We start from the raw sequence: 114226 nt of genomic DNA, 5'->3' as shown, positions 1-114226 counted from the left end.
TCCAGCTTGCATGCTATTAGAATATGATTTCTTCCATACTGTAAGGCAGAATATTTACTCCACATCCTTGTATGCAAATACAACGCAATACCATTGGGAGAATGTTGATAGTTAGCATTCTAAGTTTTGTAAAGAAGGCAGACTGCTGGCAAACAGATAACCTACATGCATCAGCACTTTGAATTCAAGTGTAGTTATCTCCTTTCAATAAACTTTGATCATTTTGCCCTGATAGGGGAAAAAATGCATTCCCCAGTGGTTTAATTTGTGTAATCACCACATAAGCAGGGTATATCTTCTTGTCCTATATTCAAAGTAAGCAACCAATGATTTTAACCCTTTTAACAACTTTAAATTATATTCTGAGGAATATGAAGTTTAACCATTTCAGTGTGAAACAGCTAAGTAATTGCAAGACGAAGGGTCTCAGCCTGAAACGTCGACTGCACCTCTTCCTACAGATGCTGCTTGGCCTGCTGCGTTCACCAGCAACTTTGATGTATGTTGCTTGAATTTCCAGCATCTGCAGAATTCCTGTTGTTTTTGTTTAAGTAATTGCATTTAGCTTTCCAGTCACTGGAAATGTTTCACATTATCAAGTGAGCACAAGATTGAGCAATGATACATCAAATTTCATAAGTAGTGAATTAATATGTCCTAACACTTGAGGAATAACAACTTGGATGTAATATTCCAATAAGACTCTGTGTCTTTGAGGGAAGAATTGTAGTTTGCTGCTTTCTGCCAGAAGTCATGCTGGAAATTTAAAAGCACAATATCATAAATAAACTTCAATTCTTTAATTTTACTGTAGATTGAAACCCTTCACTGAACATTTCATAATTCCACAGATTTCTGACTTATGTACTTTTCTTACCCTCAGGAAGTGATAAACGCTGTAATGACTGAGATTAAATGAAAGTTTACAAGCTGATTTATCCGCATGTAACATACCACTGAACAGAAACCAGTTATCAACAAAGTTTAATCTTATCATTAGTGACTTTAAATATACTTGAAGCTAATTTGCTTGAAGACAAATTTAACTTTTGTAAGTCATACTCCTCTTGAATTAAGAGAGCATTATCACTGCACTTACAATATTTCCTGATCAAATTCCCCTCAGGTTCTGCTTGTTTCAATTCTGAAAATAAAGGCAAAGACATTACTCAAACAAATGACTTCTGCTACTTTTTCATTGAAGTAAACTACGCTAAACTGAGTCAAACCTCATCTTTTCCAAGAATCTCATATGTTAATGTGCTCTATGATTGTGCGGTTGGGTATACAGCTATACTAAATCACGAAATGAAACCACTCCATGGAAATCCCTGAAGGAATTAATTACCTGAAACTGAAAATAGCATGCAAGAAACACGATTCTCTGAAAAAAGTGACAAAATGGACCTATTTCTCACCTGTGCTGGCTCCAGAGGTTTGCTATATTGACACAGGTAGTTTTTTTTTCTGCTGCAGGCCAAGGCTTACGGGTCTATTTAAGGGTCCCTTCCAGAAATTCACCTGGACAGAATTGATCAACTTCAGCACTCTAAAAGGAGCAACTAAAAGAAGACACCAAAAATAAAAAAAATAATTTTACAAACAAACTTGCTTTCCTTGTAGGTTAGAAGAAATACAGTAAAATGCCATGACATCACTCACCTGCAATAGCTCCCTTCTCATTTTTTTCCCTCTCTCTCTCTCCCTTCCAAAGCTAATCAAGATTATCTGCTTTATTTCAGTCTGTTGTCAGGGACAAGAGGGTGTGACTATGAGTGAGGCAGGTAGGGAGATCTAAGAGGTAGTGCTGGAGGAACCACAGCCCTTGAGCTTGTCTGACAGGTCTGAGATTCTTGCTTCCTATGCAAATGCGAGTGGGGCTGTAAGGACAATGAGCAAACTAACCATGCATGGTTGTTCGGGGAGCCATTCAGGAAAGGGGAGAGAAGAGTAATGTAGTTGTAATTGGGGATAGTATAGTCAATGGAATAGACGCAATTCTCTGTTGCAAGAATTGAGAGTCCCAAAGGCTGTGAAACATGCCTGGTGCCCATGTTTAGACTCAACTGCAGGAAAATTTGGAGTGGAAGGGGGAAGATCCAGTTGTCATGGTCCATGTGGATACAGGTGACGTAGCTAGAAGAAGGAAGGAAATTCTGCTGAAGGAGTATGTAAGAAAGGCATGGTCATGGTCATGGGAGATATCTGCTATGTAGGTAGAATGAGGAAATCAGCCTGGCACTGAATCACAAGAGAAGGAATCTGTGGAATGCCTATGACGTACCTTTGTAGAGCAACAAAGCCCATGAGAGAAAAATCCCATGAGAGAAAAATCATGAGAGAAAAATCAGTTGTGGATTTGGTGTTGTGCAATGAACCAGATTTGATTAGCGAGCTTAGGGCAAAGTAACCCTTAGTAGGCAGTGAACATAATATGATAGAATTCACACTGCAGTTTGAGAGGGAGAAGCTAAAATCTAAAGCCTGTGTTACCTGGAGGGATTGGGTAACTGTGTTTATTTTCCCTGGAGGTTGAGAGGTTACGTTGCAGTGGCTTATAGAATTATGAGCGGTATGGATAAATTGGATGATAAGAGTTTGTTTCTCATGATAGGGGTGTCCAAAACTAGAGAGCACAAGTTGAAAAGGAAGAGATTTAAAGGTGTTCTGAGAGATAGATTTTTCACGCGGGAAGGAGATTGTATCTGGAATGAGCTGTCAGTGGAAGCTGAAGTGCATTTAAAATTTCAATAATATTTGAGTAGTATTATAAATATATTGTCTGATTAAGTATTCTTTGTTTCTTTACATAATTTATTATGGGTTATATGTAAGGAGTACATAAATAGCATATGTTATTACGCCACCATGTCAAATGTGAGCATCTCACTAAAGAAAAACTAAGTAAAAACTAAGTAGACAAAATATCCCCAGCTCCTGTGTTTTTCTTTCGATTAGTTTCTGGCATTACAAAGCATAACAGTGGTGACAAGGAAGTTTTAAAATGAACTCGAGATGACTATCTACTTGTTGAGGTGCAGCAGATTTTTCTTCAGGAGGAGACAGACATTTGTGTTTAAAAAAAGTGTAGCGCATGTTTCTTTGGCGGGGGGAGAGGCAGCTGAGTTTAAAAAAAGGCAGAAAACAGATAAGATTCACAGGCTCAAAAATGTCAAAACTGGGTGATAATAATAACTAAATAGCAGAAATGGCTGGTTACATTGGAAAGTCAGATACGTGTGATTGCACAACAGATAACTAGATGATGTATACTGAATGAATTGAGTAATATTCTGAAGCAAATTAAATAGTCAAAGAAAAGTGAGTGCAATAGGTGGAACAGATTACAGTTTGCTTAGAGGTTTAACTTCTCCAACCAAACCAGCCAAAATAAACTTTGTTGATATTGTGAACGTAATGTAGGAACATTCAGAACCAAAACCATTGTTGATTGCAGAGCACTTTAGGTTTCATAAGTTGAATCAAAAGGAAGGAGAGTCCGTTTCATCTAATGTGGCTGAATTGAAGAAATTGTCTGAGCATTGTCAGTTCGGTGATGTGCTTGATGCACTGAGAAATCATTTAGTTTGTGGAATATTTCAAGAAAGCATTGAAATACAGTTCCTAATTTTAGTTCCTAATTTACAGTTACTAATTTCATTACTTAGCCTAATAGGTTAGATTTACCACAGTACATAATTATCTATTTAAATGCTTATTTTGCTTTTATATCATCTCAATGTGTACTTAAGAATGTATAAATAATTGTAGTTTTATACATATAAAAAATGGAAAAGGTTATATGTGTGAAAAAAGTACATGATAATTGTGAACTCCTTATCCAAATAAAAATACAATTTAAAAAAAAGAAATACAGTTCCTAACTGAAGCACAACTCACATTTAAAAGAACAGTTGAAATTGCTGTATCAATGGAAACCACCACCAGTGAAACAATTAAGTTGCAGTTGAGAATGAAAGTAATCATGAACAAAATTACAATGTCTACACAGAAACTGGTCAAGCCAAACAAATTGTGTTACTGTTGTGGCAGTGGCTCACATACACCAGACCAATGCAGGTTTGAAGGCAAAACTTGCAGAAAACGCAACAAAGTAGGACATATTCAAAGAACACTCATCTGCATGCTGTTGATGAAAAATCTGATGATGATGAGAGTGACGCAAGACTAGGTAGCCTCGAGATATACCATGTGAAAACTAACAAAAGACAAGCAACATACATCAAAGTTGCTGGTGAACGCAGCAGGCCAAGCAGCATCTATAGGAAGAGGCGCAGACGCAGAAAAGACAAGCAATATGGCTTACACCAGAAGTGAATGCAAATTAATTAAAATAGAATTGGACACTGGCTTGGGTGTTTCAGTTATTCCACAAAAAGAGTTTAAATGGCATTCCAAAGATGGCATTTCAAACTGAAGCTGGCAGATATCCAACTAAGAACTTATACTAGAGAAAAGATAATTCCTATGGGAATGACATTTGTACAGTGAAATACAACAACCAACAAGCCACATTGGTCTTATATGTGGTAAAAACAGGAGGGTCAACATTGTGGGGACTCTGGCAGAAAAATATGGACCAGATGCTGCAAGGCTGCCAAGGCACTCAGTGTTGTGTGGATTGTTACCGGTGAGGATGACAAAGAACATCTCTAAAATCTCAAGAGAGTTTTAAAAAGATTAGAAGATTATGGGCTTAGAGCATGACACAACAAGTGTAAATTCTTTAATCCAAGGATCACCATTGACACACAATAATAGATCAAGATGATTGAATGGTGGAGCAGACTTCATGGGCCAAATAGCCTAATTCTATAAACATATAGTGAAATGTGCTGTTTGCTTCAACGAACAATGCAGTCCTAGGATTTGCTAGGAGCAATCCATAAATGTCGGCATACTTCTGGCACCAACATAGCATGCACACAACTTATTAATCCTAACCTGTACATCTTTAGAATGTGGGAGGAAACTGGAGCACCTGGAGGAAAACTACACGATCACGGGGAGAACATATAAACTTCTCACAGACTGTGGCGGGAATTGAATGCACTCAGTGATCGCTGAGGTTGTAAAGTGTTGCACTAACTGTTACACCCAATATCTAAGGAAGGATGTGATGGCACTTTTAAAATTTTAGTAAGTTTATTAAAATGAAACCCCGCAGTTTCTGGTATTTGCCCAGTGGCACAGTTAGTGGTTCTTCTGACTCACAGCTCCTGTGTGTCAAGTTTGACTTTCACTTCCAGTAATGTATGGCATTCTAACTTTTTCTCTATGACAGTGTGGGTTTCCCACAGGATATGTCAGTTCCCCCCAATGTCCCAAATATGTGCTGATACACCTGTTAGGTGGGTGGCTGGAGAATCAGAGAATCAAGATGTGCAAGTGTGAGATAATAGGTTACAACAACATAAATGGAGAAATGGTATTGATCTGTGGGCTGGCATATGCCTCCTTCTATAAGAAATATGTGAAATACTGCTCTTTCCAAAAAATGCCAAGACAAAATGGCACCCATTTTTTGCTATTAGCTTCCAACTAGAAACTCCATCATTTGCCTAACCTGATATAAAGGTACATCACAGGTAAAGCCCTTCCCACCATTGAGCACATCTATATGGAGTGCTGGTGTAGGAAAGCAACATCCATCATCAGGGACCCCCCACGTCCCAGGTCATGCTCTCTTCTCACTGCTGCCATCAGGAAGGAGATACAGGCGCCTCAGGACTCACATCACCAGGTTCAGTTAATTATTACTTCTTAATAATAAGGCTCTTAAACCAGAGGGAATAACTTCAATCAACTTCACTTGCCCATAATTGAACTGTTCCCACAACCTATAGACTCACTTTCAAGGACTCTTCGTCTCATGTTCTCGATGTTTATAGCTTATTTATTAATATTATTTCCTCTTTTTATTTTGTATTTGCACAATTTGTTGTCTTTTGCACACTGGTCATCTGTCCTGTTAGCTGTGGTCTTTCAGTCATTATGGTTATTGGTTTTACTAAGTATTCCCACAAAAAAACAAATTTCAGGATCCAATATGTACTTTGATAATAAATTTACTTTAAACTTTGAAAACAAGGGCACACATTTAAAATTGAGTATTGTGGCATAAGCACTTTACCCATCTAAAGGAATTTTACCCGTGTTAAGTAACTAATAAACATACTCAAACCCAAAACCAATTGTTTTACTTTACAGAATAATGTAATTAATAACATGATATATTCTCAGTATTTCAGCAATACATTGAGGTTACAAACTGAAAGCACCTTTTCTGGTGATTTAATATACGAGTATCATTTACTGGCATTTATATTTTGCTTACCGCTTTTTGAATACAATTAGTCGCGATAATTAAAAGCACATTTGTATACCTAAAACTTGAGTTTTGGTGGTTTTTTTTCTCCTTGGCTATCTTCTTCCGCTCTATACTCACAAAAATATTGAGAATCTTATGCACTAACTGATATCACATTCAAACCCAATCTTGATCAGTGTATCTACCTACAGGCACGCCCACTTTCAACTATTTTGCTAGAATGGATTGAGGCTAGCACGAAAGCTATATTTTCTCCAATTCGTTTAACCTCATGAATAGAGGCCAACTGAAGCATTTTTACTGTTGTTCTGGCATGATACAGATAACTCAGCACAGACGGAATCAAATCTAGATCTTTCCTGCTTATGGGTCATAAATTAATAGATAAACATGCAGAGCTACCGTGGAAGTGCTAGGTGAACAATATCTTTGTTATGTCTTGTTTTGAAACATTGTGAACATGCAAATTGTTAAAAACTGAATAGCAAACAAAAGATAAAGACAGAATGGATGTAGATTAAAATATGTGTAATTTTCATCTTGTTAAATAGTAGTCCTAACTTTGAGTTGTATGGTTGAAGTTCTAGTCCAGAGAATTGAACAGAAAATCTTATGTTCACTCTTCAGTACAGAAAATAGGGGGTTCAATATTGTTGGAAATACTGACTTTTAAACAGAACTTTAAAGAAAGCCTTATCTACTCTTTTAGTTGGAAGTAAGTGATTTAAAACCAGTTAAATTGTTGTCTCTTGCATCCTTGCTAATATCTATCTGTTACTAAACGTCACTAAAAAAACTGGTCTTTATTACAAAGCTATTTGTTGGTGTTTGCTTTGAACAACCTGATGGTTCACTTCACATATTTAGATCATTTTTTGCCTTGGCCATCAATGCTGAGGGTTGCTCTGGTGGCACGATCCCATCTCTCTGATATATTTTAAAATTCACCATTCTGGTTGCCAAGCCCAGAAAAATAATAAAGACAGAGGACGAAGTGACTGCAGAGGTGGTGTAAGGGGTAAAGAGTTGTGTGTGGAGATTTCCATGTGCCACTCTCCCCTGCCAAACATACGTTGCTTTCTGCAGTCTGTGTTTCATGGAGACATGACTCTCTCTGGACAAGCTGGATACATCGGTAAGACTTGAAGACTTTATGATCCACTGTATGGACTGGACTGCTGATTCATAGAGGACAAAAGGTGGGAGGTCTGTGTTTCATAAACTCTTCATGGTGCTTGGATGTAGTGGTCTTGTTGCACTTTTGTTCCCCCAACTTGGAACATCTGATGATTAAGTGCTGATCATTCTACTTACCAAGAGAGTTCTCCTTCATGACCACAGTTTACATATCGCCAAAAGCCAATGTTAAGCAGGCATTCGAGGAATGAGTACAGTCATCAGCGATCAAGAAGCAGCCTACCCAACATTGTTGGAGACTTCAATAAGGCTTGTTTTGAAAAAAAAATCTCTACCCAGCTATTATCAACGTATCACCTGCAGCACTAGGGGTCCCAACACACTCAACCACTGCTATACTAAAATTGGAATGCCTACCTAGTCCGTATTTTGAAATCTGATAATTTGGCTGTCCTCCTACCTTCATACAAGCAGAGGCCAAGGAGCAAGGCTCCAGAAGTCAGGACACCAAAGAGGTGGTTGTGGGAGGCAGAGAAGGAGCTATGCGATTGCTTCGAGTCAGTGGGCTGGGCCCTGTCCAAGGGTTCATCAGGGAATCTGAACGAATACACCATCATTGTAACAGACTTTATAAAAAGAGATGAGTGAGCCCCCACAAAATCATTCAGAATTTTCCCCAACCAGAAGTCCTGGATGAACCATGAGATTGGCAGCCTACTGAGGGCCAGATCAATGGCATTCAAGTCTGGCAACCAAGTAAAATACAAGATGTCCAGGAACAGTCTCTGGAAAACCATCTCATATGTGAAGTGGCAATTCTGAACCAAACTCAGATCACTGATGAATGTTTGACAGCTGTGGCATGTCTTGAATGCTATCACCTCCTACAAAGTGAAATCAAGCGACAACAAGGTTTCGCTCCCTGATAAGCTCAGTGTCTTTTATGCTCGCTTTGACCATCAAAACATGGAGGCACGGTCATGAACTCCCACAATCCCCGATGACCCTGTGATTTCAATCTCTGAGGCTGACATGAGAGCATCCTTCAGGAGGGTGAAACCATGGAAATCAGCTGGTTGAGTATTTAAACCTATGCTGATCAACTGGCTGGAGTGTTCACTGATATTTTTAACCTCTTTCTTTAGCAGTCTGAGGTATCCACCTTCTTCAACAGGCTTAAATTATACCGGTGCCTAAGAAGAACTTTATAAACTGCCTCAATAGCTGTCATTCAGTAGTACTTACATCCACCGTGATGAAATGCTTTGAGAGGTTGGTGATGAAACATACCAACATCTGGACAGTGAAGATGCAGGATGCTCTTCATTGACAACAACTCAGCATTCAATACTATCATTCTTTCAAAACTAGCCAAAAGTCTTCAAGATCTAGGTCTCAATACCTCCTAGTTTAACTGAATCCTCAATTTCCTCATTTCCAGACCCTAGTCAGCTTGGATTGGCAACAACATCTCCTCCACAATCACCGTCAGCACGGGTACACCACAGAGCTATGTGCTCAGCCTCCTGTTCTGTTAGCTTTGTACTTCTGTGAGGCTAAGCACAGCTCCAGTGCCATATACAAGTTTGCTGATGACACCACTGATGTTGGTTGAATCAAATGTGGTGAAGAATCAGTATATAGGAGGGAGAGATTGAAAATCTGGCACAACAACCACCTCTTATTCAATGTCAGCAAGACCAAGAAGCTGATTATTGACTGAAAGAGGAGGACAGCAGAGTCCATGAGCCAGTTCTCCTCGGGGCAATCAGAAGTGGAGAGAGTCAGCAACTTTGAATTCCTCATTTCAGAGGATCTGTCCTGGGCCCAGCATCTAAGTGCAATTACAAAGAAACCATGGAGGTGCCTCTACTTTCTTAGTTGGCAATTGATTAGTAACCTGCACCATGATTATTAGCACATAGAACAATGTTTATGTGAAAGTGTCATAAGGGGGCGATGGAAGCGGACCCAAATGCAAGACACGGACACTGAAGTACTAGGAACTGGACTATGTTTATTAAGAATGCTAGGAAAGCCAAGGAGCGAGGACAAAGTGATAACATGAAGGTAGATGTAAAGTGACAAACTGGAAAACCTGGACTTGGACTTGGGACTTGAACTTGACAGGGAACGCAGGTCACGACTCAGAACTTGGGTCTTGGCAGGGACTTGGCACCTGGGTCTAGACTTGGCTCTTGGCTTGGACTAGATGTGAACCTGGCTTGGACTTGACTCAGACTTGGCTTGGATTTGACTCGAACCTGGCTTGGACTTGGAACTTGACTCTCGACTTGGACTTGGAACTTGACTCTTGACTTGGACAAGGCTCAGACTTGACTTAGACACAGGACACAGAACACTGAGCCGGGTCTCCTCCTTGAACACAGGACAAAGAGCCGGGGCTCTTCCTTGGACGCAGGACATAGAGCCGGGCCTCTTCTTAGACACAGGGCACAAAACACTGAGACCGTTCCCCACTCAGGGTAACAACAAACAGCCGGACCTACCCAGCGGAGGAGAGAACACAGAGAGACAAAACCACACAATGATAGACTGTTCTTTATCTTGACACGAAATGGCAAGCCCACGACGTGGCAGGTTAACTTGATGGGGATTCTGAGAAGGTTACTGACGAGGACAGTCCAGCAAGGAATCACTGGACCCCAGAGCTATTTATGTTGCCAGCCCAAAACGAGAATCAGGTGCCTCAATTAAGGTGCCCAATGGAACAAGGGGAAAAAAAGGAATAGCCGGAATACAGAATCCACGGACCAAATCGTGACAGAAGGGCACTTGTGCAGTTCAAATTGCTTCACCAAACACACCATAGTGCCTATCAATTTCTGCAAATTACTGCTATTAATAAAATGTCAATGTACAAATTTGTCTGTCTTGCCTGTAATATTTTCAAGTTCATTCTGCAATTAGGTAAAGCCATATCTACATTAAACCTCCAAGGGGACCACAATTTTGTGGTAGAGTTTGGAAACTTGTGTCCCAATGACCCAGAGGGCTATGTTGGCTGGAACCAGGGCTTTATGCTTTGGCTTTTGGTTGGGTCACTGATGCCAAACAGGTGAAAGGGTAGAGGCCAAACTATTAGTGGTCCACCGGTTCTCCAGATTTGGGGGTTCAGCTCAGGGCTAACAACCCTGACTGGTAAAACCAAATTGTTTTGGAAACAGCAGTGAAGAGATCTTCTACATCTGAGTGTGATGGTATTCCCCAGTCTTCACCTGGTACTTGCATGATTGACAGTAGTGAAATCCAAGAGGAAGCTACTGATATGATGAAGGAAGCTCTGAACACCACCAGAGATGGAGGACCTTCACTGCTGCCCTAAATGGCAGCGGCATAATGGGCAGTTAAGTACTTCACATCTACACTAAAAGAACATTGAAGTTACCTCATTGTTTTTAAACCTCATAAGGATATCCTGAAGCAGAAATGAAAGGCATTAAAAGGTATTATTTTTAGGTCGGTTCATTATCAATTTATATGCACAATGCCCAAAGGACCATAATATTTTCATTTTCATTTCTCCTTTGTTGATGAATAGAGTCTTGCAGCATAAGGGTTTATCAAAATCACATACCGTATAAAATCACCCAAAAATACACAAGTAAAGATAGAATGTTACATTTTATTTAATTCTTAAGTAGAGCTTTAAATATGACAGTACATTTAAATTTATATGTTTGGTTTCAGTTCATTACTGTTCATTCACCTGTTGTCAAAGGTTAAGATTCATCTTTCTCTCTGCCACCAACACTTTATTTTACAAGGATAATTAAGTGGGAGAAAGATTTAACAGCCATTAAAATAGACATAATAAAAAACTCTACTGTTTACACTTTCTCATTCTCAAAGCTAAAATAGAATAATGCAAGTAAGATAAATGTCAGTTCCCATCAAAGTTCTGAAGTCCATATATATGATGGATTTCTATGTAATGTATGCAATAGAATGTAATAGAAATGACAATTTCTGTGTAAATTGTCAAGGTATAACTACATCTTATATCATAAGCACCACCTTCTAAAACTTGAAACAGTGTCAACTGTTTTGAAGCAGGGATCGAAATCCTTCAGGGTATATCAGAAATTATGACTTGTCTCAATAACAAAACAAAAAAAAAAATTCTAGTTCATCCAACAATACTTAATTCTCTACATGTTTTACTGCTGATTGTTCAATGACTTGAATACAGTAAAGGGTTTCTTTAAAAAAAGTGTAGATTCCTTAAGGCCACAGGGCGGAGTGGGGTGGGGAAGATAAGCTCCCGCTACCTATTACAGTAAATGCTCCAAATGGCATGCATCTCAAATAGTGTCTGACAACCACGTGCAGCTCTTGGCCTTCACATATGGCTTACGAAGCCTGCAGAACATAGAACATAGAATAGTACAGCACAGTACAGGCCCTTCGGCCCAATGTTGTGCCAACCCTCAAACCCTGCCTCCCATATAAGCCCCCACCTTAAATCCCTCCATATACTTCTCTAGTAGTCTTTTAAACTTCACTAGTGTATCTGCCTCCACCACTGACTCAGGCAGTGCATTCCACACACCAACCACTCTCTGAGTAAAAAACCTTCCTCTAATCTCCCCCTTGAACTTCCCACCCCTTACCTTAAAGCCATGTCCTCTTGTATTGAGCAGCGGTGCCCTGGGGAAGAGGCGCTGGCTATCCACTCTATCTATTCCTCTTATTATCTTGTACACATCTATCATGTCTCCTCTCATCCTCTTTCTCTCCAAAGAGTAAAGCCCTAGCTCCCTTAATCTTTGATCATAACGCATACTCTCTAAACCAGGCAGCGTCCTGGTAAATCTCCTCTGTACCCTTTCCAATGCTTCCACATCCTTCCTATAGTGAGGCGACCAGAACTGGACACAGTACTCCAAGTGTGGCCTAACCAGAGTTTTATAGAGCTGCATCATTACATCGATGCTCTTAAACTCTATCCCACAACTTATGAAAGCTAACACCCCATAAGTTTTCTTAACTACCCTATCCACCTGTGAGGCAACTTTCAGGGATCTGTGGACATGTACCCCCAGATCCCTCTGCTCCTCCACACTACCAAGTATCCTGCCATTTACTTTGTACTCTACTTTGGAGTTTGTCCTTCCAAAGTGTACCACCTCACACTTCTCCGGGTTGAACTCCATCTGCCACTTCTCAGCCCACTTCTGCATCCTATCAATGTCTCTCTGCAATCTTTGACAATCCTCTACACTACCTACAACACTACCAACCTTTGTGTTGTCTGCAAACTTGCCAACCCACCCTTCTACCCCCACATCCAGGTCGTTAATAAAAATCACGAAAAGTAGAGGTCCCAGAACAGATCCTTGTGGGACAGCACTAGTCACAATCCTCCAATCTGAATGTACTCCCTCCACCATGACCCTCTGCCTTCTGTAGGCAAGCCAATTCTGAATCCACCTGGCCAAACTTCCCTGGATCCCATGCCTTCTGACTTTCTGAATAAGCCTACCGTGTGGAACCTTGTCAAATGCCTTACTAAAATCCATATAGATCACATCCACTGCACTACCCTCATCTATATGCCTGGTCACCTCCTCAAAGAACTCTGTCAGGCCTGTTAGACACAATCTGCCCTTCACAAAGCCATGCTGACTGTCCCTGATCAGACCATGATTCTCTAAATGCCCAGAGATCCTATCTCTAAGAATCTTTTCCAACAGCTTTCCCACCACAGACGTAAGGCTCACTGGTCTATAATTACCCGGACTATCCCTACTACCTTTTTTGAACAAGGGGACAACATTCGCCTCCCTCCAATCCTCCGGTACCACTCCTGTGGACAACGAGGACATACAGATCCTAGCCAGAGGCTCAGCAATCTCTTCCCTTGCCCCGTGGAGCAGCCTGGGAAATATTCCGTCAGACCCCGGGGACTTATCAGTCCTAATGTATTTTAACAACTCCAACACCTCCTCTCCCTTAATATCAACATGCTCCAGAACATCAACCTCACTCATATTGTCCTCACCATCATCAAGTTCCCTCTCATTGATGAATACCAAACAGAAGTATTCATTGAGGACCTCGCTCACTTCCACAGCCTCCAGGCACATCTTCCCGCCTTTATCTCTAATCCGTCCTACCTTCACTCCTGTCATCCTTTTTTTCTTCACATAATTGAAGAATGCCTTGGGGTTTTCCTTTACCCTACTCGCCAAGGCCTTCTCTTGCCTCCTTCTTGCTCTTCTCAGCCTTCTTAAGCTCCTTCTTTGCTTCCCTATATTCCTCAATAGACCCATCTGATCCCTGCTTCCTAAACCTCATATATGCTGCCTTCTTCCACCTGACTAGATTTTCCACATCACTTGTCACCCATGGTTCCTTCACCCTATCATTCTTTATCTTCCTCACTGGAACAAATTTATCCCGAACATCCTACAAGAGATCTCGAAACATCGACCACATGTCCATAGTACATTTCCCTGCAAAAACATCATCCCAATTCACATCTGCAAGTTCTAGCCTGATAGCCTCATAATTTGCCCTTCCCCAATTAAAAATTTTCCTGTCCTCTCTGACTCTATCCTTTTCCATGATAATGCTAAAGGCCAGGGAGCGGTGGTCACTGTCCCCCAGATGCTCACCCACTGAGAGAACCATTTCTACCGACAGGAAAGGAGCAAAGGCAGGTTACTGGCACCTTAAAACCAGTCGCTTCAGGCAGATGGGGCTCAACAGTCGTAGTTGGCAGCTCATCTCAGAGAAGAAAAGCTCTGTTCTCAAACCTCTATTGCCTTGTGGCTATACCCACTCAAGGGGAAGATTTCAGCTGTAATCCCCAAGGAAAATTCCGGAGCTGGAGTCCCTAAGGCAGTCCTACGTTGAGTTCAATGCTGACTGGCAACTGCTGCTGTTCCTTTGGATTTGTCAGCTGCGTGGAGAGGGGGAGCCTGCTACATGGGCAACAGTCTGCTCTCCGTATCTTACTGCCCTGGCATGCGTATCACGTAAACAGCTAGGACACACATCCAAGGTTAACTCCAACCAATGGAAGCCTCAAAGGCAGATTTTAAGCAACATACATCAAAGTTGCTGGTGAACGCAGCAGGCCAAGCAGCATCTGTAGGAAGAGGTGCAGTCGACGTTTCAGGCCGAGACCCTTCGTCAGGACTAACTGAAGGAAGAGTGAGTAAGGGATTTGAAAGTTGGAGGGGGAGGGGGAGATCCAAAATGATAGGAGAAGACAGGAGGGGGAGGGATAGAGCCGAGAGCTGGACAGGTGATAGGCAAAAGGGGATACGAGAGGATCATGGGACAGGAGGTCTGGGAAGAAAGACAAGGGGGGGGGTAACCCAGAGAATGGGCAAGAGGTATATTCAGAGGGACAGAGGGAGAAAAAGGAGAGTGAGAGAAAGAATGTGTGCATAAAAATGAGTAACAGATGGGGTACGAGGGGGAGGTGGGGCCTTAGCGGAAGTTAGAGAAGTCGATGTTCATGCCATCAGGTTGGAGGCTACCCAGACGGAATATAAGGTGTTGTTCCTCCAACCTGAGTGTGGCTTTATCTTTACAGTAGAGGAGGCAGATTTTAAATTCAGTTTATATTTGTTTTATTTATTTTAACATTAGATTGTCAAGTGATCTTTTACTTTGAGAGTTAGGAACTGTTTCTTCTGCATGGGGAAATTACAGAACAAGGGATTTAATCTGTTAAAAAAAAAGAGCACACTCTTCACTAGAGTAAGTTTGGAGCTTTTTTCTGTTAATCTCTCCCAGATTTAAATTTGACAAAGGAAATTACAGATAGTTTTGATGGATGCGAGTTCCTTTGGATTCATCAGCTATGTGGAAGGTGGAGCCTTGCGCTCCAGATCGTACTGCCCTGGCTTGTCTATCATGTGGACAGCTGGGATGCAACATCTACTGTTGACCCTGACCAACAGAGAGGCTCAGCCACAATGGTAACGCAGGCTAAAATGGCTGATAAATTGCACATCTTAATATTCCACAAGCAAAGGAACAAATTACATCAACTGTTTGGTGGCGTTGTTTGAAGGTCGAATGTTTGAATTCAATTGTACCATAGACTCTTACATCCATCTGATTACACAGATGTTCTGTGGGCATCTCATTTGAAAGATGACATCACTGGACATTATGACAGTCCCTCACCATTGCACTTAAGTACAACCCTAAATTGTGATCAAATCTCTTGGACTGGATTGTTGATCACACAAACTTTAGAAGTGGGAGGAACAGTACTGGAAACATTATAAGTAAGAAATGTGCTAATATCTTGCCTATTTCCTTCACTTTATAATTATTGATGTGGCAACTAGTAAACCCTGTTATGCAGCTAATATCCAATTTGATTTTAAGAATGCCAGCAAGAAAATCATCAATGTCCTCCCAACCCTTGTTTCAATATCTTACCACGACCATCAGGTAGGACAACAAGATCCTCAGGTCCCGCACCACCAAACTCAGAAACAGTTATTACCTTACAACCATCAGGTTCCTGAACCACTGTGGATAACTGCATTCACCTTGCACCGAACTAACTTGACCACTTTCAAAAACTCTATAACTCATGTTCTCAGTATTATTTATTTATGGTATGGAGTTTTTACAGAAAAGGATTGTAAGAGCTGCAGGGAATTGTGGACTCAGCCAACTCCACCATCCTCCCTGCCATTGAGGGAATTTTCAAGAGGTGATGCCTCAAAAAAGTGAGATCTTTCTTTAAAGACCCTCATCATTTGCCTTATCAGGGGCCTGAAGATCTTGGTCACTACTTCAGTATAGAAAATCTTTGACGCTTTGCACTACAATGGGCTTTTTTTTTGTTCTAATTGTGTTCTTTCTTCCATAATTCGGAAAATTTGTTTTTCTTTCGTTCGTATACACACACACCCCTATAATCTTGACATTGACATGAGACAGCGCACCCACTGTCAAACCTGCTGGTTCAGCAACTTTATCCCCCTGGTGTATCCGTCCATCTTCGCCAACAGAGTATAGCCTCGCCAATCAGGGAGAGACGCTCATCAGCCAATCAAGCGGCGAAGAAGAAATAAAATGAAACCGATCAAAAGCTCTCCCAGTGGTACTTCGCAAATTCTCGTTTCGCAGCAGCCAGTTTATAAAAAGTCGTTTTAAGAGCTCGACGTCACACGTTTAGCTCAGTAGTCGAATGTCCAAGCCTCAAAGTGATTGAACGCTCGGTGTTTCCGATTCCCCGGTCCGCCGTGCCCACCTTCTCCGATCCCTGGTTTTTCGTTCCTACCCTGATCACCGCCATGCGGGTGAAGGTGAAGCGGTGGAACGCCATCGCCACTTGGTTTTGGGTGGCAAACGATGAGAATTGTGGCATTTGCCGGACGGCGTTTAATGGCTGCTGTCCAGACTGTGAGTATTTCTTTAAATGTTATTTGCTTGAAGTGGGCCTCCTCTGTAGAGTTTTCTTTCATCGCCCATCCCTCATCGCTTTTGATCTGTCGCCTTGACCCTTCTGAGTTTTTTTGATTGGGAGATTCAGCACCCTCCGATAACCAACAATAATGTTGTCATTTGGATTCCCTTGGTCTGCATCCTAACTCAGACACTCTCTTCCCCTAATCTGGCGTCAAATTAAAACACAGTCTTGTTTTATTTTCCTGTTCTGTTTATCGGCCTGAATCGTCGTCTCTCTTTCTCGCAGCACAAACGTTGCTCGGATTGTTAAAGACCACTAGCATGTTCTGCTTTTATTCAGGATTTTCAATATTTATCAGTTTTTTGGAGACACAAAAGTTGCTTGGATCTGGAGGAACTCTGAGAGTCGAGCAGCGTCTGTGGTGGGGGGAGAAGGAACCAGATGCGGGTTTCGACGTGAAACGCTGACAATCCCTTGATCAGCAAAGATGCTTGACCCTCTGATTTCTTCCAGCAGACAGTTTGGATTTTCAGCTTTGTGTTTGGAGTAAAGGCGTAGTCGGAGCAATCTCTCTCAAATGACAAATCTGCTACCCAAGGAATCAATGTGATGATTTTTTTTTAGCAGTACTCGCTTAATTACTGGTTTATCCTTCTTTGGGTAGGGAGAACAAGTCTATGCATAATATCCCAGATGCCTAACCCACTAAGATGGTATATAATTGAACTAAAATTTCTGCACACCTTTATTCAAATATTGTAATAAAGAAAGACATACAATTTGCATTCCTGATTATTTGCCAAATCTGCATATTAATTATTGATTCATACACAAGAACAGCCAGGCCCTTCCAAATAGTAACACTTTTTAATATTTCACCAATGTGAAGTCATTTGCCTTAGTGGAAAAAAGGCTGAAGTATACTGTCATTCAACCTTTTTCTTCCAAGGCAAATGACTTCACATTGTTCTGCATTTTATATAAACATTCAATTCTTAAAACACTGGACAGATTTGCCACAGTGTGTGGATATTGTATAGAAAAAGAACATGAGACTTGTTGCAGATCTAAGGGTCTGACCTTTTAAATGTGAGAGTAATGACTAAATAAAGTACTGCTGAAATGAATACTACATTATTCCTAAAATGTGCAGGATTGGATAACTGAATGCAAATATGCAAAATCACTAAGATAATGAAATATTCATAATAATGACATATTGATAATAATGAAAAAAGCACAGAAGATTGTTTGTTGAATCCCACCACCCTCTTTTCTGCCTGTAGCCTTTGAGATTATAGCATTTATCCATATTTTGTTTATCTCACATCCTTTTTGTGTTCAACATTGGTTTTATTCTCCTCTTTGTGAATCTCATTGAAATCATTAAGAAACTTGGCCATGCCTTCGTACTGCTGCTGCAAAACAATACTTTTCACATTTTGTAAATTTAATTCTGATTTTGTCTTCACACCTTTTTTGGTGTCTGATATGCCCTGCCTTTTCTTTGGTTATCTTCTTGCTCCTTATAAAAGAAAGTTGTATTTACCTTGATTGCACTTGCCCATCATTCTTATGCCCTCTCTTTGCTAATTTCCCTTTTAATTTCACCTTCTATTATCTTCTTTGCTTTTGGTGGTATTTTATTGATGTCTTTCAAAAACTTCCTTTTTGCCCAATGAAGCAGGCTCTAGATTTGGTAGATCCATCCATTTGCTGAAATGAAAATAAAGTATTGAAAACACTCAGCAGGCCTGGCAACAGACTGAAGCAAAATCAATTTTTTTAGGTCATTGACCTATGAGAACTAGAATCAGAATCCGGTTTAATATCACTGGCATGTGTCTAAAATTTGTTAACTTTACAGCAGCAGTACAATGAAATACATGATAAGTAAATATAGAGAAAAAAAACTGAGTTATACTAATTGTATATATGTCTATTAAATAGGTTAAAATTTTAAATTTAAATTTTAAGTTTTTTAAAAAAAAGTAGTGAGGTAGTGTTCATGGGTTCAATGTCCATTTAGAAATCAGGTGACAGAGCAGAAGAAGCTGTTCCTGAATCTCTGAGTGTGTGCCTTCAGGTTTCTGTACGTCCTTCCTAACAGTAATAGTGTGAGGAGGTCGTGTCCTGGTGGTGGGGATCTTTAATGATGGACGCTTTCTCCTAAGGCACTGCTCCTTGAAGATGTTCTGGATACTACCGAGGCTGGTACCAATGATAGAGCTGACCTATTTTACGATTTTCTGCAACTTAATTCAATCTTGTGCTGAAGCCTCCCCTCCCCAATACTAGACAGTGATGCATTTGTAGATGTTTTTGAGTGTTTTAGTTGACAGATCAAGTCTCCCCAAATCCTATACTTTATTGCTGCATCAGTATGTTGCATCCAGGTTAGGTTCTGAGAGATATTGACACCCAGGAATTGCTCACTATCTCCACTTCTGATCCCTCTGAGGATTGGTTTGTGTTCCCTCACCTTACCCTTCCTGAAGTCCACAATCGGTCCTCTGGTCTTACTGACATTGAGTGCCGGGATGCTGCTGCGACACCGCTTAACTAACTGGTATATCTCACTTTTGTCACCATCTGAAATTCTGCCAACAATGGTTGTATCATCAGCAAATTTACAGATGGCCTTTGAGGTATGCCTAGCCACACAGTCATGGGTGTAGAGAGAATAGATCAGTGCGCTAAGCACATCCCTGTGGAGCGCCAGTGTTAATTGTCAGTGAGGTGAAGGTGTTATTTACAATCTGCACAGATTGTGGTCTTCCGGTTTGGAAGTCGAGGATCCAGTTGCAGAGGCCTAGGTACTGTGGCTTTTCAGAATCATAATCGGGTTTATTATCTCTGGCATGTGTCATGAAATTTGTTAACATCAGCAGCAGTTTAATGCAATACATAATATAGAAGAGAAAAATATAATAAAAATAAATAAGTAAATCAATTACAGTATATGTATATTGAATATATTAAAAATTGTGCAAAAACAGAAATAATGTATATTAAAGAAGCGAGGTAGTGCTCATGGGTTCAATGTCCATTAGTAATCAGATTATAGAGCAGAAGCAGCTGTTCCTGAGTCACTGAGTGTGTGCCTTCAGGCTTCTGTACCTCCTACTTGATGGTAACAGTGAGTGCTGGGGATCCTTAATAATGAACGCTGCCTTTCTGAGACACCGCTCCTTGAAGATATCCTGGGTACTTTGTAGGCTAGTACCCAAGATGGAGCCGACTAAATTTACAACCATCTGCAGTTCCTTTCAGTCCTGTGCAGTAGTAGCCCCCCCCCACCCCCACAGACATCTTCAGAAGTTTTTGAGTGTTTTTGTTGACATACCAAATCTCTTCAAACTCCTAATAAAGTATAGCTGCTATCTTGCCTTCTTTATAGCTGCGTTGATATGTTGGGACCAGATTAGGTCCTCAGAGATCTTGACACCAGGAACTTGAAACTGCTCACTCTCTCCTCTTCTGATCCCTCTGAGGATTGGTATGCGTTCCTTCGTCTTACCGTTCCTGAAGTCCACAATCAGCTCCTTTGTCTTACTGACATTGAGTGCAGCGGTACCATTCCACTAGTTGGTATATCTCGCTCCTATGCCCTCTCATTTTCATCCGAGATTCTACCAACAATGGTTGTATCATCCGTAAATTTATAGATGGTATTTGAGCTATGCCTAGCTGAATTGTCATGGGTATAGAGAGAGTAGAGCAATGGGCTAAGCAATCAGGGCTGCAGGAATGATGGTGTTAAATGTTGAGCTACAATCAATAAACAGCATCCTGTCATGGGTATCTGCATCATTCAGGTGATCCAGGGCTGTGTGGAGAGCCATTGAGATTGCGTCTTCAGTAGACCTGTTGTGGGGATAGGCAAACTGCCGTGGATCCAGGTCCCTCCTGAGACAGGTGTTGATTCTGAACCTCTCAAAGCATTTCATCACCCCAGATATCAACGCTACTGGATGATAATCGTTGAGGCAGCTCACACTGCTCTTCTTCGGCACTGGTATAATTGTTGGCCTTTTGACTTCTGACTGTAGTAGCGAGAAATTGATAATGTCTTTGAATACTCCTGCCAGTTGGTTGGCACAGGTTTTCAGAGCCTTACCAGGTACTCCATTGGGCCCCGCTGCCTTGCGAGGGTTCACCTTCTCAAAAGATAGCCTGACTTCTGCCTCCAAGACAGAGATCAGAGGGTCATCGAATGCTGCCTTTCTCCCTTTCTCCCATCGAATTCTCCCTTTCAAAGCAAGCATAAAGGGCATTGAGCTCGTCTGGTAGTGAAGCATTGCTGCCATTCATGATGTTAGAAATTAGAAAACGTAAATTTTAATTTCGGATAGAGGAAAGGATGGATATAATGAGGAAAATGTGTATAGAGATCATGGCTGTTCAAGTGACACATTGTGTAAAGGCCTGTCTAATTAATATGTGCATTTATAGAGAGGAAGAAGGGGGAAAACAATAGGAATAGTCTGGTACAGCCTAGCCACAGCAGTTGCTAGAAATCTGAAACACAGGAATGCTGCAAGTACCTGGCAGACAAAACTGCATTTGGGAGAGAAAATCGGAGTTTCATTGGATGATTTAGCATTGGACTTAGTCATTCTGGAACTTGGAAGGTTACCTGAAATTTTTGAATTCCATAGTGTCTTGAGGGTTGCAACATTCCTCGATGGACGATGACATGCTGTCCCTCAGGCTTCACTGAACCAATGTATGAGGTAAAATATGGGTTGGAGGAGAGGGATAAAGTGACTGGCAATTGAAATCTTTAAGGTCTTTTTGCAAAATGAATAAAGATGAATCTGCAAAGCTATCATCCACTATTCAGTTTCCTCCTTCCATGCAGTGGGGACCATATTATAAACCCAAAATGCAATACAAACGCAAGAAAATCTGCAGATGCTGGGAAACCAAAATGCTGGAGGAACTCAGCAGGCCAGGCAGCATCTATAGAAAAGAGTATAGTCAACATTCTGGGCTGAAACCCTTCTGCAGGACTGGAGAAAAATGCTGAGGAGTAGATTTAAAAGGTGGCGGGGAGGGGAGAGAGAAACATAAGGTGATAGGTGAAACATGGATGGGAAGGATAAAGTAAACAGCTGGGAAGTTGATTGGTGAAAGAGACAGAAGGCCATGGAAGAAAGAAAAAGAGGGAGGAACACCTGAGGTAGGCGATGGGTGGGCAAGGAGATACGGTGAGAGAAGGAAAAGGGGATGGGAAATGGTGAAGGAGGGGGGTGGGGGGCATTACTGGAAGTTTGACAAATGGATGTTCATGCCATCAGGTTGGAGGCTACCCAAATGGAGTGTGAGGTGTTGTTCCACCTACCTAAATGTGGCCTCATCACGACAGTGGAGAAGGCCATGGGTGAACATATCTGAATAGGAAGTGGAATTAAAATGGGTGGCCACTGGGGAGCCTGCTTTTTCTGGCGGATGGAACGTAGGGTCTCACCGATATACAGGAGGCTGCACCAAACACAGTACATGACCCCAACAGATTCACAGTTGAAGTGTTGCCTCACCTGGAAGGACTGCTTACGGCCCTGAATGGTAGGGAGGAGGTGTAGCACTTGTTTTGCATGCAAGGATAAGTGGTAGGAGGGAGATCAGTGGGGAGGGATGAATAGACAAGGGAGTTGTGTAGGGAGCGATCCCTGCGGAAAGCAGAAATTTGGGGTGGGGGAGGGAAAATGTGCTTGGTGGTGGGATCCCAATGGAGGTGGCGGAAGTTTCAGAGAATATGTGCTGGACGCGGATGCTGGTGGGGTGGTAGGTGAGGACTAGAGGGACCCTATTCCTGGTAGGGTGGCGGGAGGATGGGGTAAGAGCAGATGTATGTGAAATGGAAGCGATGCCGTTGAAGGCAGCGTTGATGGTGGAGGAAGGGAAGCCTCTGTCTTTGAAAAAGGAGGACATCTCCTTCATTGTAGAATGCAAAGCCTCATCCTGAGAGCAGATGCGACGGAGAAAGAGGAACTGAGAGAAGGGGGTGGCATTTTTACAAGTAACAGGGTGGGACAAGGTATAGTCCAGGCAGCTGTGAGAGTCTGTGGGTTTACAATAGACATCGGTGGATAAGTTGTCTCTAGAGATGGAGACAGTGAGATCGAGAAAGGGGAGGGAGATGTTGGAAATGGACCAGGTAAATTTGAGGGCAGGGTGGAAGTTGGAGGCAAATTGGATGAAGTTGACGAGTTCAGCATGGGTGCAGGAAGCAGCACCAAATGCAGTCATCGATGTAGCTTAGGAAATGTGCGGGATAATCACCAGTGTAAGCTTAGAACATGAACTGTTCCACGTAGCCAAGAAACAGGCAGGCATAGCTAGGACCCATGTGAATGCCCATGGCTACTCCTTTTGTTTGAAGGAAGTGGGAGGAGCCAAAGGAGAAATTATTAAGAGTGGGGACAAGTTCTGCTAGATGGAGGAGAGTGGTGGTGGAGAGGAACTGGTTGGGTCTGGTATCCACAAAAAAAAACCCAGAGCTTTGAGGCCTTCCTGGTGGGGAATGGAGGTGTATAGGGACTGGACCTCCGTAGTAAAAATAAGATGTTGGGGGCCAGGGAACCTGAAATCATTGAAAAGATCCAGAGCGTGTGAAGTGTCACAGATGTAGGTAGGAAGGGACTGAACTAGGGGATGTTTCAGGCTGAGTTCCTGGCCTGGCAGCATTTTGTGAGTGTTACTCCAAATGCAATACACTAAACTGGAAGAAATGCAGTTAAAATTCAGCTTTCCCTGGAAGGACAGATGGGGACTTTGGATGGTGAGGAGCGATAAAGTAATAGGGAGAGAGTTGGATCTCCTGCAGTTGCATAGAGATTTGTCAAGAAAGGAGAAATGATTTGTGCAGGTAGAAGAGCAAACCAGAGCCCAGTAGCATACTCCTCCTATTTCTTGTATCAAGGCAAGATATAACAGTCAGGACTTGATATGAATTTGACAATTTCAGATAACCAGCCTCTCCTGATTGTGTTGGAACTGACCATTTCTCATGTAAGATCATCCACTTTAACCAAATGTTTCTCTCCACAGATGCTGTCTCAGCTGCTAGGTATTTCCATTGTTCTTTTGTTTCAGGTTTTCAGCTACTGCTGTGTTTGGTCTCATAGTTGTAGTATTTTTTGTTTTATATACTAATTATTTTTATTCATCTACTAACCACTCATTTCCTTTGAACTTAACCTCCTCACTTCAATTGCGCTCTCTCAAGTATTAGACATTTCGACCCCAAAAAAAGATGCTAGCTGTCTACTCCATCTGTACTTCTCAAATCTTATGGATTTCTTATAAATCTCTCCCCTTAGCATCTGCCACTCCAGAAAAAACAACCTAAATTTGTCCAACATGCTATCATAGCACCTGTCCTGTAATCCAGCATCCTAACAAGCTGCTTCCCAACCCTTTCAAAACTTCCACATCCTTCCTATTGTGGGAAGAATGGAATGCAATACTCCAGAGCAGTCTAACTAGAATTTTGTAGAGCTGCAACATAATCCCTGACTCTTTAACTCAGGGCCTTAACTCATAAAGGCAGGCATGCTGTATGCCTTTGTTACTATTCTCTCAATCTGTATATCAACACTGTTAACAGTGTACTGTCCCTTCTCATTAGATCTACAAAAATGCAACACCTCATACTTGGTTGAATTAAACTGTATCTGCCATTTCTCTGTCCATGCTGCCCCTCGCAAGGTTGGTTTAAATCTTCCCCATATTTCCTCTCATGGTACGAAGTTAGTTTAAATTCTTGCCAAGAGTAATAGCAAACTGGCTTATGAGGATATAGGTCTCAATTCATTTCAGGTGCCACCTCTATGGCCTGCACAGGTAACCCCCTCTGAGGACCTTTCCAAATATACCAGAACCTAAAGCCTCTCTTTCTGCACCATCTCTCCAGCTATGCATCCACTTGTAGTAACTTCTTTTTAACTTGCTCATTGAGTGTGATAGCGAGAGTATCATAAAATATTACCGTCATCAAAGTATAAAGTAGCGTAGTTTTATTCCTACATCATTTAAGTAACTTTTTGATGGTCATAGTAGAATCACCTCTTAGTGATATGAAAGGAGATTTCAGTCTGTTTGAAAAGCTTGGAATTAGTTGGGGCTAGGACTTGAAACTACACCTTGCATGGTATCAGCTACAGCAGTTGAATATATATTTTGGATTTTGTATTATTTTGATAAGAAGCTGAAAACCTTCAGATCTAAATATTACTCTTTAAAAGTGTATGAATGACTTTTACGTTTTGCCATCTGTTGCTGGGAATGTTCACACAATCTCTCACAGATGTATCTGATTTTCAGGTAAAGTTCCTGGAGATGACTGTCCATTGGTTTGGGGCCAGTGCTCTCACTGTTTCCACATGCATTGTATCCTGAAATGGCTGAATTCTCAGCAAGTACAGCAGCATTGTCCGATGTGTCGACAGGAGTGGAAGTTCAAGGAATGACAAGATGCTGAAGAAATTGAGAGAGGAATCTTGCAAGCTCATTCAAACCTTGGTTCTCAGAAAAAGAGAAAAGCAATCATGAACTTCAGCATGTTACCAGAAGATTAAGGCATACTTAATATGTAACATAATGTAAATATTAGTAAGTTGGAAGAACTAATCTACATTATAGTTGGAAAGACAGATGAGCAGCTGGATGCCTGTTTTACATGAGAAACCAATGTGATGTGTTGATTACCAACTATAACAATTTATGGGCAATTGATAAAGTATTTTGTTTTATATATGTTATTGTTCTGTGCTTCTTACTTCTCAAAGTTATGGCTGTAATTTTAAAAATATCAATTCCTATATAAGAAAGCAGGGAAACTGTCAGCTGCACCTTTGCCAAAATAATATGCTGAGGGAGCAATGTTTAAAAATATACATTCCACAGTTAGCCAATCTGATTCTGGTTACAAGGAATAGAAACATTGAAATATAGAAAACCTACAGCACAATACAGGCTCTTCGGCCCACAATGCTGGGTCAAACATGTACTTAAATACAATACACTGCTTTTAGAGTTGTCATTCAGACCATCATCCCTAACTGCTGCATTCTGAAACCCAGTCATTTCAAAATTTTCTTCCCTTTTCAAAAATGGATAAGGCTTCTTTCTGTGACAGTGCCTTTTGTGGCTTAACAATTTCCTCTATAAATAACAGCTTAAATGTAGCTCTGAATCTGGAACCCCCTGCTAAAGTTAACGGCCAGTGACTTCCTCTTCCTGATGCATAGTTCTACCCTCCTGAACTATTCATTCAGTTGCCACATGGAGCTTGTATTCTGTTTGCAAAAAAAAAAGCTTCTGTGAAGTCCGCAAGTTCTTGAATACATATACTTGCCCATATAGAGAGTTGCAAGGGGAATCTTGAGTTGATCATCACCACTGTTCCCATGCATGGAAGTCAATCATTTAGCTTTCAATTATTGTGAAATAAAGCAAAAGTTTTTGCTACCTTATGAGTCACATTAATATGATATATTTGAATCAAATCAGATAATGTATCAAAGGCACAAGATTATTTGGCACAGTGTTAGGTGTGCAGTATTTAATTTATATAAGTGAAACATTTACAATACATTTCTGGCAGTAACTAGACAATGGCTAGCAATTGTTGCTCAATGAACATTTCATGAGTGTTAGAATTGCTTTCACAAAGTTCTAGAAGTTCATGCAAAGCTGTCAAGTTAAAACATCACATATTTACAACCTTTACTTGTAGTTTCATACAAAAAGGAAACGGTTTTGTATAGTAATTTAATTTGCGCAGTCATGCAACAGTTCCAAAAATAGCTAATATTTTCAAATAGATTGCATGAGGAGGACAATATGTAATAATTACACAAAGTATTATGGGTGCTGGCCAATAAGTTATGAAGACATAATAAAAATCAAGTCACATTTTGCTATCAAACAAAACCAGATACATGAGTTCGATGGTGTTCCATTGCATTGAAAGGAGCCAACTTATGTTTTATAAGTGTGGCATTTTAAACGACATACTTAGATATCTCTCTTCCAGAGGTATCATAAGGTGCTTTACTAAATAGAGAAGAAAGGAAAGGAACCCAAGCAGCAGGCTTGCAATAATATCAGGTAATAACTTTAATCATGGGCATGTGGCAATATTGGAACTATCCATTCCATTATGATCTGCCTTATTTGTATAAAGAATAAATTATTTTAAGATTTATAGTCAAAAGCCTCAAGGAAATTAAGACTGAATGGAAAACAGTTTATATCACTATAGAAATAGAAGATTGCACTTTTGTTTTCAACCCAATGAGAGTTAACGTGTAACACACATAAAAGTTGCTGGTGAACGCAGCAGGCCAGGCAGCATCTCTAGGAAGAGGTGCAGTCGACATTTCAGGCCGAGACCCTTCGTCAGGACTAACTGAAGGAAGCGTGAGTAAGGGATTTGAAAGTTGGAGGGGGAGGGGGAGATCCAAAATGATAGGAGAAGACAGGAGGGGGAGGGATGGAGCCAAGAGCTAGACAGGTGATAGGCAAAAGGGATACGAGAGGATCATGGGACAGGAGGTCCGGGAAGAAAGACAAGGGGGGGACCCAGAGGATGGGCAAGGGGTATATTTAGAGGGAGAAAAAGGAGAGTGAGAGAAAGAATGTGTGTATAAAAATAAGTAACAGATCGGGTACGAGGGGGAGGTGGGGCATTAGCAGAAGTTAGAGAAGTCGATGTTCATGCCATCAGGTTGGAGGCTACCCATACGGAATATAAGCTGTTGTTCCTCCAACCTGAGTGTGGCTTCATCTTTACAGTAGAGGAGGCCGTGGATAGACATGTCAGAATGGGAATGGGATGTGGAATTAAAATGTGTGGCCACTGGGAGATCCTGCTTTCTCTGGCGGACAGAGCGTATATGTTCAGCAAAGCGGTCTCCCAGTCTGCGTCGGGTCTCGCCAATATATAAAAGGCCACATCGGGAGCACCGGACGCAGTATATCACCCCAGCCAACTCACAGGTGAAGTGTTGCCTCACCTGGAAGGAGTGTTTATATTCCGTCCACACTCAGGTTGGAGGAACAACACCTTATATTCCGTCTGGGTAGCCTCCAACCTGATGGCATGAACATCGACTTCTCTAACTTCTGCTAATGCCCCACCTCCCCCTCGTACCCCATCTGTTACTTATTTTTATACACACATTCTTTCTCTCACTCTCCTTTTTCTCCCTCTGTCCCTCTGAATATACCCCTTGCCCATCCTCTGGGTCCCCCCTCCCCTGTCTTTCTTCCCAGACCTCCTGTCCCATGATCCTCTCGTATCCCTTTTGCCAATCACCTGTCCAGCTCTTGGCTCTATCCCTCCCCCTCCTGTTTTCTCCTATCATTTTCCATCTCCTCCTCCCCCTCCAACTTTCAAATCCCCTACTCACTCTTCCTTCAGTTAGTCCTGACGAAGGGTCTCGGCCTGAAACGTCGACTGCACCTCTTCCTAGAGATGCTGCCTGGCCTGCTGCGTTCACCAGCAACTTGTATGTGTGTTGCTTGAATTTCCAGCACCTGCAGAATTCCTGTTGTAAGAGTTAACGTGTATCTTTTTTCCCCTCAAATTATGATGATGAAAACTAGCCAGGAATGAATTAAAGGGAAGGTGGGAGCAGGGAGGGAGGTTGAGTGCCTTTGAACCTATACAATAGACATTTATCAATGTATCATAAAGACTAGAACAATTGTGAACATTTAAAAAGTGTGCTTTTTCTGAGCACGAGTTGGAATTTCCTTTATGATCCATCTTGCATATATAGAATTGAGAACAAGGGAAAAAATTAGCCACAGATTCACTCAGTAAAAGTCCTTAGAAAAGTATGTATATTAGAGTGGTGCTTGTTCAATCCAGACAATTTTCTTTTGCTCATCCTTTATTGCTGCTTTTACCGTAGTTACAAGTGAATCAAGATCGCTCCAGCTATCAGGAATACATTTATATAGGCATGGAAGTGTGTCCAGTAAAATCTCCTCCCTTCGAGAGCACTCCACCAGCAAATCCTCTGTAACTCCATATTTCTGCAAGATTTTTCTAAAAACAAAATTAGATTAATTAGGGAAAAAAAACACAGAATTTGCTGCTACAAATATCTAAAAAACCAAACAAAATGTGAAAAAACTAACAACTTGAAGTGAGGCAGGTTGATCCCTCTCCAGACCTATAAATCTGTAGCTAGGTCTTTAAACCAAGTAGCGAAGGAAGAAGTTCAGGTGAAGGAAGGTTAATAAAAGAGAATGGGCAAGGTGGTAATGTAAGATAGTAATAGGTGTAATAACAAGTGTGTGACAGGACTGTATATGGCCAGAATTGGGAAAACAGTAAAATAATTGTAAACTCCAAATCTGATGCACATAATATTTGCTGCAAGATAGATGGCTGATAAAATTAAATTGGTATGATCTGAAACCAATGACCGAGACATAGTTGCAAGATCATCAAGGCTGGGAACTAAATATGCCAGGGTACCTGACATTTTGGACAGATCAACAGAAAGGAAATGATGATTGCATAGCTCTGTTAATAAAGGATGAGCTCAGGAAAGGAGTGATATATGATCTTGGGCCAAAAGACCAAATAGTTGAATGAACACAGGTGAAGATAAGAAATAATTGCCTGAATTACTAAATAGATTCAAGGTCAAGTTGATTTTTTGGAGGACAGGGAGTTGGGGATTAAAAGGAACAGACAGAAAAACGGGGATGAGGCTGAGATCTGGTCAACCAAGAACCTTTTAGTCTGGATGGTGAAGAAAGAAGTAGTGCCAATCAAGGTTAGAAAAGGCAAGTGAGAATGATTTAATTTATGAAATTGGTGTGACATAAGGTACAGGAGGCTAGTAGGCCAATCAGTCTCTTGAGCCTGCTCTGCCTCTCAGTGAGACCATTCCTGACCTTAGCATTACTTTCCCATTCCCTCCTCATATTCTTCAACTTCTGCATATGTCTGACAAGATCTATCTTGCATATCAACTTCACATTCATAGCTCTCTGGCATAGAGAACTTAAAAAATTAATGAAACTCAGGAAAGAAACACCTCCTCCTAGCATAACTGGTTGACCTAAACATATACTCTCTTCTTCTAGACACCCAGCTAGGGGAAATATGTTCCTAACATCAACCATGTTGATCCCCTTCACATCTTATATTTTGATAAAATCTCTCACACTGAGTACAGGCTCAACATGCTGAGATTGATTAGTCTATCCCTTTCAGAGTCAGAATCAGGTTTATTATCACTAATATATGTTGTGAAATTTGTTTTGAGTACAGTAAAATATACTATAAAGCACTATAAGATAAAAATATAAATAGGGAAAAAAGGCAAAAACAGTGTGGTAGTGTTCAGGGATTCATGGACAATTCAGAAATCTGAAGGCAGAGGGAAGAAGCTGTACTAAAACATCGAGTGTGTGTCTTCAGGCTCCTGTACCTGCCTGATGACAGTAATGAAAGGAAAGCATAACCTGGATGGTGGGGGTTGTTAGTGATGGATGCCACCTTTTTGAGACATTGCCTGTTGAAGATGTCCTCAATACAGGGGAGGATAGTGCCCATGATGTGGCTGGCCAATCTTCTGCAGCTTTTCCTGATCCTATGCATTGGCATTTCAATAGCAGTTAGAATGCTCTCCATTGTGCATCTGTAGAGATTTGCTTGAGTTTTTGCTGACATGCCAAATCTTCTCAAACTCCAAATGAAATACAGCCGTTTGGTGTGCCTTCTTTGTAATTGCATCAATAGGTTGGGCACAGCATAGATCTTCAGAGAAGTTGACACCCAGGAACTTGAAAGTGTTTCTCCTTTCCACTGCTGACTCTTCAATAAGGTCTGATATGTGTTCCCCCTCCTGAAGTCCACAATCAATTCTTTGGTCTTACTTTCAGTGAAAGGTTGTTCCTGCAACTCCACTCAATCAATCGATTGATCATCTTCTTGCACGAATCTTTATCCTTGTGAACCTTCTTTGCACCATTTCTAATGTTAGCACATAATGTTAAGTATGGAGACTGAAACAAATACATACCAAAAAATGTATGTAGATATTCCAATGCAGTCACACTGGTATCCTGCATACTTGCATTAAAAAAGCTCCCTACTTTTCCCGAACACTTGTAATAAAGGTGAACATTTCATTAGCCTTGCTGTACCTGCATTCCAACTTTTTGTGCCATAATGAAGACCTTCAGATCACTACGAACTGAAAAAGTAAACAACCAGATCTAAGCCATGACCTCAACAGACATCTCAGCTCAGTGTCATTGTGACTGGAAGTCTTATAGTGGGTTAGAAATTAAATACAATGATAATCTTTGCAGCCATACAAGAATCAGTCAGATGAAATTACCTGCAGGTCAACTTGAAGAAATTGTCTGAGCTCAGTTACAAGCTGATATAATTATGACAGGGGCTGCTACCTAAACTGGAGGCCACTCTGAGCTGCAAAATGCTGCAGAAGCAGTTTTTTAAATGCGATGCCAAATTGCCAAAAATAAAAGACTTGCAAACAAATTGCACACATGCAAATTGGCTTGCAGAAAATGTAGCACCATGGTCCTGAAAAACGTTGTCTCGTTTTTATTGTGTACTGTACCAGCAGTTATGGTTGAAATGACAATAAAAAGTGACTTGACTTGACTTGACTTGAAATCTTGATCTTCTGGTTTGAAGAATCCCTGCTATGTTTTTTAAGTCAATGATGAATATAAATCTTTAGGAATTTAGCAAGAGGCATGAAGGAGAAGACATTGAAAGTGAATTGCATCCACTCATCTGCTGTTAATGCCACTTCAAACAGATTTAAACCCAGGAGACGCAAGAGATTTAAAACCTGCTCATACTGGGTTGCTGTATCTATTGTGCAGAACATGCAATAAAATGTCTCATACATACACAAGAGTACTTTTGTGTTTTCTAAAATTGTAAAGTAGCAGAAGTCCTGCATATAAGCAAAATCTGAATCTCCTATCAACTACTAAAGAGAAGCAGTTCATAAAAATTATCTGATGAAAATTACGTAAGGCAGCTTTCTCTTTTAATATTTCATTTGTTTTTACAATCTAAGCACTAATATGAAAATTCTTAGTATTTAAAGTAATTGAGACTATAATTAGACCAGTCAGCCCATCAAGTTTGCTCCACCATGTCTGATTTATTATCCCTCTGAACTCCATTCTCCTGCCTGTAACTTTTGACACCCTGACGCACCAACTTATCAACCTCCTCTTTAAATATACCCAACAACTTGGCCTCCACAGCCATCTCTGGCAATCAATCCTCATCTTCCGACTGAAGAAATTCCTCCCCATCTCTTTCTAAAAGGATATCCCTCCATTCTGAGGATGTGCCCTACGGTGCTAGACTTCCCCATTTTTGGAAACATCCCCTCCACATTGACTCTATGTTCATCAGGTTGCAATGAGATTCCAGACATCCCATCTGTCCCAGAAGTTCCGGGAGTCTCCCGCAAATTGATGATGCTACCTCCCTGAAATGAGTTTTTGCATGGTGGGATGTCTGAGATTCCCTCCCATGCTTCTGAACTCCAGCAAGTACAGGCCCAGGGCCATCAAACATTCTAAATTAGAAGCCAAGGCTTCCTTCTGATGATATACAGTATACAAATTACTAGTATCTTGAAAAATGATAACAGATAAACCACATAATGATATGCTAGAAAAGATTTAATAATAGCTGAAAATATGTGAATATTGTACCTTACACAGATTTCACCCAGTTCAAATTGCAGAGACGCAATTTACATTTCTAAAGTTGATTTCCAAAACCAGCAGATCAATCACTCTAATAGATTTAATGGTAAAAAACAGGTCACAGAAGATGCTGCTTTACAATTTGAACTGAACAAAAGCTTATTTCAACTTCCGTTTTTTTCAAATGTCACAGACAAAAGTCTTACTTTGCATAAGTGAATAGGATACAGTGAAAATTTTCCAACAACATAAATTTGCATACATCGAAACCGTATAAGGTTTGCTTGATCATATAAAAAAAATCTTATGCGGAAGTTTATGGTGGGGCAGTTCCTGAGTCTGTGTGATCAAACATGCGTGTAAGTCTTTTGTTGCTGCAAAACCAGATACTCTGATTACAGGAGCTGTTACTTTTTCCAGGACTGCTGGAACTCAGCAAGTCACACAGCATCTGTGGAGGCAAATGGACGGGCAACATTTCCGGTCCAAACCGGACGAGACCTCCTGACCTTCAGTGTGCAGGGACCCAATTCAAAATGTTAGCCATCCCTTTGCCTCCACAATGGGGTTTCACCCACTGAGTTCTTCCAATAGCTTACTTATTCCTCCGGATTCCGGTATTTGCTATCTCTGTCTCTCCATTTTTTTGTTAATGAACCCAACAACTTCTACCTGTAAGGCTGAAGCAGGATGTGTTTGTAAGTCTGAGTTGCAGTCATCTATCACACGCCTTGTTTGTTAGCAGCTCTTAAGAAATCATTAAAAGAAAAATTCCTATAAATGAACAACTGATGATGCAACTCCTTCTCTAACAACAATACAAATCTCGTAATGAATGAGATAATATTTAAAAGACAAATACATTTTCAAATTGTAATCAATGCAAGAGAGTAAATAACATTGATACATAATTCAACAATAATCTTAGCTTTTGGGGGTCAAGTAATACTCACTTAATTTTCTTAATGTTCTTTTCGCAGAGGTGAATGACAATGATAATGGGATAGATCTCAACATTATGTAACTGTTTCACACAGTCCAGACCGAGTTCCAACAGGCAGTGGACATTCTGCATTTAAATACCATAGAATTTAGTTTTTCATTCTGTTAGCTCATCAGTAATATGAAGTGATATGTAGAAAATGCTTAATCCAAATTGATATTGATGTGGCTGCTTTTGAATGAAAACAAATTAATTCAAGTCACAGTTGGTCCAATTGCAAATACAATACGGTGGATTCCAGTGCAGTAGGACACATTGCGATCAGTACATTCTCATCCAATTAGCTGAAGATTCGTGGAAATAGTTAAAAAGGTGTAAAAGAAGACAAACTACTGTTTAACTGAGTAACAAATTATGTACTTAAATGAAAAAAACAGAACAAATTAGAACACCATTAATAGTATTACCCTGCTATAACACGATGTATTAGTTCCCAATGGTTATCGACAGAGAAATTCATCCAGTGTACACTGCCATGTTCTTTTGCTTGATTTGGTAAATGAACAAAATCTTACTTCAGTGGTGGGCAAGTTGTCAGAGAAGATCTTGAGAGGCAGGATTTATGAGCATTTGGAGAGATATAATCTGATTAAGGATAGTCAGCGTGACTTTGTCAAGGGCAGGTTGTGCTTTATGAGCCTAATTGGATTTTTTGAGGAGGTAACAAAACACATTGATGAAGGTAGAGCAGTGGATGTAGTGTTAACAGATTTCAGTGAGGCATTTGATAAGGTTTCCCATACAAGGCTCATTTAGAAAGTAAGGAGGCATGGAATCCAAGAAGACCTTGCTTTGAGGATGCAGAATTGGCTTGTCCACAGAAGGCAAAAGGTGGTTGTAGATGGTTTGTATTCTGCACGGAGTTCGGTGGCCAGTGGTGTTCCGCAGGGATCTGCTTTGGGACCCCTCCTCTTGGTGATTTTTATAAATAACGTGGATGAGGAAGTAGAAGGGTGGGTACTAGTAAGTTTGCTGATGACACGAAAATTGGGGGTGTTGTGGATAGTCTGGATGGTTGTCAGAGGATACAGTGAATACAGAACTGGGCTGAGAAGTGGCAGATGGAGTTCAACCCAGATAGGTGTGAAGTGGTTTATTTCGGTAGGTCAAATTTGAAGGCAGAATATAATAATAATGGTAAAACTCTTGCCAGTGTGGAGGATCAGTGAGATCTTGGGGTCTGTGTCCATAGGACACTCAAAGCTGCTGTGCAGGTTGACAGCGTGGTTAAGAAAGTACGTGGTGTGATGGCCTCATTAATCGTGGATTGAGTTCAAGAGCCGTGAGGTAATGTTAAAGCTATATAAGACCTTAGTTAGACCCCACTTGGAGTACTGTGTTCAGTTCTGGTCATCTCACTACAGGAAGGATGCCGATACTATAGAGAGGGTGCAGAGGAGATTTGCAAGGATGTTGCCTAGATTGGAGAGCGTGCCCTATGAGAATAGGTTGAGTGAACATGACCTTTTCTCCTTGGAGCGACGGAGGATGAGAGGCGACCTGATAGAGGTGTATCAGATGATGAGAGGCATTGAGCATGTGGATAGCTAGAGGCTTTTTCCCAGGGCTGAAATGGCTAAAACGAGGGGGCATAGTTTTAAGGTGCTTGGAAGTTGATACAAGGGGGATGTCAGAAATAAGTTTTTCACACAGAGAGCGGTGGGTGCGTGGAATGCACTGCCAGTGAAGGTGGTGGAGGCAGATACAACAGAATCTTTTAAAAGACTCTTAGATAAGTACGTGGAGCTTAGGAAAATGAAGGACTATACAGTAGGATAATTCTAGGCAGTTTCCGGAGTAGTTTACATGGTTGGCACCATATTGTGGCCCGAAGGGCCTGTAATATGCTGTAGGTTTGTATGATTCTATGAAAATCAGCGCAGACACCTAGAGCAGATAATGGGCTGTCTTCATTTATTCTTTCAATGACTGCACTCTCCAAATCTTCATTTTCACAGTGTCATTCAAGGAGATTGCCGATTCCTTCAAGTTCTTCATAATTCCCAACTTGTTGAAGTTGTGAAATTGTTTCATTTTTACTCCCAGCTGTTTCTGGTATCTCCAAACCCGAATGCTTAAAAATGTAGTGAGCAAAACAGTTCTGAATTACCCTTCTGCTTATTTCTCACCAACACTCAGTGACAAAAATCACTTTTTTTTGAACACAAAACACATGCAACTGACGGTATTTAAAACCTGTTCACTCTAATTACACTGGAGTGTCTAACAGCCACACAACTGCACGTGACTGACGCTGGTTAGAAACTGTTCGGCAACAGCCTCCTACCCAAATTAAGTGACATCTTATCCCAAATAAACAAAGGGAATCCTGGATAGTTTCAAGATTATTAATTGTGCTTTAAGAGTTGGCCCAAATAAGTGACTGTCTCAATTAACCAATGGTTCAATCAACTGAAATCCACTGTAATGATTAATAGGAGAAAACCAAATATTAAGCTGATTAAGAGTGAATGGCAGAGACATACAGCCTCATCTCAAAATTGAACATCAGACTTTTTGATGAGCTTTCAGACAGCACAAATGAAACTGCCTCAGAGGGAAAGAAATACAGCTTACATGAAAATAAGTTTGAAGAGAGAGAAAAAAATAAACAAATAACTTGAATGAGAATAAAATCAAACATGCAGCAATAATTTTCCCTGTTAATTTATTGGTTAAACATAACACTTTTTATTAATTTGAATCAGGAATGTCTCAGTTTTATCCCAAGTTATTCCAGAATCAATTAATCTCAATTGTGCTTCAGTTGCAATAAACGTCATTAAGTCTGGAAGGAGAATGTCAGATATGTTTTCTGTTACTATTAATTACTTGTAAAACTTGCTTTGTATTTTCCCATTCTGGGCACTGTATTTAAATGAAATGATATTATCCTGAGCTGTTTCTCTTCAGCAGAGTAAACGATTAAATGGAATTCTTGCAGCATCTCTAAGAAGAGAGAATTCCTGCAGCATCTCGGCCCGAAACGTCGACTGTACCTCTTCCTAGAGATGCTGCCTGGCCTGCTGCGTTCACCAGCAACTTTTATGTGTGTTGCTTGAAATTCCAGCATCTGCAGATTTCCTCACGTTTGCGTTTTTAAAATGGAATTCTTGTTGGCTTCCATTTATATTGGTTATGGAAGTGGGATGTTTAAAGAGATTAGCTTTATTTGTCACATGTACATTGAAATATACTGTGAAATTCATTGTTTTGTGTCAAATCAAATTAGCCAGACAGCCTGCAAATGTCACCACACTTCTGGTGCCAACATAGCATGCTCACTACTTATTAACCCTAACGGTACATCATTAGAATGTTGAACAAAACTGCAGCACCCAGAGGAAACCCATGTGGTCATCGGGAGAAAGTACAAACTCCTCACAGAGGCGGAAATCAGACCCCCATTTGGTGACTGCTGCTGTCGTAAAGGGATTGCACCAACTGCTACACTGCCATGCTGCCCATGTCGATGGGATAAATGGGCATTGTTTACCTTTCAGTTTCTTGTACCTAAAAAAGCATGCATTTATAAAGTGTATGTGCTAATGTAGAATGTATGCATTAAGTAAACCCAAGTGGATTCTACAAAAGAATAGACAAAAGCTCTCAGCTACTGAGTGGCACTGAAATTCACCTTCCATAACTTTTTAAGTTTTTTTGACTCCTTTATCAATACATTAGACCAGGGGTTCCCAAGCTAGGGTCCACAAACCCCTTGCTCAATGGTATTGGTAAATGGCATAAAAAAGGTTGGGAATCCCTGCATCAAGCAACGAAAAGTGGGAACAATGGGAAAAGTGAGAAAGAAACAGCGTTAACCTATTTTGTAGAAGTAATCTTCAATATTACTCAAGAAGTAGGAGAGTTAAACAAGAATTGTTAAGGGAAGAATAATAAAGCAAACCAAAGAACATTGAAAGAATGCTAAAATCCAAATTAGTCACAATAATTGGCATGAAATTTACAATATTACCTTGGCAACTACTGTCTCGACTCCCTTCCTTGTGTAACAGGATCGAAGGAAATTCTGTGCTTCTTGCACACCCAAAATTTCTCCTCTTTTGTTTTTCTCAGTATACTCAGTGTTGTTCAAGCACTCTAAAGAAATAAACAAAGATTTTTCTGAGCAAATAAATAAAACCTATAAATTACAATAATGCATATTTTATTTTGAAGCATTGGAACATTTTTTTGGGACTTGCGTGTGTGATATGCAATTTCTTTCAGGTTAAATACTCTAAGTATATACACTCCAGCTTTCTGTAAACTTAAGTTTAACAAGGTGTAGTCCCTCAGTGCAATGTTCTGCCTTGCCAGGCTGTTTTCAATTAATTATCACCCATGTCCTGAGCCAAAGTTCTTCCATTAATTTCCAGCATTGGTGCGAATTTAAACTAAGGCTGAACATATAAATATCTCTACCTCAAAAAAATTCTACATGAACATTTAAATAAGTTATTTTTTCCATTGCATATTTTCATCAAAATGGTATGTGCTACTTAAAAACACCTTACCAGATATACATTTTTCATATTCCGGTAGATCTTTCAGTTTCTCAAGCACAACTTTTCCAATTCGAGTGGGTGCTATAATCACTGGTCTTAGAGATGGTGGATGGCAAGGCCTGACCAGTGAATAAGGCATTAAAGTAAAGCAATTTCCAACAGGCTGGCTACCTAAAACAAAATAATGTAACAATATAAAATATGGAACACAATAGTTATGTGATCATTTTGCATGTAAATCCAAAATTTCAATAACAAATTATGACATTGGACAACAATTTTTTTCTTCTTCACAATTTCTGTTTTTTTGTTTATGATAGACCGCTTGAAACTGAACGCAAACATAATTTCAGACTACTTGTATAATGTAGGAATTTGGAGAAACAAGAAATTAACTTTTATTGGGTATGATAGGTTTAATTGCATAATGGTGCTGATGCTTTGCAAAAGTTCAACTACACTAAAAAAAAGTTTTGTTGATGATTTTCATTTGTACTCAGTGCCCAGACTTCTCACTTAAGTGTTCAACAATGATCAGCCAGCATTGATGGATTCAAGGTGTCCTGTACCATCTCTCCATAACTGGTGTTCTGGTGAAACCTCTCACCATGCTCATCACTGACAGCATCAAGATTTGCAAGGAAGAAGTCTACATGGGAATGCAGAAAATGGATCTTTAGTGACATGTTGCACTTCATGGCTTTGTATGCTTGAAGCATGTTGTCAACCAGTTGCACATAGTTCGGTGCTCTGTATTCAGGAAGCAAAACCTTTGTTGTTCAGTATGATATAAAATAGTACCTCTGACACCAAGCCAGTAAGGACAATATGAGCAACACATACAAAATGCTCAAGGAACTCAATAGGTCGTGCAGCATCTATGGAAGGAAATAAGCAGTTGACACTTCAGGCTGAGACCCTTCCTCAGGAATTTGTCTGTGTTGATAACAATATGAAATTGTGTCAGTTACGATATAGTTCCTCATCAAATGAATTACAAAGAAAAAAAATGCTCATATTTAACAGCACCTTTCTACAAAAGGATAGAGATTTAAATGGAAGTGAATTATTGGGCTTATATTTGACCTGAGCCTATCTTGCATTTGAAGATTTTTTTTTGCATTATTAACTTACCATTTGAATGACGACTAGCTAAAGGCATAATAAACAGTAACACCATTTGTCATAATAGATATAGTTTAGTATGCAACACCTGAATCTGACCTTGCTCTTTGTCAGGGTCGATGATGCCATAGTCAAATGATAACCACAGTGGATTTCTTTGACTTTTGTCTGTACTGACAATTCGCACAAGTTTATTTTGACTCGAGGAAGAACTTTTCTGCTTTTGCTGAAAAAACAAGCGCAGTACAGAAGATGAGGAAAAGCCAGGCACGAGTCTGGTTTGAAACAGTTTCAAACAATTAAATGGTTTTGTGACGAAGGGTCGGACAATGTGGGTGAAATTTATGTAAGTATTTAAATTCAGCTCTCTCCCTGATACAGTGTGTAGATGTTTGGACTCTCTCCCTCTCCCTGGTTCAGTGTGTGTGGATGGTCTCTGAGCTCTTTGTACTCTGGTTAGGCCACACTTGGAGTACTGTGTTCAGATCAGGTCGCGTCATTAGGAGAAGGATAAGAAAGTTGTAGAGAGAGTGCAGAGGATATTTATCTGAATACTGCCTGGATTAGAGATCATATCTTATGAAGGAAGGTTGAGCAAGCTGGAACTTTTCCCTTTGGAGCAAAGGGATGAGATGTGACTTGATTGAGGAATATATGATGATAAAAAGCATTGACAGAGTGGACAGCCAGTGCCTTTTCCCCAGGGTGTCAATGGCTAATACAAGAGGGCATAATTTTAAGGTGTTTGGAGGAAAGTTTTGGGGGGCATGTCAGAGGTAAGTTTTTTTATACAGAGTGGTAACTGGAGAGGACATGCTGCTGGGGGTGGTGATAGAGGCAGATACATTAGGGACATTTGAGAGACCCTTAGGTAGGTACATGAATGAAAGAAAAAATGGAGGGCCATGCGGGAGGAAGGGTTAGATTGTTCTTGAAGTAGTGAAAAGGTTAGCACAACATTGTGGGCCAAAAGGGCTTCTGTTTTGTACGATTTTATATTTTGTATTCTATAAGGTAGTTGCTGAGAGGGGTGCAGCTCACACAATATGATTTTATATATGAATGTCACGTACAGAGCATGTATGTACTTTGCAGTTAGGAGACATGCACGGCTTCTCAAGCATTACAACTCCGTTCAACAACTAGTCTGTTAGCTTCAGTGCTACATTTATGTTCGTTCTTTCCGAGGTTCATAAAGCAAACGCACATTATTCAATGTAATGCAGGCATATGGAAGTTGGATTAAATGTGATTACATGAGCATCGTAGGTACTCTTAAAGCCCCAACTCTGCAGTAAGTTGATTTAATCACAACCAGTCTATGCCACGTTTACTCCATATTTGTATCCATTGGTTTTACTTGCTATGTATGAAAACTTGATACAATAAATTATTCATTCTGTTAAGCAACACTGCTGAAATCCATCTCTCTAATTCAGATTGCCTTATTCATTTCATATCCTGGACGTTACTTATGGAGATGAATCTCAGTGTTAGTAATATTTATATGCAAATCAAAATACATCAGAACAATAGTTTTCAACTTTTTTGTTGCACAAGTTATTAATTGTTTTCCATTCCTCTTCACTTTGCTTAACTGATGAAATACTAACTCCCACTACTTATGAGAGGCTTTAAAAATATGTCTTAATAGTAAGTATTATTTCACCTTTTTAAGCAAAGGAATCTGTCGAGTCATATTCTGAATTGTTCCTATCAACAGCTGTTGAGCCCTAAACAGAAACAAGGCATGATCAATATTTTAAACTAAAAGAACATTGTTTCTTCACTTGCAGGAATCCTGATATCTCTCATGCATAGTCGAAGTCAATTGTAGAATTCCTGACCTATATACAGTAACTCAGCATAGACCAGGGAAAGAATTCTCATTGTGTTCCCAATGGCATTATGTTAACCAATACAATAAAGAGAGCATACATAGGTTGTTTTATAATTTCAAGCTTATGTAGTTCAATCACATCATATTGACTTCAGTATAAACTAAGAACAAAATTACAAAGAACTGTTCTAATACTATGAGTACCAGTAGAAGAAATGAGTTAACTCAGTACTGAGCAAACTTTCTAATATATATGGTTTGGTTACTTGCTGACTTGATTAGTTGAACTGTGTGACAGATCTTACTCAATGCATTTATAATTTTGGTTTTGCAACCTATGTTGTTGGATTCAAGAGAACAGAAATAGATTATGTGGCTTGTAGGTCAGGTCATGTTTAAGCTTTGATGCCTCCACGTTGTTAAATATATATCGACACTTAAGTAAGATGACCTTTAATAGATTGAAGCAAAGTTGCAGAAAAGGCTGACAGAATAGTGCAAAGAGCAATATTTTATTCATTGCTGCAATTTGCAAAAGTCATTGGTTTCTGGGATGAAAGCCAGTTTAAAATAGATTTGCATGTTATAGATTTTTGAAATGTTTAAATCATGTCATAAGAGTATACCTACAGAGCGAAATGGATCTTCTAGCCATTACAGTAAGAAATGCAATCATCTGGCGTGCTGAAGAGGTTAAATGATTTGAGTCTATCATTGGTAATCCAAAAATAGATTAACCTTCCGGCTGTATTTCACTGGTTTTCACAAACTATGTTGTGTTTGAATTTGGAAAAAATTAGAAGTGTGGTTTATGACCCTTCCATTAAATTTGAAAAAACTTGGAGGCCATTTATTCAGCATTTTCATATCATGTAATTTGACCATTTCCAGACTTATTTTACTTCTCTGTACTGTTGGTTGAGAGGAATGGAGTCATCGACACTAACGTTTTCTTCTCTTCCATTTTTACGTTGTTAGAATTGCCCAAGTCTTTTTAGTTTAGTTGACTAATTCTGTTTAGTTTAGTTTTTTTTGGGGGTGGGGTTTGTTCTTTTTTCTATTTTTTTTCTTTTTCATGATTTTCCTCCAGTTTTTTTTGTCCTGTATTATTCATTGTTACCCTACATGATTGGGAGTTTTGTCAACTTATACTATTTGGTTTTATAATTACTCATTTTAAGTATAACAATGTATTTCCAACAATTTTGTATTATTGCTATGTTACGTTTATATTTTATGAAACTAATAAAAAGATTGAAAAGAATATACCTACAGAGTAGTTTACTGTTATGTTTAAATTAATATCAGTCCTTAATTTTATTGTAGTTCAGTGCTCCAATCAAGGGACACGATTGGTTTGGTTACAAGACTCTGCTGCAGAAATAGGCATGATCCTGGGCTGAGTGGGAAGATGGTAAGCTCTGTGATTGGCCAGGGAATAAGTCAGAGATCAGAAATCTAGCCTTTTGAGAGAGAGGCCTGATGCCACAGAATCTGCAATTTCTGCAAAATTGCAATTTAGGTGGGGTCTTATAATTAAACTTAGGAACCACGGATCAAAGGAGACGGGAAAAATTGTATTTAAAATAATGATGCATGGCTTTGTAGCACCATTTCTCACAGATTTAGTTTTCAATTTTATTGAGAACTGAGTGAATTAATATCAATCAGTCTTAGTTATGCACTCTCCGGGCTGATTACAAAGTTAGCCAATCCATTCTCTCAACGCTAGGAAATATAAGGCAAAAGGAAAATAATTACCAAGAAAGGGATGGAACCAAGATTCAAGATTCAGGATGCAAGACTGTTTACTGTCTTTTCCTGTACGCAGGTGTAAAGGAAAACGAAATAATTGTCACTCCAGATCGAATGCAGAACAAAAAAAAACAATAAAATCACAATAAATATAAATATAGATTAAATACATAGATACCAGGCACAGGAGTGTCTGTGCATAAGGTGACTGACAGGAAATGATAAAGTAGTGTTGGTGAGAGGTGTGAAGTTTCTCTTTGGCCTTCTCTATACTGAAAGACTCACATATTCTGTTCACAGAGAACAAGTTCAAATATTTCTTGCAGCACCTAGGCAAATAATAGAGCAGCGTGTCAATGTTTAAAACAAATTTATTATCAAAGTGTGTGTAGGTCACCACATTCCACCTTGAGATTAATTTTCTTGTGGGCATTCACAGCAAATACAAAGAAACACTATAGAATCAACGAATAAAGCACATAAGACAAAGCACATAAGACAAGCTGTGTAATTACAAAAAAACAGATAATAATAACAATAAATAATTTTGACAGAATAGACAGTTTGGGGTTTTATTTTATTCCACAGCTGTGAGAACAGAGGTGGGGAAACAGTAAGAAACCATTCAATGTCGCTTCACCAATGAATGCAAAAGCCCAACATTTAACTCTTGTGCGCTATAGCTGTTCAACTCCCAGTGATCAATAAAAAAAAGGTATCAAAATGGACAAGCATTATATGATTAAAATATATTTTCATCATTTTTGCATGTTGCCGTAATTACTGCAAAGATCTAAGTAAATATGATTCACATTTACAGAAGGCATAGCTGATGTTACATTCTTACCTGTAGTAATTAGGAACAGAACCACCATCCATGTCAATCATTGTGTGGGGATGTACTCTGAATGTCTTCCACTCACTAGAGCCCCTGTACATAGTGTCAGTGACATGTAAGATATCATTGCATTGGACAAGAAATTCACCCAGGGCTCCACTGTTTTTATCAAGTGCCATGTTGACTCGGATGAAGAAGGAATCCCCTGAGGTAATGATCTTTTTTTCAATATTTGCCACCAGTGTTTGATAAGCTAATTAAACAAAGCATAACACAATATAAGTTCAGAGTTGTTAACTTCTGGATTCTTATATTTTATAAGATCATGAGGTTTAAAAAAGTAATTGCAAAGTTTTAAGCAACATTTTATTGCGTAAGGAAAACATTTCTTACCCATTAAAGAACACAAAACAACTTTTGAAAACTTAAAGTAATTACAACAAATAATCTAATGTAGTGCAAGGTCCACAAACATCAGTGTTTGCCTCATATTTGCTGCCCAAGTGCTGGAATTTACCTTATAAAAGATCATAACAGCCATGAAAATGTTGGTTGTATGTGGAAACAATTCTTTACCTTAACAAGTCTTTAGGAGCCATGAATCTATTTTTCGGTCTGTGTTGTATTTTGTGGCATGTTTATTACGGTAATCTGTCAGATGGGTTGGGGTGTGATAGAAACAAATGAGTATAGATCTGTATTCACTAGTGGTTAGTTATTGTTAGCCAGAGGGAGTGAGCCATGGGGAATGATATTTTTTCTGTTGGCCGCTTAAATATGCTAACTTTGCTAAATTTAGTTCGACCACTGATTACGCTTAGTATTGCTTAGTTATATCACTAATTAGAATGCTTAGTTATGCTGATTTGAGTGCTAAGATTGCTAGACTGCTAACTTAGTTGTGTTAGACTTTTATCGCTACAAGATCATTTGTCTTTGCTAGTTTTGTAATAAAGGATTGAATGTACCATTTTCGACTTGGAAATTCATTATTTGGAAGCGTGCCATACAGTGTCGAGTACCGTGGCCTAGTTTCTCAGTGGTTTTGGTTTGTTTTCAAGTAACCACTGCATCTTGTCAACAAAAAAATAATTATACCAAACAAACATCAGCCTACGGCAAAGATGGAGGATATGAAACAATAGTTGACCCAAACATGTTATATTGAAGGTCATGTTGCTGTAACAAGTGGATATGTGGCTCACCAAGGTACTGTATGTTCCTCTTGGAACAGCTATGGAAAAGGAAGGAACATTTTAAGTTGGAGGAAGAAATTGCTGTAGATTTGGCCAAAGTTAATGTGCTAAAGGCCTCAAATGTGGCAAGTGCTCAAAGTGATCCAGCGGGACAGTCCTATGTGAGTTCTTACACTGAAAAGGCACAAAGAAAAATAAGAGCACTCAATGTCAATGCTAATTTATTTCTTCCTCAAGTGCTTGTGAAACATGAATAAGATCTCCAAGAGGTAGTTCAGGGTGTTTACTCTCAGCCTGCACTAATGAGGCACTCTGAACCAATGTCATATCCAACAGCTCAAAGTGCTCATGGGGACATTAACTTACAGAATGGAAACACTCTTGCTTTCAATGACAGAGGTCAAAATAGTACAATCCATATTCTGAGGAAGCAAAATGAAATATCGACCTTATTTGTACAATAGAGACATGTTTCATCTTTGCCAAAAAGTGAGATTCAAATCTTCAATGGCAATCCATTGCAGTATCATGCATTCATGAGGGCTTTTGAAAATAGTTTTGAAGGCAAGACTGATGGTTATATAGGGACTGCTTCTCTTTCCTTGAATCATACACTAGAGGTCGCCCTGGATAACTTGTCCGACGTTGTCCAACATGTTGACCCTAGGGAAGGATATCTAAAAGCTAAGGCTTTACTGCAAGAAGACTTTGATGATGAACAGAAAATTGCTTCTGCCGACATGCAAAAGGCTCTTTCTTGGGTATCTGTTGGGTACCTATCAAATCTGAAGACATGAAAGCCCTTCAAGACTATAGTCCTTTTCTCAGAGCCTGTTGTGATGCCTTGGAAGAAGTGTGGTACATGTATGAACTGGATGTGCCTGCTTATATGTTAATTGTCGTAAGAAAATTGCCCAAAGTGGGGACTGGTGGTCTGTAAACTGTAAGAACGGCACAACCGTAATGCTACATTGTTTATTGTATTGAAAGGTAAGTAAATTTTGCTACACACCCAGTATTTGGAGAGATAAAGGACACTACATCACCTATAATAAGCAAAGGTGTGAACAAAACTAAGTCACCACTTTGTTCTAAGGCAGAAGGAAGCAGCTTTGCTGAGAGAAGTAAAGCTAAAACTGAACCTGGAGCTAATGGAAGGGAAATGGTCTCGTCAGTCAAAGGGGATTGTCTGTTCTGTGAGGGTAAGCATACGTACATTGGATTTGTGCCCTCTGCTGGAACAAAAAAGGGCTCATAGTGAGAAGATTACCTTCCTAAAAAAAATGGTGTCTGATTTGGCTGTTTGTGTACAGGCCACATCAACAAGGATTACAGGAAGTGTCTTTCATGCAAGGTATGCAGTGTCAAGCATCGCAGCAAACTTCATATTCCATCTAATGAAAATGGTGCAGTATCACAACATGTTGTGAAAATATCAGACACAGCAGTGAGTAGTGCCCTGGTTTTTAAAGGCCTTACATGGGTGGTGACCATGATTGTAAGCTTCCCATAGTTTCAGTACAAGTGAAGTCTAAGGAAGGTAACAAGACAGTGGTTACTTATGCTTTCCTAGGTCAAGGAATTACAGTAGTGTTCTGCACAGTGAGCCTCATGAACAAGCCCAACCTCACAGGAAAAAGAACATGCATTCTCTTACACACCATAGGTCAAGAGAAAGTCATGAGTAGCTACATTGTTTCAGGATTGGATGTGGCTGGCTTAGATGGGGTGAAAGTTAATGTGAACTACCTATCATTTATATATAGGAAAGTATCCCTGTCCACAAATGGAATATTCCACGGCACTACACAGCTTTCATGAAGGATGTCATCTCCAAGTGCTATGCCAAGAGAGTGCCAGCAGAGAATTTAGAACGCAGTGATGGGAAAGTCTGCTATATTCCACATCATGGTGTTTATCACCCCAGAGAAGGGAAACTTCATGCTGTGTTTGTCTGTGCAATGACTTCTCAGGGACTATCACTTAATGCTCAGCTTTTTCAGGGACCAGATCTTGCTAGCTGATTGATTGGAGTCAGAACTAGATTCAGAAAAGAACCAGTGGTGATCATGGCAGATTCTGAATCAATGTTTCTTCTGGTTAAAGTACCAGTGGAAGATGCAGATCTGCTGAGGTCTGTCCGGTGGCCTAATAGTGACAAGAGATGGTGGACTTTAGAAAGGTGGTTTATCTCTTTGGAGCAACTTCACCTTTAGGAAATGCACAGAAGACATGAAGAACAGTTCAGTTGCGAGATGGTGGATAAGGTTTTGCTTTGCCTTTATGTTGATGACTGCCTTGTGTCAGTGTCCTCAGTCGGCCCAGATCAGATTGCTTCACCTCTGATCTGGGCCGACATTTACGGGCCGGGCGGCACCTAATTAATTAGCTTGTTTATTTTGGCTTTTTTCTTAAAGATGTGCTGGGTGCGTGCTGGCTACCGCTGCACACGTGCATGCTTCGCGGCCCGGTATCGGTCCGCAGCCTGGAGGCTGGGGACCACTACTTTACAAGACACAGAGGTTTGAGGAGCTACAGCTCTGGAAGCTTCACTGACTTTGGTTGTTTAACTTCATAACTTTGACTTGACCTACTGACTGGACACAGAGTGGTGGTAAAGATCACTCTGTAGTGGGCTAAGAGCTGGTAACCTCTGGCCTAGATGACTGACTGGAAGAAAAAAAAGAAGCAAGAGGACATTTGTATAAATGTAATGATGTTTGTCCTTGAAAAATTTATGTCTACTATTTTAGTAGTAAGTACTTGTTACTACTATAGTGAAATAATTAGGTGCTGGGATACGGGAGCCACGTATCCATTTTTCGTTGTATAGGAGCTATGTGTCTATTTTCTGTCTGCATTGCATTTTGTGGCATGTTTATTATGATAATCTGTCATGTGGGTTGGGGCGTGGTAGAAGCAAATGAGTATAGTTACGTATTCACACTTGGGGTTAATTAGTGGTTAGCCAGAGGGTGTGAGACATGGGGAATGATTTTTTTTGTTGACTGCTTAAATACACTAACATTGCTTAATGGAACTCTAATTTAGTTCAACTGCTAATTAAGCTTAGTTTTGCTTGGGTATATCGCTAATTAGAGTGCTTATTTATGCTGATTTGAACGCTAAGATCGCTATATTGCTAATTTAGTTTGTTAGCTTTTTATTGATACAAGCTCATTCCTTTTTGCTGGTTTCATGATAAACTACTGAACGTACCTTTATCGATTTGGAAATTCATTATTTGGAAGCTCGTCATACAGTGTCGATAACCCTGGCTTAGTCTCGCATCAGTTTTGGTTTCTTTCCAGTAACCGCGACAAAGTCATTTAGTTTGCCTCTGTTGTACAGTTTCAATCTATGTAATTTTGCCAAGTTACTTCTATTTAAGAATAAGTAAACACAGGTTCTATTTTTCCTTCTCACTTTTTTTTCCCAAGTCACTCCCTTTTCCTTGATTACTTTTAATTGACAAACTACTCTCAGCTGTAAACTATCTCCAACAGTGGGAACAATAAGAGAAAATCTTGGGCTGAGTTATGCTGGCTATTGTCAGGGGTTTTGAAGGGAACCACTAGGCTTCAGCAACTCACAATAAATATGTCTCAGTCATATGTAACATCTTCACTCTGCCAAAGCTGTCATAGGATTGAAATCCCTAATTGTTTGGTTAAGGAAGAGTAATCAATTTAGTTAGTTACACATTATTTTAATGATTTTAAACTATTTTTAAAAAGATAATTTTGTAGTTTTGAATTTTAAATACTCTTCATAACCAAGTGTGAGGGTCTTGGTGGATATCAGGATATTCTAGCAGGAAGGCCTCATTCCTCCTCACCACCCAACTCTGAACGGTAGGCCAAGGTGGAAATGTGGGTAGTGGCTGAAGTTCTTAATTCCATTTCCCTAGCTAAATATCACATTTAACATTAGATTAATACAGCAAAATATTTTTGTTAAAATAGCTATTAAATTTCTGTGCAATTTTTAAAAGAATGTATTCACAGAAACGTGATGATCAACTGGAGACAGGTAAGTAAATGTTATTCATTTTTTAAGCATCTGAATATGTGGATTCCTGTACAAAGTTCGAAGTTCAAAGTTCAAAAAAAATTACTATCAAAGTACATATGTGTCAGCATTTACTACCCTGAGACTCATTTTCTAGCAGGCGTTCACAATAGAACAAAGAAATACAATAGAATCAGTGAAAAACTACACACAAAGACTGACAAGCAAGCAATGAGCAAAAGAGGACAAACTGCGCAAATACCAATAAATAAGTAATGCCGAGAACATCAATATAATGGAGAATTTTGGCAAATCATTAATTTAAAAAATTTATTGCAACATTACTCAAGCATGAGGAAATCTGCAGATGCTGGAATTTCAAGCAACACACTTAAAAGTTGCTGGTGAACGCAGCAGGCCAGGCAGCATCTCTAGGAAGAGGTACAGTCGACGTTTCGGGCCGAGACCCTTCGTCAGGACTAACTGAAAGAAGAGATAGTAAGAGATTTGAAAGTGGGAGGGGGAGGGGGAGATCCAAAATGATAGGAGAAGACAGGAGGGGGAGGGATGGAGCCAAGAGCTGGACAGGTGATTGGCAAAAGGGATATGAGAGGATCATGGGACAGGAGACCTAGGGAGAAAGAAAAGGGGGAGGGGGGAAAGCCCAGAGGATGGGCAAGTGGTATGGTGAGAGGGACAGAGGGAAAAAAAGGAGAGAGAGAAAAAGAATGTGTGTATATAAATAAATAACGGATGGGGTACGAGGGGGAGGTGGGCCTCCTCTACTGTAAAGATGAAGCCACACTCAAGTTGGAGGAACAACACCTTATATTCCATCTGGGTAGCCTCCAACCTGATGGCATGAACATTGACTTCTCTAAATTCCACTAATGCCCTACCTCCCCCTCGTACCCCATCCGTTATTTATTTATAAACACACATTCTTTTTCTCTCTCTCCTTTTTCTCCCTCTGTCCCTCTCACTATACCCCTTGCCCATCCTCTGGGCTTCCCCCCCTCCCCCTTTTCTTTCTCCCTATGCCTCCTGTCCCATGATCCTGTCATATCCCTTTTGCCAGTCAACTGTCCAGCTCTTGGCTCCATCCCTCCCCCTCCTGTCTTCTCCTATCATTTTGGATGTCCCCCTCCCACTTTCAAATCTCTTACTAGCTCTTCTTTCAGTTAGTCCTGACGAAGGGTCTCGGCCTGAAACATCGACTGCACCTCTTCCTAGAGATGCTGCCTGGCCTGCTGTGCTCACCAGCAACTTTTATGTGTATTACTCAAGCATGCTCATTTAATCTGTGAGTGTTGATAGCATTGAAAGGAAATTTCATTTGAAAACATTCTCAGACTCAGTAGATTAACTGAGAAAACTGTTGCTTTCTTACGCAGCTAGCCCAAATAACTCAATCAGCTTGAAACTCTGATAACTTATCACTATTTAAACAAAATCACAATGAGACACCAAATAAACATCTACAAGTAATCTGCATACTGTGATCCTCTCTTTTTGCTTTGATCTAAGTAATTTTAAATGATTATCAGTTTAATTTTTTTGGAAACCATTGACGAACTAAATGCAAATGTTTGCACATGCAGACATTTTGGATGAATGATTAAATACGTGTTTTGGTTGTTCCATAACGCACCCTGACTGTTGTGTCTTATGGCCATGCAGCATATTCCTTTAATCTGCTTCAAGCTCCAGACAGCCTCCTCTAAACTGGCATCCTCCAGTATGATCCTTGTTTGGTCTCTGCCACTGAATTCCACCTGCAGATTGAGATATAAAAAGATCAGCTTCATTTGTTGCAAGTACATTGAAACATACAGTGAAACGTCTCATTTGTGTCACCGAACAACGTAGTTCAAGGATGTGCTGGGGGGCAGCTCACAAATGTCTCAGTGCGCCTGGTGCCAACACAGCATACCCATAACTTACTAACCCTAACCTGTACATTGTTGGAATGTGGGAGGAAACCAGAGTGCCTGGAGGAAATCCATGTGATCACAGGGAGAACAGTTTTACAGTTAAGAATTGAGCCAAATATTTGGCTCTGTAAAATGTATGCCACCACTGTCCCACCAATAATGATATTATTAATGGAGTCGTAGAATCTATGCTTTTATTAATCTAGAAAATTTCAAGTCTTTCCAGCTTTTTAACATAATTTGTGCAATTGATCTTCTGTAAATTGAAAACAAAGACAGGATCTGTAAACAGTCGGCTGGTGGCGCAGTGAGTTTAGCACCGGGTTCGAGAACGGAGGTTCCCAAGTTCCATCCGTGCCGGGTTGATGTCGAGCTCGCAACTCGACCTCATAAAAGAAAAACACTGCCACCTCCAGTTTAAATCCCCATGCAGAATATTGTGGAGGATCAAATACCCAAACCGAAACTGTAGAAGAATAAACTACCTTTGCCAAGATGTCATATTAAAATAGTTGTGTTATAATTAAGTCTTTATGTTGAGTACCTAATATTTCAGTAATATATGGGTAATCTGATATATATATTGGCTGATTAAGCATTCTTGTTTGTTTAAATAATTCATTATGGATTATATGTAAAAATATATGAGATGTCTACGTCATGATGCCAACATGTGATATGTGCATGCCTCACTTAAAGAATAAACTTGAGACTCACCTCATCAGCTCTCTTGTTTTCCTTTGAGTTAGTTAAATGTTTAGAAGTTACAAAACTCAACACTTTGGAGCCTAGTTGAGCTATTAGCACCAAGGTTGCGGGTGTCAGAATTTGAGGGGTATGCTTCTAACAACATTGGGTGTTTACTGAATAAGCATTTTGTTAATAGTTTGATAAAGTGACACAATTACATAAGTGTGCACAGTATCTTACGGATTTCAGTTTGTTAACTTATGTTAAGATTTGGTTATTCCAGCATTTGAAGATAAAGTGCATGAGCATTGAGACATTAAAACAGGAGATAACTGCAGGGAATCAATTTCCACCTTTGTACCATGAGAAATGAAGCAGTAGTTGAATTTCTTTTTGTCCTCCTCCTCTCCAAGGAGGCTCCAAACTCCTAGGGCAATAGCTGAATTTTCTTACCTCACTCAGGTAATTATTTTTAATCACAGTTCAGAAGTCACCTTGAGTAATAACTTTTGACAGATCACTCGACTAGATAGTTGTAATTCAGGATCCTGCTAACATGCATTCTGTTACATTAGTATTTTATGTCACAGATTTGCTCCTGCAGCTGTAAACCACTGTGATTAAACTGATACCGCTGTACCATTGAGAGCATACTCACCAACTGCATCTCAGTGTGGTATGGCAATTGTCCCATATCGGACCACAAAGCACTCCAGCATGTGGTGAAAACTGCCCAGCGGATTATTGGCACCCAATTGCCCACCATTGAGAACATCTGCCATAAACGCTGCCTGGGTAGGGCGAAAAGCATTATCAGGAATGCATCTCACCCTAACCATGGACTTTTTACTCTCCTTCCGTCCGGTAGGAGCTACAGGAACCTCCGCTCCTGCACCAGCAGGCACAGGAAGAGCTTCTTCCCTGAGGCTGTGACACTGCTGAACCTCTCATCACAGCGCTAAGCGGTATTGCATCTGTATTGTACTGCCTCAGTACTTTTATAATTGTGTGCTATAGCACTTTTTTTATTCGCAGTATTTTGTAAATAACACTATTCTTTGCATTTCTGGTCCGATGCTAAATGCACTTCATTGGCTTTGTATCTGTACTCAGCACAATGACAATAAAGTTGAATCTAATCTAATATAAATCATAACCAATCCAGCTAATTCAATGCATTTTTATCTATGCGAGTCCAAGATGGAATAAGGAAACTCAATAATTATGTTGTCTGTTTTCTAACCATCTGTGCTGCATACCCTCAATGACATATGGAGAACTTGTATGGAGTTAAGATACAGATTACTATGACCACACTGAATGGCAACACAGGCTTGAGAGGCCATTTTCCTGTTCCAATGTTAGAGAATGCTGTTATACTACACAACTCTAAGCTATGGGGCAGAATTAGGTCATTTGGCCCATTAAGTTTGCTTTGCCAGTCCATCATGGATGTTTCATTGTTCCTCTCAACCTCATTCTGCCGCCTTTTCCCGTTAAACTTCTATACCTTTACTAATTAAAAAGCTATTAACCTCTGCTTTAAATATACCCAATGACTTGGCCTCTACAGCCATCCAGGGCAATGAATTCCACAGATTCACAACCCTCTGGCAAAAGAATTTCCTCGGCATTTCTGTACCAAAGGGACGTCCCTCTATTCTGAGATTCTGCCCTCCTCCACTATAAGAAACATCCTTTTCACATCCACTTTATCGAGGCTTTTCAATATTTGAGCGGTTTCAATGAGATTCCCTCAGTCTTCTCAACTCCAGCGAACACAGGCCCGGAGCCCTCTAACGCTGCCCGCATGTTAACCCTTTCATTCCCAAAATAATTCTTGTGAACCTCCTCCAGGCCCCCTCCAATGACAGCACATCCTTTCTTAGGTAATGCCTGTAGCACACCTAGTTTTGAATGATCTTAAAACAGCTGTCTAGAAGATGCAATGAATCATCCATGTAAGCTAATGATGAACCAAACACGCTTCTCACAATCTGCCCTCTAAATTTAAATTTTGCTTCAACAACAAGTTAGACAGGCCAAAAAAAGTTGCACCATGTCTGATACCTTACCATCATGATCTGAAATCCTGGTTCAAGACCACTGTTATGCACAGGAGATGCAGGTTTAATTTTGTGAATGAATATTCCTGTTGCATTCCCGCCAATTATTTCAATCTGATCCAGAATGCCATCTCCGTTGAATTCAAATAAAGAAGTCCCTCTCATTGATTTTGCTTGTGAAGGTCCGGGAAGAAAAAGCCTGCAGCATAAAATAAATCACAAAAAGCCCAAGGATTGAATTTGGTGCCCATGGAAAATTTCCATACCTGTTCCTTCAATTTCCACTTATTTTGCAGGAATAAATAAGACCTTAATATACATTGAACAGAGCTGTTGTCAGTTATTTTCAGTTTCTCACAGTGAGGGTAAAGCCTATTTTAAGAAACAAATACTAATTTCATGTGAAATGTGATACTACATAAACTTCAAGTTCAAGTTTACTGTCGTTCAACCATAGACATGCATACAGCAAAACAAAACAAGGTGCAAAATGCAGCACATATAGTTATGAATGAGTCCAATAGGGTATTGTGATCATTAAGAAAAATGTGTAAGACAAACATATGCATCATTTGTTGGACCCAGAGAGGCTGCTGAGACTATCTTACTCTATAACTTGGCAATAAAAGGGATTATTTTTGAAAACTGGATAATGCAAGGGACAGTAATGATTCTGGCTTCCCTTTTGATGGATGTACTTCAATTGATCTCCTTTGCTTTTGATGGGAAGGTGACTACAAGGTTAAATCTTTTGAGAGGCTGGAAACAATACATACTAAAGGTACGTTCAATAAATTTCCAAAGTCGAGTTATTCAAGAGAGCAAGTTTTTAAATAAATAGGAAATCAGAAAGTTCTGTTTTTCTTTATGTGTCTTGCTAGACAAGTATGGAGAATCTATTTAGCTAAAGATGACAATAGTGTTCATTTATCCAAGGTGACACCAGTAACAATGCTATTCCACAGTAAATCAGAACAATGTCAGTTATTGTAGATTTTACCACATTGTCCACTTACATGGCCAGACACAGAGAACAGTATCATTGCGATAGACATGGAATATATAAATTCAGATAGTCCCCAGAAATATCTATGCTACAAAACCTTTAGTGATACAACGATATTACCTTGGTTTTGTTGTAAGAATGAAGAATTGTTTCTCTGACAATGAATGCTAAAATATTCTATCCGAGTGCAGTATATGGGAATTAGGGAAGGAAAATGGAAGTGGGCAGAACAGGTGGGTGGGGAAGTTGGTATTATGAAATCTTTCCTTATTAAGTGCTGTTATTGTTCTGCATAAAATAAACATTTGTTTCCCTCAGTGATACACAAGAAGAAATTTGAAAAATACAAGAAGAAATATATTTAAATGAATGAAAATGAATTGTTACCGGTCTTGCCCAGATGATGGATTGGCTCCAGTTGGTAATCTTTGAGTGGATGATTCAGACAGTTTGTTTGGTACTGAAATGAATTTGACAGAATTTAGATATGATTTAGGTGAATGTTTAAATGTTACATTGTACTTACAGCTTCAGTCCAGTTTCTCTAACGTAAAAACAAATTGCAACCTTAATAAGTGTATTTATCCTCACAAACTTAACCATTCATAGTGTCCTTAGCTCTAGTAAGTTCTAACTAAATTCAGTGTGTACATTCAAACTGTGAACACGTTCTTTGTGGCTTTTGATAAGATGACCGAATTGCATCTAGGCTTAACTTTGAAGATGCATTCACCAGCTCTAAGTGATGCTATCACTATTTGGCTGTAAAGCAGAAAATATCACAAACTGCAGCTTAATGTCACACCCATGATTACACAAGTTATCTGGAACTGTGAAATATATATCAACACATGGGCACTGCAGAGATGCATTGTAACGCGAAAGGATGTGGCTTTGAGCTCAGGGTTCCTTAATCTTTTACTTGAAAAACTGCTAAACAAGCTGTATTCAGCAGGGTTGTATGGTAAAGCTGAATGTGGGTCAGCAGTTGGCTGGAAGAAAGGGGTTTGCCAGAATTAATTAGCGAGGTAGTGAGATGTACTGTGTGGAGCAGTTCATAGTCATGCTGCACCGAATAATGATCAGCAATGCAATTTGCTACAGATTACCAGTGACGCCAAGGATGTAATGTATGGATCGATTTATTTTAGAGCAATGACCTCACCCCCACTTTAGCACTACTTATTGTGCTGTTGTCTACACTTGCACATTGTTCTTTCTTTCGCTCGCTGCAATGTAAATACACCAGTTAAAGCCATATTCAATTGATATATAGTTATGCACAGTCACAACAAATTGGCTAGAAGTATGAACCTGAGTGTCACAAACTGCACCAACAACTACAGCATGATTACGGCATGAAACAGCAAGCATTAAACAGTACAGAGAAGGCCATCATGGGTGCCAACAAAGGCGTGAGTACAGTGCGTAGTAACAGTGAAAGATGCACTGAATTTAAAGTCAAAATTAACGCGGCGATGGTTTCATCTGGGAAAGTTGACGAAGTTGATAGTGCTATTCAAGGCTGGGAGGGTATATTGAGAGGGTGGAACTGTATTGTGATGCAAACAATGTGGAGGCACAAGAGAAAGCCCCCACGCTTCTTAGCTTAATGGGCTCAAGAAAGTATTGTTTCTTACACGACTTAGTAACCACTGAAAAGCCAGCAAGCACGATGTTTGATGAAATTGTTACAAATTACAGAATCACTTGACCCTTAAACTGCTGGTAATAGAAACATAGAAAATAGGTGCAGGAGTAGGCCATTCGGCCCTTCGAGCCTGCACCGCCACTTATTACGATCATGGCTGATCATCCAACTCAGAACCCTGCACCAGCCTTCCCTCCATACCCCCTGATCCCTGTATCCACAAGGGCCATATCTAACTCCCTCGTAAATATAGCCAATGAACTGGCCTCAACTGTTTCCTGTGGCAGAGAATTCCACAGATTCACCACTCTCTGTGTGAAGAAGTTTTTCCTAATCTCGGTCCTAAAAGGCTTCCCCTTTATCCTCAAACTGTGACCCCTCGTTCTGGACTTCCCCAACATCGGGAACAATCTTCCTGCATCTAGCCTGTCCAATCCCTTTAGGATTTTATACATTTCAATCAGATCCCCCCTCAATCTTCTAAATTCCAACGAGTACAAGCCCAGTTCATCCAGTCTTTCTTCATATGAAAGTCCTGCCATCCCAGGAATCAATCTGGTGAACCTTCTTTGTACTCCCTCTATGGCAAGGATGTCTTTCCTCAGATTAGGGGACCAAAACTGCACACAATACTCCAGGTGTGGTCTCACCAAGGCCTTGTACAACTGCAGTAGTACCTCCCTGCTCCTGTACTTGAATCCTCTCGCTATAAATGCCAGCATACCATTCGCCTTTTTCACCGCCTGCTGTACCTGCATGCCCACTTTCAATGACTGGTGTATAATGACACCCAGGTATCGTTGCACCTCCCCTTTTCCTAATCGGCCACCATTCAGATAATAATCTGTTTTCCTATTTTTGTCACCAAAGTGGATAACTTCCCATTTATCCACATTAAATTGCATCTGCCATGAATTTGCCCACTCACTCACCCAACCTATCCAAGTTACCCTGCATCCTCTTAGCATCCTCCTCACAGCTAACACTGCCACCCAGCTTCGTGTCATCCGCAAACTTGGAGATGCTGCATTTAATTCCCTCATCCAAGTCATTAATATGTATTGTAAACAACTGGGGTCCCAGCACTGAGCCTTGTGGTACCCCACTAGTCACTGCCTGCCATTCTGAAAAGGTCCCGTTTATTCCCACTCTTTGCTTCCTGTCTGCTAACCAATTCTCTATCCATATCAATACCTTACCCCCAATACCATGTGCTTTAAGTTTGCACACTAATCTCCTGTGTGGGACCTTGTCAAAAGCCTTTTGAAAATTCAAATATACCACATCCACTGGTTCTCCCCTATCCATAGCTGAGAGATTTAGACTTTACAAAAGAAACGTGTCAAAGGATGAAAGCATTTCTGAACACATTGCAAAACTCCGCAAACTTTTCCAGTATTGTGACTTTAGAGATAGACTTTCTGATGCATTAAGGGACATGCTTGTAAGTGGCATGCATAGTCGAAGCACTCAAAAGAGGCTATTGTCTAAAAGAGACCTATCCTTAGAACGGGCATTGACCATTGCAATATCGTTAGATACTGCAGCAAAGGACGCAGCAGAACCATAGTACGGGAGGTTAGAATGTGAAATGCACAAGATGTCCCTGAATGGTGCAAAAAGCCAAAAATGTTATCAATGTGGAAAATCCTCCTATGAAGCAAATGACTGTTGGTTCAAAGAAAAAAGACTACAGAAAGTGTCACATACTGTACAAGGTCACATAGAGAGCGTGTGCAAGGCAGACAAAAAGCACAACAGAATGAAAAGTCTCAAGCACAAAACTAAGCAAATGTATAAAGCTACCAAACGTAAAACAGAATCAGACATCAAAGAGTCTGACAAAGGTGCGCTGTCATGCCTCCTCTACTTTTTATCCACCAGCATCATTAATATAAACCACATTGTACTGTGTATTGGCAATCACACAAAATGCTGGGGGAGATCACAGGTAAGGCAGCATCTAAAGAGGAAAATGAACAGTCAATACTTCATGCCGAGACCCTTCAAATGGACTGATGACAATGATGAGGATCTCTTACAGCACTGTACTATGTCTATTTAAACTTTAAGGGCTCTTTCTCAAAACAACTCAGGAATACATTCTTCCTTCTTGGAAGAAGAGAACATGTGACAAAAGGAAATAGGAGGAAGCTGAGCACCTTTTCCATGTGGTGGGGGGGGGTGTGGGAGGAGATCTGGCCATTTTAGGAAGAAGGAGGTTGGAGATGGGGAGGAGAGACAAGGCTATGCAAGTGATCACACTGATAGAGGTGCACACTGGATTTAATGTGCCAGATTTTTTGATGAGTAATCCAGGTTTATCAGTTACCCTTTCATGCATCACATTGCTTCCAATGTGGTCCTGGGTGTAGGCATTTGGCAGGGTGCTGGCTCTTAACTGCTTGCTGTGTTCCTGTGCAGAGACTGATTGACTTAAGCACAACTAGCTGGCTATGACCCCGAATGCTTTGATAGTCACCACACTGATGCTCTGAAAGGAGTGTAAAACTGAGCAACAGTTAAGCTTATTTCCATAATTAGAAAAGAGACCAAGGACTGAATAAAAACATGAGAGATCTTCAGCATTCCTTTACGAACAACCTTAGAAAAATGCTACAAAATCAGAGTTAGCCAGGATCAAATTTCTGAATTGCAATCTGCTCAATCTTCTTCACTATTTCCTCCAAATATCCAGAGCCTCAGATTGTCCTGGATCCACAAGTGGAATAGTTGCTCAAATTACCTCAAAAATACACAGAGCATGCTCAAAATACCCTGCTAGTCAGGAAGTGGTGATGGAGAATTAACACTTCAGGTCGATGACCTGTCATTAGAGCTCCATTTACTTGGCATGTGCTCAGCCATAGCTTCCATGAACTGGTCTTGATAACAGAAATCTCAAAGACAGCAATAAACTCAATAAACTTAAGTACCTCAAATGATTAGATTAGATTCAACTTTATTGTCATTGTGCCAAGTACAGATACAAAGCCAATGAAATGCAATCAGCATCTGACCAGGAGTGCAAAAGAATAGTATTATTTATAAAATAACTGCGAATAAAAAGTAAGTGCTATAGCATACAGATATAAAAGTACTGAGACAGTCTAATATGGGTGCAGTACTGCTTAGCGCTAAATGAGAGGTTATGTACAATTGTCCCTTCACCAATAATAGTTGCTGCTAAGAAATTCCAACCACTAAAATTCTCTCATTCTTGGCTGATGATAATTTGAAACCATTATTATATATCATGCTTTCCTCTAAGTTATAATGAACTGAGTCGCAGTCGCACAAAACTGCTACTTTCACCCACTGATATCTCCTTCTTTATTTCACAACTGTGTTGGGGTGTGGCCAAGTGGTTAAGATGTCAGTCTAGTGATCTGAAGGTCGCTAGTTCGAGCCTCAGCTGAGGCAGCGTGTTGTGTCCTTGAGCACACATTGCTCTGCGACGACACTGGTGCCAAGCTGTATCGGCCCTAGTGCCCTTCCCTTCGGAACACCATCGCTGGCGTGGAGAGGGGAGACTTGCAGCATGGGCAACTGCCGGTCTTCCATATAACCTTGCGCAGGCCTGCGCCCTGGAAACCTTCCAAGGCGCAAATCCATGGTCTCATGAGACTAACGGATGCCTATTTCACAACTATATCTTCCATGAATCTTTAAAAGCCAAAAAGGCTCAAGTTATCTGATGAATTGTAGAAATTATGCCAGAGCCTTTCTGGAAATTAGCTCATTTTATGTTAGTGTAAATCGGGATTCGGGAGAATGGTGGCTAATTGACTTCAGCTGGAATAAACTATGCAATGCAGGCATCCAGGAAAGAAAAAAATAAGAAGAAATATTTTAAAAGTTATGTCCAATTCCCACAGGTATCGTGCCTACAATAAGCATGACAAGATGTTAAAAAATACTTAGCGAACTAATGAAATAAGAATATTGGAGAAGAACCGAACTGTGTCCACAAATGTTGTTGCTCTCATTTTCCAATCAACATTCTGCCGATATTGTAGAAAGATGTTCCGGTGTTTGGCAATGTAAGTCACTGAGCACAGGCACCTCTTGAAATTACACATTCAAGGCTGCTGTTTAGCCAGAAAGGTAATTGTCAAATTGTCAATGATCAAACCAGGCAATACAAAACCTTAAACTTTTCGATGATTTTAAGTTCCCTGGCCCCCACCGCTTTATTTTCACCATGGATGTCCAGTCCCTATATACTTCCATCCCCCATCAGGAAGGTCTCGAAGCTGTCCGCTTCTTTTTGGATTCCAGACCTAATCAGTTCCCCTCTACCACCACTCTGCTCCGTCTCGCGGAATTATTCCTTACTCTTAATAATTTCTCCTTTGGCTCCTCCCACTTCCTCCAAACTAAAGGTGCAGCTATGGGCACCCGTATGGGTCCTAGCTATGCCTGCCTTTTTGTTGGCTTTGTGGAACAATCTATGTTCCGTGCCTATTCTGGTATCCGTCCCCCACTTTTCCTTCGCTACATCGACGACTGCATTGGCGCTGCTTCCTGCATGCATGCTGAGCTCGTTGACTTTATTAACTTTGCCTCCAACTTTCACCCTGCCCTCAAGTTTACCTGGTCCATTTCCGACACCTCCCTCCCCTTTCTCGATCTTTCTGTCTCTATCTCTGGAGACAGCTTATCCACTGATGTCTATTATAAGCCTACTGACCCTCACAGCTATCTGGACTATTCCTCTTCTCACCCCGTCTCTTGCAAAAATGCCATCCCCTTCTCGCAATTCCTCCGTCTCCGCCGCATCTGCTCTCAGGATGAGGCTTTTCATTCTAGGACGAGGGAGATGTCCTCCTTTTTTAAAGAAAGGGGCTTCCCTTCCTCCACCATCAACTCTGCTCTCAAACGCATCTCCCCCATTTCATGCTCATCTGCTCTCACCCCATCCTCCCGCTACCCCACTAGGAATAAGGTTCCCCTGGTCCTCACCTACCACCCCACCAGCCTCTGGGTCCAACATATTATTCTCCGTAACTTCCGCCACCTCCAACGGGATCCCACCACTAAGCACATTTTTCCCTCCCCCCCCGCTTTCTACAGGGATCGTTCCCTATGCGACTCCCTTGTCTATTCGTCCCCCCCCATCCTTCCCCACTGATCTCCCTCCTGGCACTTATCCTTGTAAGTGGAACAAGTGCTACACATGCCCTTACACTTCCTCCCTTACCGCCATTCAGGGCCCAAGACAGTCCTTTCAGGTGAGGCGACACTTCACCTGTGAGTTGGCTGGGGTGATATACTGCGTCCAGTGCTCCCGATGTGGCCTTTTATATATTGGCGAGACCCGACGCAGACTGGGAGATCGTTTTGCTGAACACCTACGCTCTGTCTGCCAGAGAAAGCAGGATCTCCCAGTGGCCACACATTTTAATTCCACATCCCATTCCCATTCTGACATGTCTATCCACGGCCTCCTCTACTGTAAAGACGAAGCCACACTCAGGTTGGAGGAACAACACCTTATATTCCGTCTGGGTAGCCTCCAACCTGATGGCATGAACATCGACTTCTCCAAATTCCACTAAAGCCCCACCTCCCCCTCGTACCCCATCCGTTATTTATTTTTATACACACATTCTTTCTCTCACTCCCTTTTCTCTCCCTTTGACCCTCTGACTATACCCCCTGCCCATCCTCTGGGTCCCCCCCCCCATCTCTCTCCCTGGGCCTCCTGTCCCATGATCCTCTATATCCCCTTTGCCAATCACCTGTCCAGCTCTTGGCTCCATCCCTCCCCCTCCTGTCTTCTCCTATCATTTTGGATCTCCCCCTCCCCCTCCCGCTTTCAAATCTCTTACTAGCTCTTCCTTCAGTTAGTACTGACGAAGGGTCTTTGCCTGAAACGTCGACTGTACCTCTTCCTAGAGATGCTGCCTGGCCTGCTGTGTTCAGCAGCAACTTTGATGTGTGTTGCTTGAATTTCCAGCATCTGCAGAATTCCTGTTGTTTGTGAATACAAAACCTTCCAGATTACCGGAAGAAAGCAAGTCAGTTTGGTGACATCCTTTCCTTAAACTTGCTCTAAAGGACCTTAACAACTCTGTGATAAGGTGCTAATATTAGCACCTCGTCTGATTTTTAACAAAGGTGCTAAATTCTACCTTGTGGACATAATGAGTAATCCTGTATAGTGTGTTACCTGTTTTCTGTCTGTCTGTATTATATTTTGTGTTGCGCATTTTATTTTGGGTTACGGTAATTTGTCAACGTGGATTGGGGCGTGGTAGAATCAAATGAGTTTAAATATGTATTCACCCTTGGTGCTGTTAGTTTCGTTTAGCTTAGTTAGAGGTAGGCTGAGCAGTGTTTGAATATTTTTTTGTTGATCACTTATTTCGTTATTTCACTTGTTTTGCTAACTCCACTTATTTTGCTTATTATGCTAATTCTGACATTACTAATTTTGATCACTCATCGTTGCTGGTTTCACAATAAATGATCGAATGTACTTTTATCAACTTGGAACTCCGTTATTTGGAAGTGTGTCATACAATGTCGAGCCCCTCTCTCAGTCTCTCTGCAGCTTTTGTTTGCTTTCAGGTAACCTCTACAGTTTTGTCAACAAAGATAGTTATACCAAATGAACACCAGCAAAGGATTGCCTTGGTCCTGTTGCTGAAATTGGAATTGCAACTTGAGGTAGGATTATCTTCAACCTTTTGTTGATTCCTGGTGTGTATTTGTGGTTTGAACACAGTCTTGAGTGGTCAGCACTGTCTGTCCATTGGCGAATGTTGTTCAATCATGTCGTATTTGCCTGAAGGTTCGTCACTTTGTTTTGTTGAGGTACTGAAATGTTGTCCCAGTTGTCAACATTTGAACTGAATGCTGTTTATTTGGTTTGCTTTAAGCACCATGGATGCCAGACAGTTTGCTTGCCTACATTTGTTGAAAGGAATATCGCTGGTGCATTTTTGCCTATGTGCTACGGGCAAACAAAGAGTTCATTGCCAGTTGCACAATAAGGAGAAAGTAACATGAGTTAATCAAAGCATGGAATTGATGTCAGCAACCCGGAAGTCGGTGCTGGCAAAAGAGAAATTAAACTTACTGCCACAGCTTTGGTGAGTAAAATTGAAAGTCTTCAAAAGGAATATAAATCAAATGTGAACAAAATTAAAGGTTTAATACCATCAATTAAGGATATTCTGAAAAATAAGGAAAATGCCTTTCAAGTGCAATCTCACCTTGAGAGTTTGACTAATCTCTGTGAAGCTCTTGCTAAGCAATATAAATACTGATTTCTTTGCTTCCGAAGGATGAACAGAAAGATGTTTTTCAAGCCTTGATAGCTATGGTAATGCATTCAAAGAGGATGTGAAACAATGGTTGACCCAAATATGTTACAGTGAAGGTCATGTTGCTGTAATAGGTGAAAATGTGTCTCACCTCCCAATAGACGATGTTTCTCAAATTCCAAGACATGTTTTGACAATGCATATAGCAGATGACCCACAAGATGATGTGAAACCTTTCGAAGGTGTGTCAAATGTGAGTACTCGAAACTCTGCTGGAGGAAGAAAATCTTCTGTACCAACTACCTGCTCTGCACACATTGAAACAGAGGCTGATTTAGCTGCATTAATGGCACATCAACGATTATTGAAGGACAAACATGTGCTGGAAGAGCAAGAAGAATGATTAGCCATGGAGCTATGGAGATGGGAGGAGCAGTTATGGAAAAGGAAGGAGCAATTTAAGTTGGAGGAAGATATTGCCGCATATATATGGTCAAAGTTAATGAGCTTTAAGTGTGGTAAACGCTCAAAGTGATCCAGCGGCTCAGTCCAATGGCATGAATTCCTATATTGAAAAGGCACAAAGAAAACAAAAACACTTAATATCAATGTGGATTCATTTGTTCCTTGTGTCTGTGAAACATGAACAAGACCCTAAGAGGTAGTTCAGGGTATTTACTCTCAGCCTGCACTGATAGGGACTCTGAACCTATGTCATATGCAACAACTCAAAGGGCTCATGGGGATATTCACTTACAGCATGGAAATACTCTTGTTTCAGAGGATAGAGGTCAAAACAGTACTGTAGATATTTTTAGGAAACAAAATGAAATAACAACCTTGTTGGCACAACAAATACTCATTTCTTGTTTGCCTAAAAAGGTGATTCAGACCCTTGGTGGTGACCCATTGCAGTTTCATGCATTCATGAAGGCTTTTGAAAACAGTGTTGAAGGCAGGACTGACAGCCATAGTGATTACCTCCAGTTCCTTGAACAGTACACTAGGGGTCGCCCTAGTGAACTTGTCTGAAGTAGCCAGCATGTGGAATGTAAGAAAGGATATGTCAAGGCTAAGGCTTTGCCAAAGGAATATTTTGGTAATGAACAGAAAACTGCATTTGCATACATGCAAAAAGCTTGTTCTTGGCCACCTATCAAATCTAAAGATGTGACTCTTCGAGACTACAGTCTCTTTCTTAGAGGTTGTTGCAATGCCATGGAGGAAATGAGCCAGACATGCCTGCCAATATGTTGATTCTCATACAGAAATTGCCCTATATGCTTTGGGATAAATGGAGAATGGTGGTTTGTTAAGTGCAAGAAAGACACAACCCTTATACTACTTTCACCGGCACTGTTGATTTTATTGAAAGGCAGGTAGAGATTGCACACCTAGTGTTTGGGAACATACAGGATGCTACATCACTGGCAATAAGCAAAGGTGTGAACACAACTAAATCACAACTTCGTCCTGGAGCCAAAGGGAAGCAGCTTTGCTGTTACTGTGGCCACGGTGAGAAGTAAAGCTAAAACTGAACTGGGAATTAATGGCAGGAAATGGTCTCGTCTGTCCTCTGAGGGTGAACACTCAGCAGTTGAGAAGGGCTCATAGTGAGAAGATTGCCTTCCCAAAGGAAAATAGTGCCTGCTTTGGCGTTTTTGTAAACAGGACACCTCAGCAGGGAATGAAGGAAGCCTCTTCCAGGCAAGGTGTGCAGTTTTAAGCATCGCAGTATACTTCATATTCACTCTGATGAAAAGGGTGCAGAATCAAAATAAGCCAAGAAAGAATCAGACACAGCAGTGATTAGCGCCCTGCAACCAATGCCCTTACATAAACTTCCCATAATTCCAGTACAAGTGAAGTCTAAGAAAGGAAACTTGTGCTTTCCTAGATCAAGGGTGCACTGCAGTGTTCTGCACAGTGGACCTAATGAACAAGCTCCACCTCACAGGGAAGAGGACATGCATTTTCTTATGCACCATGGGCCAGGTGAAAGTCATGAGCAGCTATATTGTTTTAGGATTGGAAGAGGCTAGCTTAGATGGTGAACATTATTGTGAACTACACAGGAAAGTGTGCCCATCGATGGCGGGACCATTCCACGACAGAGGAATCTCCAGGGATGGTCTCATCTGAAATGTGTCCATTTGCCAGAGATTGATTCAGAAATTGAGCTGCTGATAGGGAAAAATGTCCCTAAAGCATTGAAGCCATTGCAAATGATTGGCAGTGTTAATATTGGACCTTATGCAATTAGAATAATGTTGGGTTGGACTATGAAAAGAGGCAATAGTGATGGGAGAGACTGTACACAGCCAGAGCTGACAGTTAAGAGGGTCTCAGTTTTGAACTCGGATGAACTTTGGCAGCACAAGTTGGAGGCAGACTTTCCCAAATGCAGTCAGGATGAACAACCTGGTTTGTCAAGAGAAGACCACAAGTTCATGGTACTGGTTACAAATTCTGCAAAGCTGGTCGATGGCCACTACCAGTTTAGTTTTCTTTTGAAATATGTTAACATGCCAAAAAAAAAAACCCAGGAAGACTGCAGAAAGGCATGCTCTAAATCTAAGGAGGAGGTTTTTAAGAAGGATTTGTCATTTCACACTGATTGCACAGCTTTCATGGAAGATGTCATCTCCAAAGCTTATGCTGGGAGAGTGTCAGTAGAGGATCTGGAACGCAGTGATGAGAAAGTCTGGTATTCCACATCCTGATGTTTACCACCCCAGAAAAGGGAAACGAAGGGTCTCGGCCTGAAACGTCGACTGTACCTCTTCCTAGAGATGCTGCCTGACCTGCTGAGCTCACCAGCAACTTTGATGTGTGTTGAAGGGAAACTTCATGTCCTGTTTGACTGTGGAGTCACTTTTCAGAGAACACCACTTGATGCTCAGCTCTTATAGCATTAGATCTTACTAGCTTACAGATTGGAGTCATAACCAGATTCAGAAAAGAACCAGTGATGATCATGCCAGATATTGAATCAATGTTTCATCAGCTTTTGACTCTGTACTGTATAGCCTACATTATAATAAGGGACTACTTTATGTTTTAGTAACACGTCGTTGAATGCACTATTAGGCGCGTATTGATCTGTACGTGTGTGTCGAGTTCGGATTATGCCAGTAAGGAACCATGAACCTTAGCTTCCGTCTCCAGCGTTTTTATTAATAGCATTGTTGTGTAACCAGGCCACATACACAACAAATTGGTGACGAGGTTAATGAACCTACATCTTATCGGAACGCCATGTTTTTATTGATAACGACGCTCGGAGGAAGAGTGCAAGGAACGAGCCAAGGAGCAGGAGAAGGAGGCAGAGCAAGGCCACGAGTCCGAAAGGAAGTGGGAGCACTGCTAGGGTCAGGAACGTCAGGAGACCAAGAGACACAGTCGGAACCGCAGTACGTCCAGCCGAGACCGCAGCTGGCGCGGAGCCCCAGGGGCTGAGGGTCTGCCTGCCCCAGAAGGGAGATGAAAAGGAGTGACACACACACACATCTAGACAGAGTGTGCTCATGGCGCTAGCAAAAAGGACGTGTGAGTTAAAAAGGAAAATAAGGGGAGAACGGGACTTAATTAACATAACAAAGATGGCGATGATTGGAACCATTACAACATTTGATAGTGGCATTGATGACTGGGCAACTTATATTGAACGAGTGGAGTTATATTGTGAGGCTAACCGTGTTAAGGATGTAAAGGAAGCCAGCGTCTTACTCAGTATTATGGGAGCAAAAACATACAGCCTGCTACGGGGCTTGTTAAACCCTGAAAAGCCAGCTGACAAAACATTCAAGCAAATAGTAGACACTCTCCAACAGCATTTAAACCCCAAACCACTGGCCATTGCTGAAAGATTTAAACTTCACAATCTGAATCAAAGCAAAAATGAAAGTATTTCTGATTATTGTGCTGAATTGCGCAAATTATCAAAACATTGTCAATTTGGAGCTGGTCTATTGGACGCATTGAGGGACGGGTTAGTGTGTGGCATGCACTGTGAAACCACACAGAAGAAGCTTCTGTGTGAAAGAGACCTTACATTTGAGAAAGCACTAAACATTGCAATATCAACGGAAACAACGGCATGGGGCGCTTCCGAGATACAACAAAAATCTCTAGAATATGCTACGGATAAAATGTCACTGAACAGAAATGAAGGAAAGAAATGTTACTGTTGTGGGAACAGGTCACATGACCCTGATGACTGTTGGTTTAAAGACAAAGAATGCAGAAACTGTGGCAAACAGGGCCACACTGGCAGAGTATGCAAAGCTAGTCAACAGCAGAAAAAGGGCAAAATACAGAGAAACAAGAAACCCCAGAAAGGAAAATACAACAATGTACACAAAATGAAAGAAGGCAGTTCTGATGAAAATGACTCAGACAAAAGTGAATTGGCTTGTCTGCAACTTCACAGCATGAAAGAGACAGATGATCAAAGAGTAACATGGATCACTCCACAAGTGGTGGGCGTGAGACTGAAAATAGAGTTGGACACAGGCTCAGCTTTAATAGTGATCTCTGTACATGACTACAAATGACTGTTTTCTCACATACCTCTTAAAAGAACTAAACTACTGCTAAAGACTTACACAGGACAGGAAGTGCATCCCAAAGGTAAAATTAAAGTGGCAGTGACCTACAGAGACAAAACACAGCAGCTGAACCTCTATGCACTGAAAAATGGAGGACCACTGTTGCTGGGACATGAATGGCTCAGGAAAATCCAGTTGGATTGGCACACCATCAAAGCACTAGATGTGTCAACAAAGAAGGGCAGCTTGACAGGGAAGATGTCCACAGCTCTTCTCTCACCCATTGTCGACTATTACAATGATGAGGAGGAGCTAGACAGCGTCGATGATGAGGACGAATGCAGTATCCGTGGCCGCGACTTGGATGAAGATACAGAGGATGCAAGGGAGACAGATATTGCCAATAAGCAGGATGATGAAGACTACCTGGAAGTAAAAGAGCAGATGTACCAGGAGAAATTGACATCTCTCAAAAGACAGCTACAGCAGTTACAGGAAGGCACTTTGCAGGAGTATCAGGAAAGGATGAAGAAACTAGATCAAAATACAAGGAAAGAATACAAAATGCAGAGCTTTCTCTGCAACTGGAAACAGAAAAAGTGGAAAGGAATTATATTAAAGAGAAGAAAGCAGCAGTGAAGGAATTTGAAGATAAAAAGATTTAGTTAGCAGAAAAGAAAAAGATGATTGGGAATGAGAGGCTAACACTGGAACTCACAGGAGATTCTATGGAGTTACAGCCAAAAATGACTAGGAAACTAAGGAGGAGACCTAATGACCCTGTTCCAATTACAGACAAAAGACGAGAACCTGCACCTGCGCAGTTAAATTACTTGTTAACAGATGAACAGATAATGGAAGATCTGCAAACTCTCAATAAGCTTAAATCTCCAAAAAGACCAGTATCTCCATCTTCTCCTGAGCATCTTCCCAGCACTCCTGCTGAATCACTAGCACAAAGATATGGAGCATGAACAGAAGATGAAAAGTTATATTACAATAAGAGGTGGTATCATAAAGGTCAGGCTATCTATTTGGAATCTAAGGAGAATACGAAGATTGGCTGTGTAATTAGCTCAGTTGGAACAAATGAAATATGAGTAGGGAAGACAAGTGATAGCACAAATTTGCGTATATATCTAGGACAACTGCACAGAGGAGTCTTCATTATATGGAGGCGATCTGCTGCCTAGAACTCTTAGCAAGTTGGAGGTGCACATCTTCTTAACTCCCTATGCTCAGAGGTAAACTTTTCATGACTTTTATATGGAAATCTTTATTAAAACAAACAAGTTTATTGACAGACGTTACCTGGGGAGGTAGAGAAGACCCCCGCCCCCCCCGAGACTTGAGTTATAAATGGGTCTTACACCAAAAGTAAAAAAAGAGGCTTGTTATAATTTGATATTGTTATGTTACTTTGTTATAATTTGATATTATTAAGTTACTAAGTGAACAAATGGTAGGCGGTTGTATGTTAAGGGTAAATATATTTGTTTAGCATAGTGCCCCAGTAGAAAAAACAGTTCATACACTATTAAAATAAAAGGGGAGGAGTGTTCTGTATAGCCTACGTTATAATAAGGGACTACTTTATGTTTTAGTAACACGTTGTTGAACGTGCTATTAGGCGCATATTGAGCATGCGCTATTAGGTGTGTATTGATCTGTATGTGTGTGTCGAGTTCGGTTTCTGCCAGTAAAGAACCATGAACCTTAGCTCCCGTCTCCAGCGTTTTTATTAATAGCATTGTTGTGTAACCAGGCTATATGCATAACAGACTCACAAAGTGGATAAGCAACCAAGTGTGGTAGCGGTGATGTCAGAGGAGCAAAGAGCGAAAGATCTGAAGAATTTGGATTTGGATCAAGATATACCTTCAGTGGAGAGAGTACTGCGTGTGCAATGGTGCATTCGATTTGAAACTTCCAAGTTTAAGGTTACAATTCAGGATAGACAACATACCAGAAGATGGATCCTCTCCACAGTTAGTTCCATCTACGATTGTTAGAAACCTTGAGTCTGATGGTGCTATCTGCCAAGACTATTCTACAAGATCTATGTAAGAAAGAGCTTGGCTAGGATCCCACTATATCTACATCAGTTACTCATGCGTGGACAAGCTAGCTGGAAGAACTCCGTCAGCTGGAAGACTTCAAGGTTGTTAGATGTTTGAAGCTCATTGATTTTGGAGAGGTTACTGCTGCACAGTCGCACCACTTTACAGATGAAAGCAAAGATTGCTGTGGAGCAGTGGCCTACCCATTGTTGCACAAGTGCTTTCAGGTGCACAGTGCTTTTATCATGGGAAAATCGAGGGTAGCTCCATTGTGGTCAGTTACCATCCCTCATATGGAGCTCACTGCTGCTATGATAGCGAGTGGTATGGACACACTGTGGAGGAAGGAGCTCCACTCGCAGCTTCATGACTCAGTTTTTTGGACCGATAGTACTTTGGTACTGAAGTATATCAAGAACAGAACTTCCAGGTTTCGAACCTTCTTTGCAAACTGAGTTTCAGAAATTCTTAAGGTCTCACAGGCATCTCAGTGGAGGCGTGTAAACACTTCAAGTAACCTGACAGATGTGCCCTTTCGAGGGTTGAAGGTGAAAGCATTCCTGAAGAATGAGATATTGGTGTCAGGGCCTCAGAATCTTCTTCAGCCTGAAGGGGAATGGGCCTGTGCATCTCAATTGTTCTGAAGAACTTCTGCTAGATGATCTGGAAGACTAGTGGAGCGTTACAATGAATGCAAAGCAGATTGAAGAGGAGGTGGATTCGATAACATATATAATCCATCACTTCTCGTCTTGGACCCATTTGTGCAAGACAGTAGCCTGAATTCTTAGATTTAAGAACCTGCTCTTTTTTCTTGAATGAAGAACAAGAAGAGGATTCTTTGGAGTGAAAGACTGAGAGGGTCAAAGGTCAGATTTGCCAAGGTTGTCTCTTAGGGGAGGAGCTCAGAAAGGCTGAAATGGAGATTATGGAGTTTTGCCATTGAAAGAGATTTCCAGATGAATTCTCAAGTCTGTAAAGGGGAAAAAGTGTGAAGAGGATGAGCCATATTTTCAAGATCAATCCAGTACCTGAAGATGGTGCCTTGTACATTGGTGGACAGCTTAGTAGGACATCCATGCCTGCAGAATCTAAACATTCTGTCATACTGGCAAAGGATCTCCATAGCTCAGACATCATTCTGAGGCAGGTCCACCAAGAGGTGGGACATGGTGGCCATAACCACATGTAGTCCAGGTTGTGCCAAAAATACTGGATTCCCAGTGCTAGTACAGCTATAAGAAGAATCATGTCTCAGTGTATTGCTTGTTAGTGGTTGCAGGCAGCTCCAGGATGCCAGCACGTGGCAGATCTACCTCTGGACAAAGCCTCTTCAGATGAACCTTTGTTTACATGTGTAGACGTGGACTACTTCGGACTTTCTGAGGCGAGGAGCAAGAGAAGTACAGTGAAGAGACATGGGGTCATATTTTCCTGTAAAGCTATTTGAGCTTTTATATCGAAGTGGCATCATCTTTGGACCACAGATTCCTTTGTTAATGCACTTTGACGCTTTATAGCAAGGCATGGACAGGTTTGTGAACTGAGCTCTGATAATCTGATGAACTTCGCTCGAGCTGAGCATGAGTTAGGAGAAGCCATTGAAAGGTGGAATCATTCACAGATCAGTGATGTCTTCCTTCAAAATAGAACGACGTGAATTTTTAACCCACCCCCCCATCTAGTTCACATCATGGAGGAACATGGGAGAGATTGATCAGGTCAGTGTGAAAGGTCCTCAGTTCTACCAGGAAGGTATAGAATCTTGACGAAGAGGGCTTCCACACAGTCCTTTGTGAAGTAAAGGCTACTATCAATGGTTGTCCAATTACTAAGGCATCCTCCAATGATTTGAAAGCTCTAACATACAACCGTCCGTTGCTTCTGAAAATCTCACCATCCTTACTATCAAGAGAATTCCAAAAGGAAGACATTTATGCTCATTGTAGGTGGAAGCAGGTCTAACACATGTCAAACTTGTTTTGGAAACAGTGGGCCGAGGAGTGCTTACCACACTTACAGGAACATCAGAAATGGTCGGGAATAAAGCACAACTTCCTCCCAGGAAACATTCTGCTCATAGTCGATGTCATGGCAACTCGCAACTCAAGGGTCATGGGAAGAGTTTTTCAGACAGAAGAAGATTTGTGCTGCAGATGCACATCAAGTCCAAGATCAGCTGTCTGGGCGGGCCTATAACCAGAATCTGTCTTCGACAGGAGGCAGAGGTTGGAGGAGCTACAGCTCTAGAAGTTTCATGACTTTGATTTGACTTACTAATTTGACAGAAGTTGATGGTAAAGATCACTCTGAACTGGGCTAAGTGCTGGTAACCTCTGACCTCGGTGACTGTTACACGACTTGATTTGAAGAAAAAGTAGAAAGAGGACATCTGTACAAATGTTAAGATGTTTATCCTTGAAGATTTCATGTCTCCTATTGTTGTAGTACTGTATGCAGTTGTAATTATTATAGGGGCTTGGATGTAGGAACCATGTATATCCATTTATATCTGTCTATCTGAATTGTATTTTGTGTTGTGCAGTTCATTTTGGGCTGGGGAGTGGTAGAAGCAAATTAGCTTCTACCTTTGTGCCATTAGTTTAGTTAGAGACACTATGAGCAGGGTTTGGATATATTTTGTTGACCGCTTTTTTCATTATTTTGCTTGTTTTGCTAACTTCGCGAATTTTGCTTATTACGCTAATTCTTATTATCACTAATTTTGCTTGCTCACCTTTGCTGGTTTCCTAATAAATGATCAAACGTACTTTCCTTGACTTGGAAATCAGACATTTGAAATAGCTTCATACAGTGTTGAGTCCCTCAGTAACTGCTACATTACCCTTGAAGTTGCCAGTCATTAATATGGTCGAGATTGGCTCATTAAATTATTTCTTATCAGGTTGCTGAGATTTCTGTCACACTTTGATGCTATACCCAGAACATAAATGAGAAATTGAAAACTCACTGACATCAGGAACATTTTCAGTGCAACTGTCTGTACCAGCACTATCATCCACTGATGTGAAAATTTCATCATCAGTAGAATTTCTGTTGCTGTAGAGAGAGAAATAAAACAGCAATGTTACCCAATTATAGAAGGATTCTTCCTCCAATTGTCTATTTTAAGTCTTCTTATTTGAACTTAGACTCTGTGTGCGTGTGCATCTTACCTAAATGATTTTTCCATGTCATCTTCACTTCGCCATCTGTAGATAGATTCCTTGTTTGGTGGCTCAATTTGAACTTAGACTCTGTGTGTGTGTGTGTGTGTGTGTGTGTGTGTGTGTGTGTGTGTGTGTGTGTGTGTGTCTGTGTGTGCGTGTGTGCATCTTACCTAAATGATCTTTCCATGTCATCTTCATTTTGCCGTCTATAGATAGATTCCTTGCTCGGTGGCTCAACGCAGTAAGAACTGACACTGCTCAGTGACTCACAGCTTTCAGTTTTCTTTAGGTTTGTGTAGAACTGTAAAATAATAAGATCTAATAAACTCTGCAGCTGTTGATTACATATAATAAAACTACCAGGAATATAAACTGAGGGAAAATACAATTAAAAATCAGCCACTTAGCAAGGAAATCAGGAAGTACTTTCTTCAGAAAGGTTAGTGGAAATGAGGAACATCTGGTTGAAAGAAAACTCCATGGATGCTGACTGAATAGAATTTTTGATAAAATCATATAGTAATTCAAAGGCCTGGTCTAACAATCCGAAAATTCAAATCTTATCAGGCAGGTGTGGAACTTAAATTCAGTTAATAATCTGAAATTATAAAAAGGAAAATAATGACAACCAGACTAACTGAAGGAAGAGTTAGTAAGAGATTGAAAGTGGGAGAGGGAGGGGGAGATCCAAAATGATAGGAGAAGACAGGAGGGGGAGGGATGGAGCCAAGAGCTGGACAGGTGATAGGCAACATGGATATGAGAGGATCATGGGACAGGAGGCCCAGGGAGAAGGAAAAGGGGGAGGGGGGGAAAACCAGAGGATGGGCAAGGGGTATAGTGAGAGGGACAGAGGGAGAAAAAGGAGAGAGAGAGAAAGAATGTGTGTATATAAATAAATAACGGATGGGGTACGAGGGGGAGGTGGGGCATTAGCAGAAGTTAGAGAAGTCAATGTTCATGCCATCAGGTTGGAGGCTATCCAGACGGAATATAAGGTGTTGTTCATCCAACCTGAGTGTGGCTTCAGCTTTACAGTAGAGGAGGCCGTGGATAGACATATCAGAATGGGAATGGGATGTGGAATTAAAATATGTGGCCACTGGGAGATCCTGCTTTCTCTGGTGGACAGAGTGTAGGTGTTCAGCAAAACAATCTCCCAGTCTGCGTCGGGTCTCGCCAATATATAGAAGGCCACATCGGGAGCACCGGACGCAGTATATCACCCCAGCCGACTCACAGGTGAAGTGTCGCCTCACCTGGAAGGACTGTCTGGGGCCCTGAATGGTGGTGAGGGAGGAAGTGTAAGGGCATGTGTAGCACTTGTTCCGCTTACAAGGATAAGTGCCAGGAGGGAGATCGGTGGGGAGGGATGGGGGGGACGAATGGACAAGGGAGTCACATAGGGAGCGATCCCTGCGGAAAGCAGAGGGGTCGGGGAGGGAAACATGTGCTTAGTGGTGGGAAGTTATGGAGAATAGTACATTGGACCCGGAGGCTGGTGGAGTGGTAGGTGAGGACCAGGGGAACCCTATTCCTAGTGGGGTGACGTGAGGATGGACAGTTTTACGACCCTAGACCGACCAATGTGGCTGACTCTGTGGAGTAGTCCAGTAGGCAATTCCAAAGGAAATTAAGAACAGCATAATAAGTCTTTACCCATCTTTCCCCTGACCACCCCCCCCCCACAAAAATGAATAAATAAAAATTAGGATATCACTGTTGGATTATTGGTGATGAGGTAGAGATCAGCCGCAAACTGAATTATTGATAAAACAAGTCTGCTTATATTCCTATTAACTATGGGAGATTTTGATTTTGTTCTCACAACTTACTTCACAGACTTTTATAAAGATATAAGCTTCAGTCAAACAAAATGTTTTCAACTATATAAGGAAGAAAGAAAAGGAATAAGATCCAAGTGTCAAATTTCATTCTGGCTCAACGTAAAATGATTACAAAGCAGGAAATAAGATATGTTTGCAGATACAAATAAGGCATGTGTAAAATACAGTAATTATAGGAATGACAAGCTGATTCATTATGCCTTTTCTTTATTGTTGTGATGAACTTTTTGCCAGAAACCCACACTGCTCAAACATATGGGTTTTCGAGCTGCAAGTCGCCTCACACTAAACACGAACTGAATCTTCAACTGACATTTCTCCAGCCCGATTCAACAATATTGTGGCCTGTTGTATTTTCAGGACCGGCTTCAATGAGAACAAGTGCAGAATCCTTCATCACCAGGACAATGCATCCAAAAAAAATCAGTAAAGTGTCTAAAAAAAATTAAATGGATACGGATGAAATTAAATGCGTTTTTAAATGGATATATTCATTGTCAGTTTGTAACAGATAACCAACCCCAAAAAATAGCTTTCTCAGAATTCCCATATGTCGTTAGAGAGGACCATTGATCAGTGGAAAACTGTGTGCATTAAATAAATATGTAAAGGAGAAACGAATAGAAGTATATACTGAAAGGATTAAATTACATTATATTTCTATAGCATTTTTTTGTACTAAGGTCTAGTTTTTATGGTCTGTTTTTTCTGTTCCTGTACCTTTTTGTCCCTGCCACTAGTAAAGCAAGTCTTTCTTTGTACTAACAACACACATCAAAGTTGCTGCCTGGCCTGCTGTGCTCACCAGCAACTTTGATGTGTGTTGCTTGAATTTCCAGCATCTGCAGAATTCCTGTTGTTTGCATCTTTCTTTGTACTTGTACCTCACTGTACCGAGAGTAGTAATAGTGCTATGACAAAAAATCCAACTTATATGGGAGTAGATTCATGTGATTTCTAAACGCTGTAGCGAGTGTTCAGCTGAATGGTCCATCTCATGTTCCTGATACAGAACATTATTGTTTCTCTCAGTGGGCAGATTTTCCTAGAGAACAATTTGTGGAAGCTTCACTGCCTTACATCATTCTGGCTGCTGTTGCTGGCATCACTCTCATAGCTGATGGTTCTGGGATTCACTGCTTGGAGACGCTTCAGTTTGGGTTTCTGACGCGGTGGGGTTTTATAACCCATGTTCATTTTCTGACAGGGAATAAAGAAAGGGAAATTGAAGCACGTTCAAACCAAAAGTTCTTTCTTTCTATAGCAACATCTTTCAATGCAAGCTTACAATAAAGGAGAAAATATACTTGATTGGAACCGTAAGCTTCATGATGGGTGTCTGTTATTTATAATGCAGTGGTATTTTGTAATTGGCTAGCACAGGCCTTCGTCAAACTAACTAATGCAAAATCCTTCATTATACACTACAATAGTAAATTAACATACTAATAATATAATGAAGAATGTTTCAGCTAATCTGGGAGCTGTCCATAATATTGTCTTGTTAGGACTTATTGATGATCTTTGATGTTTATCACAAACTGCATAGATTCTTTTGACAAAAAGGCCTCACTTTTTAAGGCCTTTGAAAAGTGAGGCCTGCACAGATAGGAAATGTCAAAGACATAATGTGAAGGGCAAGCATCCACCTGCAAGAAAGTGTTTTGCTCCTGTTTCACCTCTTGCTTTCACCCTTAACTTCAGTCAGAGAGTCATGAGCTCAAATTCCACCTCATGACCTTGGCACACTCAGCAATGGAGATGCTGATTTTGATGAGGTGTTGAATTGGCATCCTCATTGCACATTCAGGTGGAGGTAACCAATGCCATTGTACCATTCCTAAAAGAGCAAAGCTGTTTGCTCAGTTCGCTGTCTGTCATTTATCACTCAACCAACAATTAACAACGAATGATCAGGACATTCATTCTGTCGTTCTTCATTCGCTTCTGGCCAGCAATATCTATCTAATGTACTATTAGAAGTCAGAAGAAAGAAAAGGAAAGTGGACTTTTATGGCTGCTGATCAAGATACACTTTGAAAACCATAAGAAAGTCCTAGAATGAAGATGCTCCCTGCTCTAGGATCTCTGGAGTCCCTTGCTTTGGCAAGGGTTTGCAGTAGGCCACAGCGCTGTTTTAGACACCAGACTGAGTCCAGCTTACTTTAAAAATCAATGAAACACCAGCATATTGTTTCCGAACAGATAGAAAATTGTTATACCTCCTGCCTGTCTTTGCTTGTCTTTATCTGTAGAATTTCCTTATTCAGCTGACGACACGTGTCCTGAAGTTCAATTACTTCACGACGGCATAAATCCTTGTCTATGATCATTCTGCTGATATGCATTTGGGCTTCATCCCTCGCCGCATAAGCCTGTGGAAAATAAGAAAGCCAAGCAAAGATTGCATTGTTACATAATATTTTTATCAAGGTTGGATAACCTCTGCTGTGGAAATATTTGAAAAATAGTTTAAATATTCCAGGGAATGGAACAAAAAAAAACAAAAGCCTGCAGTCTTACTCCCAATAATTCTTGGTATACTGTATGTGCATGAGTGAAATCAGGATTATGTTTGGACATGATTGCCCGAAGACTGAATGTAGGAACATAACAACAGGGTTTTCTTATTTACTCCATCAAGATTGTTCCTTCATTCAGCGTTAATTTTGTCTACTCTGTGATCCACATTCCTGTTTTATTCATAACCTTGAATACATTTAATAGAAATCTGTCAACTGCAGCTTGAATAATTCTTAAATAACACCTGACTTTTGGCCAGGAGCTACTTGTTTCTATAATTAATGAAAATGCCATATTTATCTTTTCTTACCTCATCACGTTCCTTTTGTAGTTCTAAGACTTGTGACTGGAGTGAGCTGATTTTATCCTTGTACATATCACAGTCGATCTTCAAAGTGGCACATTCCATGAACATATTTTCTTTCTCATCTAAATACTGGTAAGTAGAAAGAAGTAAAACAGATTTTATATTTTTATACTGATTTATGTTTCAGATGGACAAAGGTTAAGCCTTGTGGCTTCAAGTTCACATAACATTTAGGAGTATGGGTTTGGTAAATCAAAGCTGGGTTCATTCTAAATGGTGGCAGTAGAAAATAGTCATGCAATTGGAAGTAATTAGACATGCAGAAACTTTGTTCATCTTTCCACTTCATATAAGTGGGAATATCTGTGGTAAATCTACTGTAGTAATCAGTTCCCTTTTGAATGAGTGATTTTTTTCCTTTTCCCAATTTCATGTTTAACTTCTTTCCAATCTGAAATGTAAAATTTGTTCATGTGATACTTCTAAGGGGATTAAGCTTTGAAGCTGTTTATTTCTCTATTGCTTTCTAGTTCTCTAATTACGTCTTCAAAGACCATTTACAAAGTCTGAACCAAACATATTTACCTCATTCCTTAGTTGCTCGGCCTGGTCCAGTTCCAAGCGCAGTGAACTCATTTCTTTCAGTAAATCCTGTCTATCTTCCTGAGCTTCTACACGATCCTGTTCCAAGATATCTATTGTCACCTAATTTTAAAAAAACGTATTTTTAGAAATTTATGAATAAATTGTTCATGTTCAGAAAGGCAAATAGGTCTCTGTAGTAATACAGAAGTAATGGTGAATATTACAACAATGACAACATTTCAAAGTCACAAACCGTATTAAGTATAAATTCTTTTTTCTTAAGCGTTTTCACATCCTCCATGGATCTAATCATTTACCAGAAAATCAAATATTTGTATTCTGGTTGTGACATGAACTTGAAAGAAAAGTTCAAATTATGAAATTATGATAAAGAATTTGAGTGAAACATATAGGAAGCCATCCTTAGCTGATTGTGCAAAATGTGTTATATGGTGTAAAGAAACTAAATACCATAAGGTATTGGGCTTTTGAAATAAAAATAGAAAATTTTGAAAATGCTCTGCAGGTCAGGCAGCATTTCAATGCTAACATATCAGGTTGAAAATCTTGATGAAGTAGGTATAGTATTGCCCTTGTAAAATATGGGTGTCATCTAATAACATCAGTACAAAATTCAAAATGGAAATACATTTCAAATGCAGAGTACAACGTGCCAATGTTACTAAGTAATTGGCTATTGAATGAATGAAGAAATTTGTATATAAATACACAAAAATAAACAAAATACAACATTCTTACTGGGTTCATTTGTAATTCCTGGATCCTGAATCTCAGTTTATCAATTTCTTCTTTTAAATGTATAAGTTCTTCTTGTTTGGGCTTGAATGCTTCACGTAGCTTTGATGACATTCTTCGTTCAACATCAAATTCCACTATTAGCTTCTTATTCTCCATTGTAAGATTGTCCACCTGTAAAGGAAGTCGAACAGGATTTGGGACTCAGCCAACATATAAAAAAGGGGATTTTCTTTTCTTAAAAGTACCTTGAAATCTAAAACGATCTATAAACAATCACCAGTCTAGCATTCTATATTCTTTGCTTCTAAGAATGGTTATTAACTGGAAGTGACCTTTATAATTGTATGCTAAAAATAACAATAAGGTGAAAGGGTTGGCTTAGAGATAGTTAGTTGATAAAAAACTATATAATGTAGGTTACTACTAAGAAGCCCCACTGGAATTAACTTATAATTAGTAATTTAGTAGAAACCCTTTTCAGGTTGCAATTAATTTGCTGGCCCACTCTTTATTTACTGTGATGGTATAACAGACTGGCTTTGAATGATGTATATTAGAATCATTTTCATTCCAAATTAGGCTCTACATTCTAATAAAACAGATTTGGAGTTGGAGATGTAATGAATGTGGCTGAAAACCTACATGTGTTGAAATCACTTTCATATGGGTTGCAGAAAAAGCTATCAAATGTAATTGTTAAAATTAAACCACAACCTTTCTCAATTAAATACTTGGAAAAAAAATTAATAAGAGCAGGTGCCAATGACAAAATTTTAACCAATGGACTCAAAAAGCTAGTTTGTAATTTTGAATACAACAAAACATAAATCGAATAAATGATCTTCTAGAAAGACTGTACAATTTTCAAGCCATAAATATCCGTTCTCATAAATCTTTTATCAAATATACAGGCATAAATGAAAGAATTTCTATTGCCTAATTATCCACAATTGTAATTTTTCACCCTTGTATTATCAATACAGTCAGTTGGTACCTGCAATGTGACGTTGAGGGATGAGGCTATTTCATGGGCTATGGCCTTTAGTAAAGTTTATTAAATCTAGGCAGAGGGAAGGGCAACATGAGAAGGAAAGAAATCTCATGCGCACGTCTCCTTGATTTATTAGTTTATTTTTTCAATGGCATAGTTAAATAAATTCATTCAGTGCTACAACACAAACAAAGCAGACAGCAGTTTAAAAGCAAACTTAATACAATTTCAAGAAATCAGAGAGAAAGATTGCTGTATTTAAGTGCATCTGTTCTAACACAGACCACCTCTCTGTTCATGTCTTTAACAGTCATTGGTTATTCATTTTAAATATTTGCAAACTACGATATTAATTTATTTCCATTAGAAGTTAGAGAAAGATGAGGCTACACTTCTGAAGTATACTAAAAAAATGGATCAAAGTCAAACTGTGCTATCACTGAACCACACTCCAAACGATGGCCAAAACGAACAAATGAATATTGCATGTTAAATTATTTTTTGGTTGCATGTGGGCATAGAAGATTCCTGTTACTGAGACTGCTCAATGTTGAACATCGAAATGCATCCGTCTGATTTGTTGTTGTAAGAAAAGACCATCAGTTCACTTCCATAAAAAAGAAGAAAAAGAGTCATTTACAAAGTTTTGAACCTTTCCTTTCTGTCAGAATACCAGCAAATTGCAATTCTCTATTCTATGACTTAACTCTCATCTCATTGCTTTTCAGATCTTCTGCATTTAAAAATTGATGAGATTAATTTTCTTGAATAAAGACCATGGTACTGTGGGTAGCTCAGCTGAACAGGGGGATGGAAAGAGCTCAGAATAGTAGTGCTACCCAGTAGGCAGTTACTTTACTGCGGTAATCCTGAACCCAGGTGGTGTCTGGAGTCTATGATTATGGCACTGAGGGTGACTTAGCTGCACAAGTGGGGAGGAACTGGAGTCCAGGGATGATAGTAATAGGAGACTGGAAAAAGAGGGGAATAGATAGGTGCTTCTATTGCTGTAAATATAACTCCAGGATGGCACGAAGCCTCCTTAGGTCCAAGGACAAGGATGTCGCAGAATGATTTCAGGGGATTCTAAAGTGCGAAGGTAAACACCCAGGGGTTCATATTGGTACTGTTGACATAGATTAAAATATGAACCAAGTCCTGAAACATGAATGTAGAGAGTTAGATAGCAGAATAATATGCAGGACCTCTAGATTACATCTGGTGCCACAAACTTGTGAGCATAGGAACAGAGGTACAGATCCGATTAGTGAATGGTATGAAGGTGTTATCGGGCAGAAAAGCTGTAAGTTTCTGATTCAATGGAAGAGTTCCTGGGAGCTGTATGACAGCAGGAGGAATTTAATCCTGTTAATTGCAAGATGATGCACTTTGGGCGAACTTATACGAGTGGGACACACAGTATTGAGGAGTAGAAGGAAATTGAGGTACGTCCAATGATCCCCGGGGGTGCCTGTCTCCACTTGTCAGGGCAAAGAATATAAAATCAGGGAAAGTTATGGTACAGCTGTGTAAAACACAGGGTAATCCACATCAGAGGTATTTGTTTGGTTCTGATGACCACACAAAGGGATGAGTGTGATTACAGGGGAGAGGGTGCATATATTACCATGATGTTGTTTGGGATGGAGTGTTTCATTTATGAGGAGGGACAGATGGGCAGAAGAGGCCAAGGAATAAGCTGACAGAAGTGCATAAAATTATGAGGAGTTGATAGTAGAAAAATGTTACCATCTCCAAGCTATCTATAACTAGAAGGTAAAGGCTTAGTTAAAAGTTGTAGAGGGTACATGAGGAATGATTTTTTTTTCCATTCAGAATCTGCTTGAAGGAGTGATGGAGGCTCTCACAAGACTTAAGAAGTTTCTAGTCAATCACATGAATCACAACACATAGAAGGTAGGTACAGGTACACAGTATTAGTATTGGTGGGTACTTGTGTTGACGTGTACATGGTGGACTAGAGGGACTTTTCTGTGCACATGAATCTTTGACTCAGTGGTTCCTGGAGTATCTCCTCAAAGTGTACTTTTTTGCACAGTACAGAGTGCTGTTGGAATTACTCTGCCTAAACACAAGAGAGGTAGTTCAGTATTGAAACGAGCTAGATCAGGAAGCTGTCTCAAAATCTCTTGCAGGCTTCACTTAATCTCTGGCTTCCAATATTATACAGTCAAATGTATCGAAAAAATAAACTAGCATTTCTTCGCACCTCCTACCCATCCTTTACCACACAACTCACAACTCCATAACACTCCCATCCTCCCATTCACATCCACCCTCCCTACTCAGAACAAATGCTGTCAAAGGTATGGAAGTACATGCTGAACAACATTTCGAACTGAACTTGGGTTATATCAGGAATGTCTGATTGAATGAAAAAAAACCAATACCTGTTGTTGCAACTCTCTGCTTCGTGTCACAGACATCTCCTTCTCCTGGAGAGCGTTTGTATACCGCATTAATATCTGATAATTTTCTTCCTTCAGACGAATCATTTCATCATGGTGACGATTCCAGTCCATTTTCATTCTGCTTAAGTTAAGCTCAGCTGCCTTTAAACTTTTGAGCTCAGTCTTCAGTTGTTGATTTTGTTCTTCCATGCTTTGAACTTTTTCATTCAACCGATGCTTGATACATTTTTCTTCTCCTAACCACTTCTGAGCCTTCATTACCTCATTCATTAGAAACTGAATCAAATTCAAATTTCCTTTTTCGACTACAACCAAAGGAAGAAAATGGAACAATTTTCAGTGTCCTTTCGTTAATACTTATTGTTAAATGTTTATTGGTTTATGTACATCCATATTCGAAAACTCTAAGACCTATCAAATATTTGAATGGATAGAAGAAACAGATTCCTCAATGCTACTAAAAACAATTAAGTAAGATTTTTGTGGACTTCAATTTAAAGTAGGAAAAGATTTTCAAGTTTCTTAAATATTGTTGGAAACTACATCTAAATTCTAGGCTTTTTTATTGAACTGACATTTTACCTTTAAAGTTAATTTTGTTCCAGTTGTACTATTACAATTGCAGAACAACTCCAACAACTTGTGTTTTTGTCCCATTTGTAGCTGTTGCTCTTCCTACAAATATGAGGATTAACTCTAAGAATTAGAAACCTTTCACCACTTACAACAATTCCCAGTCTCTGTTTTTCCTCGAAAAATGGTTCTATTAATAGAAAATCATTATTATTTACAGGAAAGGTAATGTAAATTTAATCATACCTTGGAGCTAGCTGGCAGGCATTAAGTTATTTAGATAAGACTTACCAAGGCGGGGTTTAAACATGTATACTATTGGAAAAACTGAAGATGATTATTAATTAGATTATGTGTCAAGATGGTTAATTTCAAAGAATCAAGCAGGAAGGAGGGAAGAGAGGCATTGTAAAGAAAGGTGACAATGAGTATAATTGTGCTTTTTAAACTTGTAAACAAAGTTAATAGAGGTTACCCAGAGATAAGTGAAATTCTGATAGCTTTGTAAAATATAATCTTTGGAATAAGTGTTGGAGGGTCCCACAGGGACTAATAGTAGAATTTCTCCCCTCATTTTCCTTGGAACCTAAGCAATTAAAATTTGTAGTTTAGAATTATTTCCCTTTCCCCCAATTTGTACTCGATGGCAAATGTGCTGAGAGAGCAAACAGGCCAGCAGCAAGGAAGATATAATTAGTTTATTGGAGTGAAAATCAGATGAAAGGTACTGCTCCAATTACTCTTGGTGATTTCTGCAACCAAGTGAATCTGTGTGATTACTGGGTCATTGTAGAATCAGCTTAGCAATAAAGCCCGACACGCTCAAATAACCTGGCAGTCTCCCTGCCTTGGCAGGCACATGATGAGCAGTCACTTAGATTCATAACTTAGCAAGACAAAACAAATATAAGCAACTCAAAAACAAACTGAATTTTTGCAATTTCTAGAGAGAGATAATTATTATGAAGTCGTACAAGGCAGAAGAATGCAAAAGAGAAGTACACACAGCTCTACAAACAGCTGGCTTATTTGCAGTGCATCTTCACCTTGAGGCAGGAAAGATTTTTGTTACACACCAGCGTTTTAAAAAATGAGAATATATCCAAATTAAGTGAAGCTTTTCTAAGAGCAGCATGCTTTCTTAAATACTGGAGGATTGCTACGTATCTGCAGATGGCAGTATGAGCTTGTGTAAGCAGGTCGGCCAGCACTATGGCAACATTTTCATTCAGAGCTTGAAAATATGAGCTGTGGTGTATCAGCCAGCTGTTGGAGTTCATCTCAGCTGGGGGTACAGTCAACCTGATACTGTCCTCAAACTTCATCAGCAGAAGTATGCAGGATATCGCCCCAGAGGGCACAGCCTCAGAATAGAAAGTCCCTTTAGACCAGAGATGAGGAGGAATTCCTTTAGCTATAGGGTGGTGAACCGGTGGAATTCTTGTCACAGACAGCTGTGGAGGCCAGGTCATTGGATATATTCAAAGCGAAGCCGAGCAGGTCTTGATTAGGAAGGGCACCAAAGGTTATGGGGAGAAGGCAGGAGAATGGGAATGAGAGGGATAACAAATCAACCAAGATGAAATGACTCAATGGGCTGAATGGCCTAATTCTGCTCCTATGTCTTATAGTCTTATGGACGTTGAATAATATAGTGCTTGGGTTCAAATATTGTAATTAAAATTCCCAATCTCAGTGCAAGCTATTGTGCACAGCATTTTAATGAGGAAAGAGAGAGGGTGTTAGGGACAGAAAAAGAGATATTAGAAAGATCCAGAGGTAGACAGATATTCCTATGCATCTTAGAGAAATCGGTTGACAGAAGTTTTAGATGAACTGTGGAAGCAGAGTACTCTTTCTCACAGGTAATGCCCAACTTGGCATGAAGAATGCAGGATATGAACAATGGAATTAAGACGTATGAAAAGAAGCAAATAAAGGTAAATCTTACCAAATATACTGCTACAATCCTTCGTGGGTTCTTTTCCAGTTATTAACGTGTAAATTTCAGGATTATAGAAACCTAAAGACTCCAAAAAGGCAACAGCTCCTTTCTTTCCACGTGTTCTCAAAAGATCAAGCATATATCCTAGAAATAAAAAAAAACACCAATGAGCTGGACAGGGAAAAATAATGGGAAAAAATGGTAAATGTAAACATCAAATTTTTAAAATAACTGGTTTGGCTATTTTAAAATCTTTTAATGAACTTGCATTTGGCTAATTGTTAGTGTGCATTTTACATGAATAAGTGCTGACAAAAAGGGTTATACATTCCTGATTGTACCAGTGAAACCTGCTGGAACATTCAGTGTCCTGAGAACAGAAAGTCAGGAGTGAGACAAATCCTACATTTTTCAAAAACCTACGGATTCTGTTGAATTTGCAGTGAAGACACATAGTTCAGCTCATAAAGAATGCTTTGATTTAACAGAATTGTGCTGCCAATAACATTTTCCTCCACAACCTACCAGATAAGTCTATGACATTAACTCAAATCTGCTCCAGAGGGTCTTTTAGCTGCAGAAATCTGCTTGGATCAGCTTTGGCTGTAATTGCCTGTTTCACTCACATATTGAAGGGTGGCCAACGTGAAAGATATCTCCCTAAAATAGCTAACTGTCACGGAAGAATTCATGGCACAGAGGGCAGTGTTCCATTTCGAGGCAACAGAATTAAAGTACTTTTGAAACGAAGCAAACAGCAACACAAATCCTTACCAGTTCTCATGCACCGGTGCTTAAGGTGAGGGGCAAATAGAATTTCTTCCTCATCTGTCTCCCCAATGACGTGACACTGGCGAAGAAAGGGTGTGACGTGGCAGGGTCGAACATTATTGGTGATTATGTGGCGTTGGCTTTCAATTAGGTCCCATATTGATTCTTCGTCCAGATCTTTTATTTCCTTGTCACTTGAGGCAATTTCATCCATGATCAATAACGGCTGAAAAGGGACATTAACAAACACCATTTTACTTAGCTGCAATATGTAGGAGTTACTGGCAAAGAAAACATTTCCTGTGAGAAAGTGGAGGTGAGCCCATCCACTTGGACTGCTACAGTTCTAGCAGTGAACACAATAGGGAGTTCTAGGCTTATAAATGAAAGTCAAACTGTTTATTCACTTCCATTGATGCTGCCTGACCTGCTGAGTTCCTCCAGCATTTCGTGTGTGTTATAAAGGAATCTAAAGTTAGGAGAGTGTATGACATGGTGAGGATTTGCAGGCAGTAATGTTCCCATGTGCCAACTGCCCTTTTCTTCAAAGTAGCAGATTATGGGATTTTTTTGCATTTCACACCTGGCTTTGTGGCCTGTGAGTTTCATTAAAAATCCATTCTAATAATCTGGTGTGGGGTTGGCTTTGAATGTAATGGTCCATGTAGATATGTCATTCAACGTGGCACACCGCAGTGAGAGGACAATAAACCAAGTTCCCATTCTGTTCTCAAAATTCTTTTTGAGTTCTATTGCAACTATAATGTTTCATCATAATAACTAAAATTACTAAGAAGTCTAAAATATGCACAAAGACAAGAACAATCATTTTACAGTGACAATAGTTTCCCTGTCCATTCTCTAATGCCTTTATTAAATATTTTAGCATAAGACTTTATCTACTTGCAAACGCTTAGCCTCATCTATCCTTATGAGCACAGAGTGATTCCTCGGACTGAATAATGAAAACTTAGGAGCCTATTATTGGGCCTCATATTGAGCCAGTGTGTAGCAGTGATCAATAACTGCCAGGAAACCACTATCAAAGGTCAGTCCAATTAAATGTTCACAATTAAATGAGGAAATTGGAGAAAGAATACCAACTGGAAATACAACAGTGTTACTAGGTGGAAATGTGAAGGCCGGGAAAGAGTAGAGATGACCGTGGAAGGAAAAATGGTAATTGAGAAAGGACATCTGCTGAGTTGCTGGATTGAATACATAATCTTCTCAGTCTGTACGTACTAAATCACCTCCAAGGGAGCTTCACCAATTGATGATCCTACCATTCCGATGTTTTCTCCCATCTCCATGGTGCTGTTACGATATACATCCAGCTGCACCAGGTTCCGGAATTTCGAAGCTCTAACTCTCCAGAGTACGGATAGATGGCACGGCCTCCTTAAGGATTCAGGACCGTCCCACTAATCGGCTGCCATGTTTTGGCACGAGGATTTCGGTACATAAGGAGCACCTGAGTGGAGGCTCAGTGCTCAGTTGTAAGATCAACTGGGTTATGGTCTAGCGTCTTGTTCAGTGCTCAGTTCTCGTTTCAGTCTCGTACTGTGTCTCGATCCTAGCCTCAGATACTCCAACACTTGGGTCTTCACCATTCTTGTCAGGGTCTCTTGTCACAGGTGCCTGTGGTGATTCAGTTGTTATTCAGCTTTTAGTCTGGTATGGAAACACCAATGCCCTTGAATGGAAAATCCTACAAAAATTTCAGGATGCGGCTCAGTCCATCATGGATAAAGACCTCCCAACCACTGAGCACATCTACCTGAAACGATGCAACAGGAAAGCAGCATCCATCATCAGGAACCCTCGCCGACCAGGACATGCTCCCTTCTCGCTGCTGCCATCAGGAAGAAGGTACAGGAGCCTCAAAACTCACACCACCAAGTCCAGGAAGAGTTATTACCCCTCTACCATCAGGCTCTTGAACCAAAGGGGATAACTTCACACAACATTACTTGCCTGATCACTGAAATGTCCCCATGACCAATGGATTTACTTTCAAGAATTCTTCATTTCATGTTCTTGATTTTTATTGATTATTCATTTATTATTATTATTTTTTCTTTTGTATTTGCACTCTGGTTAAACACCCTAGCAGAGTGGTCTTTCATTGACTCTGTTATTATTATTCTCTAGATTTATTGAGCATGCCCAAAAGAAAATGAATCTTAGTGTCTATGGTGACATATACTGTATGTACATTGATAATATAATTTACTTTAAACTTTAATGATTTTACTTATTAGAAACTTCAATTTCTACCAGTTCTTGGAGAAAACTGATGCCTACAAGATGGCTTTTTTGAGCAGTTTGTGGTCAAGCCCACTAGGGAAAAGATAATTCTGCATTGGCTGTTTTATAATGAACCAGATCTGATTAGGGAGCTTAAGGCAAGGGGACCCTCTAGAGACAGTGATTATAATATGATAGAAGTCATCCTGAAGTTTGAGAGGATGAAGGTAAAAATGGATGTATTAGTATTACAGTTTGGTAAAATCAACTACAGAGGATTGGAAGAGCAGCTGGCCATCATTGACTTGAGGAGACACTAACAGGGATGAGTGTAGTACAGCAATGGCTGGAGTTTCCAGGAGTTACTTGGAAGACACAGGATCAGTTCATCCCAAAGAAGAAGCTGCAGTCTAAAGGGAGAATGAGACAACCGTAACAGACAAGGGAAGTCAAAGACAGCATAAAAGAAAAGGAGAGGTCATACAATGTAGCAAAAGTTAGTGGGGAGATAGGGAATTGGTAAGCTTTTAAAAATCAACAGAAGGCAACTAAAAAGAAATAAGGAAAGAAAAGATTAAATATGAAGGTGAGCGAGCCAATAATATAAAACAGGATACCAAAATATTTTTCAGATATATAAAGAGTAAAAGAAAGGCAAAAGTGGATATTGGATTGCAGAAAAATGACACTGGAGAAGTGGTAATGGGGAACAGAGAAATAGTGCACAAAACTGAATAAGTATTTTGTGTCAGTCTTCACTGTGGAAGACACCAGGAGGATGCCAGAAATTTGAAAGTGTCGGGGAGCAGAAGTGAGTGTAGTCATTATTACTAAGGAGAAGATACCTTGGAAACTGAAAGGTCTGAAGGTAGATAAATCACCTGGACCAGAAACACTACACCTTAGGGTTCTGAAGAGATTGTAGAGACATTAGTAACGATCTTTCAAGAAACACTAGATTCTGGAATGGTTACAGAGGATTGCAAAATCACAAATGTCACTCTACACTTTAAGCAGGGAGGGAGGCAAAATAAATTATAGGTCAGTTAAAATGACTTACTTGTTTGGAAAGATGTTAAAGTCTTAAGGATTAATTATAAATTATAGGTCAGTTAAAAGGTCAGTTAATTATAAATTAATTAATAAATTATAGGTCAGTTAAAATGACTTACTTGTTTGGCAAGATGTTAAAGTCTTAAGGATTAAGGATGAGGCTTTGGGGTATTTGGAGGCACATGATAAAATAGATGGAAGTCAACATAGTTTCCTTAAGGGGAAATCTTGTGTCGCCACTTTGAGAAAATTACAGGCAGAATAGACAAAGGAGAGTCAATGGACACAATGTTTACATGGACTTTCAGAAGCATTCGACAAGGTGCCACACATGTGGCTGCTAAACAGGATAAGAGCCCATGGTATTACGGGGAAGATATTAATATAGATAGAAGATTGGCAAACAGTGGAAGCAAAGAAGACCTTTTCTGGTTGGGGGCTATTGAGTAGTGTTGTTTCACAAAAGTTGGTGTTGGGTTCACTACTTTACATGTTATATATTAATGATCTGGACGACAGAATTGATGGCTTTGTGACCAAGGTTGTGGACAATACAAAGAGTGGTGGAGGAGCAAGTAGTATTGGGGAGTTAGAGAGACAAAGGACTTGCACAGATAAAGAGAATGAGCAAAGAAGTGGCAGATGGAATTACAGTGTAAAGAGATGTATGTTCGTGCATCCTGGTAGGAGGAATAAAGGCATTGACTATTTTCTAAAGGGGAAGCAGATTCAGAAATTGAAGAGTTAAAGTGATTTGGGAGAGTTCACGCAGGAGCCCTAAAGGTTAACTTGCAGGTGGAGTCAGTAGTTAGGAATCCAAATCCAATTGTTAGCATTCATTACAAAGAAGGACTAGAATATAAAAGCAAGGGTGTAATGCTGAGGCTTTACACGGTATTGGCCAGACCACACTTGGAGTATTGTGAGCAGTTTTGGACTCCATATAAGACATAGGAGCAGAAATAGGCTATTTGGACCATTGAGTCTGCTCCATCATTCCATTAAGGCTGATTTATTATCCCTCTCAACCCCATTCTTCCCATAACCTTTGATGCCCTTACTAATCAAGAACCTATCAACCTCCACTTTAAACATACCCAATGGCACTGGAGAGGGTCCGGAGGAGGTGTACGAGAATTATCCTAGGAATGAAAGGGTTAACATTTGAGGAGTGTTTGATCGCTCTGAGCCTGTACTCATTGAAGTTTAGATGAATGAAGGGAATTTCATTGAAACTGACCAAAAATTGGAAGTGTTTAATGGTAGGAGAGTCTAGGACCAGTGGGCACAGCCTCAAAATAGAAGGACATTAGGACATTCCTTTAGAATAGAGATGAGGAGGAATTTCTTTCGTCAGAGGGTGGTGAATCTGTGGAATTCATTGCCACAGGCGGCAGTGGATGTAAGGTCTTTGGGTATATTTAAAGTGGAGGTTGATAGGTTCTTGATTAGTAAGGGCATCAAAGGTTCCGGAGAGAAGGCAGAAGAATGGGGTTGAGAGGGAAACTAAATCATCGATGATCAAATTGCGGAGCAAACTCAATGGGCCAAATGGCCTAATTCAGCTTCCACGTCTTATGGTCCTAAAACTGGAAAAACTCACCTCTTCACTGTTTTTTGAAGTTCAACATAAGAATCAAAACTTTGCATGTCTACTGTTGTTAATCTGGAAACCACGCAACATGAATAGGCTAGAATTTGTTGCAATGAACATCACAGGGAATTACCGGATTCTTATTTGAGAGTACACTAAGCACGTGCAGAATCCTGCCAACCTCCGAACATACAAACTGACCCCTAGGAGGCACGTCAAATGGAGAAATTACTCTTTTTGAAGAATATACTATTGCCAAGCTATTAATTGTTGTTCTGGCATAATGTGTGGGTATTCTAATATGGCATACTAAAGACAGATAGGATTTCTTTGCTCTTATTTACAGTAGTTAGAGATATGGGGGGACATGTCCTTCCAAACCCTGACATCCAGATCTGTAAGAGCATCGCACTAATTGTTACACTACCATGGCGTAGGATATGAGCTATATTTGTTAAAGGCTCGATGTACACAAGCACAGAGGTGAAAGGTAAATACAATTTATTGTGGTTTAGGGTTAACGTGGCTCAGTTTTGGATTGTTTTCTCTGAAGCATTAGATGCTGGGGGGAAACTTGATAGATGTTTATAACATCATGAGAAGCACAGATAGCACGGAGAGCCAGAATCTTTTTCCTGGGATAGGAATATCAAACATAAGAGGTTTCAGCATTAAGATGAAAGGGGAAAGTTCAAAGGGGACGTATGGGGCAAGCTTTTTTTTTGTTTTACAGAAAGTGGCTGGAACGTGCTGCCAAGAGTGATACCGTGGATTCCGGTTCACCTGGACATTTTGGGACCAGTACATTTTAGCCCAATTAGGCAGTTTCCTCAATTAGCTGAAATTTCATGGAAATAGTTAATAAGGTATAAAAAAGACTAACTGTGTAACAATTATGTACTTCAATGAAATACAGAACAAATTAGAACACTACCAATGCTACTACAGTACTATACAACTGTGAATTAGTTCCTAATACTTGTCAACAGAGGAATTCATCTGCTTTGCATTCTTTTGACTATAAATGAACAAAATCAGTGCAGACATTCAGTGCAGACAATGGTGTGCCTTCATACAATGCTGTCGACGATTGCATCCCACCAATTCTCATTTTCATTGTAACACTCAAGATGTTACCTTCAAAATAGAAACTACCAACAATTTGAAAGCTTCAAATTCTTTGCAGTCTCTAACTTGTTGAAGTGTGCAATCATTTCATTTTCACTCCTGGCTGTTTCTGGCATCTCAAAGCCTGAATACTTGAAACGACAGTGACAAAATGGTCTTAATTATCTTCTTAATTGTAGTGAGGCAATTCTAAATTGTCTTACTTATTTCTTGTCAACTATCAGTAACAAAAATAACTGCTTTTTGAACACAGACACACAGAACTGGTGCTATTTAAAAACACTTCGCTTGAAGCATGGTGCTGTGTCTAATGCCCATGCAAGTGCACGCGACTAATGCCAGTTAGAAATTGTTCAACAATAGTCTCCTGCCCCAATTAAGGGGCATAGTGTTCCAAATAAATGAAGGTAATCCCAGCAATTTTCTTGATAATTTTTTGTTCTTTAAGAGTTATCTCTAATAAGCCCCTGCCCCAATTGACCAGAATCCACTGCAGTGGAAACATAATTGTGGTTTTCAAAATGCTTTGAGAGAGGCACATGAATGCACAAGAAATGGAAGGATATGAATCATGAGAGGGCAGAAGGAATTAGTTTAATTTGTCACCATGTTTGGCACAGATACTGTGGGCTGAAAGGGCTGTTCCTGTGCTGTACTCTTCAATGTAGAAGAGACAGGATTGAAAGACCTGACAGGGTTAAAGCAAGTGAACAGTTATGACAGTTAGAAATAATAGTCTCCTCGGGAGCTAGGGGTCATTCTTGGAGATAATCCCCAATTAACGCTGCAGCTGGTAAACAGAAACATCTGCCAACATTAGCTGTCTTTTCTCATTAGCACCCCAATCTAGATGCTTGTTTGATATTCATTAATGACACTGACCTTTGTCACACGGTGCACATTAATAACAACTATAAACATTTTACGATGTAAAAAGCTTCGTAATACAGTAGTTGATTTTAATTTCTGTAAAGCAGACGTGTACATACACTTAATATAGATTGTTTAGCATTTAAAGTTATTAGTCATTGGATGATGATTGATAATTTTAAGTGTCACAACAGCTGAAGGAATCAGCTCTGTTCTCTCCTTAAAAAATAAAACAATTTCTTTTGTCCAAAACTATGAATCATATAAATTATCCACCATTTGAATAAATGAATGTGTTAAAAACGTGACTAGATGGGAAGTTGTTGTTCACCAAAACTTGTAGAAAAATTGAATAAACCCACTTTTAATGACTAGGAGACCAAGAGAAGTGGAAGCTCCTGCAATATTCCCCATCTAACATAGAGGAATGGTTGGGTGATGCCAGTGCCTGGTTAGTATTTTTATACTTGTACGTTTGTAGCCTTTTGCTCAGGGGAATTAGAAAGTTGTCTGATGTCATCAACATATATAAAACTCGCAGATTTCACATCCAGAAATTCCTGTCATGAACTCTACGGGATATACAGCTATGATCCTATCTGAAGTAATCAATAAGTTGCAATCAATAGAAACTCCAACTTTCTATGAACTAGTTTCTCTGTAAAACTGAAACTGCTGATGTGGCTTGCTACTGAATTTTAAAAATGTGTAAAAATCCATGAAATTACAAATGAGCAACCTCTTTGGAGCTCAGAAACTTGGTTTTATCTGTTTCGATTAGCATTCTTTCAGTTTAGCTGCTAAAAAGTGCCATGGTTTTTAAACTTTACAGCTTTCAAGGTCTCTTAATAAGGATTCAACATTTATCTCAATCCATACGTGACCAAATTTTTTTCTTCATTCCCAGTCCTATTCTAAAACTTAGTTAAGACTCAAGCCATTTGTTTCCTGCTTTACTTACTGCATCTGTCGGAATTCTACAATCTGAATGGCTGCCCAACCAGCTTGATAACATCACTGTAGTTTGAAACCTTCAATCCCTCTGTCTGTGACCTGGTTACCGCTGATGCATAGAAAGGGGAAATCCAGGCTCACGGGTTTTGTGTGGCCACGTTTCTTCAAGGCTGGCAGCAGATCTTGCCATTTTAGCACTGATTGCAAGGTCTAGTCAGTCATTTTAAGTTAAACAACAGTTCCAAAGACCTTCTCAATATAACCCTCCGTTGCTGTTCTAAAAGGCCTCATGGAAGTTTAGCACAACAAATCAGAACAACATTGCAGAAACTAAGCAGCACAATATCAAGTGGTGAATATTGCACCATGTCAGAATCGGAAGCAGGTTAATCATCACCAGCATGTGACGTGAAATTTGTTAACTTAGCAGCAGCAGTTCCATGCAAGACATAACCTAGCAGAGAGAGAGAAAAAAATAATAAATAAAATAAAACATAATTATAAATAAACAAGTAAATCAATTAAGTAAATTGAATAGATTAGTAAAAAATGCACAAAAACAGAAATACTGTATATTAAAAATAGTGAGGTAGTGTCCAAAGCTTCAAAGTCCATTTAGGAATCAGATGGTGGAGGGGAAGAAGTTGTTCCTGAATAGCTGAGTGTGCCTTCAGGCTTCTGTATCTCCTACCTGATGGTAACAGTGAGAAAAGGGCATGCCCTTTCCTATCTATCCTACTGTGAAGCAAGTCCAGAAATACTTTGTTTTCATGAGACTCAATGTGTTATCCTGAACAATACTGTGTACAAATTCTTAAAATAAACAACATGGAATTTAGGAATGAAATAGCAAATCTCTGTCAGAACATGTAATAACCTCCCAGATAGTTATGTGCTTCTGCCTGAACATCATCCATATCACTCCAAACCCTGCAGATTCATGTACCAAAAGAACACCTTTTAAACACTGTTATCATATCTGCTTCCACCATGTCCCCAGGCAGCCCATTCTAGCACTTATCAGACTTTGTGTAAAAATTTTGTCCTGCATATTTTATAGAACATAAAACAGTGCAACATATCTCTTTTAAACTTTACTCTTAAACACATGGCGTTTAGTACTTAATGTTTCTACCTTGGGAAAAAGATTAGTGTTATTTGTCGCATGGATATTGGAAGATTCTGAGAGTCTAGTCTTTTAATGGCTCTCATAATTTTACATACTTTTATCAACCCTATATGCCCAAACTAATACAGCATTTAATTCAACAGCATCAATCATGAACATTTGATTAAAATTCTGTGCATTTCTGTAATTTGACATATACAGATCTCCATTCTCTATCGCATTTTCTAAGTGTAGCATACACCCAAACTTGTTCTTAACCTTCATCACGGAGAAGGAAACATTCCCTTTCTAAAGTGGAAAACTTTAATTCTGTAGCAGACCCTGGCGCAGAACTGAAATGAAGTCGTGAAACTGACCCTGGAATGACTCACAAGTGTAAACCCACGTTCAGCCTTTCCTTGTGGAATACATCAATACAATGACAAGTAAAGACATTTCTGATCCTAAAAAATATTTCTCTGGTAGGAGCAGGAATCGACTGAAACACTGATAAACGGATAGGCATTAAAAGCTGTATTATAGTAACAGGTATTAATTTCGATTGTCTCTCGGTTATATACATAGCAAACCCGCTTTGTAAAATGTTCATATCTTGCAGAGTCATATCGCTTACATATCAATCTTGATAATATTTAAAACCTTACAATGTCTTCACTTACTGTGTAAGTATAACTCCGTTTGAATAAACCAGATAAGGTGCTCTACTGCTGTACAATTTTTTTCCTACGCGAAGCAAATAACACAGAATGCAGTTAATGGAGCTGTGAACTCAGACAGAAGGGAAAACAAGGAAGTAAATGCCTTCAGGAAATAAAAGAAAATGCTACTGCTTTGGATTAACCCTTCAGAAGTCTGTGTTCAGAAAATACCTTTTGGCTTTCAATCTCTTTTATGTGAATGGGGGAAGTGAAAGGATACAGGTAGAGGAGGAGAGGATGGGGGTGTTGTGATGAGGACGAAGTAGTGGAGAGAGAGAGGGGGCAAAAGCAGAGGGGTAAGAGGCAGCGGAGGGGAGAGAGGAAGAAGGGATCAGAGGGCAGTAAGATGGGAGGAGAGGATGAAAACGAAGAGAAAGGAGGGAGTGTAGAGGAGAGGAGAGAGTGGAGGGTATGGGCAAAGGGTAAACGCGGGGAGGAGACATGGGAGGGTATAGTGGTGTGGTGGTGGCAGAGGGGAAAGTGGGAGAGAGAGGTGAGAGAGGGGGATGAGTGGAAGTGAGAGGACAGGGGTGAAGGTGGAAGACACGATAGGTAAAGAAGTGAGTTGTGATGGAGGAGAAAGGGAGTAGATCAGAGGAGAAAAGGATGGATAAGGGGAAAGAAAAGGTGGTGAGGGACTGCTGGATGTAGGAAAGGGTAAAGGATCAGAGAGTGAAGACAAGGCCGGGAAAGAGCGGGAACAGGAAATGAGAGAATGTTGGGAAGAGGGAGGGGGGTAGGAGAGAGGAGAGGTGGAGTGGGGTTAAATAGTGGTGGAGAAAATTATGAGGAGGTGTGACAGGATGAAGGAGTGAGTAATGGAGAGAGAGAGGCGGATTGGGGTGGGGGCTCTGTGGAAAGAAGCAGGGGTAAGTGGAAGGAGAGGGGGCAGTGGTAGGGGGTGATGATGAGGGAAGAGGTAAGAATTTGGAAAGTGAGCAGGATGGTAGAGGAAGTGGAAATGGGAGAGGAAGATGGTGAAGAAGGAATAGCGGGAGAAATCACTCTCCATTCCCAACTGCCTTCCTCCCTCTCTCACCCCTTTTTCTTCACCTCTTCCGTCTGCCTAACCCCCCCAAGATTAACCTTGTACCCTTTCCTTCTTTCTCCTTGCCCTTGTCTTCCACTCCATCCACAACTCTTCTCCCTCCCTTGCTACTTACCCTTCCCATCTGCCCTCCCTTCACCCTTCATTGCTTATGATTTAAATTTAAAATGATCTGATTTACTGAATTGTAGAGATATTATATTTGCCAGAAATGATTCCTCACCCTAAGCTTCCACTGCCAGAGCATCATAGTGTCCTGCAGCACCAATGTGAGCTCTATGGCTCACGACGTCTATGCTGACCTTGTTACTCATCCACACTAATTCTATTTGCTCCAGATATGGAACCTAACTCTGTCTTTCTATGGCTGCCTATTCATAGGCTTTCTCATTCTCAAATACAACAATCACCTTTGATTCCAGCAGCTCCTCCGTCAACATATTCCAGAAATTTTCCACTCTTTGTGTAAAAAATTTCCCCTTAGAACTCCTTTAAAATTCCTTCTTTTAATTTTGACACCCTGCCTGGGTAAAAGATTCTGATCATCTATCCTATCAGTGCCTCTAATCATTTTATGCACTTCTGTGAGGTCACCAGTCCAGAGAAAAAGAATCCAGCCCATCCAATTTCTCCTCATTACTATGGTCCTCCAATCTAGGCAACATTGTGTTGAATCTCCTCTGCCCTCTCTCCTGCAGAACCACATCCTTCCTCTGGTGTGATCACCAAAATCACGCACGTTGCTTCGAAAGCAGTCTACTTGGCGTTTTCCAAGGTTGCAATATAATGTCTCAACTCTTACACGGCTTCTTAATCAATGGGGAGAAAAAATAAAACATTCAATGAAAAACTGAAAAATTCTTAATATTTCTTCGCCTCTCCTCAATGAGGCAGATCTCTTCAGTGATACGTCTTAAACTACACTTGTGACGTACTTTAATCAATATCACAGTTTTGGAATCCAGAATACAGAGAGGAGCAGGACTTTCAGCCCACAATGTTGTGCTGAACTAATTGAATTGGTAATGAAATGCCCCACTAAACTAATTCCTTCTGCCTACACAATGTCTATATCCTTCATTCTTGAAAGTCTCTATTGTGTTTGCCTCCGCAGCGCATTCCAGGCATCCGCCACGCTAAGTAAAAAAAAACTGTCCTTGGACATCTCCTTTCAACTTATCAGCTCTCATCTTAAACGCATGTCCTCTGTATTACACATTTCAACCCTGAGAAAAAGATACTGGTTGTGTACTCTACGCCTCTCATAATTGTATAAAATTGTTAACATTTCCCTCCAGAGGAAACAGTCGATTTGTCCAGCCTCTCCTCATAGCATGTGCCCTCTAATCCACGCAGCACCCTGATAAACCTCTTTCTGCTGCCTCTCCAAAGTCTCAATCGCCTTCCTAGAATGGGGCGACCAGAATGAAATACAACACCGATGAGAGCTAACTAGAGTTTTATAAAGCTGCAACCTAATTTCCTGACTCCTAATTTCCTTGACAGATAAAGGCAAGCATGCCTTCTAAATGTCATTTACAGAAGATAACAAGCTGAACCTAAGCAGTAAATATTCAAACAGAAGAATTTTTAAAAAATCTGATAACAGGTGCAATTGTGCATGGTCACACCTTGATTCCATTCAACAAATATACTGGAAATACTGTGTACGAACCATTCAAAGGAAATTACGCACAGGTATTTCATTACTACAGTGATAATTTTTGAGAAGAAGCCTCCTAGAACAAAATAAGAGCAGGTACAAATTACCTTCTCACCAAGACCAATCCTTGTTAAGTTATCTTACAGTAACACTGTATGTTCATCAACAGCAAATTGTAGACAGAACAATTCGTCCAAGACCTTTTGCAAAAATCAAGCATTTCTATACATCTTCATTTAAACCATTTATAAATCACCTGCATAGATTTACAGAATAAAATACATCCTTTTTAATGTTTTAACTAATAATCCTTCTTACCAAACCTAATGATGTAGACTGTTGCCAGTAATCAAAGGCTGTTGTAAACCCCGCTGGGAAATTGCAGCACCCACACAGTGCTGTCAGTCTATCTGTTACACCTCTGTGCAGCTCATGTAATTGTATTATAGGCCAGACTCAAGACTGCCTATTTTATCTGAGATTTTGTTTACCTTTCTGTCCGAATCAACAGGAAAATAAGTGCATTTTTTACCTTCACACGAACGTGAATTCACTATGATTTTCCTTGCTACCATCTAACCCAATCAATATCCGGTCTGCTGTATCAATAATCCTTCCTATTTTAAATTCTTATATTTTCCCCCTTTCTTTTTGAAGCTTTTCCTGTTTTCCCACCTTAACACGAAGATAACACTAAATAGATCAGCAATCAATCATTTCTTTGACCCAAGGTTAGGGCAGGAGACGGAGAAAGCTCACTCAAACCCTTTTCTCCCCCTCTAGACCAGAGGCTCCTGTACTTTTTTATGCCATGGACCAATATCATTAAGCAAAGAGATCTTGCTGTCTTCAGAAGAATGAGGGGAGATCTTATATAGAAACATATCAAATTATGAAAGGGATAGATAAGATAGAGGCAGAAAAGTTGTTTCCACTGGTAGGTGAGACTAGAACTAGGGGACATAACCTCAAGATTCAGGGGAGTAGATTTAGGGCAGAGATGAAGAGGAACTGCTTTTCCCAGAGAGTGGTGAATCTATGGGATTCTCTGCCCAATGAAGCAGTGGAGGCTACCTCAGTAAGTATACTTAAGACAAGGTTGGATAGATTTTTGCATGGTAGGGGAATTAAGGGTTATGGGAAAAAGGCAGGTAGGTGGAGATGAGTCCATGGCCAGATCAGCCATGATCTTATTGAATGGCTCAACAGACCAGATGGCCAACTCCTGCTCCTATTTCTTATGTTCTTATGTCTGTGGACCCCATGTTGGGAACCCCTGCTCTAGACTAAATCCTCTGTTACCTCCACCCATCCTTTATTGCAGATTTAAACAGAATAACTTTCTCACATTTCCAGTCCTGATGATAGGTAGACAACCTGAATGGTTGATTATTCATCTCTCCAAGGATGCTGCCTGTTTTTTTGTTCAGATTTCCAAAATCTGTCAATATTTTCATGATTGGATCTTTACTGATATTTGCCTGAGACTTCACAACTTTGGAGACCCTCATGATGTTTTCTTATCCTGGAAGCCATGACATATTGCAATATGAATTTTACTCATAAAGCCACCTCCCTCATATAGCAGGAACACTTAATAAGTAAAAAAACAAGAATAATTTGCATTTATGGCACATAATTATTATATAGAATACTCTAGAGTACATTTGCTTGCAGCAAAGAAGGAGGCTATTATGGCCCATCAAATCTATGCTAAACTCAAAGAATAATGCCATTTCCCCACTAATTTTCCACAGAACCCAGACTTATATCAACTCCCCACCAATTCTACCAATTGCTACCCACTAGGGAAATTTGAAGTGGTTTACTAACTTGCACATCTTTATGAAATGGGAGCAAAGTGGTCACTCTAGCTGTGAGGCAACTCTCTCTACCCTCCGCACCACTGTGCTGACCAATTCAAAATAATCACAATCAAAGTAACTTCATAAAAGGGGAAATCACAGATAATCATTGAGACTAAAAGGGAGATAATGAAGGCCTTAATCAAATTTGGAAGTTTTAGGCCTCAGAATAGGTTTGGGCAGTGGAGATAATTGGAGATTAAGCCAAGCGCATGGGTCCAGCTGAGTTATCAATGGTGGTTGGGGACAAGGAGTATACACACAAAACATCTTTTTTTCATTTGGAATTAGATGTGGATGTTCCCTAACATGTAATTATCTATGACAAAGTAACCATAATCAATAGCTGATAGGGCTTACTGTTAATGATAATAAGACAAATATGATTTGCTGTAGACAAGAATGGTTCAATTCAGCACACAAACAACTTCAAGTTTGTTTACTGGGATTTGATCTTGTTTTTGTGCAGCAAATGTGCTCATATTGAGATTTGTAGCCCCCAGGAGACTAACAGATTCCATGGAGTCCGTAAGACCATCCATTTTCTGGAGTTATGTTTTCCTGTGATTGTTTACCCACTGGCACCTCTTCTATTGATTATCAATATTTGAACTGAATGATACAAATAAAAATTGCTTTCTGGAATAATAAACCTTGTGTCAAATTATTTTGGAGCTACAGTAAGTAAGATGAGCCTATTGCTTGAGTAAATAAAAATTGTCACTTTTCAGCGCAAATTTGCACGATGATCAACATTGACATTATTTGGGACAGTTATACATTAGAGAAAGTAAAAATCTCTCTGAAAGTCAAATTTCCTAAGACTCAAAGAAATATGCAGAAACTTAACAGAAGTCCAGGGGTTAACTTGATTTTCAATAGCACCATTCTAATAGTTTTTTAAAGAGTTGTGCGTACCTATCCGCAGCCTGCAAGGTCTCAAATGGTCCCAAAGTATGATATCTATGCTTTTTAAAAAAAATTATATTTATAATTGAAAGAACTTAAAGAAAACATGGAAGATCTGAACATGCATTACAAACAAATAAAATATATTTTATATTCCTTTCAATTACAATAAACAGACTTTCTACTTTATTATGCCATGAACTTCTACCATTAATTAGAATCAGAATCAGATTTAATATTGTTGGCATATGTCGTGAAATTTGTTAACTTTACGGAAGCATTAGAATGAAATACATGATAAATAAAATATAGAGAAAAAAACTAAGTTACATTAAGTATATATATGCCTATTAAGTAGTTAGGTTAAAATAAGCAGTGCTAAATAGCAGAAATAAAAAAATAATGAGGTAGTTTTCATGGGTTCAGTGTCCATTTAGGAATTGGATGGCAGATAGGAAGAGCTATTCCTGAATCACTGAGTGAGTGCCTTCAGGCTTCTGTACCTCATTCCTGACAGTAACGGTGTGAAGAGGGCGTGTCCTGGGTGGTGGGATCCTGAATGATGGACGCCGAACTTCCGAAGGCACCGTTCCTTGAAGATGTATTGGATACCATGGTCTATGGATTCCAGGTTGGAAACCCCTGATCTAGATTAAGCTAAAGTAGAATGGGCTGATTTCTGAAAGATGACTGAATTGTATAAATGGTTTTGCCTTGGTCTCAAGCTTGATCAAGTGGCATTTTAATGTACAGGTTGTTCCTATCCAGTGTAAAAATAATGGATTAGGAAAAAAAATGCAGTGATTTCCTTGCTTTCTGGAACAATGCAGTTAATTGCACTTGTAAATTATTTTCTGAGTATGAAATTTGATAGTTCTGCAAAATGAAACATTTACTTTCTTTGATGGACTCCATTACCTCTCACATGACAGGCAAACATGATGCCTTTGACTTTTATGTAAAGGTTTTTCGTGGAAGCCACACAACTTCACATTGTGAGTTGTCAATAATTGCAAGAGTGAGTGATATGATTTACTGCACCTAGTAACAGCTCGGTTTTACAAGCCTATAATTTCATGTCTTGTTTACCGCAATTTGACCTTGTCCTTGTACAGCAAAGGACCTCAAATTGAGATCCGTGAGTCCCAAGAGGTTTGCAAATGGATTCAGGGGGTCTGAAGGGTCATCCATTTTCGAACTTCATTTTCCTGCACATACTTACTTACTGGCACCTTATTTCTCCTGGTCAAAGTTAATTAACGATATAGTGCCTCAAATCAGAGTGCTATAGCAGAGAGAGGTCCAGTTCATTCATGTGCTGATGCAGGGTATAAAACAGGATGTGAAGAGTACTATGCCTCAAATCATGCATGGCATTAAGCATCACTCCCAAGATGGGATAAGGACATTGTCATTAATGATACCACCAGGGGACACCAAGGTGCTTAAGAGTAAGAATCAAGTTTATTGTCACTGACATTATCTGTGAAATATGTTGTTTTGTGGCAGCAGTACAGTGCAGGCATAACAATTTATTATAAATTACAATAAAACATAAACAGATAAATACTACATTGACTAGCCTTATCTCAAATAATAATGAGGCAGCCTACAGAGAAAAAGTCATCACCCTGACACAGTGGTGTCAAGAAAACAACCTCTTCCTCGATATCGCAAAAACAAAGGAGCTGGTTGTGGACTGCAGGAAGAATGGAGACAGGCTAGCTCCTATTGATATCAATGGATCTGGGGTTGAGAGGGTGAACAGCTTTAAGTTCCTTGGCATACACATCACCTAGGATTTCACATACCAGCTGTGTGGTGAAAAAAGCAAAACAGCACCTCTTTCACTTCAGACAGTTGAAGAAGTTTGGTGTGGGTCCCCCAGATCCTAAGAACTTTCTACAGGGGTACAATTGAGAGCATCCTGACTGGCTGCATCACTGCCTGGTATGGGAATTGTACCTACTTTAATCACAGGACTCTGCAAAGTGGTGCGGACAGCCCAGCGCATCTGTGGATGTGAACTTCCCACTATTCAGGACATTTGCAGAGACAGGTATGTAAAAAGGGCCCGAAGGATTATGGGGGACCCGAGTCACCCCAACACGAACTGTTCCAGCTGCTATCACCCAGGAAACGGTACCGCAGCATAAAAGCCGGGTCCAGCAGGCTCCGAGACAGCTTCTTCCACCAGGCCACACTGATACAATAGTATTACTGTTATATTGACTGTCCTGTTGTACATACTATTTATTATAAATTACTATAAATTGTACATTGCACATTTAGATGGAGATGTAACGTAAAGATTTCTACTTCTCATGTATGTGGAGGATGTAAGTAATAAAATCAATTCAATATAGAAAAAGAGGAAAAGTGAGGTGATATTCATGGACCATTCATCAATCTAATGGCAGAGGGCAAGCTCCTAAAACTTTTGAGTGTGGGTCTTCAGGCTCCAGCTTCTCATCCGGGATGGCAATGATGAGAAGAGGGCGTGTCCCGATCAGTGAAGGTCCTTGAGGCACTGGCTTTTGAAGATGTCCTCAAAGGCAGGGTGATTTGTGCTCGTGATGGAGCTGGATGAATCTACAACTGTCCTGTGCATTGGAGCTTCCAAACCAGATAGTGATGCAACCAGTCAGAATGCTCTCCACAGTAAATCTGTAGAAATTTGATGACACACCAAGTCTCCTCAAGCTCTCAATGAAGTATAGCTTTGTCATGAGTACATCAGTATGATGGGCCCAGTATACAACATCTGAGATGTTGACAACCAGAAACTTGAAGCTGCCCATCCTTTCCACCGCTAGCCCCTCAATAAGGATTAGCGCATGTCCACAAGGAAACCTGATATATAGACTCGGCGGCAACTTCATTAGGTACCTTCTACACCCAATAAAGTTGCCACTGACTGTATTTCTGTGACCTTCTGATGCTGTAGCCCTTCTACTTCAGAGTTCAACTTGTGCATTCTGAGCTACTCTCCTGCACACCACTGTTGTACGCATAGTTATCTGAGTTACTGTCACCTTCCTGTCAGCTTGATCCAGTCTGGCCATTCTCCTTTTACCTCCCTCATTAGCAAGGCGTTTTTACCACAGAACTGCCACTCACTGGATGTTTTGTTGTTTTCCGCACAGTTCTGTAAGTACTTAAGACTGTTCTGTGTGAAAATTCCCAGACAGCAGCAGTTTCTGAGGTACTTAAACCACCAACAATCATTTCATTGGCAAAGTAACTTTGAGGACACTTCTTCCACATTCTGATGTTTGATCAGAATGGGTTAAATGTTAAAAAAAAATTATGGTACTTAGATAGATCTACAAGTAATAGAACCAAGTTATGTGGAATTTATGGGCAACTATACTTTGATCCTTGATCAGCTCAGCATTTACTTATGTTTTAGCTTCAGTAATCTTCAACTTCAAACAGGAAGATTCAGTTTAGCTTTTTCCTCTTGGTTGTATTTAATTACATTGCAGTGAGAAAAGAGCTCAGTTCATGTGTTTTATCATAGGCATCCGTTAGTCTCATGAGACCGTGGATTTGTGCCTTGGAAGGTTTCCAGGGCACAGGCCTGGGCAAGGTTGTATGGAAGACCGGCAGTTGCCCATGCTGCAAGTCTCTCCTCTCCATGTCACCGATGTTGTCCAAGGGAAGGGCACTAGGGCTGATACAGCTTGGCACCAGTGTCGTCGCAGAGCAATGTGTGGTTAAGTGCCTTGCTCAAGGACACAACACGCTGCCTCAGCTGAGGCTCGAACTAGAGATCTTCAGATCACTAGACCGATGCCTTAACCACTTGGCCACGTGCCAACACCTGTTTTATACAATCACAACAAAGACACTCAGAATTTAACAAGGGAAAAAACTTATGGCCTTTTGCAAGTAGTCTCTGAGAGCAGCAGCAGCAACAGATAAAATAACTTTATTGTACTGTTTTAAATTACTTTTTAAAGCAATCAATGTACCTTTAACTCCACTTGTTTCTTGTTCTGAAGCAATTTTTCTTTTGTTAAATTACAGTCCCTCCTCTCCTCGTCTAGATTCTCGGAGTATCACACATAGTTTCTGGTCAACAAGTTTCACGCCACATGCCGGTGACAATAAACCTGATTCTGATTCTGGTCACCACTCTACAGGGAGGATCGGGTAGCAGTGTTTATTACGACTGAAACATGGAGTGAGTTTATCAAGATTTATACGTTTATGAGGAATAGAGATAGGTTAGACGGTCTTCATCTCAGGGCAGGGAATGTAATTGTAGAGGGTACAGGCTTAAGATGAAAAGGAAGAAATCTAAAGGTATTTTGAGTGGTAAGTTTTTAACACAGTGGATGGTAGTTACCTGGAACAAGCTGACGGAGGAGGTTGTAGAGGCAGATAAAATTATGATATTTATGACATACTTGAATAGTAAAGGTGCACAGGGATTCAGAGCTAATGCAGGCAAATGGGATGAGTGTGAATTGGCATCTTGGTCACTGAGGCCGAGGTCAGTTGAAAGGGTCCATTTCTATGCTGTATAACTCCCCACAGGGGATTGGGGAGCCTGCAACAGACTTACAAAGAACACCGAGGCGACACCAATATTTCATGAGGAGACAGAATATTGTTTTGTCAAACCAATTAGTACCAGTGATCTGCGGTTATCTGCACAGCACACAGGTGAGGCATGTAACTCACAGCAGGACTATTTTAAGTTTTCCACATGTGCTGTGGTCCGAATGAGCTGCATTCGCTTTGCAAGGTCTCCATGCTCACAGTGTTGTACAATTTCTCACTCCCCCTTATCATCCCTGGGCCCACTTTCTAGTGGTTACACTGTCAGAAGGAAAGCAAAAATAATAAAAAAATTGAAAAAGAAAGAAAGAAAGAAGAAAAGCAAAAACAAAAAATGAGATACACAGGTGCAGGAAATCCAAAATAAAAACACAAAATGCTGGAAAAACTCAAGGAGCATCTGAGGAGAGGGTATAAAGCTAAAATCACATGTTGATAATGTTCATATCTGGGATTTAAATGTCCCTATGCTTTTGCAAGCAAATGCTAGTATGGGTTTGGAACTGCCTAAAAGATGGTATGGACAAGATACACTTATATTCAACAAATACTTACATATGGACTTGGTGAGTCGTGACCGATAGGGCTACAATTATCAATAGAAGACTGCATTAAAATGCAGCTCTTATCTGTCAGCAGAGTTGGTGGGTTGAAATGTTTTCTTCAATGTCATAAAATGACATTTCACGGCCACATTAAGTCACTTCTTCCTCTTTACAGCATCATCTGGAGGGGACCAATAAGTTGATTTATTTGGCTGCAAACAAATGAAGCAGAATGAAATCAAAACATAATATGCTAATAATTCATTCAAATAACAGACTGAAAGTAACAGTGCAAATCTTTTCTCCAGTCGCACAGCTTTCTGGAATATTTCAACTGTTCCATTGCTTCAGAATCAAAATACCCTTCAGATCATTTCCTTTGACAGTATAATACATTGCTTCAATCAAGGCGGTTACTTCGTGAAAGAATTTTATGATTACCATACAATTATTATTCATGTAAAACATCACTTGCATCAACCCAGGTTCCCAAATTTTCTTTCATGTCAGTACTGTTACACAAGGCACTTGATAAGAAAGCTCCAAAAATATCAAGCAAAAAGTCTTCTTTTTTTTATTTTTTGAGATTGATTGTTACCCTCCTTGCACATAAAATGTTTATCTGGAGAATAATTTAAGAGGTTAAGCAATAAGGATACTTAATATGAACTTTCTCTTATTAGTCTTAAGTTTCCCATTTCAATTCACAACATATTATACTATTGTGAATTTAATTTAAAATAGTTGTCTGGATTATTTTTTCTTATGGAGTTCACTGTTCAACAAATATTGATTGAGATCATCTCTCTATCTCTAATCAAGGCTGACAATTTCCTCTTTGTAATCTGTCCTTGTAAATCAGGTCTTTAACCTAAGGGAGACCCAAGGGAAGCTGATTGCAGAATAGGGAGTGAAAAATAAACAAGATGCTGGAGAAACTCTGCGGGTCAGGCAGTATTAATATTCAGTTAATACTGAATATTAATGCTTGTTAACACAAATATCTAATCAGCCAATCATGTGGCAGCAACTCAATGCATAAAAACATGATCAAGAAATTCAGTTGTTGTTCAGACCAAACATCAGAATGGGGAAGAAATGTCATCTAAGTGACTGTGGAATGATTGTTAGTGCCAGACGGAGTGGTTTTAATATATCAGAGACTGCGGGTCTTCTGGGATTTTCACACATAATTCCCTAGTGTTTACAGAAAGTAATGAAAAACAAGAAATATCTTGGTGACCAATGATGGATGCACCTTTAATATTACAACAATGTACTAGAATGTACATGATACATGTAAGAAAACATGTCAATAGCTCAAGGAAACAAATTGGGGGTCAGTGGGGAGGGGGTGGTGGGAAATAATGGTCTGAATAAAATACTAACTTTAAAGAAGTTTATTCCAGGAGAGAATATGAGAAGTTTGGACAGAGAGTTCTAGAGGATATAATTAAGGCAACCAGAAACTCTATACTGCTCTGGAAAAAAATGGGAGTAATGCATCGGCTGTCAAGGTAAGGAGAACAAAGGTGGTCTGTGGAAAGACTGGAGCTGAATGTGGAAATAACCATATAACTTAATGAAGAAGCGAAGAGGACAACTTGACTCTTTAATATAACACACTAAGATATTTGGGAGACAATGAAGCCCAGAGTACAAAACATGCCATACGCCTTCTTCACCACTTTCAGGGGACAACGTTCCAATACCACAAGGTCTCCCTGTTCTGTAACACTCCCGAACGACCTGTATATGTCCTGCCCTGGTTTAATTCCCCAAAATGCATCCCTTTGCAGTTATCTGTGTTATATTCCATCTGCCACTTCTGTGCCCACTTTCCCAGTGATCCTGTGATAAATTTACAGTCTATTACATCACTAAATCTGGTGTCCTCTACAAACTTACTAATTGTGCCACCTATATTCTTTTCCAAATCATTACCAGATATGTAAACAACAGGGTGCACAGCACTGATGCCTGCAACACACCATTGGTCACAGGCTTCCAATCTGAAAAACAACTTTCAACCAACATCCAGTGTCTCTTTCCACGATGCCAATTCTATATCCAATCGGCTCGCTCACCTTTGATCTCATGTGATCTCACCTTCTGGACTATGGGAGCTTGTCAACAGCCCTGTTAACATCCGTGTAGACAACATCATTTGGAGGTAGAATTTCCAACATAGAAAGCCATGCTGATGATTCCTAGTCTACCTGCCTCTACATACAAGTGGACCCAGTTTCTCAGAATCCCTTCCAGTAACCTTCAGTAAACTGAAGCAACCAAATTCTGAGAGGAGCTGACAGACTGAATTCTGAGAAGATGTTTTTCCTATTAGAGGTTTCAGAATACGTGGCTACCCATTTTGGATGGAAGTGAAGAAGAATTTCTTCTTTCACAGGATCATTGTGATTCTCTGCACCAGAGCACTTTGGAGGTGGTGCCTCCGAGCATGTTCAAGGTGGAGACTTGAAATACAGGTGAGTCAAAGGGTGTGGGGAGAAAACAAAGAAGTGGTGTGCTCCAAATTCTCATGTTTTTAATGCTACTCCAGATATGTTTCCCTCCAATCCAGGTTCACATTATGCCAGGGATACCCAGATCCCGAAAAAAATGAATGGAAAAAATCCTCAAAGAAGCAAATAAGATATTCCAGACAAAAATATTTAAAAGAAACTTTAAGATTGCTGTACCATCAAATGGCTGAATAGGTTTCATTTTATTGGTATTTGAACTGATGCAAGCGCATGCATCCTCACAAGAAGGGAAAAGGTCAGCCTTAACTTGATAATGCATTCCAACTTCAGACATTTTTGCAATAGGCAAGAGAAAAAACTGTCACTGTAAAAATTACAGAAAGAAGAACTGTTTACTGATTGGGAACAATGCCATAAGAGTATGGAATGAATACTTAAAGCATGAAAATGCCAGAAACAAAGATTTCATGAGGTTGCTGTGCAACCTATATAAACATGCATGCTTTGTTGCAAGTGTTCTCACAAGATTTTTCTGGAATTACCTATGACGGGTAATCATTGTGAAATTGAGATACTCATTTTCAAAATTTACAGTCATAATTGGCATTATTACTGACTGCAGCTGTGAACTCATGGACAGAAACTATTTCATGATTAAAAGCAACACTAACTGCGCAGTTGAACTGTGCATTCACTTCCAACAGTGTATTGTACTATCAAAATAGAACCTCCTTTGCCTGCAGCACAAGGGATGGAAGCTGCAAGTAATTGCCAGTAATCTAGGAGCCAAACCCAATTCCCTCAGGTCTCATGTAAATGTCACAAGCTGTTTTATTACATTCAAAAATGAGATGAAGGATTTAGGATTTCAGATTTCTACCAAGTTGTGAACAGAAGTCTGATCATCTCTAATTACTTAGTTTTTTTGGGGCTAATTACAGAAAATATTTTGATCCAGAGCTTCCAATAACCTGCACAGTGCCAGAAGTAGAAGCAAGTTGGAGTTTATATTTCTTCAGTGCCCGGGCATTTGGAAGTTTTGAAAACCATAATTGACCTAGAAAGAAAATTGCTCTTTTTCTCTGGGATCAAACATCTTTACTGCATTTACAATTGTGAAAGAACCTCATGTAATGTCTGAAAATCTTTAATACTTTATTTTCTAAGCAGCAATTAGGAACACATTATTTATTTTATTCACTTAGCGATACAGTGTGGAACAAACCTTTCCAACCCAATGAGCTGTGCTGCCCAGCAACCCAGCTATTCAACTCTAGCCTAATCACAGGACAATTTACAATGACCAATTAACCTGCCAATCGGTGGGAGGAAACCAGAGCACCCAGAGGAAACTCAGACACTCATGGGGAGAATGTACAAGGTGCAGGAATAGAACCCTGAATCCTGTAATGCGCAATGCTACCATGGTGGCCCTGTATATTTGTTGTTGAATTAGCTTTTAACTACTACAATAAAGTATCTCACAAGGAATTTTAACCTCTGATTATTTTAGGACACTGGCTCATAGCTCTGAATTCCAGTCTTGCCTTTTGTAGCAATAAGTGAACAATCTTTTAAATTTTTGATTAAATACAGAAAAAGCGGAGTGACACACTGAGTGACTGGAACTGCAGTCCTTCACAAAAAAAAAACTTACCAAAAAGGACAAAAAGAAATGAGCTAATCCATTAAAGTCTGTCTCGTTCTTTAAGAGGTTTCGCCCACGTTTATCATTCATCTAATCCTGCCCATCGGTGCCTCATAAACAACCCATTATCCTCCAAGAAGCAAAAACAAGATTCTTCCTCTTTTGTTAATAAAATAGACCATGATAGTTTCAATAATAAATTAAATATTTTCCAACAATCAACTGATTTCAAAATGGTATCAGATTTACAAGCTAAACTCAAATGGGCAAGCATCATTGTGATAATATTTAAGAAATGAAACAAATATTTCCTAGTGTTAGATTTTGCAAGAGTTGAATTTCTAGAATAATTTGAGACACATTGTGAAATTTCTTTACATAGGAAGTTGTCTGAACATTGATCACTTTTGACAACAAATGGTTTATTAATATCATATTCCCACAAATATCAATGAGACAATCTGTTTCTAGAAGGTTGGAATAGTGCCCAGAGTTGGGTGTGAGAGGCTGGGTGTTAATTCAGACAGAACTTCCTGATCCTCTGTTATGGTAAATTGAGAATTTGGCTTAATTTCTGGTCATGCAAATAGTTTCCAGCTACAATCTATATTGCACTGGAATGCCATATCCTTTGGTGTGTCTTGAGCATAAACTATTGTATAGTCTTGAAGAAAGTGTGCTGCCAGTTGGATGAAGTCAATATTGATTTATTGAGGTTTGAAATGTGTATTTTAACAAGTGAATTATCAGAAGGTAGAAAGAGCCACAAGGAAATCAAATACATTAAGCATTAATAAATGTTTCTGATAAATGCTATTTACTTTTAATAGCCCTTTGCCCTTGATCATGCCTAAACTTGCCCGACACAATATTATTTGCTCTCTACATTGATTTTGAATGTTTTGTTAAATGTTAACATAATACAACAGTGGATCAGTTTCAAAGTATGTTTCAATCACATCACGTTGGTAGCTTAGCCCTTGGGTTTCAACATACCAATGTACAAAGAATCTGTTTATAATTGTCAGGATCCCCAGCACAAAAAATTCAAAGGCGGCCTTTAGCAGTCTGAGGAATGTCAGATATGTACATTAACTAACTGAAGCTGGCAATTCGCATACTGGATTATCAATTACTTCTGTGTTTTGGTTACAGCCATAGCCACACAAAAACATAGACATAAGCTGTGTCATTTATTAACGTTTACTGGTTCAGTATGGTACAGATGTTAGCATGTCACCATGGCCTATCAAATGACATTTATCTCTTTTTTTAATTTTTATTAATGGAAATATCTAAGGAACCAGATTTCTTTTTGAATCCCACAGTTTTTCTCTGAGCTCCTTAGATCAATCTTTCGGAAACTGACCATTTGTTTTTGGACACTTCAAGCTAATCTGTGAAAACTGGGAACCTATTTGAAATTGATCACACAATCCAACTTATTCAACTAAACTTGCCCGACACATCTTCTTTCGGTGTAAGAAGTACTGTGGGGCAGGGCATCTCAATGAATGATGCGATTTTCTTTACATTTGAGATGGTCTATGACATTTTCAAATGGAAGGACTTTATAAATGCAAGATATCGTATCACCACAACATGTACTTCCAACCAGATAACTCGTTCAAATTATAGCAGAAAGTACACCAACATCACACATCAGCGCCAACATCAGATCAGTTGCTCTCCAGACAGCTGGAATACTGAATTAAGTGGCTCTATCATGATTGATAGCTGTGCTTCTGGCATACTGCTGAAGCTTTAGTCTTCCTTTCTGAGATTCTGCTATCATTTATCACTGCTGGATTTAGCCTACTGGCGTGGAATCAATTTATTTTAATTATAATTTAGCAAATTAAATATAGCATTCTCAAAATAGAACCTTTTAACATGGAAACACGTCAACATGCTTTACAAAATCAAAATCAAAAATAGGTGTAGTTTAGAGTCAAAGTTGATGGAGGATGACTAAAATCTTGCTCAAAGATCTTAAATGAGTTGAAGGGGCAGGATTTACAGAATACTCCCTACGGGATAAGATCAACATGCTTGAAGACATGGCCAATGATGGTGGGGCAACCTGATGTTTGAGGAGCAGACATAAGAAGCATAAAAAACTGGAACTGGAGGAGTGAGTTAGTTCAGGATAAAATATATTTCCAGACTTTGCAGGATCTCATCCCTGATCATGAAGAAAAGTCCATAAAGATAAATAAGTCACTGAGACAATATTTCTAAGTTCTCATTTCCCTTATCTGAAGACCTTTGATAAACTTTCTTTTGAAAATGCAACAAATTTCTCTTATTCTCTAGCTCAGTATTCACTCAAAGAAATCCAAGTTCATGACCTATTGTTTTTCAAATAATGTCTGTCTGACAGCACTGATAGTTTCAATGCTCATTTAGGTCATCCTGCAGAGTACTCTTTAGGGCTTGCTCTTGGTGTAACTTAAGCTAACAAGTTTAGGATCTGAGAATATTCTAATATTTATGCCACACTAGAACATATTACCAATCTTCCTGTAATACTATGATAATTCTAGGCGGCTTTCTATCTTACTGAGGAAAAAATAAACCAAGTAAGTATTACACCACATAACCCTTATTAAGGGAGAGAGATCATCGTTCCATTCCACTTGCTAGTCATGGAGCTTGCCTGCAATCTTTACTAAAAAGCTGTGGACAGCTGATCCCTTTATGTGCCATGTATAAATTGCGTATAGATCATTTGAGTGAGTTACACACACTTTAACTAATATTGAGCCATTCTGCTTTTGGCTTTTCTTCTAGTTTAATCATGGAACTACTTTGATATTTCTCTCCATTTCCAAGAATATTTTTCAGCTATTTGTGACATTCAACATTTCTTCAATCTTTTCAAATATTTCCAATGCATTTCCAAGTTTATTCTAATTATTCTTCATTAATCTCATAGAGATAAAACAAAACAAAACAAATCCTGAGTTTGGCATGAGGTAGTACAGAGAAGGGCCAAACCGAATAGAATTATATGCAAACTTATTCATCGGCACGGTAAATTAAATTTTAATAGTATTCTTAGAAATAACTTAATCATTTTGTCCATAAAATTAAAGTGCAAATCAATAAAGCACAATGATTTTTAGGCAATTAGCTTAAATTTAATTCATCATAAATTCATTTTGAAAAAAAATTTAAGGAGTCAACTATGAAATACTGTAGGCATGTTAATTAAAGAAAAATAACTTTAAAAATGTAAGTGTTTTGTCATAGCTTTGTGATATGAATGGTGAAATACAAATAAGCTGCAGAATGGAATTAGTACTCTAAATTTCCTGCCAAGATGATTCTATACAATAATCATGAAAAGAAATGTGAAAGAGTAGCTTACCTTAGTTTAACAGAGTGATACTGGGTTTAATTTGATTAACCTGTAATATACTTCGACAACAAATGACTTTGACTCCAAAGAGCTGTTCTTAGTGATGGTGTACAGAAAGATGGAAAGTAGATAAACTGGCTTGTCAAGATTGTTTTAAGATTCTTAAATAAGCACGGTAATATACATAGATTGCAAAATAGAAAAAGTACAACTTGCATGTTGAACAGGAGATTTTTTTAAGCTTATAAAACTGAAATGAAATAATCTCAAAAGTTTACCTGAAATAGTTGTTCATTGCATTACCACCGATAAAATGTTAACCATGCCAGATTTATATTTTCATTAATATTACTTTGAGAATGTCACACGTGGCTTTGAAAATACCATCCGTTTGAGAGATG

At 39.8% G+C, this 114226-nt stretch overlaps 2 protein-coding genes across 3 annotated transcripts; one reads left to right on the top strand and one right to left on the bottom strand.

The window, feature by feature from the left end:
- The first annotated feature begins 16531 nt into the window (after nt 1-16531).
- Nucleotides 16532-27284, top strand: anapc11 (APC11 anaphase promoting complex subunit 11 homolog (yeast)). Its single transcript, XM_063030804.1, has 2 exons — nt 16532-16894; nt 25233-27284. The coding sequence occupies exons 1-2, from the start codon at nt 16786-16788 to the stop codon at nt 25376-25378; spliced, it is 255 nt and encodes an 84-aa protein (XP_062886874.1). The 5' UTR covers nt 16532-16785; the 3' UTR covers nt 25379-27284.
- A 1109-nt stretch (nt 27285-28393) lies between these two features.
- On the bottom strand, nt 28394-95786 carry card14 (caspase recruitment domain family, member 14). Of its 2 annotated transcripts, XM_063030802.1 has the most exons (22): nt 95693-95786; nt 93912-94358; nt 86059-86281; nt 85291-85428; nt 82746-83071; nt 79344-79514; nt 78585-78704; nt 78003-78128; nt 77392-77544; nt 76250-76369; nt 73493-73623; nt 73124-73212; nt 55005-55077; nt 53621-53810; nt 50573-50696; nt 43724-43967; nt 40951-41014; nt 39381-39507; nt 38166-38327; nt 37625-37749; nt 33599-33714; nt 28394-28968 (listed from the first exon to the last, which is right to left on the bottom strand). In XM_063030802.1, the coding sequence occupies exons 2-22, from the start codon at nt 93963-93965 to the stop codon at nt 28764-28766; spliced, it is 3081 nt and encodes a 1026-aa protein (XP_062886872.1). In that variant the 5' UTR covers nt 93966-94358; nt 95693-95786; the 3' UTR covers nt 28394-28763. The 2 variants fall into 2 exon arrangements, with proteins under 2 accessions (XP_062886872.1, XP_062886873.1); XM_063030803.1 differs by lacking the exon at nt 93912-94358 and having other exon boundaries at nt 95693-95783.
- Nucleotides 95787-114226: the final 18440 nt, after the last annotated feature.

This window comes from Mobula hypostoma, chromosome 22 (genome assembly GCF_963921235.1).
Source record: "Mobula hypostoma chromosome 22, sMobHyp1.1, whole genome shotgun sequence".
Taxonomy (NCBI): domain Eukaryota; kingdom Metazoa; phylum Chordata; class Chondrichthyes; order Myliobatiformes; family Myliobatidae; genus Mobula; species Mobula hypostoma.
Note: the sequence above shows the minus strand (reverse complement) of the source record. Positions and strands in the feature narration are given on the sequence as shown.

Excerpts from the sequence above, each read along its gene's own strand:
- anapc11 (XM_063030804.1), top strand. The coding sequence starts at position 16,786 with ATGCGGGTGAAGGTGAAGCGGTGGAACGCCATCGCCACTTGGTTTTGG. Across the intron at positions 16,895-25,232 it reads TAATGGCTGCTGTCCAGACT|GTAAAGTTCCTGGAGATGAC; the intron begins GTGAGTATTTCT and ends TCTGATTTTCAG.
- card14 (XM_063030802.1), bottom strand. The coding sequence starts at position 93,965 with ATGTTATCAAGCTGGTTGGGCAGCCATTCAGATTGTAGAATTCCGACA. Across the intron at positions 41,015-43,723 it reads TCTGTTCCTAATTACTACAG|GGCTCAACAGCTGTTGATAG; the intron begins GTAAGAATGTAA and ends GTTTCTGTTTAG. Across the intron at positions 28,969-33,598 it reads AAGAACATTAAGAAAATTAA|AAAAATCTTGCAGAAATATG; the intron begins GTGAGTATTACT and ends TTTTGTTTTTAG.